Raw genomic sequence first — 136,121 nt, forward strand, 5'->3', positions numbered from 1 at the left:
GCATGCAAAAGGAGAAGGAAATCCAACAGTGAACCATAGCCAAGGCAAGAGATGTAGGCTGAGCCTGATGTGAGCATTTGAGGAACAAGGAGGGAGCCAAAGAGGGGTGACCTATCTGAAAGCACCCCCGTGTTGTGAGGGCAGATGTCCTTGATAATTATCCAAAATGGGAGGGGAAACTATATATCACAGCCTTTCTCCACTCCTTCCAGCTATAAACAGATGTTTAAATAAAAGGAAAGGAGAATTTAGGATCAAACCCCTTGGTGGTCACTGAAATTGGCATCTGCTATTGCAGACAAATCCCTCTTCAATCACTTTTCATAAAGAAATGAAGCTCCCTTTTAAGTCAGCCTAGAATTTTGGCTTTTCATCTCCTGACAGAGATAACACTTTTCTGACCATTAAAACCCTCTTTCTCTTCCCAAGTGTAAATGGGTTTATTTCTCATTAATATCCATTTGTTCTTGTGCCAGCACAGCTCACACACTTGAATAGCCAGGGGGAATTTTGCTCCTGTGTGGCACTGACAACTTTCCTGAAATATTCAGAGATGATCATATGCCCTCTCAGCCCTCATTTTGTTAGGCTTTATCAGTCAAAAGTCTTTTAATCTCATGCTGTAAAACCCCACTAACATGCTCCTTCTCAGCATCTGTCCCATTTTAAATTGACCATTCTGGGAATTATTGAGAATTACACACAGGATTTCAAAGGATGCTCCTAGGTGAGTTATTAGCAATGGGAACCTGAACTCCAGCAACTTAGGCATAAAAGCAGAAGGCTTTCCTGACAGAACTGGAAAAATTTCCAAGCTCTGGAAGACTTAGAAATCTTTACATCACCTGGATAAGAGATAGGACTGGGAACCACACATCTCCTGTCCACCCAGTCTTGCTGACAGATGTGTATCTGTGAATGAGATACCTGGATAGTGTCTCCTGAGTTTTTAACCAGTTCCCTCATCCATAGCAAGTGACAGCAAGTGTGGCTTTGCTGTGTACCTGGAATAATACCAGGAAGAACAAGGATGCAGAGATTTATAAGAAAACCAGAGCACTGAATCAGTACAAAATTACATCCCGTTAGTCTGTGCTTTGAGTGTGCCTGAATAATCAGTGCCAAAACCACAGTGCTTTAAAAATCCATTACATGGGAAATCCAGCCATTAATCCTAAATTGCAATGAAGGGAAGAAACCTTCAGTCTCTGCTGTGGACACTCGTTCTGAAAGCCCTTAATCACTGTGAAGTCATGTTTGAGATGCAGTTGCTGTTGCTGGGGAAATAAACATGATGGCACACCAAGAAAAAAACGCTGTCAAGTGGGGAGGAGGCAGGAGAAGCTGATGAGCCCTGATGAAACAAAGGACTCCCGTTCTCCAAGTGTAGCCTCTAACAAAACAAAACATTAGGCAGAGTGACTGAAAACATCTTAGAAAAATTGACTGTGCTTATCTGCACAGTTATATAGTAGGACATCTGTGAGTCTTTATCTAAATTACACAATCTGAGACATTTCACCCATTCAGTGTCTCTAGGCTTCTTAAATGAGAGGGGAGGTTTATCTTCCTCCCATTACAACTGCAAATGTGTGTCTAAATCCTTGTGTATGTATGCACCATTATTGACTTACAAATACTACATTGCTTCTCAGTGTTCTTACTCAATCATCTGGCTCAGGGAGCACTAAAACACGAAGATTATTATGCGCTTGATATTATAGATAATATCTTTTTCTTTAAGGTTCTCAACTCTCTTGGGGCCTCTCCCTCAGGAAAATTCAGCTCTTTGACAACTGCTTTGCGACTCAAAACCAAAAAGCACTTTTCTTCTGTGCTCTGACCTTTGCTGTAAACATTGCAAAGGGCTTAAGTGAAGAAACAAAAGATCAGGAATCCTTCTGTGCAGTACATGCTCTTAACCTTCACCACTGCTGGAAACGAGTCCTGCTTTAATCTGAACAGGGACAAACACAAAACCAGCTCTCGTCATCAGACCTTGGGACAACAATTCCTGCAGCTGTGCAGAAATGACATTCTCAGCATGGCAGATCTCTGTCTAAAACTCTGCTGCTTAGAAGGAAAAAGAATGTCTGCACAAACACTCAGGTCTCTACATTCCTGAGCTCTACTGTAGCCTGCCTTCATGTCAAAAACACCAAATAAATGTTTCAATCCTCCTGAAGGGCAGGGCACAACTGCAGATAAAATATCAGAAACCTGACATAAGCCTATGAACAGCAAGAAAAATAGAGATCAAAAGAAAAAAAAAACAACTTTGATTCATATTTTTGGCATTTAGACTAGATGGTTATTGTACGTCCATTCCACATGAAATTTTTCTATTCTCTTCTATCCTATTCTATTTAATATTAGTGTAGGTAGTGAGAACACAAAGCAATACAAGCTAAAAATTATTTGGAAGTAGTTTGCTCCAGTGAAAAAGTTGCTTTTTAGGACCTCAATCCAGCCAGGGCAACAATTCTCCTGAGCTTCAAAGCCCTATCTCCCAGCTGCTGTGGTATTTATTTCTTTCCAGCCTTTTCACTGTGGGACTGAGCAACCAAGCATGGGGATGCTGTTGAATAAAAATGAATTTGCTATCAGCTCCTTTGCCCAAACCAAAGTAAAAAAAATGGCCAGCTGGAGGTTAGAAGAGCACCTAGTGGCTCATAGTGTAACCAAAGAAGAATTTGGTCCATGTGGTGGAGTGCTATGTACACATTTCTGACATAACAATTGGCAGTGATTTCATCAAATAGAAATGGCAATTCTGACCATCCAACAACAAATTCAGTGATCACAGGCAGGCAGATGGAGAGACCAGGGAGAGTTCAGCCTGATCTTTGTGGGTGCAAGGTTCCAAAGTGCAAAGCACACTGCAGATATAGTTTTGGGAAAGCAAACCAGCTGCTGCAGCCCCTCAGCCACACCACGTGTGCACCCAGCTCTGGACATGCATGCACAGAATGGCTTTATCCCAACAAAGAGCACTTGTGTGTTCCCTGCTCGCCCCCGCAGTCATATCTGCCTCGCTCAAAAGGGATTTTGGTGAGAATCAGGGGCATTTACACAGAGTTCCATTTTTTCCTCTTTTCCTTGTCTTTTCAGAGCTTTGCCCCTCATTCCTAATGATGACGAGAGCCCTTATGGCCCAGAATGTCTTCCATAAGCAATTTTTACAGCCTGTGTACTGTCCTCGTGCGTCCAAGCAGGACTAGCAAGTATCAAGCATTAGAGTAAGAATGAACTAAGCTGTGAATCACAGAGGAAGAAGAGCTGTCTCTCATCTGCCCCAAAAAACAAGGTCACTGTGAGCTGCAGGTCTCCTGTGTGTGACCCAGCTCCCCCATGGTCACATTCCCTGCCACCCCATGCTCCTATGACATAGCTGATAAGTGGATTAAGGGATCTGCAGCCCAACTGCCCCAGCACTCACAGTCACCGTGTGGGACAGAGGCCACAAACCTGATGCTGAAAATGTCTGAAATGAGGCAGCAGGAGGGGAAGCCCCATGGGCCACATCAAGGTGTCCTACCTGTCTGACTTCCATATGGCAAACCCTGGCAGGGCTGCTCCAGAATACAAAGGCAGCAGACAGACAAAGGAAAAAAATGCTCTCAAGCAGGAAAGATTTGGGTTCCCTGTTCTTCTTCATGCACCAAAGCAGCAAGAACTTGCAGAGAATGGAAAAAAGGCTAAAGCAAGAACAGCAGCAGCTGCCAAAGATAATTATTATTTTCTAAAAAACAAATAGTTCTTTCAAAAACAGTTTTATACCCTTCAGAGAAAGATTGCAGGGGACACATCCATTTTTCCCACTGTATAGATTTGTAAAGCTAAGTATGTACTACCTGAATATGGCCTAAAATACCAATTAGAAACATTTGTTTTGGGCAAAAGAAGAAACGATGAGCCACTCTGGTTAACTGCTGTCTCTGACAGAGGCAGTCTTTTTCCATTTGTCTTCTCTTCCACTAAAAACAGAGGAGTGTTTTATGAGCAAGCAGTGAAAGCTCAGGTCTCATTTTCCAATTTGAAGTCTCAGAAGTACTCAGCCCTGTGTTCTTACCCTGTAACTAACTCCAGTCACCTGTAATCACACTCAGTGGTCTCAGCTCAGCTCTCAGTGCCTTGCAGCAGCCCTTTGCAAAACACTTTATCCGTTATCTCCTCGCTCCATGATTTTCCCTGCCAGGAAAAGCAGAGTGGCTCTGCCTGAAATCAGAACTGACTCATGTCCCTAATACATTAGGAGACAGCACTTCTGACCCACGAAGGGAAACACTTTTACACCAAATTCTCTCCACTTGGCTGTTAATATTTAGCTTAACTCCTCTGTTTCCTTGCTCATGTCTAAAGCTGATGTATTTTACTAATGGAAAAAATATCCTTCCCCTCTACTGGGTTGGGTGGCTCATTGATCTGAAGTACCATGAGATGCTAAACTTATATGGACTTTAGTTATAGGCTGTATCTGACTAGATGTTTACATGGTGATGCACTCAAAATCAGTGCAAAATGCTCAAATATTAGCTTTACTAGCCCAGTGCAAAGTACAAGATTCAAGCAGTGAAACAGGCTACAGGGAAGCGCTGGGTCACCATCCCTGGAGGTGTTTAAAAGACATGTCGATGTGGCACTCGGGGATGTGGTTTAGTGGTGTGATTGGCAATGATGGGATAACGCTCGGACTCGATCTTAAAGGTATTTTTCAACCTGATCGATGGATGATTCTATGTTAAAAGTGAAGCGCTTACATTGCAGTGACCAGGGTTCCGGGTCCCTGAGGAGGATGCAGGATCCCTCGGGTCTCTGACCGCCTGGGCAGCCTGTCCCCAGCTTTGGTGACTCCCCTGCCAGCCCCCAGCCCCGGGCCGCGGATCCAAACCCCGGGGCTGGGCTGGGAGGGTCCCCGCGCCGGGCAGGGGCTGCAGCCGCTCCACCGAAGCAGCTCAGCTGTCAGCGGCAGCGCTCGCCCCCAGGATGCCCGGGGGACACAGCACGAAGGGGCACACTGGGGACCCCTCTGCAGCGAGGGACACCAGCACCGGCTCCGCGCAGAGCTCTTCCCGCGGGATGATCTGCCAGGACGACAGCAGGACACGGCAGCGGGACTGCCAGGCGAACACACCGAGCGCAACGCGGGCTTGGGGCGGCGCGGCGAGGAGACAAACTTCCCCGGCGGGGCCGGTCCGGACCCCAGCCCGCCCCAGAGGAGACAAGCCCCCCGATGGGGCCGGCCCGGACCCCACCCCGCTGGGGAACAGACAAACTTCCCCGATGGGGCCGGTCCGGTCCGGACCCCCGCCCCGCCCGCGCCCCGCCCCGGAACCGGGCGCGGCTCCCGCGGGCGGCAGAGCCCGGCGGCTGCGGGCGCCGGCGGAGGGTCCCCGCACGGCGGGTCGGTGTCGGCAGGGTCCCTGCCAGCAGGGTCGCTGCTGTCCCCGCAGCACAGAAAGCCGCCGCGGTAAGGCCGGGGGCGATGGCGGGATTCTCTCGGTCGGGAGAAGTTGCGTTAAACCCTCTGCCGGCGCTGCAGCCCCGCTGAGCATCCCCGCTCCGGCCGGTCAGACGGGCCGGGTGCCCGCGGATGGGGAGCTGCCCGGGCCGTGGCTCGGCGGGCGGCTCGAAGCTGCGGGAGGGATGGCTGAGCGCAGGGATGGAGGCGCGACAGCGGCAGGGAGGTGTAGGTGGGACCCGGTTTGGGCTGCAGGTGTGGCAGCATCGCTGGGACGGGGCCCCGCCGCGCTCTGACCGTGCACGGGGGGAGCCGGTCCGGGATGCGGATGCAGCAGCGCGGTGTCGGTAGATGAAGTCCGGATTGCAGGTGCGACAGTGGAGCGCACAGGTGGGAGCCGGTCCGGCTGCAAACACAGCGGGTAAGGGCTGCGGGTGGTTTGGATTGGCGGTGCTGGATGTAGTTGGGATGGCAGACGGTGTTCAGGTGTGACGTGGTGCCGCTTGCACGTGTGGGTGCAACGTGGTGCAGGTTGCAGGTGTGATGTGCAGGCGGATGTGGTCCTGCTGTGCCTGGGCTGGCACAGCATCTCCCGGCGTGGGGTGGATGGATGGTGTGCCTGCGTTTGGGCTGGGCCACTTTCAGGCTTTTATTTTGACAGATTCTGTTATCCAGTGGTTTTCAGGCAAGGTCTCCCAAGTCCTGCCCAGTTTTCCCACATAGTTCTCTCCAGCCTCATCCTCCCCTTTGCTCAATAACTCTGCAGTGATTCAATGGCTTCTTGCAACATCAGTGTACAGAGCTGAATTCCAGAGCTCGTGGGCGGGGAAGGAGTGCTCAGACACACTGGTTTTAGAAGAAATTCCCCAAAACGGTGCTCGTGGTCGTCCCTCCCTGTACCAGATCAACACTGTAAATTGTATGTTCTTTTTTTGGATTCTTAAGACTGAAGAATTTCTCCGGGTAAACACAGTGCAAAACACCTCAGGCTCCCGGTAGACTGCAAGGAAACTTCTGGCTTAAGTTAGTTGAAAAGGAAAGTTGGAGTCAGCAGAGTTACAGCAAGGTTGCCATCATCCTACTGAACTTGCTCAGAATTTGGGCTGTCTGGCCACTAATCTCATTTCTCTTCCATCAACTTAAGTTTATTTTTCCACTAAACAGAGGCTGCCAAAACTAGAGGGCAGGGGGGAGGGGACCGTAGGAATCTGAGGATATGAGTTTGGTTTGTTTTTTTTTTGGTCCTGTTATAAGTTAATAATCCTATTCTAGGCTGTCATCCAAAAATATTGCTGAAAAAATGCAAGCAGTGTGCAAGACCCATTGTATAAAAGATAATCTAAATGTAGGACAGGAAGAGACCTGGCAGGTCAGCAAATCTAAACACAGAATGATATTATGCCTTATTGCACACGACTGTAATTCATTTGTTGCCAGCCTTCTGGGAAAGGGAAACTTCACAGCTTTATTGAACTGGTGTTATAATCCTTTCTCCAATGTATGGCTTTCTCTTACTTTGTATTTGCACTATGGCTGCGTGGTTCTCACAGTTTGGTGATGTTCTCTTATCAGGGTAGAAATAGGAGTTGCATGCTTTTCTCTTTACTGTGCAATGCCAAACAAGCTGCAGCTTGCTGACTGCTTCCATGAAGCAGGCTCCAGCTTCTGCTGATCCCTGCCAGTTGTGAGCTGGGCTTCTTAATCTCTGACTTCCCTGTGGATAAGCAGAGCTGCAAGGCTCAGAGGTCTGTCCTGTGCTCTCATGCTTTGACATCTCACCTAGGGATAAATCCCTCACCAGGTAGGTGCTGCAATTAACCTCCTCCTCAGGTTCCTCCTGTCTTGTGATGGGGGTGGGAAGCTGGGATTTTTCTCTCCAGGTATCTATCTGACTTTTGTTTTCTGATGTCAGCTCTGATTGTATTCCAGTCATTTTATTAATCCCATTTTTATTGCATATCCCCATGTTCTGTGGTGGTTTGGTATTCCTTCAGCTTTCTCCCATTTGCTCTGTCATGAAGGGAGAAGTTAAGTGGGATTGGAGCCTCCCTCACTTGCAGTAGTGACCCCTGCTACACTCAGACTGACCCCTTCCATTTCACTGATCCTTCCAGGTCTGTACCCTGTTTATTAGAAAATTTTATCTTTTGTTTGCAAACTTATGATTTCACTGGACTGCATAGCAAGTGGCTTCAAATGTGTTGTAAACTGAGCTTTATCCCTGTCTTGTGTGCCAGGTATGCTGGAGAGTTTTCCCAGTGTAGCTGAGCAGAAAATTTTTCTTACCAAAGCAAGCTGAGTTGCATTTTGTCCTTCTTTCCACCCGATTTACTTCCATGGCATCGATTAAGAGATGTGGGGTTTTTCTGCAGTGATTATTCTGTTGATGAGGGATATTTAATCCTACCATTGTCCTGTAACCAGCTGTGAGTAGAAGATGGGTGTAATCCATCAGTGGGTAGCAACACAACGCTGCAGATTGGGCAGTGAACAACATTCATCGAGCTGAGACAGCTGAAGGGACTTCAGACAAAAACTCACTGCTCAAATCTGGGCTCAGGTTAAGCTCCCAATTGAATATCCTTGCTCTTAATATTTGCAGTAGGGTCTATCAATAATGATTCAGAGAAAATACCACTGAATCAACAAAGTCAGGTCATGGGGTCACACAGTGGCACTGAACAAATCCAGCTCTGCTCAGTCCAAAATGCTGCAGTTGGTATGTGCAGATAAACATAAGGAGTTATCCCTGCTCCATTCATTAACATTGTACATTGCTTTTTATATAACCAGGTGAAAAATACCTAAATATTTTGCAGAAGGTAGACACAGCCCTGCAGCATGATACCCCCCTTGTTCAGTGCATGACTACCTGCTTCTGACCTAATATATTATAATCCCTTTGGCATTATCCACCAAGTTCAAGTTTATTCCAGTGTTTCTCAGCATAGCCTGTGCAGCAGTTTATCATACAGTGTTATGAGCTTGGTCTTGCAGAGGCTGCCTTCATCTCCTAATGACCAGAAAATGTACTGAGAGCACCAAGTGCTGCAACAGAGCAAGGGTAACAATCTGTGTTTTAATTTTTCTGAGATTTCTCCAGTCCTGTGCTGTCAAGCAAAATGCCAAGAATAAATTCAGGGAAGGAAACAAGTCACATCAAATTTTGAGCCTTGACTGTCTCCTTCTAATGAGGGGCAGCTTCATGCTCACAGGTCTGGTATGTGGCTGTCACACCATTCCAGTGGTTCCAGTTCTGCAGGCATGCTTTAAGGACTGGAGTTAAGCACAAATTGGAAAGGATTAAAAAAAGCGTTTGGGTGACTTTTCATTGCCTCTCAGGTTCCTTGTCAAGGACAAGTATCCTCTGGCTCCTTTTTGTTAGGAAAAAATAAGTAATGAGCAACAGCCAAGCTTTATGATTGCTACCAGCTTATGTCAGTGGTAGATGAGCTGATTTTATGAAACTGAATACGGAAGAAAATAGGGTGTGGGGCTCAATCATGAGCCCCTGAGTCATAACCTCTACATAGCATCTACAGGAGTGTCCGAAATTAAAAGTAAGTGATTGTGTGATGTGGCAGGCAGATGAGCATTTGTTGCTGCTTTGTCAGCCAGCCTTTTACATCTGCAGAAAGCATCAGGAGAGCATCTAACAGCATGGTGAGTTCTGTTAGATGTAATGAACACATATTGTTCAAGGATTCAGCTGTTTCTACTTTTTTAATACCTGAGCTGACATTTCAAAGTGCTGGGAATGCTGGAGCCACAGATCAATGAGAATCTTTAGCAAGCAATAGTGTTTGCAAAAAGCTCTGTAGCATTTGATGGTATATTTCAAGGTCTCTGATAAACTGGCTGAGCTGATAAAGGACACCAGACAAGCCAGAAGGGACTGAGAGACAATGGATGAAGTTCTCATTCCGTCACTGGAGTCACTCAGCTGAATCTAGAATGTTCAAGGACCCCAGAAGAAATGGCTCACTTCAGAAGGGACATTGCTCCAGCACTATGCCCAGTGTCACAAGTGCAGACAAATGAGGAGCTGCCAAATGCTGTAGCTGGTAAGGCCTGATGTTGAACTTGGCATGGCTGTAATAATTATCACCAGGTGGTACTACTTGGCATTGACTTCCCACTTTTTATTTTTACCAGGACCATTATTCAGCTGGGGTGTGAACAATATTAATTTTTTGTGGAACGTTTGAGGGCAGAGGAGGGATTTGTTCTTTGCATTGCTGCTCCCTTAGATCTGTGAGCAGGTGTCCTCATTCACTCCTTGGTGTTGAGAGGACTTCCCCACAGGGTACACAAGGGGAGTTTCTGCTGATTGTTTGCATTGCTGCTCACAGGGTACCTAGAGACTCTCTGACTCTGCTTTCACCCCAAACCCAACTTGCAGAGCCATCTGTTGCCTCTGCTGCTCCCAAGCTGATGGCTAAGGCTAACATAGGACATCACTGGTGGCAGCTGGCCACCTTGGAACTATGTGGGTCTCCACTTTTGCAGATGGGAAAGCTGAGTCACATTTTAACAAGCAAGGACATCAGAGGAATTTGGAGATCGCTCCAGGAAAGTGTGGGAAAGGAGGCATAACATAAAACCTCTATATTTAGTTGTACATTAAAATGGAAAATGCTGGCAATTTTGCCATTGCAGAGGTCAGACTGTCTGCTCTGCACAAGGAGCCATGGCCACCTGTCCTACCCCTTCCCTGTGTTCTCCAGAGGGAGGGACATTCCAGCCCCACTCCTGTCCCAGGGACTGCAAGTCCAGCCCTTTGTTTGCAGGCACAGCCTCTGCCCAGCAGAGGGGATGAAGGGAGGCAGCAGCAGCAGAGCCCCTGTCCTCTCTCCAGATCAATGAATGAGGTTGGCATCATCTTGATTTGTTTATGTATTTATTTATAATTTTGGTGAGCAGCTCTGCTTTTCTCAGTGCAGCTGAGGCATAACTGTGTTACACTCTGCTCCGTGGGTTAAATTGCATTATTTTTAATGAGGCAGCTATCTCCACACTGCTTCTGTTCTGCTGGTTTCCCTTTCTGGGAGCTGCCTGCTCTTCTCCTGTCCTGCTCTTCTCCTGATCCATTGCTGAGCATTGGCTGGAAGCAGTGAGCTAAGCATTAGCTGTATTTTCTGACAGAGGCTCCAGTGGAAACAGAAGTTCCCATAGCACATGGCAGCAGCTTTTCGTGAGCAGTGCTTCACTTCCCACAGCCTGCTGAGAAGTGACACTGTGGGAAATCAGTCCATCCCACTGCCTGGCCCAGATCAAGGTACTTCCCTTAAATTACAGGATGGCCCCTGCTGCCAGAGGATTTAGTCCCAGGGGTGGGTGCAACTCTCAGGGGCTGGATGGCTGCAGGAGAGGCAAAGCCACAGAGCCCTCCCTGGACCATTCCTTGTGCTCATCCCTGCAGTGCTGAGCCCATTCCCTCTGTCCCACAGGTCCTGTGGGGCACAGGATGGCACTGAGGGGTTCTGGGGTGCAGCTCTGGGTTTTCCCCCCCTCTCAGCCCACAGCTGTACACCCTGGGCTGCTCTGCTGCATCAGCTGTGTGAGTAAACCTCCCTCCTGCCCCAGAAACAGCCACAATCTCCTCTGTGTGTTTCTAGCTCAGAAAAGGCTGATTCATTCTCTGAAGCAGATTAATTACTTCTGCTATTTAGAAAAGAAAAAAAAAAAAAATGAGATAAATCCTTTAGAATTGGTCGGCTTAACTTTCAACTGCGTGCATGATGCAGTGAAGCAAATCTGCTCTGAGCCAGAGCAAAAAAGTTCACTGAGAGTAAGAAACTGGGGTTAAAATATTTACTTGTCATGTCAGCAGTGGGCTCTGCAGTTTAGAAGGTATTTGTGAATGTGTCTTCTTCTTGACTTATATGACAAATGGTGCAAATGTGAGTCTGCCATGAAGGTGAAGTGAGGAATAAATGTTTTTATTCCCTGATACATTTTATAACTTGTTTCCTTTCTGGTTTGTGTCATGCCAATGTGGCAGCCAGCTCCCTGAGTAGCTCTCATTTGAAACCTGGCTGAGCTGTTCCCTTTCTCCCTGGGAATGCTGCTTTCCAGCCTGCCTGGCTCTGCTCTCTTGTTTATGCACTGATGGGCTGTAGTTCCCCATTTCAGAACAAGCTGTCCAATATTCATGAGTTATTTTATATTTACCCAGTCCTGAGGCTTCTTTTGTAAGCCTGGGGATAAATTCTGAGTTTTGTTGTTTCCATTACTGAAAATGGACTGAAGCTCCACAAACATTACCAAGCCTTAAATAAGGCCTCTATTTATCTAGAAGGGAAGGGAAAGGACTAACACAAAGCTAAATTGATTTACAAGCCTGTAATTTCCAAACCCCTGTTCTGATAACACTTATAAGAAAGCAAACCATATGCGTAGAGATGAATCACTTATAGAATTATATCCTAATATTCATTGTATATTAACTTATCAGACAAATATAGTGATTTTCTTCTTGAAGATTAATGACAGCCACATGTTCAGCTGGCATAAAGCACTGCAACTCTTTGGGCTGTGCAAATCTGAGGATGTGATTGAACAACTAATTTCTCTGCAAAGAAAAAAACATTATCTGAAGTGATAAGGAAAAACTGAAGAAGGTCAAAATGATAATCATAAGATCTCCTGCATGTGTAGTAAAGTCATTTTTGACCAAGCATGAGACCTTTCCCATGATTCCCAGTTGGTTGGGCCATATTAAAATCTTTTCACATTAATAAGAAGACTTAGCTAGAACTGGAAAGTTGGTATCTAGGAGAACAATTTTATGCCCTCTCAAAACTGTAACAAAATGAAAGGTTAAGCCCCTTAATGTTTTAGGATTATTGTGTTATGAAATAGGCTCTTCAAACTTTTTTACCCAGCAGTAGAGAAAATACTCTGAAGGCATCTTTGGCGTGGATTAATGTTGAAATCATGCTAAGCCAGCCTTCTTCAAGCATTTATTTTAAACAGCTCAAATGCTTAACTTCTTGAATTAGCAGCTGAGCAGGTTCTCTGACTACCCTTGGTAATGTTCACATCCACACAAGGAAAGTACCTGGCAGTATCTAGGGCTGTTCTCCTTAATGTGTGCAATAGTGCTTCACCCATGCCATTAGGAATCCTGGCTATGGTCAGCCTTATCTGAACAGAAACACTCAGGATGTTTGCATTTGGGCTGTTCACCAGAGGAGATACCAACCCCTGTGATTCAGCAGCAGCTGAATGGAAAAGCTGATCTGGAATCACATTTGCAACCTGTTTGGAGAACAGCTGGAAAAAACACTTCCCCTTTCTGTACCATTCTGGTGTCTTGGTAGCTTTGTTCAGAAGGTTCTCTGTACATATGGATCTGGGTAGCTCTTAGGCTTGGAGATGCCCTCAACCATTTCCCCTGTGGACCTCCAGCAGCAATCTGGTTTCTAGGGAAGAGCTGCTGCCTGCCTGAAGATCTTCACCCTTGTGCAGGTGAGGAGGGTTTGTGCTGTGCTGGAAGGATACAGCTAAACCCTGGGCAGGACCTGCCTGCCTCTCTCCCTCTGGGGCAGGCTCAGAAGGTCTTTTTTCTGTAATTACATCTTCTTGCTGCTGCAGCACCAGCATGTACCAGGGAGCAGAGTTCAGCTGCCTGGCAATGCCTAAGCAGTTCCCGTGCAATTGTAATATATGTATACAGGATAAAGAAACAATAAATATTGGGCTTCTTACCTAATCACATACATCCTTTAGATACCTGCATGTGGGTCTGTGCTCTGGGCAGAACTGCTGGTGCAGTTTGGGATTTTGGCACAGTTTTTTGTCACCACCTTTCCAAATTATGCTCCAAGTTCCTCACAGTTTAATCTCCTGGTTTAATCTCCTCAGTTGGAAGCACCCTCCTCAAAACAGGGTGTTTCTTTCTTTCAGAAGCTTCCTACCAAAAGAACTGCAGAGCCAATGTTATGGATGTTTTAAGCAGATCAGCCCCATTAGACATAGAGTTACCAGAAATATGCTACTGGCAGCAGCACAGTCCTTTATTTTTGTTATCTGAAGTATTCATCAGATAAAGACTACTTCAGAAGGCTATTTTTTTTCCTTCCTCCTTTTAACATCCTCTAAAGTGAATGCAATTCAGCTGCAAAGCAATCAGAGAGCTGGTCTGTGACGAGAGCTGGAGGGATGACTTCAAGGAGAGTAGGGAAATTCAGTAAGAGCCAGCAGCAGTCAGCTCTGCAGTTCCTGTCTTGCTTCTGCAGTTTCCTGAGGATGCCCAGATGTCTCTGCTCCCCACGAGAGAGTAAACTGGCTGCTGTCACTGTGGAAGGTCATCATTAGTTCACCCCATTTACATCCCAGTAGCTCTTTTAGCATCTCCTGCTGCCTTCAATGCATAAGGTTGTGTTACAAAGGCCAGATGCCTTGTGAGCAGGGGGAGGATTTGACTGTCCCTAAATTTGTGTGTCTTTACCCATGCCTAATTCCCCTTCAGTGCCATTTCAGCACTTTGTTTGACACTGCTCCTTCTGCTTACTTAACTCAGAGTTCTGTTCTCAGATGAACAGAGAGATTGAATCATCCAAGTTTATTTCCCTAATTTTTCCCCTGTTGACATGTAGCTGTTATTACTGGCCCCATAGGTGCCAGAGTACCCAACAAAACCCCTCACAGAGATGCATTGTGAATATTGCACCTTGGATCCTTGAATGCTGTCTGTGCTGATGTTTAGTGATTTAGAAGGGAGTGATAGGAGGTATTTTAGGCAGGATCACACAGAAACTGCCTTTGCAGCAGACCTCTGGCTGGCACAGGTCTCTCTGCCAGCCTGAAATGAGCTGGGTGTCCCCTTTCCAAAAGCCTTGACACGACTTCCTTGAAAAGACACTGGCATGGGAATAAATTTGTCACAGAAACGTAGAGCAGAGAGAAGACACTGATTACTGTCATTAGAAATAATCTAATTCCTAAAGGCAAATGGGTTGTATTTGTGTCTGTTTAATTGGGTTCCTGAATTTTGTGGAGCAGCCATGTGGGCAGTGCAGCCATTGCACTGTGGTTCAGAGGCAGCAGAGTGATACTCAAAAAGGAGAGGGTCTCAGCTATACTTTACCTAACATGGAACTAAACTCTTAGTTCTTGATGTAATCTGTTTGATTTTGGTGTGTTCAGGGGACCACCAAATCAGCTGCTAGAAAATTTGGGGAAAATTGGGCTGATTTACTAGGGAAAAAACATTCAGCCCTCTCTCTGAGCAGCTTGAAAGTTCATGTCCATGTGGCAGAGGAACAGTACAGCCTGAGAGCTGGTTTTCCTGCTTTTCAGCCCAATTTCTCTACTTCTTTTTTGTTTTCTTGGGGTTTTTTAGGGGCCTGTTGTGGAGTTTTGTTGGGTGGGGTTTTTTCATGTTGGAAATGATGGAACCTTTCTAGAAGGAAAGATAATTTCTGAAATTCTTAGACCCAGCTTCAGATGAAATCTGATGGGACCTGACTGATAACCTTTTACATTACTTCCATGGTTTTCAAGGACAGGAATTTGCACCATCACAATCCTTTCTTTGCAGGATTTTCTTTTTCCTCTTTAAATTTTATTTTTTTCCACTAAAACTTGCTGTGAGCCTGGTCCTGCTCCTGCGAGCCAGATTAACAACTAATCTTTTGAGGACTTGGGGATTACACTTCAGGAGTGCATGAAATGTAAAGGGACATTCATTTGCTGTTGTAAAACCCATCCTGAATTAACAATAGTCTTGGATTGTATGGACACACCCCCAGAGTGTTTCCTCTGGCAGGATGGGGGATTATGCAGAGTCATTTCCCTGGACATTACATTGTTATGGTGAAACTGTTTTAATTAGAAAGCACGTGGGCAATTTGGTCTCTTAAAGACCAACTGAATTTGGACCAAAGGGCAGACAGATCAGTGTATTTCTAATAGTGGTGGAGTCGTGTTCATGTACACAAGGGTTGAGTTTCCCACCTAAGGCAGGAAGACTCTTGATGTGGGTTTCAATTTTTGATCTGGGAGGTTCAGTTCAGGGTAGAACCTCACAGAGTAAGAAATAAACATTTGAAGCCCAACTGCTACCCCTGAGCCAGGCAGGAGGCCTGTGCTTAAATGGGCCATGTTGAAATATTCACAATTTAATAATGACTGGGTTTCAGTAAACACCTCCCAAGAGTCTAAGTGGATGCACTTTGCAGCTGTGGCTCACAAAATGGGTTTCACATAAAATATCAGTCAGAAAGGCACAGAGATGTTTTCTGTAAAAAAGGGCTTTTAATGTCTTCAGAGCCTGCTCAGCCTATAAAAACTGGGCTGGACTAAAGCTCAGCAGGACCTTAGTGGTGCTCCATGAGAGCAGGATTCTTGTCATCGAGCCCCTGCCCAGAGTACACTGCCTGAGCTCCCAGCCTTTGCCATGTGGGCCCTCTCCCAGGGTGGGCAGCCTTGGGATAGACATCCTCAGTATTTTAAGCTGTCCTGGTTCCTCCAGCATTGCAAAGACCCCTGAGGTCTTGCACTGTTTAAAGCTCTGGTGCCACAAAGCTGGAAAACCCAGAGCAGCTTATGCAAGATGCAAGGGGCTGTCCCCACCCACACCCATGCTCTCCATCCCACCACCCTGCATCCTCTTTTGTCCTTCTCATTGTTCTTCCTTTCCTTGGCCAGATCATTACCCTGCTTTGGTCATTTCCCTGCTTTGAGTCCCCCCATGCCAGGAGTGCTTTTTCATACTGGCACAGAGGTGGAGTGGGGGCAAGGCTCCCACCTTCCCTGCCCACGGGGAAGGGACACCCTCCCAGCCACAGGCTGAATGAGAAGGATGACAAATGACATGCAAATGCCTTCCCTGGAGGCTACAGAAAAGTCACTTCCTTGCACCTTTCCCAAGAGTGGTATTTGCATTCTGTCAGACACTGACATCCTGTTGAACTTTCTTAGAGCTTGCAAATTATAGAGACACTCATTTGGGGATTTATACTATTGACTGAAGGTTGCTTGGTGGAGAGGAGAAAATGAGCTGGCTGGGGAAGAGAAGGCTCACACAACTGGTTGGGAAGTATCCTTCCATGTGAGAGAGACAAGGGAATAATTTGGCTGCAGCTCTGAGGTAGGAATTCTTCCCTCTGACAGTTTTCTCTGTCCTCTTGGCATCCTGTGGGGGTTTTTAAAAACATCAACAAAAAAAAAAAAAAAAAAGGCAATAAAAGGGTTTTGGCTCTCATATCTGCTTGTGTGACAGCTTCCCACAGAGCAAAGCCTGGAGTCTTAGAAAGTTGCTGCTGCATTGTCCATGTTGCTGGGTTACAATTTCTGCTCCTCACATGACCCCACATCATAATAATAAATTGCATCCCAAAATGCTGAATGGTGCTGGAATTGCTGACAAATGGAGCTGCTGCCTCTGCCTGAGAGTGTGGGCACTGGAGCAGGGGAGTCTCCAGACCCACCTTACTCCCAGTGAGAGTTTTCATGGCATCTGGATCCAAGTTCCATTCCCTTCTGGCTGGAGTCAGGATGCCCCTCTGGCTCCCATGGGCCTGCTGGCAGCAGCACTGGGGAAGGATCAGGGTCCAGCACAGCTCGGGGCTGGCACTCTGTGTGTGGGGCCAGTGCTGGCCACCACCCCCCATCCCTCCAGCCTGGAGTCTGCTGTGCCTGCCAGGGTCTGTGGTAGCATGAGAGGGTGCCCAGGGTTCATACCCACCATGGAGAGCTTCTGTCTGCTTTGTCTGACTTGGCACTCACACAGATAAGCCAATTCCCCCCCGCCAGTGACAGTGGCCATTACAGAAACAAAATCTGACAGCTGCACCAGTCTGGTTTAAACCTGGCTCACCACGTTAAGGGAAGTGATTATTGAGTGTCTTCATGCTTACAATAACAAAGAGTGGTTTCAAACCCATTTGAAGCTAAGCTCATGGAACCTCTCATATAAATAAGGGTTTAGAGGCCACTGAAGATCCTGACACAAACACCCTTGAGCATCTCACTTAAGCTTGATTTGTTTGTGGTTCTTTAGCAGTCCAATGAGAAATTTATTTGAAGAAAAAGGCACTGGTGATTTTTTTATTTTTGTTTTTTTTTACTGGTGGAGTCAAACCTGTTGTCACTCCACTGCTACCAGTCCATATTGAATGGACACCTTTACCCATTCTGTGAGACATCACACAATACTGTAGCTTGTATTTGTCCAGGAGAGAAAAGCTGTGCTGGCACACAGCATCCTGGTAGTGATGAATGGGACTGAATCAGAACAATATGTTTTTCCTTTATTTGTGAAAGAATAAGCTATACTGTCAAAGTACAAATTTATATCAATATGGCCACTCTTTGCCTATGCACTGAAGTCCTTTTCTGGGCATGTGCTCCCAGCAGAAGGCATTGCCAGCCCTGTGCCAGGCCCAGTCAGAGGGTGGATGGCACAGTTCTGCCCAGCAGCTGTAGCAGGGTGTGTGTCCATGCTCCTTATTTCCTAAAGACAAAATATTCCCCATAATGGTTTGCAGCACTGCTGAGGCCACAGCTGACCTGGGCTGTGTTGTGAGAGCTCCTGTGGGCTATGCCAAAGCAAAGCACAGTGTGCCAGAGACCTCATGGACTTCTTCAGTGCTGAAGAACAAGAGTGGGCACTCATTCCAAAATTAATTCTATTCCACTTTTCATTTTTTTATCATAAATCACACACTCTGGCCTCTGATACAGGTGATTTACAGAATGTGTAGATCTAAAGGCTGCTGAGGCTACTGGCCATGACAGCAGAAGGATGGAGCAGCACTTGGTTTGATGCTGGGCCAAGGTCTGTTGTGCAAACCATGCCTTTGGTTTGCTTGTCTGAATTTCCCACCATGTCCTTCTCCTCAGCTGCCCTGAGAGACTGAGAATGCTGCTGGTTCCTGCAGACACCAATGGGCCCACACCAAGGGGTCAGACTGGTGTCTAAAATAGAGTTTTTTGGTTTCCCCCAGTTTCTTGGTGCATGGGAGGATGATTTGTTGGCCTTTATGTGGGTGAGCTCTTCTGACACTGCATAGGAAAACAACAGCACAAATGAAAGCAAAAAGAGAGGGAAACACATCACACTTCCAGAAGGGATTTTGGAAAGCACAAAGCCAGGATGTTGTTTCTTTTTAGGGGCTGAGTAGTCTGACATGTTGCAAAATACAAAGGCTTGGCATATTCCCAGCAGCAGAGGGAAAGCTGGAAGTACCCAGAAGTGAAACCTGTCATTAGCAGCCAGCCAGGCAGAACGGGCTCTGAGTGCCAGGAACAGCATGGCAGGGGGACTGAGCAGCATAAAGGAGCTTTTCTCACCCTGGCAGCACTGTGGAGGGGAGCAGAGGGTGGTGAGGGCAGCATGTGGGATTGGGATGCTCCCAGAATTCTTCAAAGGGTGGCAAGGAGCTGCTGTTCCCCCTCACACACACCAGCCTTAAAATCTCATTCTTCTGCATAGGCAGTGGGTCTGCTCCCCAAAAAGCCAGAATGGTTTTGACCTGTTTTCTCTCTTTGGTTTTCACTCAATTATACTTAGCTGCCCTGAGAAATCTCTTTTTACATGTCCTCCCCAGTCCTTGCTGTGATCCGTGCCATCCTGCAGGCATGCAATAATTTAGGCTGAAAGCTGTGCTGTGCAGCTCTGTTCTCCACAGCTTCACAGGATGGAAGAACTATTGATGTGCCCTGATTTATCTCCCACAGATGTCATCTCCCTAGGAGTGGACTTGAAGGACAGAGAGGCACAGAAAACTGAATCTGGGAAGCACCTGATTTAGAAAGAAAGGAGGAAATTTTCCAGACCAGGTTAGATAGTTGCAGGGAACATTATAACTTTGCAAACCCAGTGATCTAAGGAGTTGGCACCATGAATTGTGATGTTGCTGTTGCCACGTGCAAGAACACAAACCCTCAAGATACCTTTATGTTTCCCAAAGGAATCTCCTAAAATTAAGAGTACTTTTACATTGATGCTTTAGACCTTACAGCAACCTTCCAGTATCTGAAGGGGGCCTAGAGGGAAGGCAGAGAGAGATTCTCCATCAGGAACTGCAGTGACAGGACAAGGAGTAATGGGTACAGATTGAAAGAGGGGGAAATTTTTGCTGTGAGGGTAACTGGACACTGTCACAGATTGCCCAGAGAGGTTGTGGATGCCACAGCCTTGGCATCCAGACCAGGCTGGATGGGGCTTTGAGCAGCCTGGTCTGATGGGAGATGCCCATTGTAAGGGGAATGGGACTAGAAGATCTTTAGGGTCCATTCTAACCCCTTAACATTCTGTGATTTCCCATTGTGGCTAATCAAGCCCTGAGGGTGAGAAGATGAGGAGAGGATTGCATTTAAGACATGTAGATGTGGCACCTGGGGACCTGGTTTAGTGGTGCTGGGTTAATGGTTGACTTGATGATCTTAGAGGTCTTTAATCTAGCCTGAAGTGTTCCGTGATTCCTGGTGGTGGCTGTGAGTGTCCCCACACTGTCAGAGTGAGCCCAAGGGAGCAGCACCCAGCCCCAGAGCTGAGCAGGCAGCTGGGGAGGCAGAGGGTGGGTGCTGCAGGCATGGTCAGACACAGGGGCTGGAGACACTGCTGCCACCATCATAGCCCCTCTCTGCCCTGGAAACAAAAACCAAAGCTCCCCATGCCCTTCTGCTGGCCAGAGGTGAGGTGTATTCAGCTGTCCTGTCTGGTTTTGTCAGGGCACTTTCCTTCCTTCAGCCAACAATAGCCTCTGTGAGCCAGCCAGATAGATGTGTTCCATTTCAGTCCTTGTCTGGCTCACTCTGCTGAGATCATTTACCTGCTAACAAGCTCCTGTGGTCAGAGATAAAAGGCAAAACCAGCAGCCCTTTAAGGACGTATCCGAACATCTTTGCAACACTTTGCTTCGTGGAAAATATGGGAAGATGTTGCATTCACAATATATCACTCATATCTGTGTTTGTAAACAGATTTATCACACCATCTGCAGAGTTGTATTTCCATGTCCTCCATATTCATTTCCTTTCCATTTATATAGTACAGCTCCTGTTTATTTTATTCCCCTTTTACAATTAGATACATTAGCTACCTTTATCCTTTCCTACAAAACGAGTGCAGTGTCTGTGGGGAATATTTTAATCAATCCAGTTTGTTCATTTTAATGCATAAAAACACAAGCCAGGACTGTTTGGAGAGGTGCTGCCTGGTTCTGTTTCTCATCTCTTCACATCTGTGCAGAGCAGGTGGGAGGGAAGGATAATTCACAACAAATCTGCTGGTAAACAGGATGCTCTCTCGATATTTCCTGTCTCCTGTTGCACTGGTGGGGCTTAATTTTCAGGAATCAGCTAAGCCTGAGGTCAATAATGCTGTTGTAATTTCTCTGACTTGCTGTAGCTGATACATTATAATACAAATACAATATAATGAGGCATTCATACATCTGGGAGCAAAAAGTCATTCTGCTTTGTTATCTGGCTGAATAAGAAATGTTTAGTCGTGTTCAAATGAAAAAAAAAAAAAAAAAAAACAAAACGGTTTGCTGAGTATACAAAGAAGTGACACAAGAGAAGTGCAGCCACTTCTGCAGCCCCCTGGGCTGGCCAACACTCAGGTCAGAGGGTCCTCAATGCTGGCCTGCACTGAAGGTCCAGTTTGAGCCCAGCACTGGAAGGGGATGGCTGGGCTCCATGCACAGCCTGGGGGGAAATCTGGCTGCTGGTGGAATTCCCATGACTGTAGATTTGCAGTCACCATGACTGGTGAGAGGTGCTGCTGCCCCATCCCCAGGGCTGTGAACCTGGGGCAGGAGATTTTTGCTTCTCTTCCAGTGAGGAGGATTTCTCTTTTCCTTTGCATCGAGCCTAACCCAAATTCCTGGGTTTGAATACAGGGGAGGGATCGGGGTTGACTAATCCCAACAAGAATTTAACCAAGAGTGAGTAAGGGCTCTGGGCTGCAGGGAGTGATGACAAATCTTGGAAACTCAAGCCTGTGCTTTGGCAGGGAGGTTTGTTTGGGGATTGGTTGGGTTGGTTTTTTTATGGTCCTTTTTATCACTTTTCAGATGTACAGTGTGTTCTCAGATGGTATATTTGCCACTTCATGTTTTTGGATCGTGACCATCATTTTTTCAGCTAGCAGAACAGGGAGCAACTGGGTGCTTGGCCAGCTTCTTTCCCACTGAAGCAAAAGAAAACTCTGCAAAAGGGTTTTTCCAGAGCTCTCTAAATGGATTTTCTGTCACCATATCCTGCTAACTCTTCCACCCCTCTGACCTCTCAATGCAGACTTTGATGCTGTGAGCTGCCAGAAAGTCCCACCATCATATTTTCTCAGGGAAATTTTTCAAGTGTCCTACCCCATCACACTTTGAATCTTTCCAAGAGTCATATTTAGGCCTATAATATCATGCCTATCACTAATCAGTAAGCAAATCTTTTGGCTGTGTATTTGCCAAGGGGAGATTGCCAAAATGACTCTGGGTAAAACAGAAGCCGTGCAGCTCTGCTGCAGGGAAGGAGCCAGGACCTTTCTCAATGGCACAGTCCCCAGGAAAAATCACAAGGCAGGCTTTAAAATGAATTTTTTTCCAGCTAGTCTAAAGAGTCCATCCTTTATCTTGGCTTTCTGGAAAAAAAAAAACTTCCAAAGATTACTTAGTTTAGATTTTGCAAGCATTTTCTCTTGTCACTGCTGGGTTAGAAAGCCTTGTGCTCGAGCTGGGAAGGGAAAATAAAAGTCTCCTATAATCCCTTCAGCCCCCTAATTGCTGAGTTTTGGGGCCAACTGGCCCCAGGTTATTTTGAGCTCTTTGCAGGCTCAGCAGCAGGGGAACAGAGGTACTGATGGTGTGGCAGGACGAGGAGGTAGCATCAATTTTTGTGGGGCAAGCTGTCATCTCTGGGAGCAATTCAGCTTTAAAACAGAATCACAGATTCACAAAATATTCTGAGTTGGAAGAGACCCACAAGGATCATCAAATCCAACTCTTAAGTGAACTGCCCATTTGGGGATCAAATCCACAACCTTGGCATTATTAGCACTGTGCTCTGACCAACTGAGCTAATCTCAGTGGCCAAAACAATTGCATGCAGCTTTGAAAAGGACCTGCATTGTATGACTTGATCCCTGTGAGTCTGAGAAATAATAATCCTGCTTAAAACCATAAAATCTGGCACCAAGAGTTGCACTTGGCTTTGCACTTTCTCTGAGCTGAAGCAGTTCCTGGCCTTGCTGGCTGCTGGTGGCTGGCTGGACAGGCCATGTCCTCCAGGGAGAGGGGCTATTGCTCCCCATCTCCAAAAAGGTGCTCTGCTGTTTTCACAGCCAGCCTCCTGCTGCTGTACCTGCACTCACAGCCTGTCAGGCTCTCACATTGTCAGGCATGAATACCATGTGTACAAACATATTTGCTATTACAGCAGACAGGAAGGGATTAAGTGGGTGCTATAAAATTAACCTCAACGTCAGTCAAAAGAAACAAAAGTGAAAAAGGAACAGGGTAATCAGATGCTCTTATGAACAGGATATGCTCAAAATGATTTCTTCATCCCATTACAAATGCTTAGAAACTGCACAGCCTCTCCAGCACAGTGAGATTTTTGAAGTGGTTTAATGGGCATTAGGAGTTCAGAGCTTATCATGCTGCTTCCAAACTTATCCTTTCACTGCTTGAAAATAGGTAGTGGCAATTGATTGGTGTAAATTGGCTTCTTTTAAAGTTGTATTTGCTGGCTTGGATGTGCTAAAAGTCTCTCCACAGAGTCTTCAGAGCCTGAATGTAATGTGTGTGGTTAAGGTGGGGATATATTGAGTTTCTTCAACAGAGGACTGGTTGCAGTGTGTGCCCTACATGCTGGAGAGCTGGGACCTGCTGTAGTTGGGCTTTATATCCCAATTACTGGATAGTTTTAGGTCAGTCCAGACAAACTTCTCACTTTGTCTTATCTTTTCCTTTCAGAACAAACCCTTCACGATGTCAATCAAAAAGGAAGGTGCCCACAAGAAGTGGGCTGCCCTGAAGGAGAAACTGGGACCCCAGGAGACTGACCAGTCCGAGGCCAACCTGGAAAATGCAGAGCCAGAGCTGTGCATCCGTCTGCTACAAATGCCCTCGGTGGTGAACTACTCCGGGCTGAAGAAGAGGCTGGAGAACAGTGACGATGCCTGGATGGTTCAGTTCCTGGAGCTGTCTGGGCTGGACCTGCTGCTGGAGGCCCTGGACAGGCTGTCTGGGCGAGGAGTGGCCAGGATATCTGATGCCTTGCTCCAGCTCACCTGCATTAGCTGTGTGCGAGCGGTCATGAACTCCCACAAAGGCATAGAATACATTGTGAGCAACGAGGGCTACGTCAGAAAACTCTTCCAAGGTGAGGAGACATCTTCATCCATCCCATGTGCATCAGGAGGGGCACTTTCCTGTTCTTATCCTCCTGCCCTGCACCAGCCTAGTTGGAAATGGTCGGTCACAACTGATTTATGAGATTGTTTTCTTCTTTAAAATAAAACTGCTATGAAATCATGTTGCCTTTGCCACCCAGTGCTATTTCCACACAAATATTGTCATAGTATACTGAGAAGCTGGGGATAAACACAGCTGTATACAGGCATGAAAATTCTTCAGCACCTTTGGTTGTCAGCAGACATTTGCTGTTCAGTCTTTGAGAGCCCCAAAGGCAGAGGAGAGGAACTGAAAGGGTTTGGATTCTTGTAGCCTGTAAAGAGGAGGGAAAGTGGCATGTTTGGACTCATCAGGGTCTGCTCTGTGTGCTGCTCACTCTGCTCCTTCTGGAAGATGGTGGCTAACACCACTTACATTCTCCTGCCATTCACTTGGCTCATTGTTAGCTTTGAAATTCATCTCGTAGAACTTATTGTACAGCACTTAATGGTGCTGGTGCTGGAAGGATAACTTCTGTGGTGCTTCACAGAGATCTCAGCTGTACTCAGAAACCCTCATTAATAGCTTTTTAAAATGCATTTAGTCTGAAAACTGACTTGCTTCCCTCCTCAATTTTGAAGTCCCCATCCTTCCTCTTCACCTGAGTTTTCTTAGCCTGTATAAAATATGGGCCTGGCATTTTTGTACTGTGAAAACAGGGGGGTATCCTGGACTTTTCAGTGTTGAAGCTTCTTTGTGCTTTAATATGGGAAAAATAAGACAACCTAATACACTCCCTTCTAGCTCCTAGGGCTCACAGAGAAAGAGTAGTGCAAAAAGGAAATACATGGGGACCCATTGGAACAATTTCTCTAACTCATATGCATATTAAGCTTTTCTGCACTAAAAATAAGAGTCATTAATCAAAGAAAATTGTTCATCTGCTGTTCTAGAAAATACCCATATGTGAAAATGGGAAATAAGTTTTGTGAATGCTGAAAAATCTTGGCTGCTGTTGCAGCATGTCAATAGGGCATGAAAAAGACGAATAACTATGAGCTGCACCAAAATGCCAGTGGGATACCTGTAGCATTTACTGTTCCCACTAGAACTTACCATCACATAATGCTATTGGGGTAGAATATCTGTACATTAAGAAATTTCCCATCCTCCTTCAGTCTCTTTTTTACTACTGCTCATAATCCATGTAGCAGAAGACACTGAGATTAAGAACATTAATGTTATTATAAATTCTGCTTTGTTTTGTTTTGTTTTTCCTACAGCACTTGACACAACTAATGTCATGGTCAAAAAGCAAATATTTGAGCTCCTGGCTGCACTGTGCATTTACTCATCAGATGGCCACTCTTTGGCTCTGGATGCCTTAGACCATTACAAGGCAAGTGTTTGGTTGGGACAAGGAGGAATGGCTCAGCTTTGATCCATGCAGACAGATCTATGTACCACAAAAAAGGGTGGGGAAAAAAGTTTATTTTGCATTATTTTGGTAAGAGAAGTAGGGGTTTATAAAGTGAAAGCTGTAGGAAGTTTTTTGTAGTGAGTGTAGGTCTATAGTGCTGTTCTGTGACTTGTGTGGACAGAAGAGTGCCAACCACAAGGTGCTTTCTGGCAACAAAAGCACCACCAGATCAGCAGAATAAATCGTGCCACATCCACAGGTTTCAGTGCCCACGAGCTCAGGTATGTGCATCAGTTATCAGAAAGCACAGAGGGATCCAAGAGGTGTTTTCAGTGACTTTCTCTGCCAACCAGCCCCTGCTCCATAATGAACAAATTCTGCTTTCACCTGTGTCTTCCTGTCTTGTGCACAGAGGGATAAACTGAGCATTTCAGATGCCAGTTCCATCTGAGAGCCTGCACCACATCATGGGCATTTCTGTCTATGTAGACCATTCTTGTCCTGATATCAGTTGTGTCACCAACAGAGTGTGAAGAACCAGCAGTATCGGTTCAGCATCATCATGAACGAGCTGTCCAACACAGACAATGTGCCATACATGGTGACACTGCTGAGTGCTATCAATGCCATCATCCTGGGGACAGAAGAGCTGAGAACAAGGACACAAATCAGAAATGAGTTCATAGGTAAGGATGTTTGTTACACTTCACCCTGGAGAAAGTCAGTTACCAAATGGGTTTTTTTTCAGATGTATCCATAAGGTGACTGAAGGGACTGGGGAGCAAAACTGCAAATATTAATTTTCTTCTTTCTTTTGACCTTTATTTTCAACAGTCTTTCTGTCCCGAGATTTTTTTTAACTTTGCTTCTTTCCTGTAGCTTTGATCTTTTCTGGAATCCCAGCAGCACCTAAGCTTCTTCAGAACATTTCTGTAACCAACCATCTTATGTAGTCACATTTACATATATTACAACTACTTGAAAGAGTTGATAAAATTTCTTCACTCTCAGTCTGCCTAGTTGAGCCACAGAAGCTGTCCCATGGTTCAGAAGTTCTTTCCAGCTGCTAAAATCCCAGGCTCCTAGGTACCATTGTTGGGATTCACTCACATGCTGGGTGCATCTGAGTTGGTGACCCTGGGCTCCCTTTCTCTCTATGTAGATCAAGGAATATTTGACTGTATCAGACTGATTTTAGATATCTAAAGTGACTGAGGTCACTTGTGCCCCAAAAGTGCCCCTCAGTAACCCCATGGGAACTGTACAGTGTTTCACACAGGTGCTGCAGAGGTGTGCTGTGGTATCTCATAATTTACCAGATTATTCTACCCACTTTGATAGATCCATCTGAAGATATTTTTACTTTTTCTCTCTGCAAAAAGCATAACATATATAAAGATCATAACAAATAAGTACCAAGTAGGTCATAATACAACTATATCTGTTTTTTCACTTGCCAGGGCTTCAGCTGTTGGATGTTTTAGACAAGCTAAGGTAAGGATGTCTACTTAATTTTTTTTTAAATGAGATTGACAGTGAAGTAGCTGTGAAAACTTAATACTTACCCAACCTTCTGTTGTGTGAAGTGCAGTGTGCCTGGGTAGAGTGGACCATGCTTGTGTGCACCCATTCCATGGGAGCTAGAGGCATTTGGCCAGTGTTAAGATGCTCTTGCCAACAACAGTGTCACGGGGACAGCTGTTGGCACAGATGGCATGCACAGAGGCTCTGGGCACAGATGGACTAGCAATGTCCTCAATGAGGCTGTTTCAGACTGAGTCTGAAGCAATGCTTTGGGCTCACTGAGCAGCTCACTGTGTTCAAAATCTCTTCACTGCTGCTGTTGGTCCCAGAAGCATCCAGCTAAAACAATTTATTAATGCATATATGAATGTAATTTTAAAATTATGTTCTATCAGAAACATTTGTGATAAGTTCTAATTGCAGTTATCCATGTAACTGGAATTGCTCCACCCAGCACCATAAAAATTAGGGAAGAGAAGATCTTTTAATAGCAACTGCAAAATATTAACACTGAGTGGTCTTGAGAGTGCTGATAAAGTCAAGTCTAGAGGGTCTGTGGTTTTTTAAAATCAAATTTTAAGTAACAGAGAAGGAGGTTTTTCAAATAGAAACATCACTGGAATATTTTCCATTAGTCTTGACTTTAAAAAAATAAAGGTGGCAGCCTGATTTCCAAAAGGTCATTCTGTTGCTACAGCTCCAAGAAGAATTCCATAGCAAGCCTATACTGGGCCAGGTTATGCCATGAGAAGTCCCATTCCTTTGATGTGTTGATTGTAGGAAGAGGTACATTCAGTTCAAGAAAGGATGAACTGATGGCATCTCATCCTTTATAAATAAGAGTTGGGTACTTTCAACACCAACTGGCTGAGTCTGAAAGGCAAAGAGACAAAAGCCATTTAACAAAAACAAAAAATTAGTGAAGGGCTCTCCAATGAAAAGGAATGCTGTAATATTGCAGAGACATCGAGGAGGAGGATCTGCTTATCCAGTGTGACACATTTGAGGAGTTCAAAATAGAGGATGATGAGGAATTATTAAGGATATGTGATGGGATAAACATGAATGATCATCATGAGGTCTTTTCATCTCTCTTCAATAAAGTAAGTTGCCCCTTGCATGGGGTGTGAGGTCACTCAATGGCAAAGTGAATCCCCTTTGCTTGGAGCCAGCCTTGCAGTGACAGAAGCTGCTCTGTCTCCCAGGTGAGCCGCTCTCCAGTCTCTGTCCAGCTGCTGTCCATCCTCCAGAGCCTGCTGCACCTGGAACCATCTCACCACTCCAGCCTCCTGCTGTGGGAGTCCTTGGATGCTGTAGTGAACAGAGCCCTTTTACTCGCCAATGATAGTAAGAATGACAAATCCATCCAGCCCTGCACATTCTTGTTTTCCCTTGACCCATAAAAGTCTTTCCCCAATGTGCAGGAAATAATCTGTGGGACTTGGTAAGAGCTGAACAGAAGCTGGGACAAAGCTACATCTCTGTATAAGGTCAAGTGAAGCTTAATTCATGTGGGTGGCCACATTTAGCAGTGGGCTTGGGATTCCCAGTGTTGTTTATATGGTTAATCCCTGAGCTTTGGCTCGTGGGAGTCAGTGGGAATCTGTGCTCACTGGTATTCTGCCACTGGTGCTGGCCTGTCATGCTGGCAGGCATGCTCAAAAGTGTTTGTGGGCTGGGCACATGGGAAGGAAGAAGCCAAAAGTGTAGTTATATAAAGTGACAGCAGGAAATGGGCTCTCCATGGCTCCAGATCTGCTGCTCGGTGAGGGTTGAATAGCATGAACCAGCCTGTGGCCCTCGTTCCCTTCCCTTCCCTGACCCTGATTCCTTTCTCTAGTCCAAGGGAACACAGTTGAAGAAGTCATTGAGAGGCTGCTGTCCATCAAAAAACATCCAAGCAAGCAAAAGCGAGCTGAGAGCCGCCTGTGTGGGAGCGCAGCTGGAGGCGCCCAGGGAGAGCCAGAGCCGTGTGCACGGGCAGCTCGGGGTCCAGGGGGATCATCAAACCCCACCAGGGCACCAGCAACATCCTCAGGGCCACTGGCCAACGAGAAGATCTCATCCTGCCAGTTCACAGCCTGCTGTGCTCTGCCAGAGAAATCTAACCCTCCTTCCAACACTGCTCCCAACCCGGCACCTCCAGCCCCACCACCTCTACCCTCTGGCACAGCAGCCATGAACCCCACAACCCCCATGACAAATATACCTCCAGCCCCTCCACTGCCTGGCATCCCTCCCCCTCCACCCCCATTGCCTGGCATAGGGGGTGTTCCCCCTCCTCCTCCTCCACCACTGCCTGGCATGGGTGGTATCCCTCCCCCTCCACCACTGCCTGGCATGGGTGGTATCCCTCCCCCTCCACCCCCACTGCCTGGCATGGTGAGCATTCCTCCTCCTCCACCATTGCCTGGCATGGGTGGTATCCCTCCTCCTCCTCCACCACTGCCTGGCATGGGTGGTATCCCTCCTCCTCCTCCACCATTGCCTGGCATGGGTGGTATCCCTCCCCCTCCACCTCCACTGCCTGGCATGGGTGGTATCCCTCCTCCTCCTCCACCACTGCCTGGCATGGGTGGTATCCCTCCCCCTCCACCTCCACTGCCTGGCATGGGTGGTATCCCTCCCCCTCCACCCCTCCTTCCTGGCATGACAGGAGATCACATAGAAGCCGTGGTGGCCTCCCAGTTCAGCTGCCCCCTTGGCCTGGGCAGGCCTCCCCACAAGACAGTGAAGACACCAACACTGAGAATGAAGAAGCTGAACTGGCAGAAGCTGCCCTCCAACGTGGTGAGAGGTGGGTGCATAAAGTCACTGCTGCTTTAGGGGTGCTTTACATTTCTCCTTTTGGTTCCCAGGGGAAGAAATATTATCTTAAAGTTTGTCAGATGTGGTTGACTCTGTTTAGATACAGAACTTCCCTGATTTCTTTGCTTTTGATCTACAGAGTTGATATAAAAGTAACATAAAACTACTAATGTAATAGTAACTATTTTAACTGAACTAGTACTTTGGAATAGCTTGTTTATAAATAAAATACTTTGAACTTAAAAGAAGAGAAAGGGATGGGAATATTTTCCTAATTCACTAATACGTGCCTTAGATCAGGCTCTGATCTGAGTTCCTGAAACTTTTATTACCCAGCTCATCTGTGTTTGTATCTGGGTATATTAAAGTCATGAGTAAGAGTGCATGGGAGGATCACATCACATATCTCTTGATTTTTGGGTTGCATTTCCCTCTACTAGTGGATTCAAAGTGGAGCATGAAATGTGAGAAGAAGCTGGGACAAGCTGTGTCAGCTTTGTCCTAGACAAGTAAGGCTTCCACTGCATGGAAGTAGGCAGAGGTGAAATCTAAATAAGGCATGTCTTCAATCACAAGAGCATAAAATGTTGGGAGTATTTCAGTAGAGGCTCCTACAGGCATGTTAGGGTGATGATTTTATTTTAAGATATAAGAAACTGAAGTATAAATTAATTCAAGCAGTCCTATAGCCAGCATTATACAAGGAGACTTTGAGTATAAAATGAAAAATGGAGAAGGATACAGTCATAAAATATCCAAGTTGTGCCCAGTCCCTCCGTTAGGATGCAAGGAAGCAAAAATAATATCAATGAGGGGACTAGAAATGAAATGTCTGAGGTCCTTGTCATGCTGATCCAGTTTGCCCACCACGGAAGAAAGTGCAGTTTTACAGGGAGGGGTGAGGCTGTACAGCCTCTGTGTGCCCAGTGCTGCCTCCCCTTACCAGGTTTAATTACTCCTCAGGCCCTTTGGATCCCACCTGTGGCACTTGCCCCTCCTCAATAATGACCATTTATCCAGGACTAATATGTCTCTTCTTATTTCATTCAAGTTCTGAAGGGTATCACTGCTAGCAGCTCACCTTGCCCCAGGCACCAGGAGCTTTCAGCTGTCCCTGCAGCCAGTCTGAGCACTTTGTATTTCTTGCAGAGAGCCACTCAATGTGGGCTTCTGTGAGCAGCAGCAGTGAGGAAACCATAGAGCCCAACTACAGCAGCATTGAGCAGCTGTTCTGCTTCCCACAGCCAACCCCCAAGGAGAAGACAACAACACCAGTGAAGGCAGAGCCGAAGGAGGTGAGGAGGCCCCTCTCGTTTTTTGAGTAAAGATCCCTGCAGACAGCTCATCTAATATGAGATATCTTCTTTTTCTTTAATGAAGATCACTTTTTTGGACTCCAAGAAAAGTCTCAATTTGAACATATTTTTGAAGCAATTTAAATGGTAAGATATGGCCAGTTTTTGTGACAGTTGACAAAACTTTGAGCAGGTTTTGCAATATCTGGAAGGTCCTCATGAAATCACTTCTAGCCAATGTGCTTTGGTGATCCATGCTACTAATTCATCTGAACATTCCCCATTTTGTCCTATACTGTCTTTAAAATACTGAGTTAAGGTGTTTGATTATGTTTTTACGTACAACTTCCCCATATGTTGGCAAAGGAGTTACATCTCCATTTTACAGATAAAGTTGTGTCACACACTCTTAGAGTGACCAAAACTGTGAGACACACCTGGAGGTCAAATCCTTCCTCAAATCAGAGCCAATGGGAAAAATAGAGTTCAATTTTCTTTTAAGATAAAAAAATGCTCAGAGACAGGGTCTCAGTTGCAGGATTCATCTCTGGCCTTGAGTCATTTGCTCAGGGCCAGAAATAAGATTTGGGTCATAGCAGGAATCCAGGTTGTCATTCTGAGTTAATTGTGGGGAGATACCTTTTCTTTTGGATTATTGTGACCCTTTACTAGGGAAAGCACAAAGTGCTTGCACAGATAAATCTCTGGGTAGTGTGTGATAGTTGAAAAGTGGTCTTTGGTTGATGGCTGTCTCTGCTCCTCCTCCCTTCAGCTCCAATGAAGAGGTGACTGCCATGATCCAGAATGGGGACCGGACCAAGTTTGATGTTGAGGTTCTGAAGCAGTTGCTGAAGCTGCTGCCTGAAAAGCATGAGGTCAGGAGGAAAACAGTATGCTTGGTTCAGAGAGCTGAACACATAGTGCAGCTCTGCAGTCTTGATTCTTTATTTCTCATTAGATAGAAAACCTGAAGGCCTTCAAAGAAGAGAAATCAAAGCTAGCAAATGCAGATCAGTTCTATCTTCTCCTCCTTCAGATTCCCAGGTAAGGTTGTTGGTTATGAACTCCAGCCCAAGCTGTTTCTTGATTGACCCCTGGAAGTTTAAGTTTCTTTATAGGAAACTCCCAGAACCTCACTGATGGCTATAACTGGTCAAGTCCCCCTTCCACCTCAGAGCTATCCCTTTCCCTGTTACCCTTAGATGAAAGGCTCTTCCTGATCCAGCATCTCCTCTCCCTCTGAAGCAGCAGAAGCTGGCCCAGACTCAGGGTCAGATCTGCCCAGGGAGGCTCCATAACTTAGTGAAAGGCAGGGCCAAGAAGGGAAACTCTTCTCTGTGCTGGTCACAATGCATCAGCAGCACCTACATCCCTGCTGGCCCTTGGAGCAAGCAGCAGCCCCTCGCCTCCCTCCACAGGCCTCAGCTGTGCTTTGGTGTGCCTGTGGTGGACAGCAGTGTTGTGGGGTGCCATGGGCTTGCTGGTGATGTGGGGAGGGGCTGCTGTCCTGGCTGAGATCCCAGTGAGATCCCTTATGCTGTGAATCCATCTCCACCCTCAGCTACCAGCTGCGCATTGAGTGTATGCTGATCTGTGAAGAGACCACCGTGGTGCTCGACATGATTCAGCCCAAAGCTGAAGCCATCCGGAGAGCCTGTGAAGGTATGGATGGCCTCAGCTTATTTCTGGATCTGATTTAAGACAGGAAGCTTTAACCCCCACAAAATTTCCCTGGAACCCTGCAGTGTTGCCCCCAAAACTCCCCTGCAGCTCTGCAATGTTAATACCCAAGCCCCAAAGAACTTCTGTGTGGTCCATTCACTGGTTTGCTGCAAATTGGATGCAGCTTTAGGTATCTCCACTGATGGTCAAAGCCCTTAACAGAACCAAAGATCGTTTTGTTTCACCCTCATCCCTTTTTTCTGCAGCAGATGTGTTCCTCTGAAACACTTTGAATGGTGAAGTGCTGGAAGTTGATCAGCCCTTTCAAAGAGCTGAATTTAGACAGCAGAGCTGGCCCTGCTGCAGCTAATTCATCCATCCAGCATTATTTCCCAAATTAAGAACTTCATAAAGCAATTTTCTGTGCTGCCAGAAAAGCCTACCCCAAACTTCCCCTGAATGTAGCAATGCTTTAGTTGTTCTCTGCCTAGAAATGGAACCAGAAGAAAAAGGTTGTTATTTTGGGTTATAAATTGCTGATGCTCCACTATGGTGAGTACACTGGAAGTTTATAGAATAGATTTTGGCTTCCTCTGGCAGAAACCTTTGGTCCCACTCCTCTGTGAGCAGTATGCTCTTCTTGGCACTGCCAAATGTCACCTGTCCTACCGAGCCAGTTCCCCCAACTCCTGCTGGGGGTTTCTCCAGCTGCCATTACAGCTGTCTGCTGGGATAAATTGAAGTTTCTTCCAAAGTGACTTTCTAGCAGCCCAGTTGTTCTTTTGGAGCTGTTCCTGTCTCAAAGCTGAGTGCTTCAGAAAGCACAGCACTACAGCACCCCATTGTAAGAGCAAGGATAGGGACTGTCCTCTTCATGCCTGGTCAGTAATCACCTCTACCATGAGAGACCAGGAACAGGGTGAGTGTGTCTTGGGTTTTAGCAGCTGGCAGTCAGAACTGCATTCACAGCACAGCTAAATGAAGTTGGCAGGATTACATCTGCAGCCCAGTTATCCTTGCCCACACTGGGAAACATGTAAGGAAGGCAGGACCTTGATTGCTGTTAGTGAGGGGGGTCCAGCTCCAGGTTATTTGCCATTAGGGAATGAGAGGCCAGATGTAGAGAAAGAAACATAAGTCAACAAAGACTTTTATAGCCCATGGAACTGAATCTACATAGAATCAATTCCACTGCTAGTTGAGCATTGGGCTGCAAAGCCAAAATACCAAATTTGATTTAGCAGAATTCATATTACCAATTTTAATTCAGTTTAGGAAATGTTCTGATATAACAGAGGCTTTTACTTACAAGTCCCTTATGTTTCCCAGACCTCCTGACCAGTCATCGCCTGCCAGTCTTTTGTCAACTGATTCTCAAAGTTGGAAACTTCCTGAACTACGTAAGGATTGTTTTTGTCATCTCCTCCCCTCATTACATGTGAATGCTCTCCTTTAGGGTTGTAATTGGATGGTGATGGATACAGGAGTTACATCTGCTGTTTTTTCTCTCTTGTAGGGAAGTCACACAGGCGACGCCGATGGGTTTAAAATCAGCACTTTACTCAAACTAACAGAAACCAAAGCAAACCAAACCCGCATTACACTGCTCCACCATATTCTAGAGGTACCACTGCCAAGTCCTGCACAGCAGGGAAGAGGGAGGGTTTAACCACAGATGAAACATTTCTCCTGCTCTACTGTTGGCTAATGCCACGTGCTCATACTCATATCCTCCCTGGCAAGCCCCAGAGTGTCACAAGTCAGGAGCATTTGAATCACTTTGGTGACTCTGGTGGAGGCTGCTTGTGGGCACTGCTCCTTATTTTAAGACTTGCTCTGCTTCCCTCCAGCATCTTTTCCCACAGTGTCTGCAACTTCCTTTCATATTTGTGCAATCTGCACATAAGCAGCTGCAAACCACAGAGCACAAAGCTGTCCTGGCTCATCTGTACCCATTCAGCCTTTCTGCCTTTCCAGTGGACTTTCCCTTTTTCCTCCAGACTGTGTTCAGGCTTTTTATGTTTCTCTCCAAGCCCCCACAGTTTTCCTCTTCCCTGCAATGCTGTTTTTATCTTTTTTTTTCTCCATGCTCTCTCTGCCACCTCCATTCATCAATGTCCCTCGTTTCAGTTATGCATGTTCAAGCTGTGCTTTAGCTGGCAGTAGCTGCAGCAAGGACTGCTGTGAAAGTAAAGGATGCAAGATTCAAGCCTTTTAGTACCCTTCTGGGACTGTAGGAAGTGTCAGATTGCATCAAACCACAGTCCTGCCTCCCTCCATGCTCAAGAAGAGCTCTGCTTTGCTTTGAACTATGAGTATTTCTCAGGGCTCAGCACTCTTCTGTGTTTTTATAGCCAGGGGAAATGCCTTTCCTCTCTGAATGTGCAAACTACAGACAGGGACAGAACACAGCACAATCAGCCTTCCTGGACTCTTCTGTCCAGCTTCCTCTCAGCTCCTGCCACATACCAAATAACACTTCTTTCTTTCTTCCTCTTCAGGAAGTAGAAAACAGCCACAAGGACCTACTGGAGCTGCCAAAGGATCTTGAATATGTTTCAAAAGCAGCAGGGTAAAATTGTGTGTCACTTCCTTTGAATTAAAAACAAAAATAAATCCCATGCAGATCAACAATGTACCAGAAATTAGGACACACACAGCTGGTATAGAGATTAACAAGATGGCATCTTGCATCTTGAAAGATTTGGTTGATGAATGTTGAAAGCCCTTTAATATATAATAATTCTGCTACAGCTGGCAACACTTAGGACTGGAATTTGCAGAGCAGTCAGTTACAAATGCCTCCCAGACCCTTCTACAATGTGCACTGCCCTTGTGGTGGCAGGAGCTGGTAAAGCCCAGCTACCCAGAATAATTTCTGAATTACCTCCAGGCAGGGAAAGTGAGCTAATGCTGAGCATGGGGGGTGGAGAACAGCCTTTTGGATGGGTGGACTCTTTTTGGCATTCACCTACCCAATACACAGAATTGTAGGCAGGCCTGGCAGCCTTTCCATAAGTGCTGTGGAGGGAAGGTTTTTTTCCATTAGCTTGGACTGTATAGAGAATTCAGAGCACAGGGCTCAGTTCAGTGAAGTGGTGGGAAGCAGAGGGGTGACCAAACCACCAGTTCAGACTTGTCCACTCCTTGGTCAGCTCAAGATGCTGGAGTGTCAACTAATGGCAGGTTCTGTGTGATTTCAGAATTAATCTTGATATTATACGCACGGAGTCCGGTACCAATTTAAAGAAGTTGCTGGAGCTTCAGCGGAAAGTCTTGTCATCAAATGAGGATGTGAAACAACAGTATGAGAAACCCATCCAGGTCAGTAATGGAGCTGCCTTGGATCTCCCCCAATACACACAGAGATGGTGCATGGTACATCTGCAGCTGAGGAGCCTCGTGAGAGGGAGAAAATATTGCCACAGACATGCTCTCAGATTTGGAAATAGGCTGCAATGCCACCCAACCCAAATGTGCATTTGCCAGCTACACCCCAAACCTAGATATCTTTGGTGAGGCCATTTCTTAGGGTGTGTGCCCCAAATGCTCTGTCCATGCTTTTGTGTGACTTCTCACTTTAAGAGAAGATGGTCAGCATCTGTGTGGATCAGCAGAGTGAAGCCTTTTGCTTGGAGTTAAGCTTTGCATGGAGCTTTCCATGTCTTGCTCAAGCCACCCCTGTAAACTGGCACAGCACAGTTGCCAAGAGAAAAGATCATCTGGAAATCTTAATTTCTTCCCAGGTGCTTCCCAAGAGCCCTGCTGCAGTTAAAAGCTGGGACTCAGAGTCCTGCTCTAAGCTCTAACCCTTTTCTCTGTGAGTGCACTTCACTCATTGTCCTCTGGATGGTGTTCTACTATGTGCATTTAATGTGTTTCAGGACAGCATTGATGCCTCCAGAAAGCTGGAAGAAGAATTTGAAACCATTGAAAAGAAGAGAGAAGAACTTGCAAATTATCTCTGTGAAGACCCAAGTAAATTGTCCTTAGAGGACATATTTAGCATCATGAAGACCTTCAGAGATCTCTTCATCCGAGCCCTGAAGGTTGGTGCCTGCACACAGGTGCTGAGCATCCCTAGTGCTGGTGGCTGCCTCCACTCCATGGACAGGGGTGGGATGGGCACCCAAATCCAGGGGAACCTGGTTACAGCCTCCTGCTTCTGGCACTTGGCATGAGGTCCCTCAGTGAAGTGGTATCTGATCCTCCACTGCATCCTCATGCAGTTCTAGTGCTGCTGGGTCTGGCCCAAACACCAGGAATTTGTGATTTTGGTGCAGCTTTAGATAGAGAGTCACAAAGATGCTGTTGGGCCAAATATGCAAGTTTTAGAGAAAGGGCTTATGAAACTTAACCCTTTGCTCCAGCCTGAGCAAACAGGCTCAGAAGGGGGATATGTATTTAAAATGCCACCTTTTTGGAAAAAACTGTGGCTTCAGTATCTGCCACTTTCACCTCAGCTAGGAGCAGGTAGCTGTGTGAGGCATATCACCACTGCCACCTCTGACTCTGGCTGAGTCAGCAGTCCTCTCTCACCATTTTGGTAAGACAGCCCTTATTCCCAATGCCCATTTTATTTATTGGATAGGATAAGGTCAGAATTTCTCTTCCTTCATCTATAGTCTTCTTTCTCTTCATCAGCTTCTCTAGCAGACATTTACCCAACCTTCTCATACCACTGTTACTTCACTGCAGGAAAACAAAGACAGAAAGGAGCAAGCTGCCAAAGCAGAGAAGAGGAAAAAACAGCTAGAAGAGGAAGAGGGGAAGAGACAGAAGGGAGAAAATGGAAAAGTCAGTGAGTATCTGAAATGGCTTAAAAAAATAGAGATGGAGCCATAGGAGCTCTTTGCTGGTCCTGCTGTAATGGACCAGCAGTGGTGATTTATTTTGTAGGTTTTCAGGTGCTGGCTGACTAAAGGCTTTTAGGTGTCTTACAGCCACAGCTAAGAATTGACTTTCCACAGTTGCAGCTGGGCAGAGAAGTTAATTTTAGGTTTGCTGACTGAATAGCAAAGAAAAAAGAAAACCACCACAAATTGAATATTTCAGTTAACTTTTTCTGTTTCTAAACATAACTTTTGAATCTCAGATCTAAAAAGAAACATTTGATTTATCCACTGTTCAAGGTCCCTGTGTGCACTTGAATAATCTTTCTTTACCACAGTTGTCCCAGAAATCTTGCATGTTACCTAAATATGCCTTCTTCTGGATGCAAGTGAAAGACTGAATAATGTAATTGGAAGAAGCTGAGAGGAAAGAAAAATCAAAATTATTTTTCCTCTCAATAACAAACAGGAAATATTTCAAGGTCATGGTACAACCTGGGATGTGTCCAGGCAGAGCTGGTGCCACTGGTGCCAAGCTGTAGCACCAAGACTTGGGAGCAAATCCCTTGTCTTCAGCCAGGATGTGGAGGCACAGGTGTGGTGTAGCTGCCTTGCTCCTGCCCAATGGTTGCTTGTGCTGGGACAGCAGTAGCCACCTGCAGCAGTGGCATCAGTGCAATCTTCTGCTGCCCTGTCTCTGGGCAGCTTTAACAGCCATGTCTCTGTCCCCCAGTCAAGAAGGGGCTGATGAAGCAGGAGGAGGTGTGTGTCATCGACGCCCTGCTCGCCGACATCAGGAAAGGCTTCACGCTGAGAAAGACAAAGAACAGACACGAGTCAGATGCAGTTCCTAAACCCTTGTCTGCAGAGAGCCTGGAGGAAAGCCAGTCTGGTAAGGACACAGACCTGACTGTACTGCAGGTATTCATTCCATCTGCCTCTGAGCCTGAGCCAAGCATGATCCAGCAAGAAGCCTTTGTGTTTGCTTTTGGGGCATTTTATTTAAGAAGGCTTTGCTGCCAGGGCGAAGGAGAAGAGGACCACTTGAACTGTTGTTAGCTTCAAAATTAGCATGAATTTGGAGCAGCATGGCCCTGCATCTGTGTGGATAAACCCTCTGAGGTGCTTGATCCATGTGTCAGCCATGGTACCATGCTGATGGGGCACTGCTGTCATCTCCACATAAGGTCCCTCCATGCTCTCAAATCTCAGTAGCACAGTTTACTTCTGCAGCATCCCATCTTAGTCTACACTTGGGAGACTGAAGAATTCCTTTTAAAAAGATAAGAAACTCTATTTGCAGAAGTACTCAAGTGCTTTAGGTGCTTGTGAGGAGACAGCCCATGAGTTTATCTTTTCTTTGGTCTCTTGACCTCAGTGTCAGTGCAGTTAGGTAAGTCCAAGGACATTGGTCTACCCATGGCTGTCCTAGACCTGCTCTGAAGGGCAGGTTAAGGCTAATGGGCAGTTGAAGTCCTCACACAGCCAAGCCATCAGTCCAGCCTGGTCCAGGACTTCACTGGCAGGTTCTTTTTTCTGACAGAGACTTTCAGGTTTCCTTGCAAGCCCCAGAGCTTCCATGGGAATCAGCCATTCTGCAGCAAAGACACATTAACACCTGCTGAAAACAAATCAGGGGCTTTGCTGAGCTGAAGCCTGGGTGACCACATGGGTATAAGGAGGGCAGATACAGGGAGGATAAACTGGTGCTGCCTCTGCACAGCTGCTTTAGGGTCAGTTCTCCCTCCACAGGCAGCTGTTAACCTGTAACCTCTGCAGGGTAGGTGCACCTTGGTTGAATTCTGGTGGAACTGCAGCAGTGGCTGATTGTGTGTTTTCTGTTTAAAGGAAAGGATCCACAAGCAGCAGGGAAGCAGACTGATGACAAGACCAAGCAAAACAAGGATGATCATCCCTCAGAAAGCACTCCTCCCTCAACCACTGCCCCGATGGAGACAGGTGGAGGTGTTACAAATGGTTCAGCTTCAGGCCAGGTATTACCTAAGAACAATGCTGGAGAAAGTTTGCCACAGGAGTCCCAGAACAAAAGCCCCTCAGTGAGCATGGTGGAAGATGATGGAGCCAGTCAGACCATGCTGGGCCCTGGGATGGAGCAGGCAAACAACGTGGAGAGCCTCCAGCCCAGCACAAAGAGTGGCTCCTTTGCCTTCTCTGTGGCTGACATAGGCTCAATAAGCTTTGTGAGCAGCAGCCCAGCCTGTGCTCTGGGAGAGCAGCTCAGCTGGACTAACAGCTCCATGTTGGGAGGCCAGGACAAGCAATGCCCTACTGAGGGCTCAGACAGTGCCCAGCCTGCTCCCTGCAGTGAGGCTCAGCAGCCAGAGTCACAAGAAATGACAAAGGAGAACGAAGACCCTGGTACAGACTCACTGTTGGACACCTCCCAAGACAAGTCCTTCTCAGAGGAGCCGGCCACTGACTCCTCTTGCTCAGCAACGCTTCCCCCAGAGCAAACCCACTGCGACAGGGAGAAGCAGAGGCCTGCAGGGAAAAGGAAGAAGAAGAAGAGGCACAGCAAAAGCTACTCAGGTAGCCTATTTTATAAATAGCTGTTTTATAAATATCCCTCAGGGGGTGACTTAAATGTGGGAACCTTCCTGATATATTTGTATATGCCTGTTTCTTTCCAATTCAGGGCCCGATGCCCCCTGCCCCTAGAGTCACGCTGTGTCATGCAGCTATTGTAGTTTTTTAAACCTGAAAGAGCTTGAAAAAGAAAAACACAAGCATAGTTCATTCTGGTGCCGTGTATAAGTAGTTTATGAAGTAGTAATGATGAATCAATAATTAAAAAGCCCATTACACACAGCAGTAAAGATGGCAATAAGCACATCTGTCAAGTGTGCTAAAGACAGCTACAAGGCACAGTTATGTGCAAACAAGAGCTCCATTAGGCTCCAGAGCAGTGATTAAGAGCATTTAATACTGGTACTTAATCAGCAATCACCCCCTCTGAACTACTTATAAACACATGAAAGCAGCAACATCCGTGCTGCCTTGGGGTTGTTTGGCTTTTCCCCTCATTGCAACAGCACTTTGCCTGACAGCCTGCCCCAGGGGTACTTTAGGTTTAGGCCCTCAAACCATCACTGCAGAGGTGGGGGGAAGGTCAGTCACTGAAAAAGAGCATCTTGCTCATGCTTCCACCAAGGATCAGTCCTCCAGCTGGGCTGCCCTGCTGGGCTGGGAGGAGCTCAGCTGCTGGAGCCCCCTCTTCATACCAAAAGTCCTCAGGCAGTCCCAAACCTGGGGAGAGTCTCCCAAGTGCTTTAGATCCTACCACTCTTGGGTGGGTATCTTAATCCCAAATTGGAGATGCCTCATAGGGATCAGAGACAGATAAGTCTGTCAGCTGTAGAATTTACAATACACTTTCCAAAGCCTGTTTTCCTGCAAGATCCTGAGGTCAAATGGGCAGGCAAATGGAAAAGCCTCTTTTTACCCATGTTTGATGTTTTTCCTTTCAAGGAGGGTGGAGGAGAAAGAAAAGGAGGGTTTGAACATCCATTGCTGAGAAAAACAGCATAGGTTGAGCAGCTGCCACAGAGGGACTTACCCTTTTAATGCAGCATGCTCCAGGGTTGTAGTTATTTACTTTTCTAAATATGCCACTTTTCCCTAGTTAAAAACAAGCCACAAACCAAAAGTGCTTTCCTAGAACAGTGGTTCCCAAACTTGCTTCTTTGGAGGAGCAGAAGCTGCAGCAGTGGGAGCATCCCCTGCTCCCAGCCCTGGCAGTGCTTTCCTGACACCTGAAATTTGGACTTCTGGCTTAAGAACTGACCCCAGCCTGCAATTGCCACCGGGTTCCCTGGGCATCCAGGGATGGCATCGAGGAGATTGGAACTAGATGATCTTTAAGGTCCCTTCCAACCCAAACCATACAAAGATTCTATGTTCTTAGGAACCTCTCTGCTACTAGACAATATTTTCATCATAAAAAGTTCCCTTTTGTTACCTTGGCCTTGCCATGATCAGATATTTGGTGTCTCTCTTTTGTTCAAAAGCAGAGGTTGAGACTGATACTGGAGATAATAAAACAAAAAAAGATTGTGTGACACAATGAGGTATGTAAACTCACAAAAGTGTTTTTTTTGTGAACTAACCACAGCACTGGGACTTCACAGACCTAATCAGTATTCAACATATCACCTAAGCTTTTTGTCTTTGTGTCTAATCACAAACACATATGAAATAAATTTGTTACTCTGATTTTCACTCTCCGGGGTGTTGATCTTGTGTTGAGTGGAGTCAGTGCTGATCTCCATTCAACACAGGGTCACAGCCCACATGTTGTCCTCTGTGTCAGCAGCAGCCAAACTGCTTCTCCCTGCAGATAATTAAGAGCCATTATTCTAACTAAACAATCAAACTCCATGTGATGAACAAAGTCCTTGCTTTGATCACATTATTTTCTCAAAAACTGTAAAAATGCAATTTCAGTACCTACCTCCAGCAAAGAACATTTGGTTTGCTTGTGGGTAACCACTCTCTATAGCACTATTTAAATATGATTATCTGGAAAAGGGAATAAAGCACTGGACCCAGGGACAAATACTAGCTGGGGTGAGATACCAGCTCTCACTCAAAGCTAAATTCAACTCCAGAGTTAAACACAAGCTCCCTTCATCCTTCACTGATGCTGGCAACATATGGTTGCCCCTTAAAAAGGAGTTACAGGATGAGACCTTGATTTGCAAAACTTCTGTTTTTACAGCAAGTGGAAAGAAAAGCAAGAAAAATCAACAGCTGAAGCACCCACTGTACTGAAATTGCATAGTTACGCATTGTCCTTTCCATGCTGATGAGCATCTCCTGTGAGCTAAATCAATATTATCAAATCCTGCTTTGTCTTGTTTCCTGAAAGGAATGCATTTATGCTCCAGCATCCCCAGTTCCCTGGGGCTGGGAGCCCTGCTGGGAGCCCTGCTCCTGCACAGAGACAGGAGGAATCTGTGCAAGATTTCCCCTCAGGACTTGTTTTGTTCCTGCACCTGGAGCATCACTGCTAGCCAGGGAAAATGGGATATACATTGGGTAGTTACAGCCTTGACTACTCCTGCCCTCCTTTTGGCCCTTTTCTTGCAGTATCATAGGATTACATGAAGTGACAGTAGCTCTGTTGGTTTAAAAATCCCAAGGAAGATTTCCTGCAGGAGCAGAAAATAGTAGCAATGAAGCATAGGTGAGAAGTATGCCAGGACCAGTGGACATGCTGCATTGGAAGGGCACCTGGAACCATGAGTTAAGCTTAACTCAAACTTCTTTTTTTTAGCATACAGGCCTAAAAGAAGTCATATTTGGAAAAAAAAAATAAAAACCACAGTTTCACTTTGTCTTAGGAAGACACAAAAACACAGCACAGAGGAAGGCATGGACATACAGTACCTTTGTGACAGGACCAAGTCAGGCAGGAGTTTCACTGCATCCTTGGCGTTGCAGCAGCAGAGCCTGCCTGGGCTTTGATGCCAGGAGGGCAGAGATGAGCTGCACCTTGAAACCTGCACTTCTCTTTTTCCTCTTCTTCTGTATGACACACAGCAAGGGCAGCAGAAGCAAAACCCCATTTGCATGTCTTAGCCTGCCACAGAGCTTCCTCTTCCAAATGCAGCTCCTGTTGTGATGAGACAGATAAGACAGAACTTGGAGAGATAGATTCAGCAAGCCTAGAGTGTTACCAGGAAATATTTTTTTCCTAGGATCTTCCACTTGATTTCTTTTTTTCTTATTTTATGTTTTGTCCCAAGCATACATGGTCTGTTCAGGTCCCTACTAGCTCTCTTTTGGTACAGGATACTTCTGTCTCTGGTGGATTTGCTGATGTGGAAATTAATGGGTCTCAGTGAAGCCACAGGAATCTTCCTTTTTGTGCAGAACCAGCTGCAGGGATCAAGACTCAAAGCCCTTACAAGTTTTTAGAGCTTCCCTAACAGCAGCAGAGGGCAGGAACAGCCTGTAACTCTGTGATAATATTTCAGAGCAGTAAAAGACTGTAATCAGCTACTGAGTTCTTGCCTCACCTTGACCATATCTTGTTATGCAGCAATTTCTGTAACAATGTTAATGTCTTTAAATGTCAGCTTTTACTCCTAAAGAGTGTCCCACATTATCTTCATGTTCTTGAAATAAATTCTTTTGCTGTTTTTCTTCTGGAATCAAGGTGCTGCTGGTAACATTGTTTGTGTGTACCCTAATAACATCTCAACTCAATTCCAACCAAGTCCAGAAAGAGCTTGAAGAATCATTTTATAAAGGGGACAGTAAAAGAGAGACTGTAAAAGCACCTGAAGTCAAGAGAGTTGCTCTTTGAGTTTGCCTTAAGAATTCCTACAGACCAATGTTCATGTCTGTTTGTAAAGCTCCCCTTTTCCTCCCCTCTGTATGTCACTTGGTTAGGGAAAGGAAAAGCCTTGAAAGCACAAGTCCATAAACAACTGGGCTTCAGCAACTTCACTGCACACAAATCTACTTGATTTATTCTCTAGTAAATAAAAGAAAAACCAAACTGGGAATACAGACCAGCCTGTTGAGGAGGGAGAGAAAGGGCAGACGGGTGGCTATGACATGCACATGGCACAGTGGCACATCAACTTTCCCCTGCAAAGACACAGAAGGGATTGAGAGTCCAGGTTTTCCTTTAATTCTTGAGGGACAGAGGCTTCACTTCCCCTTCTGCAGATCCAGTATTGTCTGTGGGCAGTTTTTAAATGGACTGTGAGAATGTCATCAATCTAATGCTCATCCTCCTGCTAGGTCTTTGCCTTCATGTCTGCCTTTAGAAATGGTATTTGATTTAGTTATGGAGTGAGACAGGCTACAGTGTGCTGCCCCATCCTTCTGACAGTCCTCCTAAATCCCCTAAATTTAGTTCAGCAGTTTAATACCTAGAAGGATATATGTTATTGGACTAGACTTAAAAGTAAAGTTGCCCAAACTCTGGAAACGAGTTCTGGAAACATGAGGGTTTTATTAAGTACATTTAACTGCCTGTTTTTAGATTATCTGAGGAACAGATTAAACTGATTTTCCTAGTAGCACCTCAACTATTAGATACACATGCATGCAAAACCACACCACTTTTGTTCATAGTTGCAAATAATTTGCATTTCTGCCTCTTCCTGCAGGTGTCACAGCAAGGCAGAAGGTATGAGAGAACCTCTCACATCCCTGAGTGCTGCCAGCTTCTGAGACTCCAGGTTCTGCATCAATGAAATGCCACCATGGACAACTTCTGCCCCATGAAGACCCTCAGCCTCTTCTCATGCAGCCTTTCACTCCCCTCCCCAGGACCTAAAGAGCCTCCCAAGAGACTTTGGACCCCTCGGCCTGTGCCCACAGGCACCTGTGGGGCAGGGGATGGTTCTGTGCATAGTGTCAGTGAAAGGGTCCTGGAAGCCAAGTCTTTCAACCTGCTCTTAGGCCAAACTCCCCTTGAAATGACATCTGAGTGTAGCCCAAGAACAGACTGCAGTGTTCACCCCTCAAAAGTGTTAAAAAAAGCAGTGCCCCAACTAAATTAAGGGTATAAATTAAGCAGTGGCTGTACCATCACGAGTGGAGGTGTGTTAAGTCCCTCTTCTCATTGTCAACTGACTACTTATATTGGACCAGGTCCAAGACCCAGATTAGACAAATGTATTTTTACCCTCAATCACTTAAAGCAAGGGAAATTGGTTACATGGGGGGGAAAAAAGTAAAAGAAGTATGTATTTTAGTAAGCATATGGCCATATAAACAGTGTCTGGTTCCTACATGATGCTTATGTGCAATTCAGTTGAAGAGCATCAGTAATCTTAAGCAGTCTTGTCACACATGCTGATGCATCCATCAGCTTTTGGAGAACCAGGGCCCTGGTTTCTCTTACTAAAGCAAAAAGAAGAGGTTTTCTAGAGTGCTCTATTGGACACATTTTCAGCTTATCCTGTAGTAAATCTCTGGGTTTGACTTCCATTGTCAGCTGCTTATACTCAAGAGTCTATGTCCAGGCTGCAGAACATGTGGAATTGTTACTTTGGCTTTAAAACTGGGACTGTGCAGTTCTGTGTTTTCAAAATTCAGAGCTTTATTTCTCAAGTTTTGTAATAACATTGTATAATAATTTTGTACATAGCTGTCCATTTAAAATGATCTATGTTTGTTGAATCTGTGGTATGATATGTGGTGAAACATAAATCCAGTGGAAGAGCTGGGTACATTTCAAAACTGTTCATTTACATGGTGACTCACTGTGGCTAAACTAATGTGCAGGTTAAAGCTTATTTTGCTTTGCTTAATAGGACTTGTACTGTCCTTGTAATACTGAAAACTTAGAAGTGAAACCAAGAATTAAATCACTGGTTTGTTTTAACCAAGGCATCACTATAAGCATATTGAGAACTGGTCAACAGGAGCAGAGATGAGTTGAGAACAGGTGGGGGGGAAGGTTCAGTGCAGGAGACACTGCAGAGTAGCACAGCCCTGTTGCAACAGAAAACCCATTCCTGCTGGCAGAAGCAGGATACCCCCAACATTCCCTGTAGAAACATGTCACCCAGGTTTGATTTGCAGGACTGTCTCTATCACATCTACAAGTTTCCCCTTTTTTTTTTCCCTGTTTTCCAATCTTAGAGCACATCACCCAGCACCATCCTTTTGCTCTTCCATCTGCTGCTCTCAGATTAGACTCCAAGCTGCAAAAACTCAAGTATAAAACACATTATCCCTGCTCTGTGTTTCCAGGAGAGCTGCAGCCCAGGCTAGGAGGGCACAGCCAGCCTCCTCCTCACCACCCCACTGTTTGGTGAATAGCAACAACATCATTTGGAGATGCTGGACTGGGGAACAAACAGGTTTTCTGAGTGTTACCTAGGGAACTGTTCCTGCTGATGCCCCCCTGACTGCTCATTTCAGATGCTACAGCATGTGTCCATTTCTCCATCTGGGTCTTTCAGCTTCCCTCATTTCCACAGCCAGAGTTTTATTACTCTGTGTGCTTACCCTGGCCTTTAAAGAGAGGGGTTTTGGCATTATCTTTCCCCTGCTTTCAAGAGTTTACTAGGAAATGGGTTATTTTGAGCAACCAGAGGCTCTTTGTTCAGTAGTCATCTGTAAATTATCAATTCAATCACATCCCAATCAGCAGACTCGAGCACAACATTTATAATTTATTGCTCCAGAGCAGCTCTGCTTCCATTACAGTGATTATTTAAGAAGAACAGAAGAAAAGAGTAAGAGCAGGTCAAAGACTGATATTCATCTGGGATGTGCAGTTTTGTTCTATTTATGAGCTTGAAATAAAGCTCATGATCCTGAAGATTTTTCAGTGGTTGAAAGATTAAATTAATTGTTGGTAAAAAGAATATCACAGCCAATTCAACAGAGCTGTGGTCATTTAAGTCAACCATGAGTGCAGACCTCAAAATAGAATTATTGTGGTGTCTGACAGTAACTGCACATGGAGTCTGGTATGTAAACCAGGCTGTGACCACCACAGGCTTCTTACTGCCAAATAAATATTTATGATAAAATGGAAGTACGGGAGAAATCAGCAGAAGTCTTTTCCAAATATTTCATATCAAAATTCAGCTATGTTTAGTGAGGTGGATTTTCAGGGTTAGTTTTTGGGGAGTTTTGGTTGGTATTTTTTTTTTTGTTACAATACTGAAAATACTTCCACATTTAGAATAAAATAAATACTTAGTGAGTTTCCTTTCTCTGGTGGGGATGGGGCAGACCTATGATTCATGAGAATTCATCCATCAAAGTCCTGTTTTTTCCACATAGGATATAAAGCATGTAATTGTCATATATGCTTAGTAATAATTGCCAATTGCTTTGCTCTTCTGCCAGCTCCCTCAGTGCTCTGGGGTGGATCCCATCCAGCCTCATGGATTTGTGAGTGCCCAAGTGGCACAGGTCAGTGATCATTTTCTCCTGGATTGTGGGGGACCTATTCTGCTCTCTGTCCCTGTCTGCAGCTCAGGGGGATAACCAGGAGGAGAACCAGGCTTACTGTTAAAGACTGAGGCAAAGAAGCAGTCTTTTCCTCATCTGTGGTGATAATGTTCCCCTTCACATCCCATAAATGATGGAGATTTTCCTTGTCCCTCTCTGGTTGGTGGTACATTTATAAAATCACTTTTTATCATCTTTCACAGCAGTGGCCAGGTTGACTTCTAGCTGAACTTTTGCCTTCCTAATTTTCTCTCTACATGACATTTCACCATCCCTATAAATGTTCAAGAAACAACTTGATGTGACACTTAGTGCTGTGGTTTAGTTGGCACAGTGTGTTTGGTCAAAGGTTGGACCTGATGATCCTGGAGGTCTTTCTCCAACTTTAATGAGTCTATGAAAAGAAAAAGAGCTATAAATGGAACTATATCTAGTTCATGAGCACCACCCAACTTTGCTCTGTACTTGTGCAATCTCAAAGCCTTACCAGGATCTTTTGGGCTGAGTGTGCCATTTGGTCCTCATTCCATAAAGCCAAGGGAGCTGAGAAATAACTTCTGTTCCAGTTAGAAAGAGGCAGGATAAATTGAAATAAAAGAAAAATGCATAAGCCTGTTTCGGCAAAATTAACCAGTTTCCATTTGTCTGAACATAAAGCCTGGATCTACATCTTCATATTTCTGGTACACAGTGATCAACCAGGTACAACACACAAGCTCACCAGTGCTAAACATCAGCACTGCAGGAACCCTGGCTCATTCTGTCTGTCTGGTAATAGTCATGGCCATGAAATATGGATGAACATGATAGTCATGAGGTTATATCCACATAACGTGTCTGAAAGCAAATAGAGTCATGAACCAGCTCCATCAGAAACCACATTTTGTTTGGTCATCTCAAAATCAAAACAGGGCAGGATATGATTAACAGCTTTCCCATGAGTAGAAGTGTGACTACAGAGGGTTAAAAATGGGGCAGTTATAGTCACAGGACCTCTCTAAATGTTTGCAGTTACTGCATGGTGTCAATCTTGCACATTAACCATATGATTTGCAATGGGAATTAGGTCCACAGTAAAGAAAAATGTTCCAAATTCCTTAGTTCAGAGCAGGTACCAGACTGCAAATACCAGGGGAGAATTTGATCACTGCAAGTTAATCAACATATCCAGTCATCTCTGTAGGTAACTCACCCCTTCATCTGTGCTGTGCTAGCACTCAATTCACATTAGGAACTCTCTAGTGCTCTCTTTGCTGCAGCACAAACAGCTCCTGCAAGAGCTGTGTGTGACAATTCACACAGAGCCAGGTGTCAGTAGGAATTAGCAGGAGCCCTGTGCTTCCCTAATGGAGATTTTAAGCAGGCTCAGCTTGCATTACTCAAAGTCAGAAGACAAGAATCACTCTGTGGCAGTCAGCTCCTATCAAGTCAGCTTAGATACACTCCCAGCCTGTCAAAGTAAGTTTTTTTCTAAGATCAGCAGTCTTTGCTGATGACACCTACATTAATGCAGTTATGGTTGGTTTGCCCTGCTCAGGGCATGCAGAACCTGATGTGTTTGTCTGGTATTTATGTGGCTTCATACAGCATAATCTGCTATAAGTTTAGTCATGAATCAGGGACAATTAATCACCAAATCCATCAATCAGAATAGATGAAGAAAGTGGAAAAGCAGAGGCAGCACATGCAAAAAGGCTAACAGGTCTATGAAATCTGGTGCTGTAATCCTCTGAAACCCACAACTTGATTTTGTAATTGAAATTAAACCCTCATTAGTACACAGTTTCCAGGACTCATCCTTTGAGACCAATAGGTTTTTCTATACACTTTGCCATGTTTTGTATCTCCATTTGTTCAGATTTTCACAGCTCAGTTAAACAAAACCAGAGTAGTGATGATGATCCTCTGAAAGGGAACTTGGACAAAACCATTTCCAAGCAATATTTTTTATGGTTCTCTGTTCAGCAAGAAGCAGATACAAGAGAAGCAGAAAAGACTGGAGTAATAAGAGTTCAGAAACCCTTTCAGGTCTGTGTGTTAATCCTCTTTGGTAAACCAGTGTTACACACAGAACAATAAGCCCTAGGGGTAGTGACTGCATTCACTGTACCAGCAGTGTACAAATCCATCCTGAATCACAGACAAATGATTTGTTTTTCTGAAATACCTCCTTAACTGGAGAGACCTCAGGGAGAACAGCACCAGGAGGAGGTTTTCTCCCTCTGAGTATTTTCAACTGTTCTACCTTGCTGGGGATCTAGAGGACAGAGAAAGACCCTGCTCTCCACAGGGCATGTTCTGTGACACACTCAGCTGCCTGCAGAGGTCTGGGTGCAAACCATAACACAACAGTGTGTAGATCAAAGGAGAGCCAGCACAGCAATCTCTCCAAACCATGACCTATCTCAAACCTAGCAAATATCCAAAGATTAAAGCTATTATATCCTGTCTTTAATCCCTTCAGCTATATATGGCCCAATTGAAGCAACTGTTGACATTTCTCTCAATTTTAGAGTTCATCCCTATTCTCTAGAGTACATCTTCTCCCACCCTCCTGCTTTTCACAGCCCATCTCCATACTCTACATACACCTTTCCATGGTTTCTTGACCTGCCTCATCACTCTGCTGAGGGCACAGAGAGCAGCAAAGTGATCTTAGCAACATTGTCTTCTAACATCTGCCACCCACAGCTGCTGCTTCTGCAGCACATCCTGAGATTCCTGCCTTACCACCAGCTGCCAAAAAGTGGAGCCAGTTCCCTTAGAGGAGTTTTTCATTAATTCCATCCCTAGGACAGAATCCACAGGCATTAAGTACACACACTTCACAGCCACATTCCTGCCAGCAGCAGGGGCAGTTACAGAGTGAAAAGTGAGTGCTTTCACTTTGTTTCCAACTTTTTCCAGCTGCTTCCAGTTTGCAACAGCTTCCAGCTTTTTGATACAGGGAAATGGAGGCACAGCAGTAGCTGAATCTTAATGACAGGTGGATTGCAAAGACTAAAGAGGGTTTTGACAGATAGAGAACTGGAATGAAATGCCAGCGATTTGGGCTACTGAGATTACTCATTTTCTGCCACTGGCTTCCTAAGAGGCTGTAGACAAGCACAGAACCTGTGCCTCAGTTTCCCCATCTCTAAAACGGGGGTAATGGCTTCCTTTGAAACACTTTGACCAACACAGATGAAAAATACCACAACAGAAATATTGTTATCAATAAGAAAAAAAAAATCTCTTTTTCTCTTTACTGTTTGCAGCCATACTAGAATCAAAACAAAAAGGAAGAGGGGAACTTGCAAGGAATCACTGTTCCCCAAAGGCTTGCCTTACCCCAGGCTGCAGAAAAACCTTGAAAACCTCAGGAATGTATCTGAAAGGAAAAGAGTGAATGTTATAGTGAGAAGATTATTTGTGCAAGAAAGGATTAAGATTTCTATTTTCTCCTACTTCTTATTTTTATCCTTGTAAGAATCATAATCATCAAGAATAAATTACACATGTTGCAAAGTCAACAGTGAGGAATATTACACCAGGGGCATCTTAATGCAAGTTAATGCCTGAGTCTGAAGCAAAGCAAGTGGAGCCCATTGGGAGCTAATGAACAACAGCTTTGTTCTAGTTAGGAGCAGCTGTCTGCATAAACAAGTGACTAGCCCTCTCCCCAGTTGGGTTATACATCCTGCTGCTCAACTCCAGCCATTTGGTAAGAAGTACTTCTTCATATCCTCCAAACTATTTTACACTGCAGATATTGACTTTGTGCTTATGCTTTGGTGGTTATCTTCAATGTGTGTGGGGCACAGATTTTAAACAACTTCCCCCTCAAGAGAAACCTTTTAGGTATCTATACCCACAAGGGGAAATATCAGGTCTTCTGAAACATTCATTGAAATCCCTGTTTATACTATAACAGTGACCAATAAATGAAGTTCCCATTACAAAGAAATTCAAGTTTTACAAAATATGATAGCCCCATATCAGTTCATTAGCAACACAAGCCATGAAAAATTGGGAGTGTTTATATGATCCAAGTAAGATCATGTAAACAGAGGTAAGATATCAGATAAAAAGGTAAGATATTGTTTTAATCAGACTGAAAATTCTAAACCCTATGCCATCAAAATACACCTTCTCTTTCAAGGCTAATGAGAAGTGTGCCTATTTTCAGCACGTCAGTAGTCAGATAAAAAAGTGGAAATGAAAGCCTATATTGTGGTGGTTCCTCAAGTATCATCAGCTGTCACTGAGAACAGCTTCAGAGTTAATTGCAAATTAACTGATTCAACAAGATTATCAGAATTAGGCTGATGTATTGAGTCAATTTCTGTTCCCTGCCCTGCCTAAGTGGTGCCAGTGCAAGTGCTTGTCTGGCTGCATTGAGATGTTTGTACATTTATGTATGTATCCACCAGGGACAGGAGGTTATGCTTTCTAAGGAGAATTTTCACACAGAGATTTCTTTTTAAAATATACCCATAAGCTCACTTGAACATTATCAGCAATGTAAGTTGCAGCTGCCTTGAAGTTATACCAAAGCTTTAATCTTTTTAAAAGCATGGATTTCTCTACATAGTCTGTAAAGTATAATCTTTGGAGACACATTATTATAAGCCTATTTATCATTCAAAGCATATTAGCTATTTTTTGTATAGTGCTATATGTTAGTAGGATTTTTTAAAAATAAGACTTTTCTTTACACAAACCCTGCAGCAATTTAGATGAACTCTCTGATTAAAAGAAAAAGAGCTTCCTAATTAATAGTCTTACTGATTCTCCCTATAGCTTAATTAAAATAAACAAGCAGCAGAATTTTAACGTGAGCATTTCTAGTAAGATTTTTTTTTTAATCAGCTCATTTTACTCCTAATATTTCTAGCAGAAAGTGGCTTATTTCTCATTAGGCTTTCTCATTTCTCATTAGGCTTTTTCATAGGGCTGAATCCTTCACTTGTCCTGTTGGGGCAATTACAGACATATGTACAAGTTTACCACAAAGACTGTGAAGTCCTAAAGGGGATACATTAAGTTGTTTACTTAAATTAAATGTAAGCCTGCTTTACCTTTGGGGAAACTGTTTATTTGTGAAAAAAACATATGGAAACCAACAACAAATTAATTCAAGTAAACTGCAAATGTGGTTAATATTAATTTTCTATTATAGGCTTTGACTTAGTTATTTTAACTGGTACCATTTAGTATGTAAATCAAATGTTATTTACTGGCTGATTCAACATTTAATGTTTTTAATGTAAGCCATTCTTACTAAATTAAGACTAAAAAATATCAAAATTTTATTGCTTTCTTTCACCTTAGATGCATTGGTTCACAATTTTACTGAGGCTGTAAGAGCTGGAGATTAGCATCACCATGAACTGCTAGGTTTCAAAGACAAGCTGTTCCAGACTATAGCAGATGCTTTACAGGTATACTGTGGACCAGAGATGCATCAATTCAAGGTTTTAATGCAGCTCCCTTAATGAGTTTTTTCAGTGTTAGTAACTGCCCAAAATTGCTGTGTCGGGGAAAATGGTCATTTGTATTAACCTAGCTCTTTGAGAACACCAATGTGGTGTGTATACCAAAAAAATCTCTCATGCTGCACTGGAAATGAAAATCCCCACCTAGTTGAAACTGCTGATGCTATTAATGTGTGTTTTGTTCAAGATTGGGATGACAGGGTGCTTTCTTTCTGCCTACACATAGTGCCTAAAAATGCTGCACCTACCATGTCATTTCTGGAGCATTAATAGTTTGCTCACTGCTCCTTTTAGCACACTGCTTCTGCTATTTTTGATGGTCATTGCTGTAGAGGTTTTAAGAGAGAAATCACACAGCAGCTCCAGCTACTGAGATTAAGTGTCCCAGGACACTGCTCATCCACAAGAAATGCAATTGTTTTCAAAAGAAAGGTTTGCTCAGTCAAGCAAACTAAGCCAAGTCTTGAGCCATCAAATGATCTACTAACTTTGATAGGACTGTCTCCATGTTTAAAACTGGGCATACATACAAGAGAGGGATTTCTGCAGTCTTTTGCAATAAGCTCTGGAATAAACTGTAAAGTCTCAAGACAAATATAAGGAGTTTTCCCTAGATTAAAGTTTGCTTTAAGGGCAAAATAGGAAAGATAATCTTATTAATTTAAATGCTTACCAGTCATTTGTGGTCACAAATACCTAAGCAGCTCACCCTGAATCTTCCTCCTTCTCAGCTGTACCTTGTTTACTTTATTAGGCTTTTTTGAGAGTTTCTCTTTAAATCCCCTGCACCCTTCTGCCCTCAAGGTAAATTGTGGGAAAAGGGTTTTTCAGGGTTAAGTGATTCTGTCCCTGCTGTTTGAGATGTCCCCTCTATAGAGCAATTGTAGGAAGTTCTGTAGGAGGAATCTCTGTGTCCTTTCATCCATCCCACCAAATGGCTGATCAGCACAGGGGAAAAAACAACCAGGTAAGGGTTTACTATGCTGAGAGCACTTGCACTGTCTTTTTTATATGTATTATAGCAAGAATGTGGAAGGATCAAGAGAAGTCAGAAATGAGCCTTATGGGCAGAAGGACTGCCTTGCTCCTGGCTGGTCAAGGTGAAATTGCTACAAGCTCTCACTTGTAAAGCTGGAAGTGTTCTGTTGCTTACCTTAACGTGAAGGTCACTGTTATTTCTGTGTCTCTGTAGGAATTGTGAGTTGTGAAGAACTTTGCTAATCCATGCACCTCCTCGTTGTCTCGTAGAGCAGGAAAATGGGACCAGCCCAAGCCATGGAGAGTCTGCTATCAAGCATGAACTTCCCAAATCACCACAAAATAGTGTCTAGAAGATCTGTTCCAAAGGTGAACAAATGCATCCAAGTTAATATGGACTTGGAAGAGGAGAACCCCAGTGCCCTGAGCCTTTCTCCAACAACTGGCCTTTCTGGGAAGTCAGAGCATTGTGCAGGGAACACATCACCTTCCCAGAAAGATGCTCTCTCTTCCTCCCAAGAGCAGCCTGTCTCGCCAGCTCTGCTAGCACAGCTGCCTGCACCTCCACCCTTACCCCCTGGCTGCAAGGTGCCTCTCCCTCCTGTCTCCATGCTCCCCTCTCCTCAGCCATGCAGCAGTCCTGGGTGCAGCCACCCTGCCTGTGGAAGTGGGGAGCAGCCCCACGCTCAGACCCCGAGGCTGAGGATGAAGGTGCTCCACTGGCAGAAGCTCCCCTCCGACGTGGTGAGACGTACGTGCTTGTTTGTGACACTGGGCTGGTGGGCTCGTGCACTTTGCAGCCAAAGGAAAGCACTGATGTTGGGGGACTAAACATTCACTCATAAGTCAGGTTACACATATGGTCCCATTGCTTGCTCTCAATTATAATCACAAAATAAATATGGAAAGGCAGTCCTCTGCCAATTACTGCAGGAAACAATAGTTTGGGAGAAGCTCTGAGCTGAAGCTCTGTGGCTGCTGAAATTACCTTCTCCTAACCTCTCAATCTCTATTTGTTACTTGTTAAAGGAATGTTGTGAGTCTGCACTGATTAAGGTTTGCAAAACATTCTGTGTGGAGTGGAAAGCTCCTTTGAATGGTCATGTTCTGTAGCTCTTCTTAATGAACAGCTGGCACATCACCACTGAGTGAAGTCTCAGCTGAAGCCTTTGCTTTTTATGTTCTTGCACAGACAGAAGATTCATCAGCCAAGATCTCAGGCTGAACGCTCTTGTAAGCTGGGAAATGTGTACCCTCAGGGCAGCCCCAAACTTCATGTCACACTGACTGTAGGGCATGTGGTTTGTGTGGTCTTTCACACACACACAGAAAATAACCCTAAGAGTCTGTGGTTACCATGTACTAAAGGAGCTTGAAAGTCTTGTTCAACTTCCAGCAAAGAGGCTGGAAACACATCTCCAGTTTTGCTGCATTTTTTAATATTCAGTTCACACAACACAGATCTCAGTTGTTCCTTGACTGTCTCCAAGACAAGGGGACATCAGGGGCAAGAACTTGCTGCTGTGATAAAATATATTAGCACAGATGCAAAAAACTGAGCTGCAGACTGCTTTTTGTGCAGAAACACAAAATGAGATTCATCCCCAGTGCATTCAGTGTCACTGCTGCAATCTCTCCTAAAGCAAAAGGAGGTGAGATCCTATCTTAAAGGTTCCAATATACAAGTTCATATTTTGAAATTCTATTTCTTATTTGGATAGGTCCTGATGATTCTGACAATAATATTTGGCTTGGGAGTCTTTGTCTCTTGCAAAAAGAGATGTTTACCTAATTGGATGCAATATCTCCTGTTTTGGTGCCACAATTCTTAAAAGTGATGCTGGTCAACAAAAGCAAAAGCAATTTGGAGCAGCCCATTAAGTTCATCTGCTGCCTTCAGCTCAGTGAATTGAATGTGGCAATAATCTTCCAGGTTTAATTAGGCTTCAAACCTTTGGGATGCTCTCTGTGGGAGCTGTCACTCTTAAATAATTCACATTTGTCCAGGGCTAATGAGCATCATATTTCATTCATCCTCGAAAGTGTTTTCTCTTTTACAAATCACAGTGCCTTGAAAGTGCTCCTCAACCTCTGTGGTCCATCTTGAGCTTTTCTTCTCTTCCAGAAAGCCACTCCATATGGTCTGCAAGGCCAAGCAGCAGCAAGGAGCCTGTGGAACCTGACTATGCAAGCTTGGAGCTTCTTTTCTCTGTCCCACCAACAAGATCTACAGGGAAAACAAGGCTAAAAAGAAAGAAAACAAATGAGGTACTTGGACTGTCCACTTTTTGTAGAAAACGGCAAAGTTCTTGGAAGTGAAAAATTTATACATCCTTTATGGTCATCAATCATTTGTATTAAGAAAGTTTGAAATGTTTTGAGATCCACTGCCTTAAAGAAAAACATAGGGGAGGTTTAGAATGAAACAGGTTGAAGTAACTCTGCTGAGTCTTCATCTGAGACAGGGAGGACATGGAAAATTCAATATCAATTCTTATAGGCTGGAATTAACAAATCAATTTCCTTCTCTGTGCCTTTGCCTCTCTCTCTTTCTAAAATAGATCTAATAGCCTGTATTGTTGTCAATTCCTTGGGGTTTGATTAATGAAGATTATTGATAATATTATTATCAAAAAAGAATCTCTCCCTATAAACAGATAAAAGCTCTAGAAAATCTGTAAGGTAAATGTATTTCTAGCTGATTTTGTTTCCTTTTTACAGATCACATTCATAGGTCCAAAGAAAAGTCTCCTTCTGAGTATATTTCTGAAGCAATTTAAGTGGTAAGATTTGGAGAATAATACATCTGAATTACTGATTTGATGTGTCTATGTGTTTATTCAGATATTAAATTATTTTATCAGAAAGACTTTGCAAGTACTATCTTTCTTTAACAAGAAGTCAACTTTTCTCCTTTTTTTTTTTTTTTATAATAGTGAGAGGTGACAGTCTCTTTCCAAACAATTAATATAATTTTTCAAACTGGTATTAAATGTAGAATGGACTACTAATTCCTAAAGAGACAGTATTCATAAATAACAGTCCAATTATATAGAAATATATTTTTCTTTGGTATTATTGTCATAAATATTAAATTCTGGCAAGAACTGCTGGTGAAGATTGTTGAATGGAAGTTTCAAGTCACTTCATTGCTTTTAAAGAGGCATCTCCAGGAGTTCAGATCCAAAATCATAGTTTTTGTGTGCAGTTTTCCTATAAATAGGAAACAGTTTGAATAATTAAACAAGTGGAAATTTACTAAGTCACAGCCCTCATGGAGGAGTGGGGAGGAAAGGAATTTGTACTAGTTTTTGGGAAAATATCTTTACTCTTAGATTCCCTGATGATGATTGATGTTCTGCTCCCTCTCTGCCCTTTGTGTCATCCCATGTTAAAAGGGTTTCAAGAAGAAACTCAGCCAAGAAGTCCCTTTTCACCAAGAATAAATCAGAATCAGTCAGAGGGATGTTTTTCATTATTATTATTCTTTTTCCATGACAAAGTGATTCTCAGTGGGAGAGGATGGTGCATATCCTAATGCAGCTGCTATTTCCTCTCCCTGCATGGTTGCCTGGGCAGTGGCTGAGCTCTCCTGGGAGCAGCTGGAGACTGTGGGGTCAAGGAGCTGAGCCTGGGAGGGATGGGGCTGCTCTGGAGCCTGGTGCTGGTGACCAAGGGAGCCCAGCTCTCCAGAGCCCAAACCACAGCAATCTGGAATCATTTCATGCTGCCTGCCATGTGTTTCAGGCCAGGATTCGAGTCTGAGAGCCATTGGTTTTATCCTACTCTTTGCTGCAAATGGTGGAGGAATTCAAATGTAAATGCCTTTTCAGTGACACTGGATACCTAGAGTAAAAGCAGAGCTTTGGGGTTTGTTGTGTAAATATGAACAAAGGCTTAAAAGCACACCTAAATTATAAGGAATATTGCTTCAGGCTTAAAAGAAAAATCTTTGCATTTTCATATATCCACTGTACCTCTGAGGACCAAGAGGCAAACTGTAATGGGTGGCAAGTATAGTTTGAACTACTTCAGTTGCTCCTGGAGTGCCAGCAGAGGGATTGAGGGTTTTTTTGCCATGTTACTCCCCCTGTGCTCCACAGCATTTCTCTCCTTCTTGCAGCTCCAATGAAGAGTTTGCTGCCATGATTCAGAAAGGGGACAGATCCCAGTTGGATGCTGAAATACTGAGACAGCTACTTAAACTGCTGCCTGAAGACCAGGAGGTACCTATTAACATGTCATTTTGGTGGAGTTCAGTGGAGTGCTCAGCTCCAAGCACTTGCATTGCTAAAGCAAGAAGCTATGCCTGGATCCCACATCCTTCTGCTGCATCTAGGTCAATGACATTCCAAGGCAGAGCCGTGGGAAGTCCATCCCAGAAACAATCTGGCTTCTCCACACAGGGGTTGAGCAAAAATTGTTGGGAGATTCAGCACAGGTACAGACAAAGTGCTGCTCTCTATCCTGTAATTTTAATTAGGTGGATGAAGCACATTAGGATTTGTGGACTTAGGTGAATAGAGAGCCTTTCAGAGCAAGTTTTAAAAAGAAGGAAGGGAAAGGACCCATCTCTTTAAACGGGTTTCTTGGTGTCTGTGCATTACAGCTGGCTGAATCCCTGCCTACAGATCAGGAATTCATCATAGGAGATGCTGTACAAAGGCAAAAGCCTTCCAGTCAAAACAAAACCTACATGTTAGCCCTTGCAAACCAGTTTATATGTGGAATTTACTATTTATATGCTTTAGTCCCATTACCTGTGCAAACAGCAAGTTCAGAAAAGCCAGTTTCATGCCTGTAAGAAGAAAATGGCACCAGAAATGTTTGTGTTGTTATTTTCCCTGTTAAATTAAATTGTGTGGCTATTTTGCTCTTTTATTCCCCGTTAGATAAACAGCCTGAAATCATGCAAAGAAGAAAAATCACAGCTGGCAAATGCAGATCAGTTTTATCTCCATATTTTGGAAGTTCCCAGGTAAGCAAAATCTTCCTTGTGTCTTTCCATGAGTGTAATTCTTACAAGACTTGTCCATTAAAATTAAGGCCTCTGTTTCTTGTGCTAGAGGGATGTTCCTGACATCTAGTCTTCAGGATAAATCATCTGACTGCTATTTGTAGAGCTCATATGAGAATTTTTTTCCTTCCCAAAGGCCAGAGAGACTTTCAGACACCTTTGGCAAGCTACAGTTAAATTAACCTTGGTATGAAAAAGCCCTTGACTGTTGAACAGCTCTTCCTGTGTGGTGTGAAGCTGCAGACTGAATCCTGTCACCAGGCTGCTGATTCACTCCACCCCTGGGCTACAGATTCCAGTTCACCCACTGGAGAGCCCACAAATCCACGGGTGAATCACAGCAGTGCCTGTGCTTTCACCACCTCCCCAGTTTTTACCAAGTCAAATGAGGTGCACACAGAGGACTCTTTCTGCTGTTCACAAAAACATGGTGATTTGTTATAATTAATAGCAATAGCCTTCCATAAATCTGATCAGTTGCCATGCCACAACCAGTGACACTTTTTTTGAAAATGTGGTGGTGAAAATGCAGCTTTTCATTTTCTCAAACTTCTAGCTAGATTTAAAAGTACTTAAGAAAATGTTTTACTTCCACAATAATAACTCTGTGATGAAGCATAAATGTCATTAAAGGACACCACCACCAAAATATTTGAAACTTCTGTTTGTGAAGTTAAAAAGAACTAAAATCCTGGCTGGTGTTGCCCAGAAATTGTAAAAAATTATGGCCTCATTATGCAAGGTAGTCCCTGCCAGATGTCAGTCCAGCATTGCTTTCTGAAAGAGGAGATGATAATTGTTTCTAGGACATCTTTGGAAATATCTGTGTTTGATTTATTAATAATCCAGTTCTCAGGTCAGAGCATTAAAGAGACCATAAGAATGTTGGTACTGTGCTTTGCCTAAAATGGATGATGCTCTTGCTGAACACAAGTCAATTAATCAGGCCTGTGGGGTTTGTTTTTTGTGGTGTCTGTTGTGGTTTTTTCCACTGATCTCTTTTTAGCTACCAGCTGAGGATTGAATGTATGCTGATTTGTGAAGAAACAAAAATTCTGCTAGAGTGTCTGTGGCCAAAAGTACAAGCCATCAGGACAGCCTGTGAAAGTAAGTACATCAGTGCTGTACCAGTGCCCAGACTCAGCCACTTTTTTCTACTTGATTAGTATCAGTGGTAGCCTATGCCATAATCTAATCAAAATTAACCCATTAATTGCTGAATGTGTAGTGAACATCAAAATGATTCTGCAAATTCCTGCTCCTAGAATACGTTCTGAAGAATTGCAGTTTGTGCTGTTCTGCTCTGAAGTGGCAGTTCTGCAGAGAAAGAAGGAAATTTATTTATCAGAGAATCACAGAATGGTTTGGGTTGGAAAAGGCCTTAAAGATGATCCTTTTCCAACCTCCCTGCCATGGGCAGGAACACCTTGCACTAGACCAGGCTGCTCAGAGCACTACACAACCTGGCCTTGGACACTTCCAGGGTTCACTGAATCATTTAAGTTGGAAAAGATCTCTAAGATCACTCGGTCCAACCTTTGACCCATCAACACTTTATCAACTAGACCTTAGCACTAAGTGCCAAGTTGTTTCTTGAACACCTCCAGGAATGGTGACTCTATCTCCCCGGGCAGTTCATTCCAATGCTTAACAACTCTTCTGTGAATGAATTCCTCCTGATGCCCAACCTGAACCTCACCTGGTGCAGCTTGGGTTGTGTGGTCTCATCCTGTCACTGGGAGAAGGGGCTGAATTCCCTCTACTATAACCTTTTAGGGACTTGTAGACAGCAGTGAGGTCTCTCCTGAGATGGGGATGTCAGTGCCAGAACCTGTATGAATTTAGGTTATATTTTTGTGTGTAGTGGAGATTTTTGTCCATAACAATAAACCAATTCACTTTTTCCTGTAGTGTGCACTGGTGCAGTCCAGCTTTGCTCTGTGGTGGAGCAGGACACTGTGACATACCAGAATCTGATTTGGCTGCTAGAAAAGGGAATCCCAGATGATGAGCACCAATATTTTAGGAGACAACTCCACCCAAAATTAGCCCTGATTTTAGTTTTAAGTTTTCTTTTTATTGAAGGTACTCTTGCATTCTAGCTTCAGTTCAATGGTTCTAGAGTTGTTGATCTCCTGTTAAACACTTAAACTGCAAACTTTTATGTTTTCACACAAAACAGGGCTATACCTGGATGTCTGATGTCAGTGCTATGGTTACTCTTTATTGGGAATCAACAGCTCTCTGCAGACCCACCCTGACATCCCTGTTCCCTCTCCATCCCACAGTGAGGGTCAGTGTTTCTGTTCTAATTCTGCCAAAAACTTTATTCTCACCCCAGATTCCCCTGCTAAAATGTGCATCTTTTGATTATCGCTCTCACTAACGATAATGAGGCACAAAACCCTTTGCTTTCCTTAACTAAAATAATATGTGCTAGGAATGAAGGCTATAAACTTTCACAAGTTTATACACTTTCTTGTATGAGGTTCTCCTTCATAAGGCAGCTGCAGGGTTGACACATCTCTACTCCAAACTTAATGGAACAAGTGGTTTTCCATCTACTTATAAAGAAGAGCTCACAACAGAAAGTTACTCATTCCACTTCCATTCAGCTGACTTATTTCTGTACTGGTATTTTTCCAAATCCATAACAATGGCTTGACATAATCTTGGATGAAAATTTTGTTACCATCACTGTCAAACCTAAGAAAAATCCTATTGCAGATAGTTCAATTTAATTTATTGAAAATGTCTCTCTTTTCATTCTTTAGCAATTCTTACCAGTCACAGACTGCCAGTTTTCTGCCAACTGATTCTTAAAGTCGGAAACTTTCTGAATTATGTAAGTAAAATTATTTCTTTACTTGCTGTATTCTAAAGATAACAGAAAATAATGCAAGACTTGGAAACTGAAGGAAGGAACGTTTTTCTGTATCTTCCAGGGGCGTCACACAGGAGATGCTGCAGGTTTCAAAATCAGTACCTTGCTCAAACTAACAGAAACAAAAGCAAACCAAAACAACATTACTCTACTTCATCATATTTTGGAGGTACAACAAAACTGAGAAATTAATCCTGTGTGCATTATTCTCAAATATCAATTCCTCAGAAGCTAAGGGGCTTTTACCTCAATAATACCCCAGTATAAGTACCCAGAGGATGAGCCTCTGTGTGGAAACACTGTGAAAACTTTTCCACAGCTCTCTGTGCAGATGAGATCACATCCATATACAGTAATATTTAGAGAGGTAACAATGTGTTTCCTTCCTCAACTTCACTTGACATGTCTGCTTGCTGGGTTTTTTTTCCTCTTCTTCAACTGCTCTCTTGTGTTGACACATATCCCAAATGCATCTGTCAAACGAAATTTATTTTTGTGGTATGAAGACAAAATCTCAGGTCAGCCTGCGCACTGTGGCAGCCCATGGGATGTCAGCCTGATCACTTAAAATGAGTATTTTCCTTTCTTTTTAACTCCCTGTGGATGCCAACTTGAGAAAAAATGAAAAAGACTAAATTTATCCCTACATTTATAAGAACAAAACTGAAGTGTTAATTTTTCAGTCCTGATGTTGTCCAGCTGAAAAACTTTCATACTCTTTGACAGCCTAAGATAATAATTTTTTCTCTTCATTTTTAGGAGGTTGAAAAAAGCCACATGGATCTCCTGCAGCTTCCCAGAGATCTAGACTTTGTTTCCAAGGCAGCAGGGTAGGACTTTATTGTTTGTTTTTGTCATGTATGAATTACCAACCTCTTTAAAGCCAACAAGGAGCTGAGTCATTTTATGGTGGTGTAATAAGGTCACAATATTTCTTTGCTGTGGGAGAGAGTGGTTCCCTTCAACACCAAACAGTGCTGAGATTTATAATTCAACCTGGTTAAGACTTTTAGGTTGGGCTCTGTGATTTTTCTTTCTGTGGATCCAGTACTACTTTAGATGAAGACTGGGTAGATAGTGAATTTCCCTCATTTTCAAGGACCCAATTCTTCTTCCACATATTGCAGTAGAAACATATATTCCCTGAAGTTTCTCAGGCAGTACAAGAAGTGTTTGGACAATATTTTTGGGGCACACAGTGTGACTCTTAGGGATGGTGCTGTGCAGGGCCAGGAGTTGGAATTGATGATCGTGGTGGGTCCCTTCCAATTCAGCAGTCTGTGATTTTTAGGTGAAAGCCCACCTGGAGGTACAGAGCTTATGTAAGAAGGGAACAATTGGGGTGATTTACTGGCAAATGGGGACCTCAGGACTCCCACAGCTGACTATCAGCATGTGTTTCTAATATATGAGGTTAGAAAGAAAAACCTGTTTCTGGAGGCTTTTGACTTTCTCCCAGGTGCCTGAAAGCCTCAAGAGTCTATTGCCAGCTCTTTCTCTTTAGCTGAAAGGAATCACATATGTTCAATTACACCAACCAGAATCCACATTTGTAGCACCAGGATTAACATTTTTTATCCTGTTATGAATTCAGAGGGTTCACAGGAACCCTGTAGTGATTTAGATTTCCTTATAACTCAAAGAAGGGAGTTTAAATCTTTTAAATCTGTAGATGGATTGACATTTATTATATAGTTGCTAAATAATTTTTGGAAAGTATTTTAACTCCATAATGAAACAGAAAAACATGATGGCTTTTGTGAGTTGTCTTTGCAGATGCTAAAGTGAATGTTTTTTTCAACTGTGAATTTCTTTTTGGATTGTGTCATAATAGAAATACTTTTCTTGATTGAAACAAGATCTTGGTGGCCAATGATATAAATGCACTCTTTGCATAAAGTAGTTGCCCTCTACTTTTAGTCACACTCTTAAACTTACAAAATTGATTTGCTAATCAGCCTGTGGAGAACTGTGCATGGTTCAAATCCTGCAAGGGACTCTCCTAATGCTGCTCACACCTGGATGCACTGTGAAACACCAAGCCAGGTTTTGCTGAATCAGTAAATTTTGTCTGGCCCAGAGAGTAGTTTAGAACTACAGAAGATGTTGGTTTGGCAATGGTTGTGTTTGGATCTCCACACAAGCTAAAGTAACACAGAGAGGACATAGAATTTTGAACTAAAAATAGATTGGGAAAAGAACCAGCTAAATAAGGAGCGTGTTGGCACAGGGGAGATGAGTTTGTGTTGCCTATGAACAAAAAAAGGCTGGAATTTTTTTGGAGGCTTTTGAATATTAGGACAGTGAGCTTCTTCTACAGTCCATCCAGGGAGGTAGTAAGAGCAAAAGCACAGAGTCTTTCTTAGATGAGGGTTTGCACACATGAAAGAAATTATACAGAAAAGAACTACCTACAAAAGCAAGGTCTGGGCTGGAAAATTAATTCCATGTTCATTTGCAGAGATGATAATGTTTATAATAACCTTTTAGGTTAATGCAAACAAAAGACTTTCCCCTTCAATGTACTGTCCCTTTTGTGGACCTTTCAGAATCCACATTGACGTCATGCAGGCTGAGGCAGATGCCAATTTGAAGAAATTGTTGGAAATAGAGAAACACTTGTTTTTGTCAACAGATGATTTAAAAATACAGCATGGAAAATCTGTGCAAGTAGGTAATGTGAGTGTGACATGTTTCCCATCTTTCTTCCTAATCACTCTCTTCTTAAAGGTACTGTGATTCAGGTTGCAACTGCTCATAAAGCCCCATGGGAAAAGGGTCATTGTTGCACTTCCACTGTGCCCTGATGGAAGGAGTATCCCAGATTTTCCTGTGTTTCTGTGATGTGGTATTGGGATATGGAAACAGCTGAGGACCAGACAGATTTTTCTGTGGGTTAAAAAAAAAGGAAAGCCCTAAAAATGAAATGTAGGCTGCAACTATAAATATGTACAGTGCAGCACAGAAACATGTTTTGTCTCACTGTGCTTTGTGGGGAAAAAAGTGGAGAGATTTGCAATATGCCTCCCCCACTCCTCCACGTATTTCCTAACATCCTGGCTTTTCATCTTTTCAGAACAGATCTCTTTAATATGCATAAATTATATTATAAAATGTGTCTCAGGGCAGCCTCAATGCTTTGAAGGACTTGCAGAAGCAATTTGCCACCATTGAAAAGAAGAAGGAAGAACTTGCTGATTATCTTTGTGAAGATCGAAAAAAATTGTCTTTGGAAGATGTATTCAGCACAATGAAAAGCTTCAGAGAGATCTTCCTCAAGACTTTACAGGTGGTTTGCCCTTGTGACTCTTTAGAAATAAGTTGATAACTTTATTTTATTCTAAATCAGGCAATAATTTTTATTTTCTTCTACTCTAAGTTGGGCTGCCTAACCCTGGTTGCAGAAGTAAATGAAAGTAAATTTATGTGCTTGCAAACTGCAGCAGAAAATTAGTATGTGGGCAAGTATAAAATTTGGGGCTTTGTTTGTTTGTGGGGCTTGGTTGCGTTGGTTGGTTGGGTTGTTGGTTTTTTTGGGGGGGAGGGGAGGGATTCCTGTGGAGAATGGTTCAAGTAATTTTTCCCACTGAAAATTATTAACCAGACCTCAAAGTGGCATGTGAAAGAATGAGCAAGCTGACATGCTTTATAGACTTTGCTGATAGACAAAGATAGATTTTCCAATAGACAAAGCTTAGTTGGAAGATGTATTTATATGTTGTTTTTTCATTGTACTAGATAGCTCCAAAGAGTGTGTTTTGTGTTCCAAAAAAACCCTTCCAAATTTCCCAATGGATTATATTTCTTAACTTCTAGGACTTTACCCCTTGCAATAAGGAGTAAGAGAACAGCAACTTCACCATAAAAGTTGTGTAGAATAACTTCCAACTAGTAAACTCTCTAGTAAACCTCTATTTCATTTCCCTCACTGCACACTTCACACCTGGACTAAGGTACTTTAGGGTTTTCTTAATGCCAGGTGATAGTGGCTTGGCATTCATGCATATTTTAACAGCAAGAATCAATCACCTATTCCTGTGCTGACTCCAGGAGAGCCCTAGCCTGGATAAACCTTCTGTAGAAAGAACCATCTGCATGACAAGAACTGCAAGAATACAGACAGCTCTGCTGCCAAGAGAGACTGGAAGAGTGCTTCAGGGCAGGTCATAGATTCAGATGAAAACAATGAAGCTTCTGAGGAAGTGATAGAAGATGAAAGACGAAAAATATATTCTCTACTGTTCCCACTACCTGCTTCTCCAGTGAAGTACTGAGCTGAAATTTTCCGAGCAATGCAGCTACCCAGGCTCTGAAATGATGTGATACTGCCACAGACCATCTGGAAGATTAACCCTATAAACCACAGACACTTTGGCAATATGCTTGATCCTTAAAGTTCTTAAAACTGTAGGCATGAAGGAAAGAATTAAGAGAGGCTCAGCATCTCTGGAGAGCTATATTGGAAATTTACTGTGAAAGGTAATTCCAGTAACTGCAGTTCTTTCAAGAAACAGTCCCAGTAAAGGTTATGTAGTGTCCTAGTATAGCTGCAGGAGATTCAAACTGTATTTCTGGGTGCTTCTTGCTCATAGCAGGTCAAAGCAACCAGAAAAGCTTCTTTTTATATCCCAAAATGTAAACTCCCTTTCATCTTATTTTGAGTTCCATTTCTCAGCAGCACCTCACCTCAGAGATACTGCAGCTATTAACCCCATTGTTTGCACCTCTCTTTCACTGCAGACCTAGAATTTATCTCCTCTTCCTCTTGCCTTGCTTTCTATCACTGCAGTAAAATATTATTTATGCTTGAAACAGTGACATGCAGAAAAGCTGAAGGTTTTAATTTTTAAAGCATCTTTTTTTCTGTGATTTTGATTTTTACACTAGAATCAGCCACAGGCATTATCTCTTCTCAGTGCCATTTATTTTAAGCTTTAATGCTAAGGTGCAACTTTTATTTTGGGATGAGTCTTCTGTGTAAAGCAGGTCTCTTAGCACTGCCAAAATCATTAGTGCTATCTTTCCATTCCCATATCAAATAAGAAGGGGAATAGTTTTGATAAATAGTGACTCTTCAAGTCTCCTAAGCTTATCTACAGAGACTTGGGGTTTCTTACTTTGTTCAAACAAAATATTTCTCCCATCCCTGAGGGTTCTTCCTGATCTCTTATCCTTCAGGTAACAAAAATTGAGTTACACAAATGGAATTACTTTAATAAGACTCTGCCATCTTTCTCTCCATCTACCTGCAGGGAAATCAACAAAGCCTTTCCAAATACCTAAATGGTATCCAAAACTGACACAGTGAAAGGAAGCAAGGGAGCTGGTTTGTCACCCAGGGCTGATGACTGTTTCACCAGTTCTCAAAAAATAAAAGAAGCAGATGGCAGGAGGAAGGAGACAGGGAGAAAATAGCTTCTCAACTCAAAGACAAAAAAATCAGAATTTGAGTTTTGCTGAGAACTGAGTGGTAAAATTGTAGGGAAAAGAATCACTGTATGATTATAGGGGATTGTGGGAAACATTTTATTTCCCTTAGCGTTTGCAGCTGTTCATAGAAGGGAACTCCTAGCAAAGAGATGGTCTTATGTCAGGAAAAGAAGAAAAGTTCCACAAAATCTGCTCTAGGAAGTATTCAGTTGATGACAGAGGTTATGCAGACAGCTCTGTACAGGGATAGCTCCTCTGTGTACTCCCCTAGGACAACCAAGCTGGAGCAGCTGCTCCTCAGTAGAGTGCATATGGTGTTGGAACAGGATGTGCTTTACATAGTGTGGGGATAAAGAGTTGTCCTGGAGCATCTTTTAATTCAAAAGTGAAGCAAGTATCTAACATTCCACAAAGTGCAAAGCCAAGTGACACCCTCTTTCACTGAATCTCATCCCTGCAGCTGCCTTCACTAATCCAGCAAGGTGGAGAAGGGATTGTATTTCTTCTTCTGCTCTACTACCACTGTATCTTTCTGGGCTTTCTTGTGTTGAAGAGACTTTGTTAAGTGTGTTTACATTGAATTGCTATATTGATTGGGGGTTTTTACAATTTTTCTGAAGAAAAATTTGGTTCAGGCTTGCTCAATTGATAAATTTATTCCTAATGTGTTTTAGCCTGTTCTCACTACTGTGTGTGCTGTTCAATTAGCAGAACAACATATCCCTGAATTCACCTTCCAGGGTCCACAAATCTGCAAGTCTCCCAGCAGTCATAGTATCTCAAAGATATTATGCTAAGACACAGCAGGAATTTATCAGCAAGCACAGAGGAGGCTATACTGATGGAAGGTTTCTAACCTCTCTGTAAGACTTTACCACCTGTACCCCATCCTTTCAGAAGCACTCTCAGTTTGGGGCAAATGGAACCTTTTTTTCTCTGTCAAGAGTACACTGATTTTTTTTTTTTTTTTTTATTTTTTTTATTTCTTTTCAAGGCACCCAGTGACAGTTTCTATAACCTCGAGCCCCTAATGCTCCTATTTTTCAAATAGACTAACTCTGTTAATGCTCACGCGTTTTCTCTATCTCTATTTGTTTGAAAGTTCCTTTGGACCAAAGAGTACTAGACTTCTACTTTCTATAAAGGCTGTTTCTATAAACCTGTGCTCATTTTCTGGGACTTGTTGCACTTCTCTTATGGAAATAGTGGCAGATAATCTATAGCAATCAAATGGATTTATCAGTATCAGGGGAAATTGTATTTTCTGCTTCAAAGTCTCTGCAAAGGAGACCACATATGTCTCATCAAAAATCTTATCTGCATCAAATCATCAACATCTTTCTGGATGTCATTAGGTTTTGTCATATGACACAGCAGCCTATTAAGTACTGATCTACCTGCAATGTGTAAGATAACTACTGACTGGTTGCAATCAAAAGCAGGCAAGCTTCCAGGTGGGATGGCAATGTTCTGGTGACAAGCGCAGTTCTGGAATAAGAAATGCAGAAACATTTAAGAAAAGAACTTTTATCATCTTTATGTTATACTACAGTTATCTCAGTTGTTCAGAATTACCTTCTCCCACTGTTGTGCTACTTGTCAAAAGCCAGAAATGCTCTTCCACTGAGTAATGATCTTCTTTTGCTAGCAGTAATCATTCCAATCCTTTTTCTTCCTCCATTAACCATATTCATCTGGTACCAGCAGCTCTGTGGAAACCAGAATCCTGCCTATAAATCCCAACAGGATTTATGCCATTCTAGCAATTGTGTGAGTGGTACCAACAAACATCCAGCCTGGACTCTGGCCCTGAACTGTAGTGCAGAAATACTACTGGCAAATTTAATGAGAGCCTGAAGAGAAACTGTGAATTGCTGTTTAACACAGCTGAACAGTTCCTGAAAATTCTGGTAGAAATCCCTGAATACAAACAAGGTTGCTATGGGATAAATCTCTAGAATGCTAATTAAGTTAAACTAATGTTCTGTTTTGTGGACAAAGGGACTAATTAAGAAGAATGCATTTCAGTCCATAGTTGAAAGTTGCAGTTAAAGCTGATGAAATAGTTTACTGGTAACATCATCACATGGAGAAGGCCAAAGGGATTGACCAGGAAGCTCTGTTCTATTTACCCTCAAACCCCAGCAGCTGAGAGTTTTAAGTGTGTACAGGGCATGTTTAGAATAGGTATTCATTGCAAACTGAGAGTTTTTTAACAAGCTTTTCCTTAAGAAACTCTTATTTACTTTATTTGTCATTCTGTCTGAATGCAGGAAAATCAAGAAAGGAAGGAGAAAGCTGCAAAATCTGAAAAAAGGAAGAAACAGTTTAAAGGAGAAGATGCAAAGAGGCTAAAGGGAGAGTAATACATTTAACAATTAATTTTATTTTTATTAGTCAATCTTTTGTTAATTAGAAGGAATATATCTGTTAACTCTGGCTGATCTGATACAATGACATGACTTAGCCATGGATGATGTAATTGCCAAGCAAATGCATAGTGAGACATCAATTACCAATTTTCAAGTGCAAGTGAATGTTTGGAAGAAATCATGATAGGGATGTTAGAAAAAAATATCACTCCCAAGGAGCAAGTTTATCCTACTTTGCTCAGAGGTGGAGGATATCCTGCTATTGTTCTGAATAGTTGTTGGGAGACTTTTAGGGTTATAGAAAGCTGCATATATTTGAACTTCATGCAGCACAGTAGGCAAGTTGTGTCTGGTGTTATTGATACCACAACATTTGCTTTTTTTCTGATCAGAGGAGTTAGGTCTGTGCTGATTGATGCAGGAAAGTACTTGCTGTGCTGGGCATCCTGGGTATGAAGCATGTCTAGTGCTAATATTGGCATGTGTATATTTTAATTTTGCATTTTGGCAAATACTTGGCATCCACTTTTATTGAAGATTTCTGCCAATACCATTTGGTTACAATTCTTGGTTCTTCAGAGAACCACTGCAAAGATGCCATTAGTAAAATTGAGTGGAGTTAATGTAAATTTTAGACTAGATGTTGAACCCTTGGAAGATTGTGGTTTTCTTGTATCTGGTGTCTAAATAGATGACCTCCTTTTAGCTCTTCTTTAACAGTTATTCACTTTTAGAAATACATTTTTAAAATACATAAAATCCATTGAAAACTGACCAAAACAAAGTTCTCAACATTGTCTTGTCAAGTTCTATCACAAGTATGTTTTATATACCATGCAATCATAACATACTTAATGTAAAGCTGCAGAAACAACAACAAAAAAACCCTCCTTTTAAAAAAGCAAACAAAAAAACCAAAACAAAACCTTCTTAAAAATACAAAAAAAGTAATATAGTAGATGATAAGATAAAGTCAGGAAGCAACATTTATCAGCTTTAAGAATTAAAGGTGTGCTTCAACCCCATAAAGAAAAGGAGCACCAAACCAGAAGAACCTTTTGTATTTCCAGGATACAGTTTAGGAGGAGCTGGCTTTATTTTTGTTCCTTTGTGAGAAGGTGGATTTAATTCTTGGGTAGTATAAACTTGAACATTAAAGAGCATTTAGGGTCTGAATTATTTTTCAGAACTGATTTTAGAGAACTGTACATAGCAGTGGTAACAATAATGAATTTTTAAAATCTGTTTTAATCTCAATCAGAGTATGGTGACAAAATATCAGAGGGTATCAGATCTGGCACAGAAGGATGCTGAAGTTCATCCTAACATTCTTCATTCTCTGTAAAATGGGGGGGTTTGGGCTTTTCTAATAATATAATCAGCAAGTTAAGTAATTATTTTCTGAAGAAGGAATGAAAAGACAGTAAATCTGATTAACCCCTATCAGCCTGTGCTTACAGGCCTGGCTCACAAAGAATGAATTATCCCTTCAACTTTGCAGGTACCTCCCTTGATGCCAGCAGCACACAGGGCAATCCTGTGCAGGGATCTTTAAAGGTCCCAATCTGCAGTCTCTGAATCTCTGACCTTAAGTGCAGTCACATGCTCTGTCAGTCTGAATATCTGGTTTGTCCAGTTGTCTGAGGATCATTTCTCTGCAGCTGACAGATCTGCCAGGGACAGCACACAGCAGCAATGTCTCTTAGGGCCAGCAATAATCTCGTTCTCTGGATTTCAAACAGGAGAGGTGAAGTCAGAAGCACCCATTGCTGATGTATTTAGAGATTACCAGCAAGGCCTTCAGCTGCTGAGAACCAAACTGAGTCAAAAACTGTCACCAAAATTCAAGTGGAGATACTATTTAGACAACTAAGCAATATCTTACATATTAAAATATCCACATATTAAAAACAACTTTTTCTGTGAATAAGACTTAAGATAAGATTTCCAAAATAATTTGGTGACAGGATCATGCTGATTCCAGGGACTCGGACATTTTAAGGAAGGGGGAGGGGTTAACTCCTCTGGATATGTTTATAAATGTATGTATGTTGATTTTTATTTTTTTTTCCCCCCTATGCTTCATAGGGGATTAAGCAACTCCCCAGCTTTATTTTCTTCAGCTTCTGTTGCAGCAGCTTCCATTACCTGGCATCTTCTGGAGAATTCTATTAGATAATTGCAGGGACTATATTTTATATGTTACTTCAAGGAAAAATAACAGATTTCATATATATGTTACTACAGGAGAAATAACATTTAGAGGTTTCTTCAGCTAACCAAGTGGAAAAATGTGCTGCTTATAATGGAAATTTGGGGATATAGCTAATGACCAGAGTAAGCAACAGAACAAGAACACTTGAGAACAAAATATGGAAACATGCATTTAAATATTTGGTGAGAATTTAGGTATGCCACTATAATACTGTACTGCAGCAGAAAATTAAATGTTTTTAAAAGATAAAGAGTAGGTAAATTTTTATGAACAGTATACAGAAGTCCCAGAGAATAATTGCTATCATTACACATAGAAAGCAACTGCAAAAGCAGACTCCTAATCCAATTAGGAGTTCAAATCCTATTAATCCATATATTGATAGATGCAGGGTGAAATATAAGAGCTTTCCTCTTGCAAAATTCTTATTGTCTGTTTTTACACAGGACTTACTTGTTTGGCTGTAAGTAACAAGCTGGTATATGATTAAATGTCACCAACACAAATTGCTTTTGCAATATTAAAAGCATCTAGTCTTCAAGAACTGGGAAATCAGCTAATATTCTGCTGCTAAAATCTTACTGGGTCACTTGTGTTGCTTGAGCTGGATTTTTTAAAGTGTGTAATAATGATTTAAAACCTGTATGAAAGATAAGTACAACTTTCAGTGCAGAGTTTACTTACAGCTGCATTGTACTCTGGTATGTGTTTGTAATCCAGGATTCATTTCACTTTTGTATATCTTCATTTTAGTAAACAGAGCTAGACAAAAGTATCTGAATTTGTGAGGCTTATTAGTTGCAGCTTTAAATCATATACTAACATGTGAGATTCCGAGTAAATGCCTTTCTTGTGCTGACAGTGAATACAGTAATGGTATTTTTATTTTACTTGTTTTTAAGTGCAAATGGCATGACAGATTATCTGGATCTTAACCTCCTAAAAATATGGTGAATAAATGAGAAAAAGAAAAAGCTTCTTAACTGCATGTGGCAATATAAAAGTGCTAAGCAGTTAAATTAATTCCCCATGAGTTCTAGAAAACTGCAAAAATTCTTAAAAAAAAATAAATCTTGACTCTGTGCCTCAGAGTTCAATGAGTTTGCCACAGATTTTTTACTGAGAGCCTGGCAGACTTCAGGCCATGCTCTCACAGGCATAAATGGGCATAACCATATTGCAATGTTCCTTTAATATCATTTTAAATACACATGCCCCTGCATAGTCTCCACCCCTTTACAGGCTGGAAAGGTTCAAGTTGAGTTAATTTCATTAAAATGTCTCTTTAAATCTTTCCACAGGCTTTATGAGCTCTTATTTCTGTGTATAATGTTTACTCAAAAAGCTTAAATAATGTAAAGAAGTCTCTAGTTTTTGTATCAGCTTGATTAATAGTTGGGCAGAGAGAAAAAAGTTGTGGATGTCCCATCCCTGGGAGTGTTCAAGGCCAGGCTGGATGGGCTTGGAGCAACCTGGTCTGGTGGAAGGTGTCCCTGTCCATGGCAAAAATGCAATTTTGTGGGGTATTTGCTCTGGTTTATACCTTCAGTGTTCATGAGAGAAGGATTTGGTAGCAAAGCCACCTGATGTGAGAGCTTACAGCTGAATGGGAGCACACTCACAGACCTGTAAGTGATTGCAGGTTTACATGGCAACTGAAAAACTTCTTAAATGTTGCTTAACTGTTTGACCTGGGCATCTAAACAGGTGAACGTACCTTTTGGGAAATTGGACCAAAGTCTTCAGAAAATACCTACACTGGGACATACAAAGTTAGTAAAGTTGGTCTAACTCAAAGCAGTTAACATTGAATTATTCCTACCTAAATTCTTCCTAAAAATACCCAAGGACAACAGAAATCCTGAAGTCTGGACAAGCTGCTGCTGTGCTCAAACATTATCCTTATGAGTAGTGTTGGAGCAAAGATGGTCTTACAGCTTTTGTTTCAAGCTTACTGAAGCTTCACACACCTGTCCACGCTTATCGGATTAGTTTGTTAATCTAATAAAACATGAAAATGCTTTTCATTTCATCCTACACACCACAGAGAAAACACATTACCACTCCCTTGTAATTTGCAGCAGGCTTTGCATATTTGCAGGCTGTTATCATGTCACCTTTGGTCTCCTTTTTCCTAGACTAATACCCTTTCAGCTTTCAGCCTAGGGCTTTTCTAGTATTTGCATCCTATGATTTTTTTACACCTGTGTTCATACCTCTTCCTGATTTTCTTCAACTGGATCACATCTTCTCCACTCTGCAGTGCTGGATCTCCAGCTGGACATTGCAGCAGGGCTCAGGACAGTAAAAAGACACCTGCCTGCATCTTACAGGTTGTTCTTCCATCTCAGCAAGATATTTGACTTCTTCTGCAACCATGTTAACATTTTGACCCTTATTCAGAGAGGCATCCTACTCTACAGCATGGCACTTGTTGCTTTCATCTTCATTCACCTGCACATTCAATAAATACACTTTTTTGCATGCTTCAAGTCTTTCATGGAAACAGAAAATAAAATGGAACCACCAACTGCCTTTCTGATTTTATCCAAATAATTAGTTCTTTATTACTCTCTGAGTATAGATCTTCATGTGCTTTTGCACCACTTCACTATTTTTATCAGGGATGTGAACAAATAGGTGTTTGGTAAAAATGCAGTCCTGAAAAGAAACAGTATAGTTTGGGTTAATTTATTCTGAAGTAAATCTAAAGTGCACTGCTTTAATCGTGTGCACATATTTTGCTCTTATTAGTCACCCCAAAGTAAAAAGCACTGCATTTTTTTTTTTTTTTTATCTGAGAAGGCAAATGCTTGATGTTTTTTCTGCAGAATTGCAAAGGTCAAGTATTGCCAGATGAATTGGTTTTAATGGAGGAGCTCTGAAGAACAGGGAGCTAATCTGAGACACCAACTCTGATTACTGAGCTAACAGCTCATTCCTTTCTTTATCAGTACCCAGCACCAGGTGACTCACAGGGGCCGGGGCTGCTGCCTTCCGTGGCACTTACAAATCTCATGGTGCTCTGCATGACCTCACCATTCATATCTTACTCAATTTAAAAGTCAAACATTTACTTTTAACTGAGCAAAATCTAACTTGGAGATCTGTTGGTTTGTTTTTTGGGTTTTTTTTTTTTCCATCTCACATCAATGTATTTAAATTCATTGATTTTAGTGGACTTAAGTTTCCTTTGAACTTAGTGTTAGATGTGTGTCACTTGGTGTGTCACTTCAGATAATTAATTTGCTTCATATTATTTCTATGCTGAGTTAAATTGTTTGAGTTTTTATAATGAGAATTGTTCTCCTGGTGTTGGTTAGTTTGCTTTCAAAGTGTCCAGTATTTTTACATATAAAACAGTTGACAGAAATAGAAGGTTTGACATTGGTGGCACTAGAAAGAAAATAAAACTGGAGTTTATGGACATCTCAGATTGAGAGTGGATGCACTTTTTTTTGAAGATATATGAAAGTTATAAATGTATTCTTTGCGGCTGAGAGCCACAAAGACCAAACAGCAGAAAAGTCTGTCATCTCCTGTCAAAATGACCAGAGTCTGTCCTTAAGCAGGGCTATTTAAATATGGTCATGTCAGGATGATTTGCCCTTAAAAAAAAAAAGAGATAACCAAAACCAACCAAATGCAAGAACAGCAATAACATTACTCTGGAAAAATATTTGAGTTCCTATACTAATAGGTGTAGAGTACCATAAAGAGAGAAAAAAACCCCAAACATGCAAGAATGGTGATGTTAAATGCCATAAAAATGGTAATGAATACAACTCCAACAGCCTCTCTGACTCCAAAATGTAGCTGTAAACAGCTGCTTCTGCAGAGGAATACCACCAGGAATATGTATTTTTGAAGCAAAGGATGTTTTGTATTCTGTCTATGTGGAGCTGACTCGCAAGTCATCAGTTTTGAGGAGAATTAGAGGAGAATCAGTGAGGGAACTAAGTGATGTTACTGCTGCATTTCACTGTCTTTCAGGCTCCTGTTTTCAAATTGCAAAAATAACCATAAACACAATGACGGACAAATATTTGTTCCACAATGAGATGATACAGTTTCTATTATTTTATGGACAAAATTATTTCATTATTAAGTTGCAAAAAACTCTGAAACATGCCAGAACAGTGAGGGAAGCTTTAGAGGAAAATTTGAAAGAAAATAAAGCCTGGAGGTGAATGAAATTGGGATAAACTACAAAAGGGAAAAGCAAAAGCCAAACCCCAGATCATTCTGGCACTGGCTCCCTTTGACAACTATCAAACAGACGAAATGCAATAGACATGGACTTCATTAAGGCACTCAATTTCATGTAGAGTATGGGCTGAGAACAATTACAAAGGCAGCTAAAGAGAAGTCATTAACAATTATTTCTCTTGGTCAGCAGGACCAGACTGACTGCATATGTTCAAGGAGATTACATACCAGTGCAGAAGTTTTTCAGATGAGGTCTACAAGTGGACCTGTGGCTGGAAGAGAAAATGGCCAGTGTTGGGTGTTCCCACCAGAGATGGAACAAGTTCAAGCTTGAGTGGTCTGATTTAGACTGCCTGGTACCAGGGCAAGAAGCAAAGAGCAAAGAGTAATGCTCAAGGAGTTGTGGCCAAACCATTTGGTGCATATTAGACCAGGAATCAAATGTCTTAAAAGAATTCACAGTAACTGATTCCTGTATTCTGTCTGGGTAAGATGGAATTAATTTTCCCCATAGCAGCCCTCCTAGAGCTGTGCTTTGCATTGGTAGCTGGAAGGGTGTTGATAACACACCAGTGTTTTGTCTACTGATGAGTGGTGTTTGCACAGCATCAAGGTTGTCTCTCCAACATTCCTCCCTACACAAGCAGGCTGTGGGAGGGGACATAACCAGGACAGCTGACCCAAACTGATTGAAGAATCTACTCAGGTAAAGAGAAAGGAGGAGAAGGGGGCTATTTATTATTTATTACATTTGTCTTCCAGAGCAACCACAACATGTGCTGAAGCCTGGCTTCTCAAGAAGAGGTCAAACATGGTCTGCTGATGGGAAGTAGAGAATTACATTTTTGGGGTTTTTCCTTTTCTTGTGTGCACATGGCCTTTACTTCTTTTTCAGAAAACTTTTTTTTCTTGACCCACAAGGGGTTTTATCATCTTATTTTCTCTGCCCCCATTCTGCTGAGGAGGGGAGCAATAGAGCAGCTCAGGGGGCAACTGCTCCAGCCAAGGTCAACCCACCACACATTCTTCAAACTGAAATAATGGTCAAAATAAAAATAAAGGTTAAAATTCTATAACGCAAAATTCTAAAACCCAAGCTGGAGTGTCATCTCTCAGGCCATTAGATTGCACATGGCATCTGGCTGTGAATATATACATGAAATGCATATACATGAAAGTAGCTGAACAATGGCATGTGAAGTGCCAATAGCAGAAAGAGGCAGCAGTATTTCAGTGTGTGAGATACCAGCTCTGCAGCGAGGTATGGGACTGGAGCTGACTCCCCCCACTCATGTGAAACTTGGCAAGTCCAGGAATGTCTTAGGTGAGATATTTCCATCTGGAAAGAGAAGACTAATTGCCTGGCAGAAGGTAACAGGGAACTTGACATCGACCACAGTGTACAATTCTCTCTGCCCATATTCAAGAAACATGAGCAAAAATCAGAACAGGTGCAGAGCCAGCAGGTGAGAATGATCAGCAATTTGAGAGTCTGCCTTGAGAGAAGAGCAAAAAATCTTGTCCTTTTCTGCTGAACAAAACAAAGCTGGAGACTGGATGTAATTCTGTCTATAAATAAACACACAGAGAAGGGAAAGGAAAAAGTATTTAAACTAAATGGCAACATCAGCATAGAACATATGGATTTAAATCGACCAGAAGGCTGGAAATTAACAGAGATTTCTAACTAGAACAGCTCTGGAATTATTCAATAGGAACAGCGAGGTGTTGTATGATTTCACTAACTGCAGAAACCAGAGAACTAGGCTCAAACATCAGGAGTTCCCTTCCTGTCTTCTCTTCCATATTTATTGGCTGCTACATAGTCAGCTGGAGCATACAGAGTGTTAAATCTTCTCCATCTCTTTTTCCAATTCCTTTTTTTTTTTTTTTTTTTTTTTCATTCCAATAGAATTGTAGTAGAGCAAATGTCTTCTCCTTTTACCATCATGAATCCCTACAAGGTGCTGGAGTCTGGATTATGTCCTACACATGCACATACATAAATGCTTACACATCTGTCTATAGGCATGGGTAGAACTTTACATGCACAGATAGAAGGCACATATATGCATGTTTGAAGGGGGCTGTACACACTGTATATTTTTATTTCTCAGGAGTTTATTAGAGTATTCCAATAGTTTCTTTTCATCCTTCTGCCAGAGTAACAGATTGTGGAACTACCCTTCTGCATTTTGACCACTGCACAAACCATGTGCTTTTGTGATCTCATAAATATCACAGCATCTCATCTGAGTCAGAGTGTAAGAGAGGAAATGTGTCGCTGGAAAAAGCTGAATTTCTGTCCCTTGCTCTCTTGGTAGGAATCACATGCATGCAATTGCCGTGAGGAGCATGGAAGCAGCAGCTGGTGCAGTTCCCCCTGCACTGGAGCTGCAGCCTGGTGTGTTCTGCTGGTTTGTCTCTGTTCCTGTGTGTATGTACTGGTATATACGTGCATTTATGCACCTCACACTAACACTGGTGCATGTGCCTCAGAGTAGTCTGTTAACCTTACACATTTCAACTCACTCTTTAAAAGGACACTGTGCCAACATGCCTGCAGCTACAGGGCACGTGCTGCAGAAAAAGCCAAGCCTAGCCTGTGACTCGTGTGTGGGGAAGGGATTATAGGTGACAGGCACGGTCTGTTTGCCTGTCACAACAGACAAGTGGGCACTTAAATCTGTCCTTGTGACACAGCTCCACACACCTCACTTGTTTATCTGTCTCACAGGGATGGCCCTGTGTTGGTTTTTTTGGGGCAGTGTGTGAGTGTGTGTGGGTGTGCATGTGTGCCTCGCCAAAATAGTCTTGAGTGTCTCGGGCCATGGAACAGACTATGTATGTGCCTGTCAACAGGACAAGTGCCAGTTCAGTCACAACACTCATATGTATTTTAGGCTAATGTGCATGTCAGTCAAACTCGGAGTGCGCCTGCCTGTGTTTCTCAGACCAGCGGGTGAATGTTTGTGTCTCATGATCCCTGTGTGCTGGAGCAGCTTGTGTGCTTGTCCCTTTCCTTCCGATTGTCACGTATCCCAGAGTATTCTGAATGCACCTGTGTCTCTGAGTGTGCAATTCCCTGCATGTCTGACAGCAACAGTCCCAAATGCCTCAGGGCAACATCTGTCTTGCCGTGACAGCGGCCTGTGCTCCTCAGGCCAGTGTCTGTCTGTCTGTCTGTCTGTGACACAGGGTCATGCACCTCAGGACTGCGTGTGTTTGTGTGTGTGTGTGTGTGTGTGTGTGTGTGTCTTACAGGGAAAACAGCTCCTGTGCCTTAGACCCTGCCACCTCAGTGCCAGTGCCAGTGCTTGTGAGTGTCGCAGGGACAGTCACGTACCTCAGTACGACACATCCGTGTCTGCACATCCGCGTGACACGGCCCCACAGGCTCAGACTGCTGCACAGCCACATGCCTTGAACCCGTGTGCTGTGTGACTCTGCCATGCAGCCCCGACAGAGTGGCACAGCTTCAGACCCTGTGTGACAGCACCTCACAGCCTCATGTCTGTCCAGACCACGGGCTCATCTCAGACTCATGTCTGCCTGACGATGACACGGCCTGCAGCCCTCTGAGGTGCCCATTACATGCATGCCCGGGGGCTGTGCACTCCTCAGTTCCATAGCTTCTGTCAGCTGTGCCTGTGGGCAAGGGGACCGTGAGTGTGAGGGGACCGTGATTGCGTGGGGTGCTCCGTGTGCATGGTATGAGGGAACTGTGTGTGAGGCAGTACAGTGTGTGCAGCGTGTGTGTGAGGGGTCTGTGAGCCTGAGAGGTCCTGTGGCAGCGTGTGTCGGTGTGTCAGTGTGTCCGTGTGTCGGTGCGCCGGGCTGTGTGCGGACCGTGCGTGCGATCGCAGCGGCGGCAGCGGCGGCAGCCGAGGCCCGGCCCGGCCCGGCCCGGGGGCAGCGGCCCCGCACGTCAGCGAGCGCGGGGCGGGCGGCGGCGGCGGCGGCCTTAAATGCGGCGGCGCGGCGCGGGCAGCGCGCAGGGCTCGGCGGCGGCGGGGAGAGAGGCAGCGGCGGCGGCCACAGGCACAGCCACCCTCCCACCCAGCATGTCGGGCACCCGGGCGTCCAACGACCGCAGCGGCCACCCCGCCGCCGGCGGGCTGAAGCGGGCGCGCAGCGAGCCGGGCGGTAACAAAGTGACGGTGGTGCTGGGAGCGCAGTGGGGAGACGAAGGCAAGGGCAAGGTGGTCGACCTGCTGGCCACCGAGTCGGACATTGTGTGCCGGTGCCAGGTGGGTGCCGGGCCGGCTCTATCAGCCGCTCCCTCGGCGCTTCTCCACCCTGCGTTCCCTCCGGCTCTCGCTTTCCCCCGGCTCCCCTCGGCCGGCGCCCTCCTCCCCGTGCGGGTCCCCTCTGTCCCCGGCTGCTCCGCCTTTCCTCCCTCCGGCGCTCTTTCCCTGCAGCTGCCGCTCCTCGCTCCCGCTGGTCTCCCCCGCTCCCAGTCCCCGTCCCTCTCCCGCAGCCGGCGGCGGGACGCGAACGTGCCCGGGCGGGCAGCCCTGTGCCGCACACACACCCCCCGGCCCACCCCGTCTGCGCCTCCAAATGCCACTCGGAAAGAAAAAAAGCCCTGAGCTATAAATATAAATAGCTGACCCTTCACGATAAGCGACACTGGATCCCGAGGTGCCGGCGGGCGGGGGCCCGGGGAGGAGCCGCTGCGGGCGCTTCCCGGCCCTGGGCTGCCGGGGCAGCCGAGCCCCGCGGCCGCGGGTGCGGTCACGGCTCTCGGGGATGCTCCCCTGCTCCTGGGGGGATGCTCCCCTGCTCTTGAGGGGGATGCTCCCCTGCTCCTGGGGGGATGCTCCCCTGCTCTTGAGGGGGATGCTCCCCTGCTCCTGGGGGGGATGCTCCCCTGCTCCTGGGGGGATGCTCCCCTGCTCTTGCGGGGATGCTCCCCTGCTCCTGGGGGGGATGCTCCCCTGCTCCTGGGGGGGATGCTCCCCTGCTCCTGGGGGGGATGCTCCCCTGCTCCTGGGGGGATGCTCCCCTGCTCTTGAGGGGGATGCTCCCCTGCTCTTGCGGGGATGCTCCCCTGCTCCTGGGGGGGATGCTCCCCTGCTCCTGGGGGGGATGCTCCCCTGCTCCTGGGGGGGATGCTCCCCTGCTCCTGGGGGGGATGCTCCCCTGCTCCTGGGGGAGATGCTCCCCTGCTCCTGGGGGGGATGCTCCCCTGCTCTTCGGGGATGGCTCCGGGCGTGTTGCTGCTGCTGCTGCTCCGGAGAAAAGCGCTGTGAGCCGGCCTGAGGGCCAGCCGGAATAAACCTCAGCCAAAGTTTTACTGCAGGGGCTGTTTTGGATGTGTTCTCTGCAAAGCACTTGGAAGTTTATTCAAAAAAAAAAAAAAAAAAAAACAAAACAAAAAAAAAAACCAATAAAATTGAGCGTGAATAAAATAGGGGGGAGGAAACCCAAGTTACGTAAAAATAAGGATTTAGAGTTGCATGAAAACAGGAAACATCTTGCATGGCTTTGTTTATAGGTATTTTTGAGTTGAATAGGTTGCAAGCGTTCTCAAAACAATGCATTTAAATACATCATAGAAAGCAAATTAGACACATAGGTGATTCCAGATAGAATCATAGAATAGGCTGGAAGCGACCTTAAAGATCATCCAGTTGCAATCCCCCTGCCAAGGGGTGAGACCTCCTCCACTAGACCAGGTTGTTTAAAAGCCCTATCCAGCCTGGCCTTGAACACCTCCAGGGATGGGGCAGCAGTAATGGTAATAACTTCTAAAGAGCTGTTTTCAAACATTAGTTATGAACATATTAGATCAATACAGTTAATAATGTCTGTTGTCCCTTTAAACTATGTGAGCACATTAAAAAGTAGTCGGTTTAGTCCAGTTCAGTTGGTATGTACCATGAAATTTATTCTGCTTTAAATGCACGATAGCTACTAAAAAGCTACAGACATCCTTGAATCCGACATAATAAATCCAAGGACATTTTTCTAATTAAGTATATTATGTAAATAAATGTTATCATGTAGGTTAAATATTTAGAAGGTGGAGGAAGTGTTTTCATTTGGGACGTGAAACTCCTAAGATCTTGAATCACCTTGGGGAGAAGTTTCCCTGCAAAAGGTAGCTAATGAATACGCATTACCAGGACCATAGCTTTTTTTTCCATATTTATTTTCCCCTGGCTTCCTCCAGTAATGTGTTACTAAGAATTTAAACTCAGGTCTTGGGATTGCTTGGTGAGAAAACAAAATTTGAAAGTTTTAGCTGAGGAGGAGCATTTTATGGGGTCAAACAGTGCATTCTCATGGGGTTACTGTTACTGCTTCGAGGAGTCACATTGATTCCTTTTAGGCTCAATTTTGAAGGGTGCCCTGAAGCTGCTTTCAGGACAGATTTGCTGTCCATCAAGTGAGCTGCTTCACAAGTGGCCCCCAGGTGCAGGCTCAGGATGCCCTCTGAAGAATACAGGAGAGTGTGTGTGAGCATGCCAGAAGGGTCAGTGTGTTAGCAAAAGGCTGATGGCTTGGGTGGTTTAATGTGCTGCTGGGCATGTTAGATGATCTTTCTGCAGCCTGATGAGACTGGGATGGATGGAAGGCAGGTGGAGCTGGGAAAAGAGTTGTTCAAAAGAGTATTCCCCAATACACAGTGAGACTATAATAGGATTCCTGATACACTGGCTAGCAGGAGATGTCTTCAGGATTAGAGTTCAGGGCCGACTATAAAGCATTTGAAGAAGAAAATATGAGTCATTATTTACTTTTGAGTGGCAAGTGTTATGTAAAGAGAACCTTTAAAGACAACTGGATTATTTTAGTACTGCAATGGGTGTTTTGTGCATTTGGTAATTTTGATTGTGCAATTTTAATTTAACATTTCATATTTTCAAAGCCAATAATGCAAGTAGATAATGCTGTATGATTTTTCCTCTATTAGAAGCCTGTTAAAGATATGCACATATTTAAGGATGTGAAGAGTACTGATGAGTTCTCTCAGTGTGCTAATGGCAGGTCATTAACTTACAGGTGTAAGAGCTTCATCAATGCTGTGTAGTGCCATGAGAAAGCTCAGTCTTTGGACCAGAAACTTGCTGCTTCACAGTGCTCCTGGAAACTAACAAAAACATTCAGTGCCATAGCACTTGTGTATTAAATCAATTTCTTAAACAACAAACACTGAATGACTGACTTATTAGAGATTTTAAAGAAAGTGGTTTACACCAGACTTTTTTGTTAGAATATGGTGATTGACAATGTTACTTATTACCTGATGTCTTGTCCACTCCATTTTCTGAGACACTGATGGAAATGATGTTGAACAGCTTGTTTTAGTCCTCAGTGAAATGGAAGTAGAGAAAACTTGAAGATTAATATCTGAAAAATGGATTTTTGGGTCTTCTGAAGTAATGTCCCAACTAGAGTAATTCTTCATCCCATTAGGTTGCTCTTTGAACTAACCTTTTAAAAAAGATGAGGCTGCCTTCCTCTCTGTATAGGAATATCAGTTCAGGACCAGATTGGAGTTTGAAGGGGATTTAAAAAACAGTAATTCCCTAATGTTTCCATGAAATGATATAACTTTCATTAAATGTTTCACAAGTATTTTAATGAGCTGTTTTCATGAGAATAATCTGTAACATCAGTTGCTGTAGAGGAAATGAAATTCTTCTTTTTGGGATACTAGGAAAAAAGGCAAGCAGGTAAATGGCAATAAAAGTCCATCACAGGCACAAGGGAAGCCTTAAAGTATGTTAAAACAAAATTCTGCATTAAAATCCCAGCCTCTGTCATTTTCCTGGGTGTCCAGAATTGCACATGAATTACTGACTTAATTTGTTGACCAGTGCTTCGATTATACACAGCCTGAGTTCAAAATTATTAGGTACACACCATTTAGTGACACAGAGATACATGACATAATTAAATTATTAATTATTAGTCCCCCAGAAGTAATTTATTTCATTTCACCTTTATACTTGTAGCATTCTTTGTGAAAGAAAGGGTAAAACTCTGAATGTTCTTATGGATGATGCTGTACAAAACTTTTCACAGGCTGCTTTCATTAAAATACCAGATACACAGGCAAACAAACCCATATCAAGAAGCAAAAAAGGTATTTCTAAATAAACTAAAATGGAGAACATCAATAACATTTTTTCCTCTAAACTGCTCTTTCAGCAAGCAAAGACATTCAGAAGAAAAACATTAGAGACTAATATTTCTCTCTTTTTGTGGCCTCCTGGGACATGGAACTGTCACATTATGCCATGCAATACTTTTAATCCTTGGTATATTTTTAGGAAAGGGTAACATCAAGGATTTCAATGGCAAATATTTCATTTTTGTTTCTTTAATGAGCAGGTTTTGCCTATTTTTTTAAAGTTTTTAACTAAGAATATTGGACATAAAGATGGGAGTTCCCTTTTTATGTGTCCTCCTAGCATGTTGTCAGAGTATCAGATGAAGTAATTTGGATACATATAACATAGGAAGAGAGATTTTGTTCCAAACATGATTTCAGATCGTGACTTTTTATCTGTGGTAGCTTTCAATCCAGATGTACATTTCTCACATCACCTCTTTCCTTGTTTTGTGTCTACCATCCAAGCTAGAACTGGTGGCTCTTCTGGTGTTAGCTGGCTGAAGTGCTTGGTGTTTGCTACCAGGGTTTTAATTAGGTGGTTTCTCAGATCAGTTTTGGAGTATGATCAAGCAGTCACCTGTCACAAGTGCCAGGGGGCCAAGGTGCTGTGCTTCCAGAGAGCTTGCTTGGACCAGAGCTGTTCCTAAAAAGTCACACATCATAAGTTCTCAGTTAACTGAGGCCAGCTGCTTGTCATGCAGTTCTAGCTGTTTCCTTAAGGTGAGACTCTGTAAGGTACACTGTAATAATAACTTTTCACTAAAAATGGTCCAATACAATTTGATTAAAAAAATTCAAAGGGAATGAAAGATTTTCCAAAAGCCTAATGGAAATTATAGGAAAGCTATCACTACTAAATGTGTAGAGGCCCTGTGATAATCACCTTTATCTGCCACAGATCACAATCATGGTTACTGAATAGATGTGTAAAGCAACTGCAACACAAATTCAAGTCTTTATTCCCATCATACCAACACCAGTGGCAGTGATTTAGCAGCAGGGACTAGGCCAAGACAGTTTTTAAGAAATTTTTCAAGCTGTCAGTTGGTACTGCTGCTCCAGTGTGCCCATGACAATGCTGGATGTGTCAGTCCTGTCACAATTCTGCCTTCTGAAAGCAACCTTCCTGATGTTATTTGCATTCCCTTAAGAGCTGACATGTAAAAAGCAACACCAAATAGTAAGAATGTGGTTGCATTAAGAAGAGCTGTTATTAGATTTTTTTTTTAAGCTTCTCATATTGAAGTTTCTGTTTTGCACTAAATATGCAGTCACTTTTTCAAGTATTTCTTCTAGCAAGTCTATGTTTTCAAGTTAAGAATGGATTTATTTTCAGAGATTATCTGGCCTTTTGAGGCACATGGTCAAAAATTACAGTTGATGCTAATAGTGAAGAAAAGGTGAGGAGGTTGAAAAGGGTACCAGAAAAACTGGGTGTTAAGATCTGTTGTGGTTGAGGAGTTCACAGTTATTTGAACTGAGGGGCTTAACCAGATCATAAACCAAGGGTGTGGAGTGGCTTATTTTCTCTGTGTAGTGGATGTTAACCAATAAGTTTGGGAAGGTCTTATCAGTAAGAAAAGCCTGGCAACGTTTTGGGTTTGAGGAAGCATTGCAATATTAGGGAGCAATTTAAGGGTGAAGAGATGTGCCCAATGCTTCCGTACAAGTAACTGTTGTATATTTATTGTAGGTTTCCCTATTTCCTTGTGTTAGTGTTTAAATGAATACAATGTAAATATTGTATATTTCAGTAACAGTGCTTTGAGGAATGCAAAGGAAAATAGTGTGGGCAAGCAATAGAATAATAAAACCCAAGCGTGGCAGAAATGCCAGACGAGTAGTTTCTCTGGGTGCTTTAGGTGCGAGATGGGGAGTTTCCCTTTGTTCCCCTGTTGCTGCTGACAGGGCAGGGGAAGCAGCCACACGTTGTTGTGACTTGTCCCTATTGATCATGGGCTACTGGAACTGTAACAGGGATTAAATTAGGGCAGTTTTATGTGATGATTATGTGGAGTTACAGGGGCTTGTTGGCTGCTGTTTTTCTCTGTGTGTCATGTGTTGTTCTCCTTTCAATGAGATTTAACTGTGATATTTAGTGTCATTTTTCCCTACAGGATAAAGTAGCATGGAAAGACTTTAATCTCCTAATGATTTAGTGCTTGATGATCTTCAGTGAAGAGATTGATGACCTTGAAGTCATGCATGTGCAGTGGCTGCAGGACTGGTGTTTTTGATTTCTCAGATGTTTGGGAAGGTTGATAATCCCATTTGTATGTACACATACAGGTTTCTAAGACATTTTTTGCAAGATTCCCTGCAAAAACACAAGTAGGTTTTATTTTGATATTCAGCACAGGAGAGGATTTAAGTGTGAGTTGTTTCTTTAGCTGTGATGAAGTAGTCCACCCTTCCAAACTTGAAATTTTTTTGTAGTGATCTGTCACTTCTGAGGTACTTCATCCAATTTTATTTTTTCATTATACCTATACATACTTACATGCCACACTATATCATTTTAAGCTGTAGAACAACATGGTGACACTGCTATTTTAAACTAGCCTTTCCTTTGGGCATCAGTGAGATCATCTCAGGACCACCAGGATTATAAATACTGTATGAGAAGGTCAGGTTTAAAGTTTCCAAATCTCCATAAGAAAGCAAGCTTAATTTTCAATCCCCTTTATAAAGCCTGATGAATTTATTATCCTCTACAAGCATCAAAAGAAAACAGCTGAAAATTAAACTGAAATTACATCTGTTGTGTTTCATTCCTGTTGTTAACTTGTTTACAGATATAAGAAAAGTTATGTTCATATCCTTGGATCATATTACTTCCCTCAGGGACATGACTAAACTTCTTCTGCAGAGAGAATTAAAGACGAGCAGACTTATCTAGGTTTTTCCATGTTTGATTTACTTTATTTTAATATTCTGCTAGCCTTAGAATATTTTTTTTCACTGTAGCATTTCCTACCAATACACCTTGAATTTATATTCTTTGCATCTGTTGCTGGAGTAAACGTGTACTTTGGTGTAGTGGTCTGTTGTGGTATGTTGTTTTGATGTGACTTGGCAAAACAATGAATTCAGTCTGAGAGAAAATAACTAGGGTTGAGTGTCTAGTTTGCCTACACAGATTGTTGTTTAAAATCTGAGTTGGATTAGACTTGCCTTTTCCAGTTGGATTTTTCAGATGCTTAGGAAGGCCAAGGTTATCTGTGTAAATTAGGACCATTTTTTGTAGTAAAGAAATAATACTACATTAGTGGTGCAATATATGATACAAGCTTCAGGTTTATTTGTGCTACAAATAATTTTTCTAATTATCTCATGAGGTTTTAGAGGGTCTTTTCCCATGGGAATTCGGGAATTTTTGAAGACATCACTATTTTAGTTGGGGCCGTGGGATCCTATGGATTTTGCTCCTTTGAGACAGCAAAGGGGCAGGAGTCAGAGCAGTTCCGTGCAATTGTTTGTACTTGAAGTCATTATTGCTACATAGTCTTGGGAAAGAAGAGCCAAACAAACTAGGTTTGGCTGAGGGTGGTTGGGGCCTGGAGCTCAGACCAGTTGTTTGTTACCACCACAGCTTTAAAAATCACCATTCCCTCAGTTCCTGTGGTCTTAAGGATACTTCTGATTATTCCAACCCACCTCTTCCTAATAGGTTGAGTTATAAAATAAAAAAGTTACAGTCCACCTCTTGAAACTTGAGTTGGAGTGAGTTGGGTGTTATTTGGTAACAGTTAAACTGGAAAAAATTAGCAAAAAAAGCTTCTAATGAGGGAAACTAACAAGCACCTACAGCAACAACCTTCCAGCTGGAATGTGCAGCACTTCCTGTCATTGACAGAAGTTTTCACACACAGGTGATTCAGTGACATTGTTCTGAAGGGTCTATGTGTATGAAGCACTTAATGTGTTGCACTTGTCTGACTGGATTTGTTTTTAAAACCAATGATGCTCAAACCTCGTTTGCAACAAGTGTAAATAAAAGAAATCCCATGAAAGTCAATGGGTCTGTATTATTATAAACTTTGTGTCAGAGCCAGTCATGCTGGTAGCACTTATTGGCTACATTTATTCAAATTAGTTCCAGGCAGTTGCTGATATATAGCTAATGTTAATTAAATTGTAAAGAGAAGAAGCAATTTATGTAACAATGTTCCTTCTTATTTATTCACATATAAAATGCAATAATAAACTGAAGAAAATTACTCAATTCAAGTAACAAAACAGAAGTATTTTGTAGCCTGCTTGGTAATATGATGAGAGAAGTATTTGGCCTGCAGATACAGTTGAATTTCAGGAAATATTTTGATCCATTGATGGATGGAATTAGTATTACAGGGACACTTATGAGGAGAGAGAGACAGGAGTCACAGCATTTGTTTTCAGATGAAAGCTTCCTAAACTGCTGGTTTGTGTCTGGTATTTCAATTCATAGATTATAAATTCATATAATAATGCCAGAGGGGATCAACTTGTAATCTTGTCCCCTGTACCAAGGACACAGTATTCTAGTAGCAGTTACATGACTGCCAAAAGGAGAGGTAATACAATCTTTCTACTCCTACTTGATATTCCCATTTATACACACAAGGTTTGCCTCAGGCATATCAGCCAGTACTGAAACTCTGTTCAGATAGCCCCATGTGCTTCCTAGCACAGGGATCTCCTTGAACTATGTTTTTGTTTCTAATTTGTGTTTTCAAAACCTGGTTGTGACATTTCCTACATTCACTGCATGTGGCAGTGGCTGAGGAGCTCTGTGTACTGCTGGTGTCTCTCACACCATGCAGATCTTCAGTAACCAGCTTCTCTTATTTCCCCATTGTTAACTGGCAGAGAGTGGGGACCCATCTGAAATAAACCTGCTTCTTGCTCACACTCTAGTTAGTTTGAAACTATCCTCTGGTTTTAGGGTTTTTATATGTGATCTGATGATTTTTCATATAAACCTTCTTAATCAAATTGTGTTCAGGCATTGTGAGTAGCACTAAGCAAATGAAGGATGTGCCACCCAGGAGGGCATAACACTCCTCCACACCACCTGCCTGGCAAGAGCATCCAGAAACACCTGTGAGCATCAGGACACCCTTTGTGTTCAAACATGTCTCATTAGGCTAATTGGGAGAATTGAGTTCCTGCTGCAGATACTGAACAGCCTCACTGCTGCTCTGGAAAGAAATTCTCTATCTTGGGATGTTTTGGCTGCAGAAAATAAAGAGATTATTTTTAAAACATTACAGGCCAAAGCAGCAGCCATTAAGCAGTTTGGGAAGTGGGTTTGTTTCTTCATGGGTTTTGTAAGTTCTACTATGGAGACAATGATTGTCCTTTGGAGACCTGTTCATAATGATTGTCAGTTCTGGTGCTGTTTATGCCAGCTACAGTTGTTAACACTGGTAAAATATAGGTTCTCAGTTTAGTATATTGATGCAGTTCTGGTGTTCAAGCACTCTTGACTAGTAATCAATGTACATCAGTGCATCAATCCAATACTGCAACTAGATCAGTACATAAAAATCTTTGAAATGGATTTTCTTTTTGAACAAAGTGTTGTACTGAAAAAAAGATGGTACAATGTTGCATGGGGTTGTTTAGTTCCATTAGCTTCTTCTAGTACTGGGGCAATATGTAATTGTACACTTGGATTATAAAATTTCAGAAAATATGAATTAAAATCTTACAGAAGAAAAAATAATTTTTTATGGCTACAATGTAATAATTTCTTTAAAATTATTTAAATAAACCCCAGACCCCACTGTTGCTGTGGAAGGGATACACCCTGGCACAGGGGAAGTATATGAGGAGTGTATATGGATGCCACTGGAGCAGCTTCCCTCATGGTGTCTTCCTGGGAACAGCATTTCCTACAGCAGAATGGTTTAAAGAGGATGCCTAGTCTACACAGAAACTTATTTCTAGTCATACCATAATTTCACAAAACAGATCATGCCAAAAAACTGATGGTTAATCTGCAAGAAGTTGTTGCCTTAAAGTCCCCTTTGTTAGAGACATTTTTTTAAGATCTGCAGATCCCAACTCTAGGGACCTAGGAAGCTGCAAATGGTTGAAGATAAATAAATTTCAAGTGGGCTCTGTGCTGTGTGGCAGAGTCTGGATATTAAATGGAAGTTTATGGTGTTCATGTGTTTGAAACAAAGGCTTAGCAGAGGCTCCAAAAGTTTCTTGGTCCAAGGGGAAGCATCCTGATGTTCCAGAGAGCACTGTCACTCAGTGTGTTAGTGTTCACACCACTTTAATGGAATAACATTCGAGGGAAAGAGGGGAGCTCACACAGTTGCAGTGTGCCAGGCACAGTCCTCTGCATCTTCAGATGTGTAGTCTTCAAATTAAGCCCATATGATATTTTAGGTTCACTTATATTTTGTTAAAATAAATTACTTTGATGCTCAGAACTGGAGTAAAATTAAAAAAGGAGAATATGTGTTAAATATCTCAGCTTTTAGGCTGCCAATATGCTGTTAGAAAATATATATAACTGAACATGAGAAATCACTGAGATGACCAGAAAATATCTCATCAGATCAGTGTAATGTTTTGCAAGTGTGATCTTGGGTAATTCAGTGCTCTGCTATTGCTTAATTATATTTATAAAAGTGTAATTAGTTGAGCTGTAAAAATATACTTGGAAAACTCTTGTTTAGGAAACCCAGATGAATGTGAGCAGTGCAAAATGCAGTTCCAGAGATGTCAATGCTAGTTTTAAATTGGAGAAATGCTGGTTTAGATGGTCTGTTCACTGAATTTTTAGTGTGCATTATCTAGCCAGAGGCAGATCAGAGATTTTGGCCATTAAAGGACGTACAATATCTGATTGTATTTCTGTGCCTAAACATTTTTTTATGTACACCAGCTTTCTTTCACAAGTTGCTTGATTAACATCCTTTTTTAAGCATTTGCTGAAGAAAGAGCATTTGTCTGGGTGTTAGTTGTTCAGGAAATTTTCCAAAAGCATAAACTAACTTTCATAAGCATTTTCATACTGGTGTATCCCACCTTTTGAAATTTCAGGATATAAGAAAATACCTTTTACTATAATTTAGGAATGCTGTTATCTCAGATTGTGAGTTGTCAAGCCTGACTTTATTTTTTCATATTCATTGTAATTAAGAAGAGTATAACTATAACATTGTGACAACAAATACTTTTGAAGCAGCCTCAAAATGGTTCCCCATTTTCTGAGGAAAAGAGGAAACCTCTACTTGTAGTAGAGTTTGTATTGGTATTAAATGATGGAGTTAATTCTTTTAAAGTTTCCATTTTGCCATCATCTGTAGGTGAACAGAAGAGGAAACAGAGTCCCAGAAGAAGTTACTAGCTTTTTTCTCAGCCTGATAATAAAATAAACCAGTGTTTCAACCAGTGCAATCCACCAGAGTCAAACCTCTTAAATATCATGTAAAGTCCTCTCCTGACTGATTTATTAACCTTCTAGGTAATTGAGTACTTTTAACTAGATGCAGATTCCTACAACTGGTTTATTATATCTGGGAGGCAAACAAAATAGCCAGGATTCTTTGGACAAGTTATAACTCTGCATTAGCAAGACATTTGGGATTCCATCCCATCCCAAGGATGAGCTACCCAGAAGTTTTTAAGTCAAATAAAGTTTCTGTGTATTATTTTTTCTGTTCTAACTCCTTCTCAGCTCTACCTTAGCAGGGAGTTATCAGTTTAAAATTAATTGTTCAGCTCAAATGTTCCAAAGCATGAAAATTATTTTTGTCATATTTGCAGACATATTTCTTAAGGTTCTCCATCACACTGCTTAAAAAACATTCTCTCTTTGTAACCCATAGTTTTTATGTTCTTAATGTTGTGTTTCAGCATTTATCCACATTGAAAGGATTTCAGTTGCCATTTTTCTGTGTTTTACATTCAAACAGGCAAATGAGTAAATGAAGAATAAATTAAACTCTGGAATAAAGTGTGTTCTAGTATTCATTTTTATAAATGACTGTTTCTTCTCAGAGTTTTCATGTAACTTCAGTCATTCAGCCAACACTCTGTTGTCTGCAAATTACCAGTGGCAGTCTCACTTCCCCTTCCAGTAGATGACCTCTTTCCAGACAGTTTAAATCATTCAGTTCTCATATAAAAACCACAAAGATTTGTAATCATTTAGGAAAACTGAAGGCCTGTAGCACCACAGCAGATGAGCTGTCAGGTTTCCCAACCTTATCTGTAGGAGACAAGCTTATATTAAGACACAGCAGGAAAATACACTGAAGCCTGCTGAGAAAACTGAACCTTTAATTCTTAATATTTCTGGTCAAATCAACTCATGACCTTGATTTGCTCACCTCTTTCCAAGTTTCTGTGTTGCCACATCATTCTCTTTTAAAGCTATTTGGGGAAAAGCAGTTTAGTAAGGAAAATACCAGCTCCTATTCTTGGTTCTGGCAGATAGTCATGTAAGTCATGAATTTTAGCAGACTCCATAAAGTGGTTGTGGCAACTGTGAAGATCATTTCTTGACCATTTTCTGGGGTGGTCCTCTGTAGGACTCAGTGATCGTTGTGGGTCCTTTCAAACTCAGGATATTCTGGGACTGACAAGGTCATTCAGTGAAGCTGCTAACTCTGCACATGCTTCCCACCTGACAAAGAGCCTCTGTCCTGAACACACCGAGAGAAGCAGTAGCTGTTGGTGGTTGGGCAGGTGGGAAGAGCTTCCACTCAAAGGGAAATACTGGGCTTAAACTCAAGGAAATGTCCATGGACAGAAGATGCCTAAGAAGGATGGGTTTGTGTAAGTGTGTCAGAGACAGGACTCCAAGGATGGTTGTTAATTTCTTTTCCCAGAAAGCTTCAGTTCTTGTCTAGCTTATGCCACCGCTCCTGTATTAACTCCTGCTGTGCCCCAGCCCTGCCCTGACTTCATGGTATCCTTCTGCTTCATAACTCTACAAAGTACTGCTGAACTCCTTTAACCCCCTCACTGTCCTGTCTGAGCCCTTTTTACAATGTTCCAACATGATAACAAACTGTGAGAAAGCAGTGATCAAAGATGTGTATAAATAAAAAAAGATGGTCTTGCCAACTCATCTGCTGAGGGTTTAGACCATTGTTCTTCACATGTTTCTTTCTCTTACAGGGTGGGAATAATGCAGGCCATACCGTGGTTGTTGATGGGAAAGAATATGATTTTCACCTATTTCCTAGTGGCATCATTAATCCAAAGGCAATTTCTTTTATTGGTAAGACATCTTGGAACTTACTCTAAAAACTCAGGCACATTTGCTTTAGCTTCAGCCATTTGATTTTTATTTAATTGCTGCTTTAACATGAAGAGTTACTCTATTTTCATTCTCAGTTTAGCTTCCAATGTTAGAAAACTGAAAGCAAGAACATCTTACCATGTTCCTTCTTATACTTTATGGTAAAGTTTGGACCCCACCCTCTACTTGCACTCTGTTTTTATACTTTCAGAAAGAAATATGCTATTCTTTGAGCACACAAATGCCAGGACTTAGCTAAATGAATTTTTGTTCACATCACCAGCTGTTTAGGGTGATGTTGCATTTTGTTATAAAGATACTTGATGCAGATGACATCATAAAAAGATTTGCAGCATTCACTGGACATTAAACTCATATTTAAATGGTAGGTAAATTTAAGCCTCTTGTCCAAAGTTTTGATTCTTTATGAGAGAAATCATGTACAGACTATTCAAGAAATGAGTATAAGTTCTAATGAGTCATGGATTTTCAGTTTTGTTCCATTTAATAACTTCCAAATGGATAACTGGAATCTATTAAACATACTTTTTTCTCCCAGCTAAATATGGTATGTTGTCTTGCTTTCCTATTTACTCCCTTGCCTATTAGTAATGACTGTATCTTGAGTTATACTAAATTTAGGCTGAGACAGGCTCTTGCATGTATTTCTGACATTCCCAAGAAGGAGGCAGCAGCTGTTTCCAGCCCACTGCATCACTAATCCTCCGTGTCTCGCCAGTGCTGCTCTTTATCTCTTGTGGCTTCTATTTTGTAGCTCAAAAGCAGGGAGAAGGCATTGCTAATGTATCACAGCACTAGCTTGAACTGAGTTTAAAACAAATACTGCAATATTGAAGAAAATTTTAATATTTTCACACAGGCTTCTCAGTGTGATAATGCCAGGGACTTCTTTGAGCTTTTCCCTGTGAACAATTGAGGCTGAAGTTGCAGGGCAAAGTCCACCATGAACAAAGAGAAGAATCCGCTTACCTCAGCTGGCTGTGCAGCTGAAACAGGCCAGCTCTGGCTTTCCTGAGTTTATCAGCCCAGTAGCTGCTTACCCCAAACCAGGATCTATCCAAAAAGCCCTCAAGATCACTCAGTGTGAAATCTAGTTTTGCTTTTTAAATAAAATTTTAGACAGCAAGTGTTTACAGACCTTACGTCCTAAAAATAAGTCTTTTATTCCTTGCTTTAAAATAAATCATTTATGTTCCCAAAGGTAATGGAGTGGTTATACATTTACCAGGCCTGTTTGAAGAAGCTGAAAAGAATGAAAAGAAAGGTTTGTATCAAGTAATTTTTAACCTACCTTTATATTGGCAGCCAGATTGAGGGTTTTTGTAAGCTGTTGATTCTCACCATAAGTATTCAGTGCAGTAATAACATTCTGGATTTTAAATGAAGAAACAGTATTTAAAATGTTGAAATGTGTGGTAGTCTTTAGTGTTTTAAAAAGCAGTCTTTTCGTGTGTTCCATGTTTTGTGGCATTTGATGCCACATTTGATGGAAAATAAATCCTAAGAAGTGTGTTAAGCTTCCCTTGACCTTAAATAGGGATGATTTAACCCAAAATTTCTGTGCCCAAATATAAACTCAGTTGGTTCTGCTTTGAGCAAGGCTTTAGACCCTCTGACCTTCCAAGATCCTCTACTTCTTAGGTTGTTTTATGTTTCTATATAGAAATTCTCTATTTTCTGTGGTACAAAAGGAGTTTAAGTGATGTATTGTGTAGCAAGTTAAACAAGAATATTTATTTAAAGAATTTTATGTAAACCACAGCATTCTGGTGTTTAAGAAGTATCTTTGTCCATACCAAAATGAGAAAGCTGCTAAGTAAAAAATGAGAAAAGTTTCTCAACAGAAGCATTGTTGATATTTTATATTGTTTTCATCCATTTTCTCTACAGTTATCTTAGCAAGAAGCCACATAAACAAGCAAAAAGGCAGAAAAAGTAAAAGCCAATGTCAAAGCTCAACCAATCAGCACAGCTGAAATCCTACTTTCTTCATCTTTTGACAGGTTTGAAAGACTGGGAGAAAAGACTGATTATATCAGATAGAGCACATATAGGTAAGTGAAGATTGAAGGGGGAAAAACCATCACAAATGATTACTTAGCTCATGATGTTAAACTAAATTATTATTCCACAGAGCAGCTATGTTTTTAATCTAAAACAATTTCTTATTATGTTGAATTAATCTGAAGCATGGTAATGGAATCTGCATCCACTGAAGAGTGATGTTTTTCATGTTTTCACAGTGTTTAAGGAATACTTGCTCTGTTTTCACTTGAGGAGTCCTGTGCACTGTCAAGGACAGCAGAGGCACTTTGTCTTGAAATTATGGATGTCTGATTTAAAGAATATTTTTTTCCTTTTTTCTCTCACTATATCCATTTGATTTTCCACTGCAGTGTTTGACTTTCACCAGGCAGTAGATGGACTCCAGGAAGTGCAACGTCAAGCACAAGAAGGCAAAAAGTAAATATTTCCAACACCCTCATTTCATTAATAGTTATACAAATTTGGAAAATCAGTGTAATTTTGGAAAACAGAAATGCTGTGTGTCTCTGAAGAGCCTTGTTGATGTTAGTAATTCTGTTCCTACTAGTTCTGATCCTACTTATGTTAGTGAAACTCTCAGCCAGACTCAAGGCCTCATACTTTACTGAATGCCATGAATATTAGCAATACTTGTGCAAAGCCTGAAAGCTGCTATATATTTATTATTATGGAACTTTAATATGTTTTTATGTCTCAGACATCCTGCCCCTTTGACAAAATTACTTGGCATAAAATCTATTTTTGCATGTATTTATATATTGGGTGGGGGGTGTTTCTTTTTATTTAGTATTGGCACAACAAAAAAGGGGATTGGACCAACATATTCTTCCAAAGCTGCACGAACAGGCCTTCGGATTTGTGACCTCCTCTCTGACTTTGATGAATTTTCTTCAAGGTACAACTATTTCCATTTCTAAATATTATGTTAGAGAGTGAGACATTTTGCCTGACAGATTTGCTTTTAAGGAGATGTTTTCAAATACGTGTCTGAATTTTGTATATAGATTGTCTAGAAGGAGAAGAAAACTGGAAAGAATTGTGTGTGTGTATGTGTGTATTTCCTGTAGTTCACATTATTTAAAATGTAATTCTGAACATTGGAATATGCACTGGTTGAGGTGTAAGAGCCCTGGGTATTTTCCCCCTATAGATTTCAATATATACTGTACATAATATAAACTGAGCTCTTGTCAAAGGTTCTGTGATTCTGTGACTATGTTCCTCGTAGATACAGTTTCAATATTTTACAGATTTAAAAACCTGGCACAACAGTACAAGTCAATGTTTCCCACATTGGAAATTGATACAGAAGGACAATTGAAAAAGCTAAAGGTAAGGATTTATCACCTGAAATATTCGTTTTAATTTTAAAATGTAAAAATAAAGTGTACCAATACCACTTATTGAGCTAATTTAGATGAAAAATGCATCTGTTCATTATTGCTAAAGCTTTTTATAAACAGTAGTTATGCTCTCTTACTGCAGGCATTAATGTAAGATCTGTAAAGGATTTAATTCTCCTATAATATTTTACTTTTTTGAGTGTTGTTTAAAATGACTGTTGTATCAAAGTAGTCAAGAGAATGCAGGGTGATGACTTCAATTAGTGTGCAGTGTGTCAGTGGGACTTCCTTGCTTACTAAAGAGTTGTTTGTGGAAGCATGTTTCAAGATCCTGGTATTACAAGAAAATTGTATTTTTACAAATAAATCCAGAAGAGCCACTGGTAAAACAGTTTTCATGAATATGTAAGAAAAGAGGATGTTAAAAATATGTCTTACATTTCTCAAGTTTTTTCTTATACTTTTTCAGAGCTGACACCCTGAGGATATTTTTTAATATTCAAAAGGAGTGATACGTTTTTCTTTTGATGCCTGGACTAGTTCCAAGTCACATTCTCAGTGTCACATTCTCAGACTAGACTATAGACACACTATCTAATGACTATAGCAACAAAATTCAGTAGGTATACCACATCTCTGTGAACAGAAATGATACAGAAATTATGGCATTCTAATGCCATAATTAGTCATGTTTTCTTATATGAGTGGCTCAATAGATTAAAAGGAGTGTAAGCTAATAGTTGTATTTTTCCAGAAAACACAGTTATTGAGGCTGGAAGCTTAGACTTATCTGTATGTTTTGTCTTTCAAAAGTGAACACAGTGTTCCCTGCTTCTAGCTATTGTCTGGGGAAGCTGACATTTGTACTCAATTTGCAGGGATATGCTGAAAAAATAAGACCCATGGTTCGAGATGGTGTGTATTTTATGTATGAAGCTCTTCATGGCTCCCCAAAGAAGATCCTTGTTGAAGGAGCCAATGCAGCATTACTTGATATTGACTTTGGTAAGTTATAGTCTAAACTCAGCTTAACTCCTAAGAGATCAGTTTTATTTTGATTTGTTTTATTTTGATTTGTGTTTATATTGACTTTGTAAACAGCAGGAAAACAGAGAAACAAAATAGTCTTTCCTTAATAGGAACAGATCTCCCAGAAGTAAAGCTCATTAAGACAGAGATTGTATCATTAACAGGATAAGTGCTTAGGGTTTAAATATTGATTTTTATTGAAGTTTATTCAAATGCAGTTTATTCACTGCAGATATTCTTCTCTTGATTGCTTTTAAATGTGTGTGCACGTTTCCAAACAATCCCGGTACTCATTGCAATGTTCCTGGGAGGAGGATTAAACCAGTACAGCAACCTCTAAGTCTTGCCACTACAGTTGGTCTCTGCTCTGCTTTCTTACCAAAAGTCTAATTAAATCAATGAAGAAAAAATTAAGGACTGAAGAGATTCTCCAGTCCAGAGTCACAGTGTAGAGACCATGACTAACCTGTTAAGACTTAGACAATTTGTGGCAGATACTCGGAGCCACTTGTGCAGTGTTGGGAATGCCAGACTGTGACCTTTACACCAGGCTCTTCATGAAAGTAATGGAAATAATTTCTGTGATATGCAGAACATTGAAAAAAGCTTTACACAGCAGAAGCATCACATAATAGATCCCATGCCTAATGGAGATAGTATTGAGATGCTTTTGAATTTCTCCCTTGTGTGCAATCCTCGGTGAAAGTTTTAAGGGACGAATGATACATAACAAAAAGAATTTGCTTCCCTCTTTGACCGATGTTCCAATTCAGCTTTAAAGCCAAACATAGAAGCGAAAACCTTCTTTGAAGTGCTGAAGAGAAGTCAGTGTGTGTTTCCTCCCGTTGCTGACGGAGGGCTGTGCTGTGTTTCCTGACAGGCACCTATCCCTTTGTGACCTCGTCCAACTGCACGGTGGGCGGCGTGTGCACCGGGCTGGGCGTCCCTCCGCAGCACGTGGGGGATGTGTACGGCGTGGTGAAGGCGTACACCACCCGCGTGGGCATCGGCGCCTTCCCCACCGAGCAGATCAACGTAGGTGCATGCTGAGAAACCTGCCCAGCCCGGCTGGCACGGGGAATGCTAGTGCAATGGGCTGAGGGGGGTTCCACTGCGATGGTAGTGCTGAGCCAGCACACCCAGGAAGGGAGAATTACATTGGGAATTTAAGAGAGGGGAGAAGCACCAGTGTCGTGGTGTTGCACTGTTGTTCTGTTGTAACGATCAATGTGAAAACAGATGTCATCATCTTACATAACGTCATTAGGTGTATTTCAGTGGCGAGAGTTTGGTGTGGACTGGACCTGTCAGTGCACGCCAGAAGAGTTTAAATTACAAGAGCAACTTCTGTGCTTAAAAGCCTATGTTCTGTGGGATTTATAGAATAAATGTGGTGTGTTTGTCAGCCAGTCATGCACAAATGGGTCAATAAAAAGAAGGGAAGAGATTTTGCTTATTTTAAACTGTCCACTGTACTTTCATTATCAAGAAACTGGAAAGCTCAGGATATTGATTATGAGCTGTGTACACAGCAATCTCTAGGGCAGTGTTCCGAATCTGATTTAAGGATTTAGCCACTAAAATCCTTTCTCTAATGGCTCAGATGAGTTGGTGGTATCCTTTGGGTTTATGAATCGTGAACATAAAGTTTCTTCCTTCTTTATTTTTACCACAGTGTAGACTCTGACAGTCTGAGTGGAACAGCTGGCAGTCTCACACTTGGTAGAAACAAGGAGCCCTAGGTATTTTGACCTAGACATTGTACAAGCCTTGGTCTTGTCCCAAGCATTTACAGTCTTGTCCCCAAAACCAAAAGATGTCAAAAGACCAGATGAAGAAAGTAAATGCAAACAAAATTTTATAAAGGATTGAATTGTCAAGGAAATCTTCCTGTTAGATGAAGGAAGAAAAGTCTCTTCTTGGAACACAGAAGTCATATTAAGTACATGATTTGAAATGCTAGTGATTGTAATACAAAAATCCTGTGCTTGAGGGGATTTGTTATCTGCCTTAGTCCTCTCCTAGCAATTTTTTTTTCCCCTGAAAAATAGCTTTCAAATTAGAACAACTGTATTTTTCTTGCTATTGGTCTATATTTGTTTGAATGTTTTCCAGCCATTTTTCAGTGAAACACCATCAGCATTGTCTCTGTCTTATCCTAGGAAATTGGAGATCTCTTACAGTCCCGTGGCCACGAATGGGGGGTAACTACAGGCAGAAAGAGACGCTGTGGCTGGTTAGATCTTGTCATTTTGAAATATGCTCATATGATCAACGGATTCACTGCGTAAGCATCAAAGATTTTGCGCTACATTTGGAAGTGATAATTTTGTGCTTCGCAGAATAAATATGTAGGTAACATTATTATAAGTCCAGTAAAGTGTCACATTTTAAGCAATACAATAATGCACAGTGGGCAACTGAGAATTGTCTTAATGCTAATAATAATCTAATTCCTTTGACTTTTTTTTTTTTTTTAATTAAGTGATTTTATGACATGACAGCTGTGATTTTTTTTGGTGCGTGTTTTCACTTTGCTTTTATCAGATGGCCAATGCAGATTGGACCAAGTTATTGATTTTCTAGTGCTTTTGATCCAGTGCTTTCACACTGACTTGTGCCATGGTCTAAAACCTGTTGGGTCTGAGGTTTGGTTGAATCTAATGGATCCTACTTGTAGAACCAATTCTGCAGCATTTGGAGCCACTGTCTTGATAAATGAAAGTAATGGAGTGAAACAAGGGTACAGCAACTTTTACAACTTTCATTTCAGTTTCAACAGGTTCATTTATTTACAAACGTGTGGTCAAATATTGTGTTGTAAATTCTGCTTTTAATGGGCTAATTTGAATTTAATTTGGAACTGAGTGGCTTCCTTGGTTGATGCATTCCAGCAAACACATGACCCTGAGCATTTTAATATATTATAGACTTATATTATAGAAACAGAATTCAATATTGTTTATGCTGCTAATGTCACAAAAGAACAATTGTCTTGTTCATTAATTTATCAAAAGGAGTTTTTAGCATTGGGTTTTTTAAAATTGGATTTATATTTTGCTTTAACTTATGCAGGTCTAGTTTATGTGGAAAACTTTAAGAAAGCATGACATTTTATTTCATTTCAGCTCTGTACAATTGCTGCACTCTTATCAACAAAACTATATCCTCTCTGATAACTGTGACAGCTAAAAAACATGGGGAGATTTAAAAAGTTGAAGAACTGGCTCTATGGTGCTTTTTTTTCAAAAAGTCTCTTCACTTAGTCCTTTGATTCATCACATACTTACCAAGCACATATAGCCTGGACTATTATGCACATGCCTTTCTAAATTCTTAGCTGCTCAGATCTTTGCCAGGAAACATCTAGAATATTGTTCTGCAGAATCTGACTAGCTTTAAAATGCAGTTTTATTCAGATCAGTGAATACTACAGTGTCTTCTTGAAGTTCCATTTTTGTCTCCCAGTGTGCTCATTCACAAAATTAATAAGGTTCATTACACAGACAGCACAGCCCAGGCACTGAAAGTCAGAATGGGATCATTCCTAATGAACTGCACAAGTGGTTTTAGTAACCTGACTATGCTTGTTCTGCTATAAAAGTGTAATCAGTCACTAAGTCTGTCAGAGAGTTGTTTTGAATCTGTAGGAGTAACAGAAATAGTCACTGTCAGTGATGTCAAATGTCATAACCATCCAAACCAGGCCCAGCAGGTGCCACTTTCCACAGTCAGAGTGCATTTTCTGCACACTGTGCACCTGTGTGAGCAGCCAAGCATTTGGAAATGTTGAGTATTCATCCCAGAGGTGTGAATCCAGTTAACAATGTTCATAGTTTAATACATTTGTGTATTTCTGCTGGCTGGGCTGCTTGAGCTGGGTTTGTGAAAGGGGAAAAAATGGTGAAAAGTATTAAAAAGGAGATTCATTGTGTGTAACTAACTGATGGTTTTTTTGTGCAGTTTGGCATTAACAAAACTGGATATTCTTGATGTCCTTGATGAAATTAAAATTGGTGTTGCCTACAAATTGGGTGGAAAAAGAATTCCATATTTTCCAGGTAAGTTGTTAAACCACTGTGTTCATTTTTATATTTCCTGCCTGTTTAGCCAATTTTGCTTTTTAGAATCGGACTTGTTTTCTTTTTCACTAGACATTCTGTGGCAGTTCACAGAGCTGCATTATCTATATAAAGATATCTGTACCATTACATTGGCATTTTCCATTTACCTTGCACCTGTGTACAATGGCAAGAACTTCAGAACAAATGAAATCCTGTGTTAGGGCCTCTATATGTTGTCCCATTAGATTTTTTTATTGGCAAAATCAGGGATCTGAAAGTTAGCAAGACTTGAGTCACTGACTGTGTATCATTGGCAATAGCATATAATGAAGCAAAATTGAAATAAAAGCTGTACAAAAATGAGATGGAAACAAGCAGAATAAAGCTTCTTCTGGATAGCTTTATTAAGCTTTATTAACAGCAACAACACAGTGCTTATTAAAAATATATGTATTGTCCCCTCAATAACGATTCATATTAACACTTTTTAGATGGAATAATACATCATTTTTTACATTAATGGTGTTTTCTTCCAAGAAAAGGGGTTTGTTCTGTTGAAGTATGGGAGATTCCAGAGGCCCAAGGTGGACTGGCAGCAGCCAGCTTCCCCACAACTCTCAGAGGTTCCTGGCTGTGGACACAATGAGAATTCCAATGGGGAAAAGCTTGTAGATACCAGAGTTTTTCACAAGACTGATTTAACCTTGTTCTGTAAAGATGAAACTCTCTGAGACAGTAATGCCTTGTCTACTCTTTTATTCTGTGCAAATCTGAACCAAAAAGTGGAAGTACTGTAAACCTCAAAAAATCTTATTTCTTCAAAAATAAAACCATAGTGTTTTTGTTGACTCCATGTTGACAGCATAAAGTAAATTCTACAGTCTTTGGAAGAGGAAACTGCATTCCTCAATCCTCTTGAGTCAGATTTATCTTCCCAAGTAGCAGAATTTAACCTCAATTTAGAATAAAGGAGTGAATGATTGAATAATACTATTCAATACTATTGAATATAAAAATACTATTTCCTCATATATCAGATTTTAATTGTTGTCAAAAGACTTTATTGGTCAAGAGCCATAGGTCTGTTCTCTTAAGGCAAACTGTGACAAAAATTGTTCCTCCACAGCTAACCAGGAGATACTACAGAAGGTGGAAGTAGAGTATGAAACAATGCCTGGGTGGAAGACTGACACAACTGGAGCACGAAAATGGGAGGACCTCCCACCCAAGGCCCAGAATTACATCCGCTGTGTGGAAAACCATGTTGGAGTGCCAGGTAAACCTCTCTGCAGATGGCCATATGAGGATGCCACAGCATACAGACACAGCTCTGGGAAAGCGTTTGATTTGGTGGTTGGAAGTCACTCTGGGCAGGAGGGAATGAAAGTGATTGGGTTGATGGGAGTAAGTGACAGCTTGCCAAGAAACAGCAAAGGGTGGTGCTCAGCAGGCAGGTCTGTAGTGCTGCAGAGAGCTCTAAGCTGCTGCTGACAAGGATTTAACCAGAGGAAAGATAAACATGTGCTGTTCTTGGCCAATGGCCACCTTCTATCAGTGAAAACTTTGGGGTCTATGCACTGTGCTTCAGTGTGTAGTTAGGCTGATGTTCTCATCTCCCCCATTCTCTCTGCATCCTGCACTGCATCCCTGTTTGAACTTAGATGTCTTTGTTTTGAGTTTTTTTCCATTCTTACTCATATAAGGAATTGTGTTGCATAACAGGTACAACATAACATAAGATTGCTTAGCCCAGTTCTTCCACTTTGGAAAAATGAGAATTTTAACATCATTGATCTGCAAAGGTCAAGCCAACCAGTTTCTTCAAATCTAACTGCCAGAGCTCTAGATATGCCAGGAGCTAGGTATGGCATGAATGGTGGAGTTTGCAAGGAAATTTCCACAGTAACAAGCTTGGAAAGCTGGCATGTGTGCTTTTGTTTTCCATAGAGCACCTCAAGGGTCACATCAGCAGAGTAGAGGCTGGTTACAACTGTGGCAATTCCTGTATCCATCATGGATCAGGAAACATCTGATAGCAGAGGCTGAAACTCAGAGAATGGCCTGTGTGTAGTCAAGGACACACAAGGGATGTGTAAATTCAGCTCCCCTTACCTTTATTCCTCTGCTTTGCTGTGTAAAGTCAGGATGCCTTGCTAGGTTTGATGGCTAAAGAGACCTACCCACAGTCAATTCTACAGCAGCCGTGGGCAATAAAACTGCAGTGCAACATCTACAGAGTGGAATTTGGAGTGGCTGCTCACACTGGATAATGTCTATAGTTAGATCCTTACATTTGAAGATATTACAGTATGTAGGCATTACTATCTCCTGTTCCACATCATGCAGACTTCAGATTCTGGCACAGCTGTGGCTTCCTCTCTGCAGGGATGTAGCTAAACATCCTGTCACTCAAAATAGTGGCACTTAAACCTGTAACAAACATTCCTGACTTTCTATTAGGCCTTCCACCTGCAGTGCTTTGTGTTTATGGTATAATTATTTCATGCTTTCAAACTTCAGTATACTGCACTTTTAGTCCAGTAGTGCAGCTGGAGTAGAGGGATTTTTGACAATGAAACTTCCTTCCTAAAATTGGTCAGTTTGTAGTGAAGCATGATGAAAGGTGAAAATAATTCCAGTTCATTGATTATAGTATTTACCCTCAGTAATTGTTCTAACAGATGTGTTTTCCTTCCTAGTTAAATGGGTTGGAGTTGGGAAATCAAGAGAGTCGATGATCCAGCTGTTTTAAACAAATGAAGAACTTCACTGATGAGAAGCACAACTTGGCATTCATTGGTTCCTTACTGCTTCCTCTTTAAATGGAAATGCTATTTAAAACAAACAAATTCTTCTAGGAATTAAATAGAAACACAACATATATTCTGTATTGTAACATTTTATTTAAGTTCTCAGTAAATTCAGTGTAAAATCTCCTTGGTGTCCATCATTAAAAAAGTAAAAAAAAGTATTCCTAACAAAATAGGGAAATCATTTTTTTCAACTGATCCGTGTTATTATTTGAAAGTACTTTACACCTATATAGTATTTTTCCTTGCTGAAACCAGTATTAAGCCTTTTCCAGAAATTATTGGGTAACTTTAGAATCGTGAAGCTTGGATTTTTTTCTTTAAATGTTAAAATATCTGTGTATTTGGGTTGGCAATACTAGGGCAGATACCATGCACTGAAGATTTTCAGTTCATAAAATACAACAAAGTTAGATGGGTATTTTTGACTGCACAAAGCAAAGCAAACACAATTACGTATAATTTTTATATAATGTTTTTGATAGCTTACTAAAATGAATGGAGAGCAGCTAAAATGTAAAATGTATTTATTACAAAGACTATCCTAATAACTGAGATAACATCTGTAAAGGGGCCAAACTGGAGAAAGCTGACCTTTTTTGAACTATCCTGTGTACTAACAGACTGGAAACTCCCAGGTGTGTGGCCTTTCTTTTATGCAGTAGGAAAAGGAATGAGTGAAGGTGGAAGAGAGTCCTCAGAGTACAAAACACATGAGGAGAGAGGAGCTGAAACAGCACACTGCTTTTTCTCCATGAACCTGGGACCTTTCTTCCTGCTAGTCCTGTGGTTGAAGTTCCCCAAGTTCTGCTGTGGTACTCTGTTGAGGGGCTTGGGACTTGTGGCTCTGTAAGGCACTTGCTTCCACAGCTCATAGGTTTCCAAGAATAAATCAATGCATGACTCAATGATGACTGCTGCAGTATTTACACCCCTCACACATTTTGACCTTCCTCAGCAAAATGTAATGCCTATTTATAGAAGGGGATGACACGTGGCAGCCAGGGTTGGGACATGCAGAAGCTGTGGAGAAGTCCCACAATCTCCAAGAATGTACTTGGACTTCTTTGTGGATCTTGTAATTTGTAATAGTTATGCATCAAAAGCTCTCAAAAAAAAAAGCCTACCTCTTGTAGAGGAAAAAGATTAATCTAGAGACAGAGTTATTCCCTAACTGCAAAATTCTCCAAGTAGATGTTCCTTTTCTATATATGTCTCTGAGAGCTATAGTAATATTTTTATATCATTCCCATGGGTTTTGGAAATGTGTAAAAACAGCCTTTTTCTGACATGGTAACTCCAAGGGTACAAAATGATGAGACTTGGCATTAGAAATGGGGAAAAAAGGAAAACCTGTCAGGAGGATCTTGTGCCATACTCATCTCCTTTGTCTCATCTCACTCAAAATCAAATAGCAGATAATATTCAAAGCCATTTGTGTCAAAAACACTTCTAAAAGTACCAGTGCAAAGCACTAAATGTAACTGTTTAGAGATGTTTAGCTGCTTGTAAGGCAGCATTCTTACACCATCCAGCTCTGGTGCAGTCTCTCCATGCCCCAGTTCTTTGCAGTCTGGCTTAATGCACAAGCAAATACCCTTTTTCTCTAAAAAAAAAAAAAAAAAAAAATACAACAGAAAAGATCCCAAAGCTGTGAATCCTTACTTCTGTCTTAACTCCTTTGTCCATCTTTGACAAATTGTTTAATCTTGCTGCTGCTGATTTTGCAATCTGTAAAATTACTATTGGTAATACATCCTCAACTCTTCAACACTGCTTTCTGGAGTTCCCTGGGTCAAGCCCTGCAGTCCTTGATCTGAATTGAGGAGGAAGCTCACCCCATCATATTTATGGCTGTTCTGATGAAAGACCAATGAGATTTCTGACCTTATTTAATGTTTGTGAAGCACTTCTGAAAGGTACTTGCTAAGTGCTAATTCTCACAAGCACTGTGAAGTGTGCCTCATTTGTAGGAGGTACTTTAAGCATAAAGATCCTTGGAGATACAGTAATTAAGTTTTGTTTTCACATGGCTTAACCCTGTGACATTTGCCTTCTGAATGATCTAGAGCTGTCCCTTTTCTTGGGCCATCTTCCTCCATACATTTGTGCTGGGAGGTGGCTGCTTTATTTAAGCTTTGGTTGATTTATAGGCAAAGTCCACAGTGACTAACGAGCCACTTGGTGTGCTGGATAACTGGATTAAATTATCAACTCTAGACTGAGTACTTGGCATATTGAAGACAATTGCTTTTATAGCATCATTTTCACAGGATTACTTTCCACTTGAGCTTTTTATTTTCCATTTTTCCATTAAGTATCCATTAGATCCACACAGCCTGTCCTTGCTTTCAAGGATTCATCAAAAAACCCAGTGATGTAGTCAGTGAGCATGATGTAATAGGCATTTATCCCATGACTTACTCTGTTACCATAAAAATAATATCATGCATTTCATTTCATAGCATGGATATTTAAAATAAAAGTTCTACTCCTATTAAATTTTACATGTGCTGTCATTGAGTTAAATGAGAATAAGTTCAGGCTTTTATCAGAAAGCTCTTTAATCTACTGAGGGACAGAGTGCTTAATAGGAACATTTTAACTTAAATTTCCTTTCATTTTGTCTGTTTTCCATGTATGTTATTTTGTATTGTTTGGAATTTCATTTAATAACAATCACTGTGATTGATTTAACTACTTCTTTCTCCCCAGCCAAATTCAATAATAATGGCTGAAACTGGTTGATGCATCATCTGGTTTGATATCTGGATGGAAGAATAAGGGTAAACGTTTACTGAAAGGCCAAAATTTGTGGTAAAGATTATAGTTTTTTAAAAGTAGCAATTACAGATTCACTCCTGCACAGTAATGTTTTTGAGATATTTTTTGACACTTACTCTTACAATATGGCCTTCCTAGTTATATATACATGTCCTAACACATTCAGGATAGGATTTTGAAGCTTTTGTAATTTTTAAATTTGGCTGTATAGGTCTTACAGTTCTGGCATAATGCACTTTATAAGAGGAGAGAAAATGAAGAATTTCCATAGTAATGTGCAATCTATACTTACACCTTATGCAGATTTTTTTCAGATGGTTTTTGATCCACAACTGTTTATTTTGTCCTTGAAGATGTATTAAAACAGATTTAAAGTAACAGTGCTTGGTGTCTATTTCTCTTATTTTTAACAAACTTCATGCAAAACTCTGGTTTAATATTTCATGAATTTTAGAAAATTCAGAAAAAAAAATTAGAAAAGTAGCAGCATTAGTGAATTAATGTATGTTTTCTCTCAGTCTACTAATTTCCAGTGTTTGGCCTTTATTCCACAAATTCTACAAACTTTGTCTCCCTTTCCCATTTACAAACTGAGCACAGATCTACTTTTACCACTGGGATTCATGGTAAGTTATCTTTATTTAGCTCCCCTGAGTGACCAATGATTTTATGAAGGAAAAATACAATTTTCTAAGTGATGCAGAGATTCTTGCAATAAAAGTTGGTTCAGAACTGATGTGAACTCTGTGAAGCTCTTTATCAACACTGAGAGAAAGCAAAGGTCAATACTGGCTCAGATAAACAATTATCACCTCTAAAACTGACTGAGCTTCAGACAAGTGCTGTGAGGACTTCCAGAAGCCTCCATAGAAACCACTCCTTTTCTCATCTGTGTTAGAAGGATAAAACAGCAGGTAAGTGACCTTTGAAGTAAATGACAGCAGGCCAGTGCCTCACACACCACTCCCAGCAATGCCTGAGATCTGCATGAGAATTGATCTAATTAATTAGTATTTCTTCATTTCCTTTGCATCAGTTACAGATATATATATATATATATATATATATATATATATATATATATATATGCACACACACATATGTACAATTTCATATAATTTCACACAGCTATTTTGGTAGCTGAACCATCTAAGGTAGTGTCATCTAAATCCATGTCAGGCTGGCAATGCCCAAGTCAGAAAACCAAACAGCCCCCTAAAAAACCACACACACACACACACAAAAAAAACCCCAAAAACACCCACCAAACTCAAACTGGAGAGCTGTGTCTGATGATTGGGATGGAGGAAAAAAATATACATTCCTGCCCCTAATCTCTGACAGTGTTACTTTACATGGGGTCAGGCTCTAGCCCACCCTGTGGAAGTGGCCTTGCCTCCTGTACTGTACCATGGCATCAGAGAGCTGCTTTAAAGTGTCAGATGTTGGCAAAAAGGATGAGCTCACATCACCCTTTTAACTGGGCATGAGGCATGAAAGGAAATCCAACTCCAAGCATTTTATTTCTAGAAGTGCCTGTTTGTGGCAGTCCATCAGGGGTGTAACCCAGCAGTTTGCTGGTCACTAATGGGTGTGTTAGTGCTTGCTTTGTCTCTAGTAGATCCAGATTGCCAATGGCAAAGGATGCCTGAAGCATGGAGCCTGCTCAGCTGCCATGGTGCTACATGGATCTGTGGCAGGAGAGAAGTGGGATTGTACACCTGCTTCAGGGAGGAAGGGAACTGGGTCCTTTTCTTCCCAAATCACTGTCCATCACAAACTAGGTTTGATAATGACCATGTTTTACAGAATGATTGCAAGATTTTGTCATTTAATCTCTTACATACTTACAGGAAATTAGTTGTTCTGAAATGCCTTCGTGTGTTATTAATACCTGCAGATTTCTGGAGCAGACACTGTTCATGAAATATTTGCCCATCAGGTCTATGAGATGGTAAGAAAAATAAAACAGGAAAGAAGGTATTTTTTAAGCACATATACTTTATATCTTCCATGAATGTAAAAATTGTGGCCAACAGCTGCATTTTTCAGTTGCTGAAAGCAGTACAAATTTGAACACTGTCTAAATAAATGTGTTTGGCAAGAAAATGTCTTTGTCAGGAAAAAAAATTCCAAACACTTGTGTATTTTAGTGTTTTCACAGTCTCAAGATAATGCACCCTCCCTGTGACAGGCATTACCTTTCAGGAGCTGAACATAGACACCAGAGTTTACATTGCAGGGCTGTAAATAGTGCCTCAGACAGCAGTGTTGGGTTTCAGGTGATACCTTTACAGTGCCTGAGGAGTGGCAGAGCCCTTCAGTTTATGTGACTGCTGAAATCCTCAAAATACCCTGGGCTAAGTCAGTGGAGACAAGTTTTCTTAAGGACTGCAGAATATATATCTATATACACATACATACATATATATATGTATATATACACACATAAATGCATATACATATATGTATATGTATATATATGACTGTCTTAAGGGCAGTCAACTACACGTGCCCTTCCAGCAGAAGTGGCAGTGTCCATTTCTCCACACAGCAGACAAAACTTTTCCTGCTAACTAGGCCTAATTCTTGCAATGTGAGGAAATGGTGTTTGCTACTGAGGTTTGTGAGCCTGGCTGGCCTGTAAATGGAAAATATCCCAAGGAAGTGGTGCTTGAGACAGCTTTTGGTGAGTCTGATGAAATGGCAAGTGTGGAAATACAGTGTATGATCAGTCCTGATCATAAAGAGGTGCTTCATGGTGTTCTTTGCTTCTGAAGAGGAAACTCACTATGTCAAACCTGTAGTAATTAGAGTTGTGTTTCCATTGAGATTCTTAAAATAGTGCAGCCCTCTACTGTGAATGGAAACCTGCCCTTTGGGCTCTGAATTCCAGAGTGGCTGAAAAATGGCAAAGACATCGATAATCTTGGGGGCTGGGCCATGGAAAGCTGAAGCTCAGGAAGAGGCCCCGGGTTCCTCATGTCTCAGTACAGGCTGGGAAGCACCTGCTTAAGGAGCAGCTCTGCCAAGAACAACCTGAGCATGAGGCAGGATGAGCATGACTGAGTCAGGATGAGCATGAGCCAACACTGCACTTGCATCTTGAGTACAGCAGATGCTTTGCTGAGCTACACTGAGGGGAATAATGACCAAGAGGGAGGGAAGGTGTTTCCCATTGCTCATGCTGATGAGTAGTACCACAGATTCCTGCTACATGTCCACTGTATGCCCACCATCCATTGTATTGGCATGTTTTGCATCCTTAGTAAATGGGTGAAGAAGAAAGGGAGAATTGCCAAGATGATGTGATATTCTAGTTTCAAGACTCTTCCTTGCTACAGGTAAGATTTGTTTTGCTCCCAGTGCACAGTCACATGTATGTCAGTACCACAGTCACAGATTTGCTGCTTAGTTACCACCCATAGCATTGAAAACAGTTCAGATTTTATACTCCAGTTTTCTTCTGCTTCATTTCTCCCAGCCTTTGAGTCTGTGCCCTTGTGGTGACATTGGCAATGACTCTTATCACTATTGCAAGCTTTCATTGGAAGCTGGGTTCTTTCAGAATTCAGGAATGCAGTTTGTAGCTGTACCAATGGGGCCTCAATATTGTCTGTCACAGATAAAATATAGCTTGAAGACATTCACTGATTAAGTTTGTAAAAGCTTTGCCTTGTCATTTTGAAACAGCATCAAGTTACCATCTATAGCTTCTAAAGGAAATTATTGGGAAAGGGGACTAAGACATTGAATCCATTTCCTGAGTATTTAGTCCATTGATTTTTAGTACTAGTATGTTCTCCAGAAAAAATAACAAGCCTTCAGTGATCTCTGCTTTTGTATATTGGGTACTGGAATAAGTAACATCTCCAACTTTGCCAGAAGAACTGAAATTGGAATAAAATGGCAGGAAGTTCATGTGCTGAGTGCTGGATCTGGCCTGAAGAACAGCTCGTGCCTGGGACAAACTGGCTGGGGGCTGTGAATTTTGAAGAGCTAGGAGGAATGCCCAGCTACTCTTCTTTATTATTCAATCAGTTATTCAATGCCAGTATCACAGTTTTATATTGGAACCAGTTACAGTGGTGATATATTTATATATTTAAGTAGCCCTTCCTGCAGCTTAGGTAGAGATAATGGATCAGTAATAGAAACAGAGGCAATACTGAACACCTTCACCAGCAATCTGGGATCTTCTCAATCTTGCAGATAGGAAAGAAAAAAAGAAGCACAGGATTGTGTCACATCAATATCTTCTCTGAAATCCTCATGCAAAAAAACCCCAAAATATATTAATGTGTCTATATTATAAGAAGCTACTGAGCATATATACATAGAATAAGTTATAATAGATTCTAATATACATGGAAAAAAAGTCAAGTGAAAGAAATAGAAGTTAGCTAGTTAGGGTATTACAAATAGGATAAGGCATTTTGTCTATGAGAGATTGATTTTCCCCACACTATGTAATTAAAATACTAAAGCTGGTACTGATGAAAGTCTGAGCTCTATGCAAAATGCATTGATGATTGCCATGCAGAGGAAACATGCCTGCAGCACAACAAAGTCTCATCCTATTAATTGGCACCCTGGATGGTAGGCCTGGGATTGAGCATTACTTTTATAGCTTATACCACACCATTCCTGCAAACTGCTCAGCAGAGAGCAAAGAGAATGAGTGCCTTCAAGACTTCCCTGCATAAATGGATTTCATCTGCAAAAAAATTTCCACATTAGTGCTTGTGATGGTCCCTGTAGCTGTGGCATGTTATCCTGGCAATGCTCAGGGAATCACCTTGACTCTATGCAGCTTCTGTTCTCTGCATAGAGATCTTCTCTGTGCAGGGCTGACAACACAGCCACACATATTTAAAATAAACACACTGTGGGCTGCTGCTGGGGATGGTTTGTTAGACATGGTGAGTGCAGAGCAGAGTTCTTGGCCAGCCTACACTGACACAGCCCCTTTGAGCTGAGCAGATGCATCCTGAGTTATTCCAGCTGAGTGGCTGCTCTGGGGAATGGAGAGAGGAGAGCACACAAGGAACAACATATAAAGTTGTCTCAAAGCAAGGATTCACTTCCACAACAAAATAATAAGAGCAGGGCTGGATGCAGCTGCAATGTGGAGGGCAGAAGGTTTTGCCCATCCCTACCCAAGCCCTGTGTGGGAGAGGATGTTTGTACTCTGCAGGGATAGTGAAAGGACAGAGCCCTCAGAGCCTCTCCCACATAAATCCACACTGCATAATGGATAGCACTACCGGGACAAAGATTTAAAGAATTCTTAGGACAACCACCTAGCATTAAATCAAAAACATTGTTGCCTACAGAGAGAAAACAGAACACTTGGCACTATGTTAGGTCAGCGATAGCAGTTCTCACTGTCAGAGCTCATATTCCTTTTTTCATGACAGGTTAAAATAATCTGGAAAGAAGCAAACTGAAAGGAAACAGTGCAGCAGAAATTAAAGCACACTATGGAAGGGCCAGGAACAACAACAATCATGGAAAAAAACAGGGAAAGCAGCCCTTTTGTAAACCCCTGTGGGCAGAACAATAACATCTTTTAACAGCAAAAATAATTTATAGTTTTGAGGGTGCCCTCTAGTGAGTGGGACCCTCGGGTGCCTCTGATCTGCTGAGCAGCCCTGGTGCACCTCAGGGCTGGCAGGAATGAAACACACTCTGAAACTCAACCATGCTGTTCTAATTTAAGAGCAAACACTGGCTGGGGTGACAAGATGGCAGAGCCTTCTCTTAACAGCAGCATGTCTCAAGAGCCAGCCCTTAATCCCACATATCACCAGCTTATGAAATATTTTTTGGATGCATGAACCTCATGAAGATCTTATCAAGATGAGGGCACGAACTCTGTGCTAGCAAGTCCCCATGAAACAATATGCTCTTGTGAACAGATAATGTCTGTACCAGGTGTGGCCCTCTGATCCCAGCTGTAAACATTGTTGTCTGTTAAGGCTGATGTACTAAGAAAAGGACAGAGGAGAAAGAAAACGGCCCCTAGCCCTTCCATTAAAAGCAGTTTTATGCCAAGAGTTTTTTTTTTATCTTCAGACCCGTATTGCAGAGCAGAGAAAAGACAATGCAATGGGACTGAGCACATGGGGTGTGGTGCTTTACCCTAAGCCCAACAGGGGATGTGTGCCCACCCTGATAGTCCATCCCACATAGCACAGACTGCATGGTGCCACATGGCCAACTATATCAGCTACTATCACATAATTTGAAAGGATTGAAGGGATTGCCAGATTGTTTCTTTAACCATTTTAGCATGAAAACATTAAAGAAGAACCAGCGAGTTGGCCAAAAGCCACTCATTTGATACCAGTTGAACTAAGGAAACTCCCTATTTAAAGAGCTGCATGAAGCAGAGTCCCACCTCTATGTGATGTGCTTTGACATCTTTCTAAATGGCCTAGTAATGAGGGAATAGAAAAAATTGGGAAGTTTTACTACAAGCACATGGAGAAGAGGGATTTGGTATAGGTGAAGCTGAAGGGATAGATGAAGTATTTTAAGGCCTGGATAACTATTTGTCTGCCACCTATTTCTGAAATGGAACACTGACTTTTTACTACAAGTTTCTTGCAAAATATGGTATAGAGGGAAATAAGTAAGGCTGATAAATATTTAGATTCACAAATTCAAACCAGCAATCCTGTGTATTTTCCTTGATCCTGCCTAAAATAGAAGAAAAAATTTTCTTCAGTTTGCTGAGTTTTTAAGTTATTTTCCTCTTAGGAAAGCTTTCAGTATTGAATTGCAATGTCTGTGACTTATACTGTGATTTTTATCTGCTGCTTACTTCTAATTATATTTTGGAGTAATTGAAAGCATTGAGTGACAGGTAAATATTTGTTATGATTTCCTCACAGATGGATCAGATGAATCAGAAAAATCAGAAAAAAAATATTTAAATCTCTTTAATTGCTTACTGGAGTATAAAAATCTAAATCTATATGTTTTGTGGGCAGAGTCTATAGTAGTTCAGGTGGTGTTCAGTATGTGACATACTTCACTAGTTCAGAATGTGATATACCTAATTAAACTGTCTCAGTGCAAAAGGAATGTGAAGAAAACAGTGACAAAGGGATAACTGTGATCCCAAGGACAGTATATTGGTAAAACTGAGGAAGTTTCTGCCCATTCAATGTATTTCTAAGTACTCTGAAGGAGGACACAAGCAGTGATGTATCAGAGAGGTGTCTGTGCAGAGTTCTAAGAGTACCCAGGGCTCCCTCCCTTCCCACACAGTTTTCCATGCCATGAACTTGGATGTGGCACAGGACACACTGCAAAGGAGTGCTTCAATAAGAACAAAATGTTTCAGCTTGAATAAAAAAGTGAAGAAGGATGATAGACATCTTCATAGTCATGGATGTTATTCAGAGAATCTATAGGGAATGGTTATTCACTGTTTTCTGTAAAACCAGACATAGGGACACCCAGAGTTCTTCTGAACTTCTTGAAGCACTGGTAGAAATAGAATACAGAAAGGACAAGCTTAACAACAACAGTTCATTTTGTGCCTTAAACTTCCTCACTGGAAATGGAAACTGCTGAAAATAAATGAAGTGTCATTTTTCTTTGTGCTGTAAGTGATCAAACCATCAACCAAATAATTTGCCTGTAATATGCACACAGGCACAGGAGAAGCAAAGTAACAAGAAAAAGACTGTAATTTTTACTCTCTGGGTTTTGGATTGGTTTTTGTTTGGATTTTTTTTGTTTGTTTGTTTTGTATTTTGGGGGAAGGAGGAGGGGATGTTTCACAAAAAGGTTTTCAAGGATAAACCAAAATCATGGTATTTCACAGTTACCTTATTGATTTTGGATGTGTTTGGGCTGCTTTTTTCACATTCAGAATCTCAGTAACTAACCTGAAAAATCACCAGCATTAATTTTCAGGAACACTCAGTGCCAACAAGCTTTGCCAGGTCAGGTCTCATCCTTTCTGCTACTTCTAAATCACCAGTGGATCTTCCTCAAGGCTCTGAAACTAATAAAACACTCAGCACTATTCTGCTGGGTAAGAATTCAGAAGACAGGCAGGTGAACCAATTCCCTCCCTGCAGGGTGCTCAGGCCTGCTGGTACAGAGCAGACAGAATTATTTTGCCTTCATAGCTTGCAAAGAGAAGAGAGCTGGCCAGTGCCAGATGTTGGTGAAGGTAAGTTTTACAAAGCAATTAAGAGGTGTCAACACCCAAAGCTGACTCAGAGAGCTGCAACAGAAGATCCCTGAAGTGGGCTAGTGGTGGCAATGTGTCAAATGTAATCAGCTCTCAGCAAAAGCTGGGCTTGATGATCCTTGTGATTCCCTTCCAACTCAGAATATCCTGTGATTCTGCAAAAGGGCCCTTTAAATTTACTCTTCAGTGACAGCACCAGCAGCACTGTTGCAGCATGAGCTGCTCCATTTCAAATCTCATATTTGAGATCAGTGTTTTAGAGCACTCCTTCCCCACAAGTGCTTTTAGTTCTTTCTTAGTATTTCATGCAGTTCTCAGGCAGCTGAGCTCCATCCATGTTTATCCTATGCCACATTAATGAAACATGTGATCCACTGTCCTCTATCCTGACAGGGCTCTTTCCAACTGGAATTACATTCTGATTAGCCAATATTCCCGAGAGAACTTCAGAAACATCCAAGTGTCTAGCTAATTAATATTTACAAAGTCATTTCCTTACACAGAAAGAAAAGGCCATGAGTTTTCAATATGCAGTTGGAATAGTCTGCTGAACATCCTTAACAATGTGTTTGCACGTACATGCAGAAAAATCCAAAGTAGAAATCCTTACAGATAAGGAAAGAGTGGCAGAAGTAAGATTTTGGAGCTCAGAAGGGATTTTTGGGAATTGCTGTGAATTACAACCATGGCTTCTGCTCCACAGACCAGAAGGCTGGGCTGATCAACTCTACAGAAAAACAAAATTAAAAAAAAAAAAAAAAAATCATATTAACCTGTATGAAACCAGAGTGGTTACCTGCAAACTATGAGCAGTTCAGCAGCTCTCATAATTTTGGAGTTTAGACAATGCTCTCAGGCATTGGTGTGATTTGTAGGGCTGTCCTGGGCACAGCCAGGATGCTGAGCTTGATGATCCTTGTGGGTCACTTTCAAGTCAGGATAGCCTGTGACTCTACTACCATAGCTAGGAACTGTGCTCAGTACTACTGGTCTTGGGGTTTCAATAATTTTGGAAGAACTCAAGCAATGAAACCAGAGCAGAGTTAGTCCATTAGGTATTGTGGCCCATTTTCAGCACACTGGTCTATGTTGTACAGCTTGCATAACTGTATTTTCATATAAGTGATTGCTATTCTAAATCTTGTGCTAGTATTGAAAATGTACATTGATTTTTTATGAGTTTCTGAATGAAAGAAAGCCTTTTAAAAATACTGATTCTGTCACTACTTTTTGAAGAGGTTTTTGTTGTTTGGTTTTGGTGTTTAGAGGTTTTGTTTGTTTCTTTTATTTTTTCGGGACGAAACGTAAGTCTTTACTTGATAATTTGTTTTTGACCAGAACAGAAAAAAACAGGTCCAAGTCCTTCACCCTTAGCAGACTCTAAACTCATTCATGGAAAAATTGCTCCTGTACTTGGTTGTGATTCTGCCCACAGTACACACAGGGAAAGTTCTGAATTCAGAGACCTCTGTAAGAAATACAACTATCTGGAAAAAATGAAACTGTCTAGACAGATCATCTTCAAGTGATGCAAAACACAGCACCTGAACTCCGACACCAGTTTTAAAGTTGTTTACCATTATGAAAACAATGTATTTTCAAAATATACATAGTACCCAGACTGGCTGCCACTTGGAATAGTATCTGAGACTTTTAACCCATGAAACCACAGCTGGGGTGCTGTAGTGGCAACCTGTAAATAGCATTAAAATTGGAGTAATTCCCTTTCACAGCAGAAGGTCTTGGAGAACTCCAGATTTACCTGAAACTGGGTGTCAGTCCCCAAAACATCATTGTGCCCACAAGTGGTGAATCCATTCCTGATGTTGGCTGGTGCTGAGGAGCCCCAGACCCCCCTGGCCAAACAGGGATTTTCTTCAGCCTCCTGAACGGTCTTTCAAATAGGAAATTCTCAAGCTTGTGCACATTTGTGTTGGTTCCACAGCATTCAGTAAACCCAAACCAGGGCAGGGGATTTAGGCTGCACGAAGAGCTCTGTGAGCCCAGTGTAATGTGGGGACCTGCCAAAAAGAGAAAAGAGAGTTCATAAACAAGTTGAATGCAGGACTGGAAAGAATACCAAGTAAGTTAACAGATAAAACAAAACTGGGAGGAGCTGTTGATTCCCTGGAAGGCAAAGGCCTTGCAGACAGACCTCGACAAATTAGAGGAGTGGGCAATCAGCTGTACAAGTTTGAAAAGGACAAGAGCCGGTTCTGCATCTGGAACAGGACAGCCCTGAATGCAGAGACAGACTGGGGAGCCGGGAAAGGTCCTGGTGGATGGGCAGCTGGGTGTGAGCCAGCCAGGAGGGACAATCCTGTCCTGGTGCATCAGCCACAGCAGCAGCAGCCGGGCAAGGCAGCGACTGTACCGCTCTGCCTGGGGCAGCCGCGCCTCGAGCGCCGCCGGCACTTCTGGGCGCCACAATAAAAAGGATTAAAGCTGTGAGGGAGACTCCAAAGGAGGGACACGAGGAGGGTGAAGGGTCTGGTGGGGAAGCTGTGAGGAGTAGCTGAGGCGCCTGGTCTGTTCAGCCTGAGACTGGGGAGAGCTCACTGCGGTTACAGCTCCCTCATGAGGGGCAGAGCAGGGACACACATTGATCTCCTCTCTGGTAACCAACGACGTGAGGGAATGGCGGAAGCCGTGTCAGGGGAGATTTTAAAAAGGTATTTCACCCAGAGGGTGTTTGTGCTCTAGACCAGGCACTCCATGAAAGCAGTCACAGCCCCAATGCTGACAGAGCTCAAGAAGCGTTTGGACAATGCTCTCAGGCACAGGGTGCGAGTTTTGGGTGTCTGTGCAGGGCTAAGAGCCGGACTAGATGATCCTCGTGGGCCCTTTCCAACTCAGCATATTCCGTGGTTCTGAGTTTATTGACAAACGCGGGTCGCGGAGCCGGTCTCGCTTAGGCCCGCCGGGGCCGCGCCGCTGCGGGCGCACGGAGGTGACGCCTGAGGGGCGGGGGCAGCGGGCGGGGCGGCGGGGCCGGGCCGGCGCCTCTGCCAACCCCGCCGGGCGCTCGGGAAGTGGCGGGAAGACAAGTTTTCCTCTGCGGACGAAGCTTTCGCTTCCCCGCGGAAAGAACGGAGCGGGCGCGGTTCCCGAGCGGCCGGGCCGGGATGTGAGGGAGGCGGCGGCGCGGCCGTGACGCGGCGCGGGGCGGGGCGGGCGCGGGTCGGTCCGGCCATGCCGAAGCGCTCCTGCCCCTTCGGGGACGCGGCCCCGCTCCAGCTGAAGACCCGCGTGGGGCTGCGGGAGCTGAGCCGCGGCGTGCGGGGCGAGGAGTACCGGCGGGAGGTGTTCGGTGAGCGGAGCGCGGAGAGGGGAGCGCCGGGCCGGCCGTCCAGGAGCGGGGATGTGCCGGCCCGCCGCTCCCCCTGGCCCGCGGCCGTGCATGGGGAGCCCGCCCCTAACTCTGCTCTCCTGTCCCGCCGGCAGAGAGGACGCGGCGGCTGCTCTTCAGGGGAGCCCAGGCGTACATGGAGGGCGCGGCGGCCGCCGCCCGTCCGGCGGAGCCGGGGCCGGCCGGGGAGGCGCAGGGCGAGGGGCCGCGCTGGAGCGGGCAGCTCCTCATCGGCCACGACGGGAAACTGCGGCGGCGGCCCGCGGACAGGGGTGGGTGCCGGGCGTGTCACGGAACCGCGGTGCTGAGCTGGGAGGGACCCATGGAAACGCAGCTCCTGCCCGCCCAGGACATCCCCGATCTTCCCAGCATGAGCCTGAGAGAGTTATCGGAATGATCCTTAGGCTCTGGCAGGGTTGGGGCCGTGACCGCTTCTCTGGGGAGCCTGTAGCAGTGCCAGTGGGTGAAGAACCTTTTCCTAATATCCAGCCTAAACCTCCCCTGGCACAGCTTGCGGCCATTCCCTCTGTTCCTGTCCGTGGTCACTACAGAGACCTGTGCTGCCCCTTGGCTTCCCCTCCCAAAGAGGTCTGTACTATAATGAGAAGTTTTGTGCTGTTTTATTGACTTTCCTTAAAGGAAGTGTTAGATTTGCACTGACGGGTTTCGCATGCCGAGTGTATATTCTGGTGTAGCATCCCTTAGCTCTGAGCTTCCACAGCAGCGAAAGGCCCAAGAAAGTTCCAAGCGGCGCTCCTGTTCCTTGGCATTCCCTGCCGAGTGCTGCCGCCTGTAGCTGTGCTCTCTGCAGCTCCTGGCACTTCCAGCTTCTCTCTCTGCCTTGCTGTAAAGCTCATCCGTTCTTTACCGTGTCTTTGCCGAGCAGTTCCGCCGGCGGGAGCGTCCAGAGCCTGCTCGTCGTGTGTGAGAACGGCCGATGTGAAGGACGCGTGTGCGCAGTGTGACCGGCTCGTCTGCCAGAGCTGCAGCAGGCTCTGCAGCTGCTGTAACACGGTTACCTGCTCCTTGTGCTCCACTGTTGAGTAAGTGCCTTTCGAGTTCAGAAGCTTATTTCAATGACACGTGCCCTTATTGTTGGGTGGAGCAGAGATATCTAGCTCATGCACATAAAGGAGTTAAAATCTTCCCTTGCTTTAGCAGCAGTAAAAGTGTCTGAAACATGCAAACCAAGATGTGTGAAGCACTCTAATCAACCATAGTGCAAGTCTAGTTCAGCTTCTTATTTAAATGCTGTAGGAAGCAAAAATTTCTCTTGCTTTCCCACCAGCAATATAGCATGCTGACCAGTGCTGAATGCATGCACTTCCAAGGAATAATTTTTTTCCCCTCGTTGTTAACAGTTCTGTGTTATAAAGAAATACTGAGTGTGCTGTGTGGGAGTCCTGTGGTAGCAGTTGATAGTGGAATAGTATGCCATTGTTTTGTTCCAGAAACAGTAGGCATACTGACCTTTTTTCTTCCTTTTTTTTTTTGTTTTGTTTTGGTTTGGTTTTTTTTGTTTTCCTAGTTATGGTGATGTGGGAGAGCAAGTTCTCTGCAATTGTTGTTCAGTATTTCAAGTCTGAAACTTGATGAAATTACCCTTGTGGCTAAAACGTCCATGAATTTCATGAAGTCTTCTCCTTACAGCTGATCAACTAATCCTTTTAGCATGTGAATTAGTTATGGAATTTCTATGTTTTATATCTTTATATTGTACTTTTAAATATTGTAGCTAAATAAACATTTATATTTTAAAACTTTTTAGATTATTTTGAGTTGGCTTTCTCCTTTTCTCTAGTTGTGATATGCCTGTCTGGAAGGGACCACTCTGTGCTCTTACCTGGTGTTCCTGATGTGATACAGGATTCAGAATGTTCTCTCTGCATGTTGGTCATGTTAGGACACACTTTTGTGGGATCAGAATAGAAATCAGTTGCTTCTTCTGTGCTTTCAGGTGAGTGTGAATCCATTCTGGACACACAACATTTTCTATGTGAGCTAACTAGGAAATTAGCCAGGCCTGAAGGCTTTTCCGAATAAGAGAATTTGCTGATTCTGGTTTTTTAAGCTATTACAAACATCTTGTAATTAATGACATATTGAATGGTTTTAGTCTTTCTATGGTAACTTTAATAGAAAGAACAATAGCACACCAGACTTTGAGCAGGAAAGTTTTTCTCATTATTAAATTTTCCACTGAGAGGTCTTTCTTGGAAAACAACTTATCTGTATGAGTTGATCACCTACACTGTAAACTTCACATTGTCCTGAATACCCACTCAGAAATAGCTCATGAAGTGGTCTGAGAAATGATCAGCACTCAGGGGTACCTCTCTATAAACCAGCTAATTCCATGTTTTCTTTTCTAATCACTGCAGAGGCTTAGTATTATTTGTGCTGTAAGAGTGAAGTAAAGTTCTGCTGGACAGCCCCTCAAAATAATTTCCTTTTACTGATTTTGCTATGTTTCATTAAGAAAAGACTTTTCATCTGGCAAACCGACTATGCCTAAGAGAAAACTACAGTGATCTTTACCTCAGGAAAATGCTGATTTGAGTGGCTGATTTCAGAGTGTAGGATAAAAGGAATAGATTTTGACACACACAGGAAAAGAAATCCTTGTGGCACAGCCATTGATCTCAATTTGAGTTTCTCAAATTCTTTGCCCTGAATTCCTGAAGCAAAGCCTGCCACTCATACTTCTCAGTCTTCTCAGCTGTAATTAGTATGTTTTGGGTGGAGTAACCTCATTTTACCTGTTTCCCTCCACTTCAGCCATTTCTGTTTGAAGACATGTAAAGGCCATTACTGTGCAATTTGAGATCCTGACTTCTCCCCTGTGGAGACCCCTTTATCTGACATTCTGGGTATTTGTCAGAATACTGCAGCTACCCAAAGAGAATGGTAAATGCTTTAGCAAAGGGTGGGGGTGGCTGTTGCTAGAGAGCAGCCCTGCTTCATAGCTGCATTAGCATGGCTTTGGGTGTATCAGCCACAGTGAGGTGCAGGATGACATCCTCTCTAGCCTGTGTAGCACTTTGTGTAACTATGCAGACACACTTTAAAAGCATTTGTACTCTTTAGGGTTTCCTGAGGGGTGTCACTTCACTCTCAACCATCTGTGCCAGCTTAGACTGACCATCTGTGCCAGCCTAGACATGCTGATGGGTCTGGTTAGTTTTTCTGTTCTGCATATTTTAGAGCCAGTTAAAATACAAGACACTACTGGTTCTTACTCTAATAAGTAAGAACCACTTCATTTTGAGCAACTGTGCAATGTGTCTTATCGTTCCTGTTACCAAAAAAAGTGTTTCAAGTCAGGTGACTTAGTCATGAAAGAATTAGTTGGAATGTGCAGGAATTCTACAGCATTGCCTGTCTTTTCAAGGCACTAACAGATGAAGTCAGGATGGTGGCAGATCTCTGGTGCCCTGATATCAGAGCAGATAAAAATGTTGCTCCTGTGGCAATAATTTTAAACCACAAAGATGAGTTTTATTGATGGGAAGAACCTGTGATTTACTGTGTTTAGATGTTAGTTTTAGGAAGGAGTTTTAAAATTTGGCTTAGTTTCATTTGATGCTTTAAGGAGTGAATTGAAGCAACTTTCAGTCAAGCATATTCTTCAAAATGAAACCTTTAAGTATGTGTCTGCTTTTTCTTACTCTCTCCTGAGGGTGAGAGACTGAAAATAATGTTTTGCTTCTAGGCTCTGGAAGAGATGAGACATGTTGTTTACAAATGATTTGTGTTTCAAACTAGTGATGGAAATGGTTTTTTGGCTCATTTAGTCACTGCTGTATTTCACAGAAAGCTGTCCTCTGTAAACAGTGACATGGATTGCATGGCTTAATGTTCTTATTTGTTATCTTCTAGCTGCTTGAAAGATGGTTGTGCATTAGGATAGATACCCAATGCAGCATGAAGAGCTGAGAGAAGAAAAGCAGGAGGGCTGGAAGAAGGTTAGAGGCTGGGAGGAGAAGGGCAGGAGGAGCACAGAACAGCATGGCCAACTCTTTCATAGGGGAGGTGCTTCATACATGTGAGAAATGGGGTTTAGTGGTTACCACATCTGCTTCTCTGGCTTCAGAAGATGAGAAAACTGCCTGTGTCTACCAAAAGACTAAAATATTATTCAGGCAAGTTCTTTCTCTAGTCCTGCAGCTCTCAGATAAACGATGGGAGGTAAGACTTGATACTGTTTGTGAATCTTTATAATGCCTACAGAAAAAAAGCCCCTGTGTGAAGGGAAAAGTCTTTGTGTGAGAGATACAAAGATTTTTCTCTCTAATTAAGTCCTCCTCACAAGGGCTTGTCTGTTGCCACTGATCACTGAGCTGTAATAGAGTTACAAAGCAACACTTAGGGTACCCCTAGGACTGTAAAGGAGAGCCAGAGAAATTGTCTGGTTTATTAACTGAGCAGGAAATTGGGTTTAATACTGTGCTTTTTTGTTATTATCGTATGTTCTTCCCCTCCTACTCACTGCAAAGTGTCAAAAATCAAAGTTTGCCTGCTGTTCCAAGGGAAGGAGATCCCCTGAGGAGCCAGCATATTGATGGGTAAAAATATCCTGCAGTAATGATTTTACAGATGGATGAGAAACTTCTTAGGCCTGTATATCATTACTGGTGACATATGTCTCAAAGAGCAGGCCTTTATGTCTAAAAGGAAGTCAGCTGATCTGATCAGGAGAAAACAATTTCTTTAAAGACTAATAACTGAGTAAATTCTAGAAAGGTGTAGTTTCATAGACACCAGATATTTAAGGACAGTCTAAGGTGGTAAATGACTGCAGTAGTCTCCAGTATCTCCAGGCTATATTAGAACAAACCCACAACATTGTAAAAAATCTTACTGAAAAGAACAAATACACAAAATACAATAGCATTTGTCCTGTGCACATAATGGTTCCCAAATATTTTGCAGTTCAGTCCAGAAGTCTGCTTTCTTTCCAAGAGAAAAGTGAACCATTCTACAGGTGATCCTGACAATGTGAAAATTAAAAATAAATAAATGTTAACTCTCCATTCTGTGATTGATGTGTCTTTGGTTTAATACAGCCAGCATCTCTTCCCCTCCTTTTTGTTTTAATCTCCTACGCATTTGGGCCCTGACTTGTAGCCAGTTCATAGGGTATTTTTGCTATTCCTTTCTGAACACATGATAATTAGATACAGTTATATTTTATCTCAGGACAGGGCATAAACCCCAAACAATGCAGGTGAGAGTGAAAGACAATGTCCTTTGTTTCCTTACATATATGGGTAAGGTATTTATGCTTTGCTTCTGTGCTGTATTTGCTGCCATCAGCTATGACACTCAGAAGTGGCAGCAATGTGGAAAGGACTTCAATCTTCTGAATCTTACTTTGAAGAGGTGTAGCCAAGTAGTATCTTTGTCCCCAGGTTTGTTTGGCTTGTTTTTTTCTGGAAGCACTCAACTGGCCTCTGGCTGGATTGGTTAGACAACAGCAAATGCCAGCACCATGCAAGGAATAAATACTTCTCTCTTTCACCATGCTCCCTACCAGTCATTGCATGATGGCTTTGGGTTTTGGCAGGATCAAACTGGATTAAAAATTTGAATCCCAGCAAAACTTACCTGTCATTAAGCTCCCAGGTACGGAGTATGTGTACAAACTTGCATCTACTGCTGCAGTGTAACTTTTGGTTAGGTGTGATACTGTTTCATCATGGCAAATTCTGCAACTAAAAGCTCTTGGTGCTGCCTCTACCGCCCCTTTGGATTCCGAGAGCACTGACTACCTGGCCATGAAGCCCTGTGTGCTTGGAGAAGCTCCAGCTGGGATAGATTGTGGCAGAGTGTCTCCACAGTTTGTTCTGTGCCTGTCAAGCTTTGTCCTCTGTTCCTTGCTGTGGTTTGCCATTGATTGTCAGGTTAAGCTTAGATCCCAGGCTACTGCAAGAACATGTGGGGTTGTCCAAGCAGAGGGAGGAAAAGCTCAACCCTCCCAACAGCAGCACTCAGACACGTGCAGAACAAAACTGCTACAGCAGCAGGGGGACTCCAGAGCCCAACCATGCAGCACAACCTTGGCTGTGGCAGCTTGGAAAAGGAGAGGGATGTGGGGGGCTCTTCCCAGAGAGCATCCTTCTCCCAGCAGGCTTTTAAATCAGGACAGGTAAGGCTGAGAAAGGCCACCTGTGCCCCCGTGTTGAGTTACCTGGTGCTCTTGCCTTCACTCTTTTGGGGCTTTTCACTACAGAGAAGTGAAATGTAGCAAAGCTTTGAACGTTGTTTTTGAATGAGGCAAATTGGTTAACCTATTAAAAGTAGCCAAGAGGACTCAGAAAATGTTAATGATTCAATAGGGTGAAAGTGATCCCACAATCTGTTGTACATTTTAATGGCTAATACACAAATACACACATATATAACTTTTTTTTTGTATAGATACTTTATATGGACAGATATTAAAATACCATACCTTTTACAGTTGATTTTGAACTGCTACAATTGTAATACAAGTTTTAATATTTGGTGGTGGTGTGTATTCTGGGCTTTTGTTATTTTATTTTCTTCCTCTGGGAAAAACTCAGCTGGAATCAAGTTATTATTTCTTTCACTTGTAATTTATTTGATGTTTTTAGTTTTCATGGTTGTGATTTGCAATAAAACCCTGTGATAGATGTTAAGTTACTTATCTCTTGCAGAGCTTATTATTGATTGAACATTTTGTAATTATAGGATTTACTTTAAATTTTAGGATTTATTTAATTGTATTTTCTTGCATTGTTTTGCTCAAGTATAATAGTCAAAAATCACAATCCCCTTCTCATTTATTTGTTCTGTAAGATGCAGATGTTTTTCTGTTTATTCCTTCCCAGTTGAAGGTTTTGAGGGCAGGTTTTCCTAGATAACCTGAGTTCTGAGTTCTCCTAGATAAGAGGCACAGTCGTGTCAGAATCCCACTGGTGTCACCAGCTCCTGATCTGTTCTGTACCATTTCTCCTCAACTTGCACTGAATTCCAACAGCTGCCAGCAGCTGCTTGTGCAGAAGTGCTCTTTAATCTGATTAGAGGTTTAAGATAAAACAATCCCTCCTCCAACCTTTGCAGTAGCAGTTTCATCTTCAAGCCACAGAGTGGCAGCACGACGTTGGGTTTATGTCTATTGTTACCCAAATTCTTGGTTTTTTCTCAAGTCCTCAATGCTCAATTGATACTGTGATAGTTGGATTAATAGTCTGGGGAGGAAGTGTGTTTTAAAATATTCCCCTCGTAAATCTGTGGGTCAAATATTCTTTTAATCCCATATTTTTTATATCATTCATAACATATGGCCTGAAATTCAGAACAGACCATTTGCTGCCTGCAAAGACAATAGCAAAATGTAAATCAAATGCAAAAGTATAAATTGATGACATTTTTTTCTTTGAATTCTAATGTATCAGTATGACAAATAAGCATGTTTATATGCCAACATGTAAGTTATGTCACACTTTTCTTAAAAAAAAAAGCCCAACAACAAAAATAAAAAAAGAATCCAAATATTCTCAGTGCACATTTCTTTGCATTTAATTATCATTTAATTATCATTTAATCAAGTTGCTTTTCAAAGATGTGAAATAGTACAGTGATGTCCATGCCAAGAGCAGGACTGTGAATCTGGACCAGGAAATGCACAGTGGGGTGCTGACTGGCAGTGGCACCTGAGTGGAAAATAGGTGAGAGTTGTACCAGACTTTGAGGAGAACAATTTGGGGGATGATGGGCTGCCCAGTCTGACCTCAGTCCACAGGAATGTTGTGGTGTGAATCCTCACAAACGTTGTGTCCAGCTCTACACCCAGGCACAGGAAGGGTGGGAACATAATTGGGAACAGTCACACAGATTTATCAAGGGCCTGTTACATCTGACCAGCCTCACTGGCTTTTCTGATGAGATGGGCAGCACTGGATGAGAGAAATGTGTCCTTGCCAGGGGAAAGGCAAACCTTGCTGGGCTGCAGGAGCAAGGGCAGAGATCCAGAGATCCAGAGCTGCTGCTGCTGCTGCACATGAGGCTTTAGTGGCCCTGGAGATGCTGCAGTGCAGAAAAATGACACGGGAACAAAGAGCCTTTCCAGGTCACACATGGGGCACATCTGAGCTCTTCAGAGTCTACCAAAAGCACAAGGATTTCATGAGTTTTTTAGTGCTGCAAGGCTGTGTGTTGAGGTGTGGTGCTTTTGGATGCACTTAGGAGTTTTTAGTACCATTGAAACTGTTCAGCACACTGAGATCTGCTGCTTTCTACTGTTCTCCTGAGCATTGATTGCTGCTGTCTGAAATGAGGAACTGGTAGAAGGCCATGTGGTCTGAGTATGTCCACTCTTACATCCTGTTTACTCTGCTAGAACTACTGATATGATCAAACTTACTCATATCCTTAGGTGTTTTGGTGGGATGTGCTGTAGATTGCAGCACTTTGCTGAATATTGATTTCTGAACCTAAAGAAATGATTCAATTTTCAACCTAGTAGTTTACATACAGAATTCAATGCACTTTTATGTACTTCGTCCCAGAGAGTTTCATTTCATTCATTGGAGCTTGATTCTCCCACGCTTTCTTGCACTGAGTAATACCTCCCCAAATGACTAATCTGATTGTTCTGATTTTGCTTTCCATGATAGTAAGATTATATACTGCCCCAAAATAAATTTTGAAGTATTTTTAAATGCGGTAAAAACAAGTTTAGAAACCTGGGACTGTGATGAGTTGAGATGACCAGTGTAAGGAGTTGAAATACGGTAAAATGTAAAATGTAAAATATGTAGTCAATGTGCAGATTTTCATGGTCTCCTCCCAAAAATGTTAAAAGTAGAAAGCCAGCTTGAATATTTCCTTCATAAATTGTTTCCTCTTCTGTTGAGTGGTTTCACTCTAGGTTGTTCTGGAAGTCCTTACTTCTCTAAAAATGAGAATTTGGGTGTAGTGACTTGTACTGCTGCTTACAGAGCAGCAGTAAGAAGAAATTTTGAAGAAATTTGTGTATTTAGATGAGTCAGAGGAATGCAGGAGCTTTCTCACTCAGGCAGGGCATGGAGTAAAGACGTATTATAGAAAACTGCTTTATTTCTGTGACTTTGGATCAGCACTGCTGAACACAAACTTCTATAGGTCCTGAAAATATCATTTTTTCCTCACCTAGCTGATACTGGAGTGTGTTGTTTTGGTGAGACTAAAAACTAGAAGTTAATAAGCACTGAGGTAGAGGGACTTCCTTTCTTCCCTGGTACAGGACTTCACTCTGTTTACACCGTGCACAATCCTGTACCCCCTGTCATGTTTGGGATCATTGCTAGAGCAGTTCTTCTTACATCTTGCACTGACTTTGTCCCTTCTGTGCTGATGCTGCTAAGCACACAGTGAGAGCTTGTGCACTTCTGCTCCCCTTAGCACTAACAAGTTTCTCATTTGTGAACTGCAGTGCTGTCCTTGTTCTGCTGAAGAAATCATCAGTGCTCGTGATGCTGTCCTTCATTGCTGCTGCTTGTAATCTACTGTAAAACAATATGACCTGGGGTTCTTTCATCTTTTCCTTAGTGCCAGGCATTGTGGCAAGTGCAGCTTCATGTGCAGGAGTTGTGGCTCCAAGCTCCACCTGAAATGTCTGTAATATTAATTCCACACGTGGCTGCTTCTGCTCAAGTTAAATGAAGACTGCCACCATAACAAGTGCTGCCAGAAATGAGAGTACCCTTTAAAGTTTAGTGGCGTACATCACTTGGACATGAAAACTAGTTCAAACCTCAACACTTGTTCTCTGTATTTTCTCAAGAATTTCACTTCTTGTGAGGCCTTTAACTTAGAATATTTTCTTAGTTTGCTTAACTCCTGCTACCATCTGTTGTTCAGTAACAACTCGGAGCCAAGGCGGCTGATGGAGATCTGAGTTCTCCTAGATCAGCACTTGGCACCACAAGCTTTTTCACAACCCAACAAGCAGTTCCAACAGCTGCATGCATGAATCACTTAAGTTATAGTACCCTGCAGCACCCTGTAAGAATGGGTTTTGACAATCTGGTCAGATGCCATACAAGCAAAAGTGCGATGAACTGAGCTCCTTGGAAGGTGTAAAATAAATGTGAGATGATTATTTTGATACATATTTTAATGTATCATGCCCCACAGTTTCATTACTGTTCGGAAAGTTTTGGGACTACCTAGATTACATGTAAGAGTTTATAATTATTGAAAAAATTCAGTGGGCTGGGGTGTGTGTGTGTGTTTATTTGTTGTAGCAAACTATTCTGACACATTCCCTGTGGCATTTCATATTACTGAGAGACAGTTTGCCCCAGCAAACAGCTCCTCACGTGCTTTCCAGTCAGTCTATATTTAAACCTGTCTCCAGCAGTATTTTATTTCAGTTGTTTTACTCTGGTTTGCCTAGCTCTGGATGCATTCTTGATTATGATCTGTTTATTGAAAATTTGCTGTCACAGAAACATAGAATCATTTAGGTTGCAAAAAGCATCAAATCCAACCATTAACCCAGCACTGCCGAGCCTAAACCTAAACCCTGTCCTGAAGTGCCACATCTACACAGGTTTTAAATGCCCCCAGGATAATGAGTGACTCCCCCATTCCCTGGGCAGCCTGTCCCAGTGTTCACATCCTGCTCTTCCCACAAACACTGCAGAACATCCTTTCATTCAGAGACTGGCACTGCAAGGGCACCTCTTAAAGCTTTGCAGGAGGATTGTGTGGATTTCTGGTTGGTTTCAGAGCAGGGAACCCACTGCACCAACACCAAGCCCAAGGGACCAGTGCCAATGAGGCTGGTGTCACTGGGAAACTGGGCTGCACAGCTGAGGATCTGCCCCTGTGTGTAATTTGTGTTCTGCTCTAGTGGTGTCATTATTTGTTTGATGATAACCATTGCTTTGGCTGAGTGTTTAACACGAGGCCATTTACAAAGAATTTATGGAGTCCATATGTTTGGATTTCACTTAGCTGCCCAAATAAGGGGGGAGGGAGCAGAATGGAGGTTGATTTTATTTTGAACCTGCATCTGCAGACTGGCTGGAGCCAAGCAGGGTAACTATAGGATGGGACAGTATCATCCAGGAATAGGGTGTTAAAACTTCTTGGGCAACTTCCACAGAGCTGCCTGGCAGGAATCCCCCCTCAGTTCCTCTTAGAAAATGAGATCAGTGGGTGCCCAGGGAATAATGTAGGCTGGGTGCCAGAGAGGGGAAGCTTTCCCTGGTTCTGCAGTAGGATGGGAAGACATGATTAAGTCATGAGTTCCAAGAGTTTTGTCAATATTGTTGAGTTGGACTGCAAGTCTTTCACACCACTAGAAACACAGGTAAATTGGTCTCAGGATGTGCAGGCTGCAGACTGATGCAGTGAACCTGAGAATACTGAAGTAGCTTGGGTTTAGTTTCCCACATTTTGAAGAGTTCTTAAGTGTTTGTAAGAGTTTTAAAGAGAAGATGTAAATATTTTCCATCAGCAATTTTCAGTTAGTGTCTTATCAGGTACTTAACTCTACATTTTTAGAGAACTCTAGATAGGTTAAACTTGATAGTTCATACCACAAAGCAAAACAAAGTGAGATAAAGTGCAGACAAATTTTCTGGGGGTTTTTTCCCCCAGTTTTTTTACATTTATCAGCTGGAAATCCACACAAATTTAGGTATGTCCAGTAGCAGAAATGGATGCCAGAGAGTAAGTGGTAACCAAATATTTTTTTCAAAGCAATCGATTCCCTTCTAACTCTACTAAAGGAGCAAGAGTGTGTGACAAAAGGCACTGGGCACTTACCTCCTCTTCTCTGTAGCAGAATTGATATTAAAAATATCAATAGGAAATCACTTTAAAACTCAGAGTAAGACTTACACTTTTCTTTGTTTAGGCCAGTGTTTCATACCAAAATACACCAGTCAAGAGTGTACATAAACTTGAGGACATGGGTCTGTATAGACAGTGTAAGTATTCCTATGGATTGGGGTCAGTTGAAGTCTCCACAGTGACTCAAGGAGCATCCAGCATGTGGAAAATAATTATTTAAAAATACATTCTGTTAGTTGATAAGGCACCCTCTAGAAGGGACTGCAGAAAATGAAAGACAGGGTAAGGCACAAAAAAAAAAATGAAAGTGAGGGAGAAGAAGAAGGAATCTGTTGTTTCTTGTCTGCTGGGAATAGATGGGAGAACGGTGTCATAAGGCAAAAGGCAAATAAAGTGAACTGAAAACCTAGGGGAAAAAAACCCTGAAAAAAGGGAAAAGGAACTCAATAGTGCAGGCTGGTCTCTACAGGTACCACCCAACAATCTGCATCCAACCTCCATGCAGGAGGGAACTGAAAGCCCACCTCCGTGTGCCAGCTTTTTCTGCTCCCAGGAGAGGAGATCTGCTCAGCAGAAGACAGATGGCATTGCCATTGCCTGTGCTCCTGTGGGGGCTTTTTCCAGATGGGGAGTTGGAAGCTTCTTTGTGCTGCTCCAGCCTTCCTGTGCAGCAGCCCTCGGGTGCTTGGGGCTCCACCAGCCTGTGTGCCTGGATCCAGTGCTGCTGAGAGAATTGCAGCTGAACCTCTTAGGAAAATTGATGGATTTATATCCAGAGCTTTCTTCCTGCTCGAGGTGTCCTTGTTGACTTCTCCTTTCTTGTAAGGGGAGATTTTTGAGCTAATGCAAGCTGAGTTATTGTCAGTGATCTGAAAAGAAAGTTGACACAAGTGTTGTGCACAGGGGAACCCCAGACAGCCCTGTGCTACTCACACTGTGACCTCCAGCCAGACTTGGTGCTTTCCTGCATTGCTGGGATGCCTCTCCTACCTCAAGCAAAGAACAGCTATGACAGGCTTCTTTCTCAAAGTGACCTGAAAAACCACTGGCAGTCCAGAAAGCATCACCCTCATTACAGCTCCCTTTGCTGCTTATGGGAATTCTTTAAAAAAAGATAATTTTAAATACCAAACAGCCACCCCTGATCTCCATTTCCTTGATGTTGAGCAAATCACCACAGAAAGTAAAATTTTGGAGAAGTAACCTGTAAAACTTGAAGTTTTGCAATCAAGTAAAGGGAGACACTGAGTTTAATCCCTTTATCTTAGTTACACATTAAATTTATGACCTCACCTGCGTAAATAAGTACATTTTGTTCCGCTTACTTCTACTTCCTTTTCTCTACAACTTTCCAGTCTGCAGCTGCTCCAAGAGACTTTGTTGTCTCTGTTTTTTACTCAGTTTCATTCTACACTCATTACTGGATGGGCACCAGGTATTCCTGTCTTCCTGTTTAGTTTCATTTCTCCCAATAACATCAGAATAAGGAACAGTCACAGCAGCTAAACATATCACTGGAAAACTTACTATGTGCTGCAACCATCCTAATAATATCACTCCATTTTTTGTTTTTGAAGTTCATTGAAGGGCTTATGTTTTGATCTTTCTGCACATCCATAAAGCCTTTAAAAGTCACTGCAGCAATTTATAGAATATGCAAGAGAAGTTCATTAGCTATTTAGAAAAAAAAAGAAATCACCCAAATGCTATATGATGTCCAGCCCTGTGTGTGGGAGAAGGTGTGTTAGAATTGTTCTCTGAAGTCAGATCTGTGCCCCAGTAAATTAAAATGAAAAGTCAATTTCAGAGTAAGGATCCTCTAAAGTGCAGCAAGTCCTAATGCAGAGCAGGATCACAGGATCACAGCAACAGCTGAATTGGAAAGGGACCCACAGGGACCATCGAGTCCAGCATGTTTAAATATTGATTTCTCGCTCATTTTAATCCAATTTCGATGAACTCTCAGAAGATCTCAATCACTATTTCTTGTTCTGATATAGATTTTTTTTCAGTACTACACAATTTCCTGGTTAACAGCATCGGTACTGTAAGGACACAGCCACACAAAGAAACAGATACAGGGCATTTGCCAATAACTAAAAATCACAGTGTTTGGGGAAGGGTTTGTGTCTCCTCGGTGAAGACTTCAGCACAGAAATAATTATGTCTTCTGCAGGGTGAGTTTATTAATATGTAGAGAATCTAAGAGACCTTTGGAATCCAGAAAATACAGCAAATGCTGTCTGTGTTGCCATTTATCTTCTTGAAACAAAATAAAGCCCCGATGAAATGTAAAATACAAGCAGTTACGGTAACCTGACAGAAGATGTGAAGAAAGTACAGAAAATACGGTTACATTTCACACAAAGTAAAAACATTGACCCCTCCATCTTCGGGGGACAGGCAAAAAAAACCCAGTTAGAGGCAAAAAAAAACCCCATGTGAAGCAGCACTTCAGCAAAAGGGAAACAAAACTGAGCTATGTGCAGGCTGAGAAACCACAGAGGGAAGTAGAGTTTTTACATATGAAGACCTTGATTTGGTCCCTAAGAACCCACCACGCTCACAAAACCAGGGTGGTGACCATAAGTTACAGAAATTTGAAAAAGTATCAAGCAAGAACTACTGTAACAAATTGCATTTGTTTAAAATGATTTTGGACGGAGAGCAAGCAGTCATCAGCTGATTAGAATGCAGCATATGCTGCAGCAGACAGCGGGCACACGTCTGCACTCTCAGCTGCAGGGGATAACAAGCTCCTGCTCGCTGTAGGCACTGTGTGTCCCTTGCCTGTTGCTCCTCGTGACAATTAACATCCCTGTTATTAAAAAAATGGAGCTCAAAGTGAAAGACAAACACTCATTTGCAACGCTGAAGAAACGAGATCCTTTACATTCGCCTGTTTCTTCAACTGTGTTTTTACCTCTGAAGCTCTTCTAGATACAGTGAAATAAACGGGACCTGCTAAATTATCATTATCAAACTTCTCAGGCAGATCTGTACAACTTGCACGGGCACTTTCCTGTGTGTGGGCTCCACTTCTGCACCTCTGTCTCCTTGGAGTGTGCACTCCCACTGTGGGCTGTGACCTCTGACCTGAATCACAACCCTACAGCCAGCTACTGGAGATAAAAATCTGGTTTGGCATGTGCTCTCTAAGAAGCAAAGGGTATTTTCTCTGACAAAGATTGAGAAGGCCCCATAAACCCTCAGGAATATGAGAACACAGATCTGGTGTACTGAGCACTTCAACACATGGGCTCAATCCAAAGCAGCAGAAAAATTTCCCACTAGGTAAAGCAAGGACCATCCAATTAAAAAAATCCAGTTAAGTTTTTGCCCTCAAACCTCCAAAAACTAGCATAATTTGTTTCTCAGGTGGAAAAATTTTTGAATTAAAAAAGCAGCTAGGACTCAAGGCCAGTATGAGAGCTGGAGGGCAGGTGGAAGAGTGAAGGTGCAGAAAGAAAAATGAAGAAAAATCTGCTTGTTGTACTGAGGGGGGAGGGTGAGTAGAGGTCACAGTTTGTACAAAGTTTGGAATGCTATGAACCAAAGTTATCTTCATTCACTTTAAAGGGAGAACAGCCTGTCATATCCTAATGGGGCTGCACAGAATGTTTTAGTTACACCAGGGAATATAAAATGGAATTTGCAGAATTACCTGGCTCCAGCCCATGTCTCAACCCCAAGCAGCACTCAGAGCTGTATCTGTTTCAACCACTGCCCAGCTGACCTCAATTCCAGACTGCAGTCACAGGCACACAGAGAACTTACTCATGTGCTCTTGCCAAGGGATTTTTTTCCTGTTTTTCTCCACGTCTGAATTTACAACGAAGTTCCTGGGCTGTAACAGATCCACTACTGGTTCTCAGAACCTGGGATGCACCATCATTGCTGCAATGTGCAACACCAGAATGACATTGTTCAATGCCAGAAGGAAGAATGGGGAGATTTTGGCTGTAGACATTGTTAGAATAAGTTTTGAGGTTTCAAATCAAAGAGCTAAAGAAACATGCAAGATTTAAGCAGTCTCTGCATATATGGTAGAAAAAGAATCTTAGGTGAGTAACACTCTGGTCACAGGCTTTTGCAATAGGATTTTCTGTGCTAAATCGAAATGTGAACAACACATTTTATGTTACCAGACAGCTGCAACATAACTATTCAATTATGGAGAAGCAAGGTATTTAGGAGAATCACTGGCAAAATGTGAGAATGTGTCCAGATGACCCAGCATTCAGGTGTGGCCTTCACAGCTCTCAGTTGCTAACAATACCAAAATTCAGAGATTTTTGGCAGCTTTTTTTCGTTTTTAGTTCCATTTTATATAAGGGAATTAAAACAATCCATTAGGAACAACTGGCAGAAAATTACTGAGACATAATCAGCCTCAACAAAACAACCTGATCCATGCCTGCTCCTGCATTTGACAGAGCAGATTTTCCTGGGGCAGATTATGGTAACCTTTGCTCACTCGTGTTGCCTATATTTGGATGCACGAAGTTGTGTTAGTTCAGAACTTGTCAAGACTTGTAAACTTGGAGAAGAGTTTCCTTGAACTTCGTCCCTGGGCTGGCGGGAGACACAGATGAAGCTTGGAAGCAAAGGAAGGAGAGCAGTTAGATCAGACTTGCTGAACAGGACAGGCTGTCCAGCATCAGTCTCTACAGAGACAAAAACCTCCTCTTCCCCTTTCCCTCCTTGCACAAACATGCAGTAAATTGCACTGGGAATTACAGTTTATTCTTTGAACCAAAAAACGTGCTGGATGTTTAATGGCTTACCACGGCTGCAACTCCTGTTGCTTAGTCTGAAGCACACTGCAGTTGTTCCTGGATGTTCATATCTTGTTCTTTGTATTCTTGTTTGAAAAACGACATTCCAGCCTTCTGTAACCACCTCCCAGCTGTGATTACCATTAGTGCCTGGAGAGTGTTAGAGATTGTGCAGCACAGCCTGGCCCCAGTGGTGGAACAGAAATACCTTTGCAGATCAGGGCCATTTGCTGGCACCAGAAGGGCAGCAAAACAAGGCCAGTCCTCATTCACCTCAAGACAATTTATTCCTGGCACAGGGTGCATTTCTCTGAACAAGCGTTTTCCAAAATTATCTTTGCATAATGATCAGCACAGAGATGAAACAACTGAGGAGGAACAGAACAACCTGAATCCCTCAGTGATACACACATCAAACTTGAGAAACTGGAGCAGTTGTTGCATTTCTATAAATTCAGAAGGCTCCTACCACAAGAAATAAAAACCTAACTTGTTAAAGCAATTTTATTTAAGTATTTGGAGGGAAACTTTCATATAATGAGTAAAAATACTAGAGTTGAATGTTGTTAGAAAAAAGTCAAGATGATGGGCTCTCTGTGCAA

At 42.4% G+C, this 136,121-nt stretch overlaps 4 protein-coding genes across 21 annotated transcripts; all 4 read left to right on the plus strand.

The window, feature by feature from the left end:
* Positions 1–5,333: 5,333 nt before the first annotated feature.
* LOC306802956 (inverted formin-2-like) lies at positions 5,334–45,760 on the plus strand (the record flags this gene model as incomplete). 4 transcript variants are annotated; one of them, XM_079307693.1, is made up of 23 exons in its annotated part: positions 5,344–5,470; positions 23,392–23,800; positions 25,095–25,210; positions 25,758–25,917; positions 26,692–26,725; positions 27,717–27,858; positions 27,961–28,102; positions 28,596–29,552; positions 30,713–30,858; positions 30,944–31,005; positions 31,631–31,733; positions 31,817–31,902; positions 32,420–32,520; positions 33,850–33,920; positions 34,037–34,144; positions 35,022–35,092; positions 35,724–35,844; positions 36,405–36,569; positions 37,219–37,321; positions 38,086–38,244; positions 39,201–39,902; positions 41,381–41,440; positions 44,498–45,760. In XM_079307693.1, exons 2-22 carry the CDS (start codon positions 23,407–23,409, stop codon positions 41,437–41,439), a joined length of 4,002 nt encoding a protein of 1,333 aa, XP_079163819.1. In that variant the 5' UTR covers positions 5,344–5,470; positions 23,392–23,406. The 4 variants fall into 4 exon arrangements, with proteins under 4 accessions (XP_079163821.1, XP_079163819.1, XP_079163820.1 ...); XM_079307694.1 differs by having other exon boundaries at positions 41,384–41,440; XM_079307695.1 differs by lacking the exon at positions 41,381–41,440 and having other exon boundaries at positions 5,334–5,470.
* LOC306802957 (inverted formin-2-like) lies at positions 25,380–78,293 on the plus strand. Of its 11 annotated transcripts, XM_079307700.1 has the most exons (14): positions 25,380–25,390; positions 53,675–53,750; positions 53,976–54,512; positions 55,887–56,029; positions 56,483–56,544; positions 57,885–57,987; positions 58,654–58,739; positions 59,785–59,885; positions 61,553–61,623; positions 61,724–61,831; positions 62,422–62,492; positions 64,212–64,341; positions 64,787–64,951; positions 69,366–70,169. In XM_079307700.1, exons 3-14 carry the CDS (start codon positions 54,041–54,043, stop codon positions 69,456–69,458), a joined length of 1,605 nt encoding a protein of 534 aa, XP_079163826.1. In that variant the 5' UTR covers positions 25,380–25,390; positions 53,675–53,750; positions 53,976–54,040; the 3' UTR covers positions 69,459–70,169. The 11 variants fall into 11 exon arrangements, 9 of the variants coding, with proteins under 9 accessions (XP_079163826.1, XP_079163829.1, XP_079163825.1 ...); XM_079307703.1 differs by lacking the exons at positions 25,380–25,390; positions 53,675–53,750 and adding an exon at positions 46,876–47,267 and having other exon boundaries at positions 54,032–54,512; XM_079307699.1 differs by lacking the exons at positions 25,380–25,390; positions 53,675–53,750 and adding an exon at positions 49,842–52,729.
* A 1,579-nt stretch (positions 78,294–79,872) lies between these two features.
* On the plus strand, positions 79,873–107,749 carry ADSS1 (adenylosuccinate synthase 1). The gene is made up of 13 exons (XM_079307708.1): positions 79,873–80,138; positions 93,146–93,248; positions 94,492–94,554; positions 95,294–95,344; positions 95,687–95,753; positions 96,124–96,231; positions 96,587–96,668; positions 97,558–97,684; positions 98,589–98,743; positions 99,871–99,995; positions 101,672–101,769; positions 102,899–103,048; positions 104,472–107,749. The coding sequence occupies exons 1-13, from the start codon at positions 79,953–79,955 to the stop codon at positions 104,522–104,524; spliced, it is 1,368 nt and encodes a 455-aa protein (XP_079163834.1). The 5' UTR covers positions 79,873–79,952; the 3' UTR covers positions 104,525–107,749.
* Positions 107,750–118,563: 10,814 nt separating this feature from the next.
* Positions 118,564–123,971, plus strand: SIVA1 (SIVA1 apoptosis inducing factor). Of its 5 annotated transcripts, none has more exons than XR_013774534.1 (5): positions 118,635–118,891; positions 119,026–119,202; positions 119,817–119,973; positions 120,732–121,837; positions 122,810–123,971. XR_013774534.1 is itself a non-coding variant. In XM_079307799.1 (4 exons), exons 1-4 carry the CDS (start codon positions 118,774–118,776, stop codon positions 120,514–120,516), a joined length of 510 nt encoding a protein of 169 aa, XP_079163925.1. In that variant the 5' UTR covers positions 118,564–118,773; the 3' UTR covers positions 120,517–120,702. The 5 variants fall into 5 exon arrangements, 2 of the variants coding, with proteins under 2 accessions (XP_079163925.1, XP_079163924.1); XR_013774535.1 differs by having other exon boundaries at positions 120,732–120,887; positions 121,709–123,971; XR_013774536.1 differs by having other exon boundaries at positions 120,732–120,887.
* The last annotated feature ends 12,150 nt before the right edge of the window (positions 123,972–136,121 follow it).

Source organism: Erithacus rubecula, assembly GCF_903797595.1.
Source record: "Erithacus rubecula genome assembly, chromosome: 6".
Classification (NCBI taxonomy): domain Eukaryota; kingdom Metazoa; phylum Chordata; class Aves; order Passeriformes; family Muscicapidae; genus Erithacus; species Erithacus rubecula.

What these genes read in the sequence shown, in the direction of transcription:
- LOC306802957 (XM_079307697.1), top strand. Translation starts at nt 53,718, where the DNA reads ATGGCTGATCAGCACAGGGGAAAAAACAACCAG. An exon ending in CATCAGGACAGCCTGTGAAA is followed by an intron (nt 59,886 to 61,552) that starts GTAAGTACATCA and finishes TTCATTCTTTAG; the next exon opens with CAATTCTTACCAGTCACAGA. An exon ending in AATCTGTGCAAGTAGGTAAT is followed by an intron (nt 64,342 to 64,786) that starts GTGAGTGTGACA and finishes AATGTGTCTCAG; the next exon opens with GGCAGCCTCAATGCTTTGAA.
- SIVA1 (XM_079307799.1), top strand. Translation starts at nt 118,774, where the DNA reads ATGCCGAAGCGCTCCTGCCCCTTCGGGGACGCGGCCCCGCTCCAGCTG. An exon ending in GCGGCGGCCCGCGGACAGGG is followed by an intron (nt 119,203 to 119,816) that starts GTGGGTGCCGGG and finishes TTTGCCGAGCAG; the next exon opens with TTCCGCCGGCGGGAGCGTCC. An exon ending in TCCTTGTGCTCCACTGTTGA is followed by an intron (nt 119,974 to 120,458) that starts GTAAGTGCCTTT and finishes TTGTTTTCCTAG; the next exon opens with TTATGGTGATGTGGGAGAGC.
- ADSS1 (XM_079307708.1), top strand. Translation starts at nt 79,953, where the DNA reads ATGTCGGGCACCCGGGCGTCCAACGACCGCAGCGGCCACCCCGCCGCC. An exon ending in AAAGGCAATTTCTTTTATTG is followed by an intron (nt 93,249 to 94,491) that starts GTAAGACATCTT and finishes ATGTTCCCAAAG; the next exon opens with GTAATGGAGTGGTTATACAT. An exon ending in TTTGATGAATTTTCTTCAAG is followed by an intron (nt 96,232 to 96,586) that starts GTACAACTATTT and finishes AATATTTTACAG; the next exon opens with ATTTAAAAACCTGGCACAAC.